The sequence below is a fragment of the Prionailurus viverrinus genome, chromosome D2, assembly GCF_022837055.1.
Source record: "Prionailurus viverrinus isolate Anna chromosome D2, UM_Priviv_1.0, whole genome shotgun sequence".
Taxonomy (NCBI): domain Eukaryota; kingdom Metazoa; phylum Chordata; class Mammalia; order Carnivora; family Felidae; genus Prionailurus; species Prionailurus viverrinus.
In genome coordinates this window covers 73,956,953-74,097,826 of record NC_062571.1, presented here as the reverse complement: position 1 = coordinate 74,097,826, position 140,874 = coordinate 73,956,953, and the positions used below count along the sequence as shown (strand labels likewise).

The 140,874-nt window shown below is 51.2% G+C and overlaps 2 protein-coding genes and 1 long non-coding RNA gene across 8 annotated transcripts; 2 read left to right on the top strand and 1 right to left on the bottom strand.

Annotated features, from left to right (window-relative positions):
• Window positions 1–51,904: 51,904 nt before the first annotated feature.
• Window positions 51,905–121,116, top strand: HSPA12A (heat shock protein family A (Hsp70) member 12A). 2 transcript variants are annotated; one of them, XM_047825200.1, is made up of 12 exons: window positions 51,905–52,056; window positions 85,306–85,391; window positions 86,900–87,027; window positions 90,664–90,850; window positions 93,186–93,290; window positions 98,440–98,556; window positions 106,875–107,046; window positions 110,939–111,025; window positions 111,569–111,673; window positions 112,677–112,935; window positions 115,748–115,851; window positions 116,985–121,116. In XM_047825200.1, the coding sequence occupies exons 1-12, from the start codon at window positions 52,014–52,016 to the stop codon at window positions 117,620–117,622; spliced, it is 2,031 nt and encodes a 676-aa protein (XP_047681156.1). In that variant the 5' UTR covers window positions 51,905–52,013; the 3' UTR covers window positions 117,623–121,116. The 2 variants fall into 2 exon arrangements, with proteins under 2 accessions (XP_047681156.1, XP_047681157.1); XM_047825201.1 differs by lacking the exon at window positions 110,939–111,025.
• LOC125147864 (uncharacterized) lies at window positions 119,441–122,363 on the bottom strand. Its single transcript, XR_007145330.1, has 3 exons — window positions 122,177–122,363; window positions 121,682–121,810; window positions 119,441–119,528 (listed from the first exon to the last, which is right to left on the bottom strand). It is a non-coding gene; the product is annotated as an uncharacterized LOC125147864 (long non-coding RNA).
• Window positions 122,364–122,444: 81 nt separating this feature from the next.
• On the top strand, window positions 122,445–129,529 carry CD2H10orf82 (chromosome D2 C10orf82 homolog). 5 transcript variants are annotated; one of them, XM_047825571.1, is made up of 6 exons: window positions 122,445–122,517; window positions 123,861–123,929; window positions 126,593–126,811; window positions 128,252–128,438; window positions 128,944–129,044; window positions 129,166–129,529. In XM_047825571.1, the coding sequence occupies exons 2-6, from the start codon at window positions 123,872–123,874 to the stop codon at window positions 129,309–129,311; spliced, it is 711 nt and encodes a 236-aa protein (XP_047681527.1). In that variant the 5' UTR covers window positions 122,445–122,517; window positions 123,861–123,871; the 3' UTR covers window positions 129,312–129,529. The 5 variants fall into 5 exon arrangements, with proteins under 5 accessions (XP_047681527.1, XP_047681523.1, XP_047681524.1 ...); XM_047825567.1 differs by having other exon boundaries at window positions 126,593–126,913; XM_047825568.1 differs by lacking the exon at window positions 122,445–122,517 and adding an exon at window positions 122,524–122,679 and having other exon boundaries at window positions 126,593–126,913.
• The last annotated feature ends 11,345 nt before the right edge of the window (window positions 129,530–140,874 follow it).

Sequence of the window (140,874 nt, the reverse complement as noted above, 5' to 3'; positions counted from 1 at the left end):
GGTTAACGGAGAGACACAGGGGGTTAGTGGCTAGTGGCCGTGCGGGTGGCCACCAGACTCAGTGTGCCTGGGACCTCCCTTGTTTTAAAATGGAAAGTCTGGAGTCCTGGGAACCCCCTCGGTCCCCGGAAAACTGGGGCAATTGATCACACCGGTGGCCATGTGATCTTAGCTGAACCTTCCAGGGCATTGCAGTCGCTTCCTGCCTCTTTCCTGGCCTGCCTGCCCCAGCCCTCCACCCTGCAGAGGAACGGCCCGCTCACATCATTTCCCCACCGAGAGCCCACGAAGATCCACCACGAGGGTGTGCGAGCCAGACTCTCCAGCCTGGCTCGCAAGGCTGTGCGTGATCCGGACCCTACCTCCGCCGTCCCTTCTTCCAGGAGCATTGAAACTACTCCGATCTGTGCCCTCTGCTGGGCGTGCCCTTGGATCAGCACTCTTGGCTAAAGCCAGCTGTCCCCTCTGGGCCTCTGGGAAGTGTCCCCCAGCATCCAGTCCCTAGAGGGAGCCGATGCATTTTTGCTGCATTGCGTGGTGCGGTGTATGGATTCCTATGACGCGTGCGCTTCCACAAAACACAAGTGATTCGCGATCCTGTGGAGCCCAAGCCTCTGACTCCTGGCCCGTGGATCCTTCTACCACCCTGCCCAGACTGTAAGCTCCCAGGGGTCAAGGCCTGTGTGACCCACAGCCTACGGGCCCAAACGAAGAAGCAGCCCTCAGCGAGGTGCTGTCAGCCCTGTGCACCAACCAAGAAGTAGAACGGATTTACACAGACATGTCCCATGTGAGTTTATTAGCGTCTTGAAAGCTGTTGTTCAAATGACAAGGAATAAATACCTACCTAGTCGCCGAGCTCTGGGCTCCAAAGAGAAAGCTGGAGCTCCCCCTGGTGGCCGCAGAAAGTTAGCGCTGCCAGCCTGCTCCTGCGTGTGGGAAATGAGGGACCCGCGCCACCCTGGTGGATTTCATTCCTGTGGGGTTTCCCCCCAGGACTTCAAGACTAGGCCCCAAGGAGCAAGAACAACCAGGGAAAATAAAATCATTGCAGTGGAGAATCCAAGCCCCCAAGTAGCTCTGCTACATCTTTGTCTTTGAAGAGGGAGGGAAATGATACAGTTAGAATTTGAAAATGACCAAGTCGAAGTTTTCCTGGTGTAAAAAGCCTTCAAAGCGATCTATCACTCCTGTCAAATCATACAAGCCAGTTACCCTCAGCTCGGGGACTGTGCTCTCTACGCCGACCAGAGAGTTGGCTGGGCAGAGACTGTCCCCTGGAGGAGATGCCTCAAGACTGTGTGGCTCGCCCCCAGAACTCTGTCCTGTGTCTCCACTAGGATGCTGCAAGGCCACAGCTGGAGGCTTCTCTCTCTGTGTTAAAAGCCCTCACCCTTTTATTTTTATTAGGTTTACTTATTTATTTTGAGAGAGAGAGAGAGAGAGAGAACAAGTGGACGAAGAACAGAGAAAAGGGAGAGAGAGAGAATCCCAAGCAGGCTTCATGCTGTTAGCACAGAGCCAATGTGGGGCTCGAACTCATGAAGCCTGAGATCATGACCTGAACCGAAATCAGGAGCCGGATAGTTAACCAACTAAGCCACTCAGGTGCTCTGGGCCTTCACCCTTTCAAACAAAGCTTTTGTGGAAGGGGTAATAGTCTAAGTCCCATCAACCCTGTGCTGGTCTCTGTGGTATGAATGTCATCACTTGGGGCTGACTTGGTTGTGATGGGGATGGTGATGAAGGAACAGGCCCAAATCCTGGGGCAGGACCGGCGTGGGGCCCAGGGGCCCAGAGCAGCAAGCCCTATAGGGGAGAAGGGGGACAGAAGGAGGGCAGAGAGCACTGCAAAGACCAGCCTTCTCTACCTGTACTGTTGTCCTGCAAGCTTTGTCATTGGTCTAAAGTTTATTTTTGGAGTCTTAAGTTGGCTTACTGTTTCTCAAGTTTTAATCACTCGAGTAATAATAATAGGTATTATCGTGGTAACTACCATTTACTGCGTTCTTATTAAATACCAAGGACTGTTCGGATGCTTTGCAGGTGTTATCTTAATTTATGAAGTATGATTTTGTATTGTGTGTAATTTATTTAATCCTCATTACGCTGCTATAATGCAGGAACTATTATTCCCATCTTAATTTTTTTTTCAACGTTTATTTATTTTTGGGACAGAGAGAGAGACAGAGCACGAACGGGGGAGGGGCAGAGAGAGAGGGAGACACAGAATCGGAAACAGGCTCCAGGCTCCGAGCCATCAGCCCAGAGCCTGACGCGGGGCTCGAACTCACGGACCGCGAGATCGTGACCTGGCTGAAGTCGGACGCTTAACTGACTGTGCCACCCAGGTGCCCCTATTATTCCCATCCTAGAAATGAGATTTTTTTTTTTTTGCCAAATAAGACTGTGTTATGATTGTAAAAATGTTTTCCTTTGAATTTCATCCTCTTACTAAATAAGTCCATTTTTAAAGAAACCTGATTTTCCTACTATAAATGGAAAACTACATTACCTGTCTTAAGTAGGAGCAAGCTATTTTTAAAATCTATTGAAATAACTATTTGCCCAGGTGTCACCCAAAATCATCTTCTGTACCACCAGCAGACAGTCAGGCGTGTCTGGGGAAATACTACCTTAGAAGTAGAAGGGACCCCTCCAGCAAGGGGAATGGAAGGGAGCCCTCCAGGGTGGAAGAAAGTCACTTTGCATGTTTGGATTTGAGAGTGAACTGTGCTCCGTAGGGACTTGCTTTAAGAATGTTTGGATTTAATTGCTTTTCTTTACCCAGCTTCTAAGATGGATGCTTAGCTCATTAATCTTCAGCCTTTCTTCTTTTTTATTTAAAAGAAGAATATAAACAATTAAGGCTATAAACTTCTCTGTACTGTGCCAGCTGTATCCCATGCGTTTTGGTTAGAGTATTTTCTTTATTGTTCACTTCTAACTATTTTCTTAATTATGATTATCATTTCTTTTTTGACCAAAGGGTTATTTAAAGCAGGAAAGACCTTGGGTCTTTGGGTCATTCCAAACATGTGGATTTCAAAAATAATTATCTTCTTACTATTGATTTCCAGTTTACAAATTACGATCAAAGAGCAGGACTTGTATGTTTTCAGTCCTTTGACATTCATTAGGACACGTTTTATGGTCCAATATATAGTCAAATAGTTGGATTAAAAAATATTATCTGAAAATCTTTATCTTTTACCAGGAGCATTTGGTCCTTTTACATTTATTGTAATCATTGACAAATTAGGATTAGTGCCTATCATCTCATCTCATGCTTTCTATTTTTTCCCTTTCATTTTCTTGCTGCCTTTTGTCTTTTTTTTTTTTAAGAGAGAGTGACAGAGAGAGAGAGAGAGCATGCACATGCATGTGTGCATAGAGGCACAGGAAAAGGGAGAGAGAATCTTAAACAAGCTCCATGCCCAGCACAGAGCCCGATGAGGGGCTTGATCCCATGATCCTGGAATCCTGACCTGAGCTGAATTCAAGAGTCAGACACTCAATCAGCCCATACACCCCTCTTGCTGCCTCTTGAATTTTTTTTTTTCTTACTGCATCTTTACCTTCTATTAGTCTGGGACTCACATACTTTGTTTCCATCAGTTTAGTGGTTACTTTAGAAATTACAATATGCCCACTCAATTTTATCAGAATCTAAAAGATAATGAATACCTCTACCTTTCCTCCACATAACATAGGGGTCTCAGAACACTTTAATTTTATTCTCCCTTTCCTGGTTTGCATGCTATTCCTGTGATGTCTTTTAGTTTTATTTGTTTTTAAGTGCACAAGACATTATCATTGTTGGTTTTTTTTAAGTTTATTTTATTTGTTGAGAGAGAGAGAGAGAGAGAGAGAGTCCCAAGCAGGCTCTATGCTGTCAGCATAGAACCTGATGGGGGGCCCAATCCCAAGAACTGTGAGATCATGACCCTAGCCGAAATCAAGAGTCAGACAAAGCCAACAATGCCCCAACCATTGTTGTTTTATACAGGCAATGTATAATTTATACAGGCAATTTAATTTCTGTGCATTTCATTCCTCCTTACATCTTAGATCTTCAAACTGGAATCACTTTCCTACTGTCTGAGATTCATCCGGTAGAGTTCCCTTTACTGAGTTTTGCTGGTGGCAAATTCTAGTTTTTTTTTTTTTAATATTGTTTTAATGTTTATTTTTGAGAGAGAGAGGGACAGAATGTGAGTGGGGGAGGGGCAGAGAGCAAGAGAGACACAGAATCTGAAGCAGGCTCTGGGCTGTGAGCTGTCAGCACAGAGCCTGACATGGGGCTCGAACTCACTTAACCGTGAAATCATGACCTGAGCCAAAGTCGGATGCTTAACCAACTGAGCCACCCAGGCACCCTTCTAGGTTTTTTTTGTTGGTTTGAAAATGTCTATATTTCACCTTGCTCTTGAAATATATTGTCAGTGGGCACAGAATTCTAGGTAGACAGTTATTTTTCTCTTAGCACATTGAAGGTACCATTCCATTTTTTAGGTTTATTTATTTATTGTGTGTGCGAGAGAGAGAAAGCAAGTGAGTGTGAGTGGGGGAGGGAGAGAGTATCCCGAGCAGGCTCCATGCTCAGTGCGGAGTCCAATGCGGGGCTCAATCTCAGGACCCTAGGGTCATGACCTGGGCCAAAATTTAAGCATCCGTCGCTCACCCGACTGAGCACCCCAGTGCCCGTGTTTTCAGTCCATTCTTCCAGCTCCCATTCTTGCTATTATGTTGGGGCACCTGAGTGGCTCAGCCGGTTGAGCGTCGGACTTCGGCTCAGGTCATGATCTCGCGGTCTGTGAGTTCGAGCCCCGCGGTGGGCTCTGTGCTGATGGCTCAGAGCCTGGAGCTTGCTTCTGATTCTGTGTCTCCCTCTCTCTCTGCCCCTCCCCTGCTCATGCTCTGTCTCTCTCTGCCTCGAAAATAAAATAAACATTAAAAAAAAAGAGTCCATTGTCAGTCTATTGTATTGAAAGCCTCCTCTTCTTTCTGACTGCATTTAAAAATCTTCCCTTTGTCTTTGGCACACAGCAATTTTACCATGATGTGTCAAGGCACGTATTTCTTTTCACTTTTCTTGCTTTGGGTTTTTTGGGCTTTTCGAATCCAGGGGCTTGTAGCTTTCATCAGTTCTGGAAGGTTCTCAGCCCTTGTCTCTTCTTATATTGCCTTTCTTTTCCTTATAGAGCTTCTCACTCTATGCTCTCGGTCTCTTAACTTCCTTTCATATTTCCCAGTTGTTGTCCCTCAAAGGATAATTTTCTAGGACCTGTATTCTGGATGGATAGCTTTTTCTGATCTAATTACTGATTCTCTTATCCGGGAGGTATCAGCTTTAATTATGAAAATTTTCTGTTCTAGAAATTCTCTTTGGTTCTTTTTCAAATATATATATATACACATATATATGTGTATATATATATATATGTATGTGTATATATATACGTATATATACATATATATATACACATATATATACACATATACGTATATATACATATATATATATACGTATATATATATATAATTGTTTGTTTCTTTCACAGATTCCCAAGCTTGTCTTTTAGTAAACCTAATTGGTTTATAGTCTATGACTGTTAATTCCAGAATATGAGGGACCACTCCTCCGCTCATTTGATCAGAAGCATCTTTACCCTATAGAGGAAGATTGAACAGGCATCTACATCACATGCCTCATCACGCTGATCTCCTTCTGGGAACAACCCTGAAAACGGTGTCATTACCTAGGGCAGACTTTCGGCCATTGGGCAAGTCCAAGTTAGGGCTGGGATTCTGGCTTGTTTTGTATCTTGTATCTGCCCTATTCTCCCCCATGTCTTTCTGACATGGAGAGAGGAGGGGCGTGGTTTTAGTCCCAAGTAGAGAGTCCAAGGGAGAGAGGTGCTCTGAAGATTTTCCAGGTACCCAGGAGCCTCTGGAGATAGGACAGTGAGGAGAGTAGTGGCTTCAAACAATCCATGTGACAGAAGAAAAAACATCCCCGTGGGCTTTTCATGCCGAGTAGTTGCGGACCTGGGTTGGGTTGCTCCGTTCATTTGCTTAGATGACTGAGGTCCGTGGATGTACATGGCTTCACATCACGCATGTAAAATTCATCAGCCTGGTACCCGAGACATAAAAATGTTCAACAAGCGATCACAGCCCTCATGATTATTGTGGTTGCCATTATCATTACGTTCCCAGGAAATACTGGTCTGTTGAGTCAACACGTCCAATGTCACCAAGTCGTGGGTCTTTTCAAAAGGACCGGGTCACCTGAGCAGGCGGAACTTGCATTTTCTGCCCAAGTAGTAAGCTTAGAGCGGTGCCTGGGATGTGGGAGATGTGGAGGGACGCCGGGGTAGGAGTGGAGCCTGTTTGCCGAGAAGGGAGATGGGCGGGCAGGGGAGAGGGGAGGTGCACGCCCAGGGAAGGGAAGGTGAGCCAAGGGAATGTCCGTGGGGGTGGAGGCGGGTAGGAGGAGGGTGGTGAATAGGAGGTGCCAACATTTTCTCCACGATTTTGTTACATCTTGGGGAAAACGGGGGCTGAGGAGGGCCCTATGATGACAGCCTGAATTGGGTAAAATTTAAGGATAGGGAATTACTAATTAGTAATAAGGTGGAATACTTAAGTGTATGAAATGAATAATATGTAGCTAAAAAATAATGATACAGCATTAGGCATTTGAGACATGTGGACGCCAAGCAATTAACCTCTATTCTTCCCCTGAATCGCGGTTGTGCTAATTGGCTCCTTTCCTCTGACGGGGCGATATTAACCTTTCTATTTTTCTCTAAAGGAGCAGGTACGTGGGGTAGATGTGCTGCTCCGGTTTGGAGGAGAGGTATTTTTTCCCTGAATAATAACCCGTTTGCAATTTTTCTCCCAAATTGTTGCGTTACAAAGGTTCTGTCAGGTTTTCCTGATAAGGCTCCCCAGAGATGGAAAAGGTGGTTTGAACACATATCCGTGTGTTACCAGCTTCTTGCTCAAGCAACACGACCTTTTGGAAGACTGCACACGTGAAGCCCTGTCCTGGGTGCTGGGGACACAGCACAAGCTAGACAGCCTCCTATGCTCATGGAGCTCGTGACTCAGTGAGGGAGGAACCCCAAAGGCAAATGACCACGTGGAAGTCTGATACAGTCTTGGAGCTAGGAAGTAAAAGAAAATTGGCAAAAGAGAATGTCAGGAAGGGAGGAAGTGCCTTTTAAGGCAGGGTGGTTGGGAGGGCTTCTCTGAGGAGGCAGTATTTGAGCTGAGACAGGATGGAAGGGAGGTAAAGAGGCTTGTAGCTATTTGGAGGAGCAGTATTCTAGGCAGAGGTAATAGCAAGTGCAAAGGCCCTGGGGCTGGCATGTACTTAGAGTGTGAGAACCAGCAAGCTGGCCAATGTGGCCTGGGCAGAGTGAGAACAGGGAGAGGAGGAAGACATTAGGTTGGAAAGCTCATGAGGGCCACATTATGCAGGGCCTCGAGGGCCATGGTAAGGACCTTGTGTTGATTTCCAGAGTCCTGTGAAGCCACTGGCAGGGTGTGAGCAGAGTCTGAGGAGAAAGGCTCACCTGGCTGCTGTGGGGAGAAGAGGCTGAGAGGAACAAGGGCCACAGGCATGGAGGTGTAGTGACAAACGGAATCAAGATGGACACGTGGGCATAAAAGATCCGGTGACCCTGACCCATAGTCTGGTGAAATAGAGCCTCCCAAGATACAAAGCATGGACAGAGACCATGCCCTGCCCACCTAGAAACAAATATTAGGCATTTGAAAAACCCAGTCGGGTGGAGAGCAGTCACACCAAATTCACTCTGTGATGTGTTAATAGTCAATATCATGGATAGCACACATTTAAAAAGGGACCAGGCAATTCCACACCCAGGACTTTACCCAGAGAGACAAATGCACAGTAGCACAGTACATAATTCATGTGCAAGGTGCTTCCTCGTAGAAAAACTGTGGCCAACCCTAACGTTCATCAGTAGAGGACTATTTAAGCTGTGGTACATTCAGGCTTTCAAATAGTATCTTCAAGCTGATAGTTTTTGTTTTAGTTTTTGTTTTAGTTTTTTTGTTTTACAAATCATACCCTACAGAAGAGAAAAAATGAAAGGTAAAATCTCATTCATCTTTTGCTTTCCCAGTCATATTTCCCAAGAGGGTTTGTTGAGTATCCTTCAAGGAACACTTTCTTCCGGGTGCCTGGGTGGCTCAGTCGGTTAAGCGTCTGACTTCAACTCAGGTCATGATCTTGCACTCCGTGAGTTCGAGCCCCACATCGGGCTCCGTGCTGACAGCTCAGAGCCTGGAGCCTGCATCAGATTCCGTGTCTCCCTCTCTCTCTCTCTGGCCCTCCCCCGCTCAGGCTCTGTCTATCTGTCTCTTGAAAATAAATAAACATTAACAAAATTAAAAAAAAAGAAACATTTCCTCAGATACAGGCATATCCATTTATATTCTTTACATACATAAATGTGTAAAGATTCTTTTTAGGTAAAAATAGGACAGTTCGATAAACATTATTTTGCAATGTGATTTCATCTCGCTCTATGATATATCTTTGACATTTAGCCACATCAGTACAGTAGATTAATAGCTGCCTAGTGTCGATATACCAAACTTGACTTAGTCAGTCTGCTATTAATGGATATTTTCTTACATATATGACACATTTGTGTTACTCGAGGGTATATTTTCACAAGTATGCTTTTTACAATTTAAAACATTAAGAATGAGGACGTGGCATATATTTCTTGTGCAGATACCCACAATGTATTGTGCAGAGAAAAACAGGCTGCAAAATAGTACGCGTTGCATGGTCCTATTGATGTAAATTTGTGTATATCTCTGTGTGTATATATTTATAGAATCTGGAGGGATGCTTGCTAAAATGCTAATAGGAGTTATTGATCACAGCCCAGTGATTGTAGGTGTTTTTTCTCTTTAGTGCTTTTCATGCTTATTGTTATTATTTAGAATTGGAATATGGATTTTGGGGGGAAAGCAAGCTACTTTATATTTGGAGAAAAATTCATCGGGAGCTTAAAATACTTGCGTTTGGATCTGTACTTTTCTTATTGGGTTCACTCGAGAGTTAAACTGTCCCTTTTTTCCTTCTCCAGTTGCCAACACCCAAGCAGCGCGAATTGTGGACCTGAGCGCAGTTCACGGGCCGCACCACAAGAGGGCAGTGTTTGCAGGACATTTTGCGCCTGGCCGCCTCCCGCGGCTCGCCAGGGACTAGAATTTTGCAGGATGTCCTCTCTGCGCGGCCCGAGCAGAGCCGAGATGCATGTCCTGTGGCTTCCAGTTTGAGCCGTGACACATGTTCTTCCGTCAACGGGGGTGCGTGCGTGCGGGTGGCACTAGGGAGGCATCTGTCTGCGGCCCCGCCCTCTCCAAGCCGCCCCCACAGCCTTCCTACCGGACCTGCCCTCGGGTCGGGTCACGGAACCCACCCACCCAGTCTGGGCCCAGCCGGCTTCTGCCCCCGGGGCTGACCTGAGCCAGAGGGAACGGGATATCCCCGCACCCCCCTCAACAGCCGCCCCCTGCGATGCTGATTTGGAGCTCCGGCAGCGCCCCACCCGCCCAGCCCCATTCTGACCGGGTCCCTTGGGTCTTAATTCCCCATACGAGGTAGCTGCCTGGTCTTCTCTTCCCTCCTCCTCTCTTTCACCTTCTTAAAAAAAAAAATTTTTTTTTTTTTGAAAAAGCAATGCATATTCATGACAAAAATTCAAATAACCCAAAAGGAGGCGCTGATGAAAAGCAGGTCTCCCCTCCCTTCCCAGCTTCCCAGTTTTCTCCCCTCAGGCCATAAAGGCTAAGAGGTTTTAGCCACAGCCTCTTCCCAGAGGTTCCGGGTGCCCATGCAGATACAGATGAGCAAGCAGGTGTTCAAAACCACCTTGGCTCCTGGTTCGCTTTTACTAGGCACGGGGAACCCTTCCGCGTCGGTTCAGGAGCAGCTGCCCTGGTACTTTCTTCACTGGCTTCGGAGCATTCTATTGCGTGGATGCACCATGCTTGCTTTAACCATCCCTCCTGGGGGACGCGTGGGCCCTTTCCAGTCTCTTGCTCTCGGAGCGGAGGGCAGGGACTATGTCGCAGGCCCGGCTTTAAGCACAGGTGTAAAATCCACGTGCACTGACTTCTCAGAAGTGGAGTGGCCGGGCGGAGGGTGCAGATGGGCTGAGCTTTCATAGTTGTTGCCGTATCGCCCTTCAAAGACGTTTTGAACCCCTCTACGTGGATCTAATCCCAGCGTGAGTGCCCTTTGTCAGTTACTGGTACTGGTTACTGGTTCTCAGTCTTGACCGAGGTCAGAATTACCTGGGGAAGCTTTCTAAAAATGCCGGTTCCTAGGCCGTATCCCATATCCCAGCCTGATTAAATCAGAATGTGACAGTTTTGTGTGTGTGTGTGTGTGTGTGTGTGTGTGCGCGTGCGTGTGTGTGTGTGTGTGTGTTGGGGGCTGCTGGTTAAGGGGAAGGGGACTGGCGTTGGCACTTAAAACATTTCCCCCCCAAGATTCTACTGGGCAGGCAGGGGTGAAAGACGCTATGATACATGGAAAACACCTCGTGGATTTAAGCGTATATTCCTTTAATTATGAAAGGAAGATGAACATTTTTCTTTGAGAACAGTGATTTAGACTTTTCTTGAATCGCAGAGCCTTTGGAGGTTCCGAACAAAATCAATGGATCTTCTAGCCAGAAAAAAAAAGTGCATGCGTGTTGGTCTCAATTTAAGTGATCCTAGACCCTTTGGAGCTCCTCCTCAGGCCTCCTGGGACCCTGAGCCTCAGGTTAAGGACAGGCCCAGAAAATTGTTCCTCCCAGACTCTTTCACTGCGCTCCAGGCCTGTGTGCTCTCCCTGAAGCCCCACCCGAACCTATCCCCTGTGCCCCTCCTGCTGAGATCTGCCAGGAGCCTCTGCTCCAAAACCGTGTCTGTGTACCCGCAAAATAGCCCAGGTCCTCCTGGTGGGGCTTCCCTGATGCCCACCTCTGAGAGGAGCTGCAGGGAGCTCACAGAGACCCACAGCATGAGGTGCCTGTGCTCAGAGAGCTCACAGTTGGCAGAGGATTCTGCTGTGTGGCAGGGGCTGTGGGGATGGGGCCGACGTGGTGCTGTGGAGCACAGTCGACTCAGGTGGGAGCACAGACTGAGGAGAAGGGTGGCCGGGGCCTCCCTGGGGGCAGGTCCTGGGCCGGAGCTGGCAGGAACAGGATGGGAAGGTGCCACGGGTGTGAGGGAGCTCGTCACCTGCCGGGAAGCTAAGCGCCAGGAAGGTGTGGACACACAGGGAGTTGCCAGTTGTTTGGGGGTGGGATGTAGGGGAGAAGCGAGTCAGGGGAGATAGGAAAGGGCGCGTGGCAGGGCAGACGGATTTCAGGGCAGGGATGTGCCGTTACCCATTCGCTCTGTGGGAGTCCAGGTGGGCGGATGGCAAGGAAAGGGCTGATTCTGGGGTGTTAGGGCAGCAGGGCTCAGCAGGGGAGTGTGTGGGGGGGTGGGTCACAGGTACCTGGCTTAGGCTGGAGGGTGGTGAGGACCACGGCCAGGGAGGGACGACAGTGCTCAGTGGGCAGGTGTGTGTGTGTGCGCGCAGGGGCGAGGAGAGGGCGGGAGAGCAGGACGTGGGTGGACAGCAGAGCGCCATGCATCCCCAGGCTGGGGGGTGAGCAGTGTTGGGGGTGGGCACCTGCTGACAGGTGCACTGAGGGGCAGTCTTGGAGAGAGGCGCTGGGAGGCGGGCAGCGCTCAGGGGGAGGGGCAGTAGTCCTGGAGCAGAGGGCAGAGTGAGGCAGGGCCACTTCTTTGGCCACCAGGACTGCCCCAGTTCCCACAACTGCTCCGTGTGCCCGTGCCCGCCTCGTCTGCAGGCAGGTCTGGGCCGGGGCCGCCCTGGTTCCTCCCACGCAGGACACCCTGACAAGGCGTCAGTCACTGCCCTTGTTCCGGGAGTCATCCACACGCCTTCCCCAGGATTTGAACATTGCATTGGTCAGGGGGGGAAGGAGTCGGCTAGCTCACCCAGGGAAATCCAGCCCCAGAGCCAGCTCAGAGACCACACCGTGAGGGTTTTCAGTTCAGTTCCTCTGGAACTCTTCTAGTCACCAGTGCTCCTGAGTATGAGTTACAGAAAGTCATCCCCAGTCCACACAAGCAAAGGAGGCCTTGTACTTAGGGCCCAGGGGCTCCATGACGCCCACAGGGTCACTGAAGCAGAGCCCAGGGCCGGCAGGACTAGGGGCTCCTGGGGCTCCCCTCTCTGGCCTCCCCTCACCCTTTGCAGGCTTGTGCTCAGCATCTTGGGGCCCTACTGACTGGCCCACGTTAGTGTGATGGCTTTGGTCCCACCCAGAGACAGTCTACCTGTATTGATGTCTGCTTATCTCATCTCAACTCAGAGATCTCTGGGAAGGAGCTCCTGGGCCCAGCTGCGTCAGGGACTCACTCCTCAGCCAATCAGCTGGGACATTAGGCACCAGACCTCACTTTCAGGACACGGTAACGCCCAGGGCAACTATGCTGGGCAGACAGTCCCCCAGGTGTCAAACCTGACTTCCCAAACATAACCGTTAGATGTTCATTCATTCACTCACTCACTCATTCATCTTACGAACCTTTCTTGAGCAGCTGCAGAGTCTAGGCCCCTCTCTAAGTTCTGTGCGCACGGAAGTGAACAACACAGACAAAGTTATTGCTGCAATGAAGCCCATACTCTAGTAGAAAGAAGAAGGCCATAAATCAACAACTCAACGAGAAAGATATCAGGGTATGATGTTCTGCAGAACAGGGACGTTGGGCGATGTACCATAGAAACCGGAGACTCTCCACTGCCTCTGGATGACAAGGGATCAACCGGGTAAAGACCCAGTGACAAGCACCAGAGGCAATGGGAACAGGGGACAGGGACCTGAATGAGTCTGGGGAAAAGTCAGGAGTGTTTAAATTTTTTTTTTTCAACGTTTATTTATTTTTGGGACAGAGAGAGACAGAGCATGAACGGGGGAGGGGCAGAGAGAGAGGGAGACACAGAATCCGAAACAGGCTCCAGGCTCCGAGCCATCAGCCCAGAGCCCGACGCGGGGCTCGGACTCACGGACCGCGAGATCGTGACCTGGCTGAAGTCAGACGCTTAACCGACTGCGCCACCCAGGCACCCCAAAAGTCAGGAGTGTTTAAGACCAGCAGGAAGGTCGCTGGGGACCTGGTGTGGAGCCACTGGAAGGTGATGTCCTTTCAACCAAAGTTTTTGAATATAGAATGCGTACAAGTGTTACAAAACTTAAAACACATAAAAGGGTAGACACTGAAGGCACTGAGTCCTACCCCTTGCACTGCTAAGGGCAGCCCCTATTAGCTACCCTAATAAGCGCTCCCAACTCTCAGTGACGTGGCATTCGACAGGCTTTCCTCATGACGTAGCCAGGGGCTCCCCGGCTGGCACCCTGCCTCCCCAGGGCCCCATTCTCAGCAGTGATCAGAGATCCGTGTCCTTTCACTATATGGCTCCACCATTCCCAGAGGGCATTTCCAGCCTTATGGGAGGGCTGGGAACAGCGGGGCCTGGCTTAACGGAGACGGGCATCACTCGTAGTCCCGTGGCTCCCGAGTTACCCCAAGGGAAGCTGGGAAGTGGGCCTTCCCTGTGGGCCCGGGGAGAGGAAATGGATTGGTGAGCGCATGGCCAGTCTCCGCCCCATTCAGCCACCTGGTTCCCCAAGAGGCCACCACTGTAGCCAAGCCTTTCTGTGTCCTCCCAGGGAGATCTTGTGGACACATGAGCGAAGACACATCTACATGTACTGTCACTTTCAAGCCCACAAATGCTGGTGTGCCAAGCACATCGCACCTTGCTTTATTTTCACTTGAGGTTATATTGTGGACGCTGGAGGTTTCAATCTGGGGGACGATGTGCTCCAGTTTCTATTGCACGAAGTGCACCCTGGCCGGTGGGAGAACACGGATTGGGGAGGGGGGGGTGGGAGCTGGAGGCTGGTCGGGCGGCTGTCCCAGGAGGCACGGCTGACTGTGCAACATCACTGAGGCCCACGGTGCTTCTGGTGCAGGCCTCAGGGACACTACCCCTTCCTGCCACCGTGCAGCCACCAGCCTGAACGCTACATGATTTTGTCCCTTGTTTGTTTGTTTAACAGTTGATGGGATGTGTGTGAGCCTTACTGGAATATGTTGTCTTGCTTGTTTCTTCTTGGCTTGATTTTGCTTTCCTGTAGTTTGTTCCTTTGCGTTGCTATGTGATCTTCCATTGGGTGACTACACCACAGTTCATTTATCATCGTCCAGGGAAAGGGCATCTTGGTTTTCTTTCTGAATTTGAGCTGTCATGAACAGTGCTGCTATCAACCATCCCGTATCTCCAGCTTTTTAGAGACCGCTGGCTCCAAGGTGGTTGAACCAGTTACTACCCTCTTTGCGAGTCGTGCACGAAGGCGCCTAGCGCTCACCATTATCTTCACCAACCCTTGGGATCGTCACATTTCTAAATTGTTTGCCAATCGGCAGTTATATCTTTTCATGGCCTCAGCGTGCCTTTTCCTGGTCCCAGCACAGAGCCCGAGCATCTCTATAAACGCCTGTTTGCCCTTTGTGTGGCCTCCTCTGTGAAGTGCCTGGTCACTGTTTTTCTCCATTAAAAAGAAAATGTTTATTTATTTTTGAGAGAGAGAGAGATGGAGGGCAAGCAGGGGAGGAGCAGAGAGAGAGAGAGAGAGAGAGGAAAACAGAATCCCAAGCAGGCTCCACGCTGCCAGCGCAGAGCCCCATGTGGGGGTCGAACTCACAAATTGTGAGATCATGACCTGAGCTGAAACCAAGAGCTGGAAGCAGAACCCACTGAGCTGCCCAGGTGCCCCTCTACTTTTTTTGTTTTTAATAAACTGTCTCTTTAAAATCGATATGTGGGCATTTTTTTCATCGTGGATACCAGTCCTTTGCCAGTTACAGATGTAATGATCATCATCTCCTGATCTGAGGCTTTCCTTTTTCCAATTTGTGATGTGTCTTTTGATGACTGCTATGTTCTGATTTTAACATAGTAGGGTATTAACACTCTTTTACGCTTTGCACGTTTTGAGTCTTGTTTTAAGAAATCCTTCCTGTATTGAGTTGGATTTGATGACTGGCCTCAAGGACCCCAGGTCCACAGGCAGGCGCAGCTCAGGTGGCCAAGGGGCTCCTGGAGAGGCAGAGCCCGGTGCAGCCCCTGGGGCCCCCGGGGCTGGCTGACAGCTGAGAGGTTGATTTAGAACGAGGCCGTGAAACAGAAAGATGGGAGGGAGGCTGAGTGCTTTGAATGTGATCCTTTTAGTACCAATTAAGCAATCACCACAGTGGGCAGAGGAAGGGACTTTCTGGGAGCAGGGCCCGGGAAAGCCTGTCTGCCTGGCCTCACCTTGGCCTCACAGTCCCCTGGTTCCTGCTGCCACCTCCGTCCGTCTTTCTGGAGACAGGTCACAGCGACGAGCACCTTCTCGCCGGGAAGGAGAACATCCGGGCACGTGCGCGTCAAATCGCTCAGGGCTGACTTGGCGGCGTTTACGATAATAATAATCGACGGGGCCACCGCGGCACGGATTGGGTGGCGAGAGAGTGAGCCACAGGGTGGCCCAGAGCAGGAGTTCTTAATGGGGCTCGGAGTCACGGGGTCAGAAAAAATTCATGGCCCTTATTTTCGCTGCCTCTAGATGAAATTTAGCATTTCCTCCATCGTGAATGTAGGCCGCGCCCCTGACGGTGAAGCTGTGGCTTGTAGACACCCCAGAAGAGTCTTACATTACCTCCCTTTTCTGGAGATATCTTGAAATCTCTCCTTCAAGATCACAGGTGTTGTCAGCTTCTACTAGGTCATTATACTGAACGCGCTCAAAGAAAGCACGTATATCAGTATCTCACGTTTTTTAGAATCTTTTGGGTCAGGTTGAGTGCCTGGCTTCGGCTCGGGTCAGGATCTCACGATTTGTGAGTTTGGGCCCCGCGTCGGGGCTCTCTGCGCTCGGCCTGTCAGCGCAAAGCCCGCTTCTGATCCTGCGTCCCCGTCTCTCTGCCCCTCCCCCGCTTGCGCTCTTCCCCCAAATCGAGAAATATTAAATAAAAAAAGTATTTTGATCATTATGTCGGTAAATAACGAGGTTCCTTTGTAACCCGGCGTGATCGGTTTCCTGAGTTTAAAAACACGATTCTGAGGAGGGATCCGTAGGTCTCCCCAGGTGACCAAAGGGTCCCTGAGACGCGGGAGGTTGAGAATGGGACCCTGGAGTGAGGACCCTTCTTCCCAGGGGAAGCCGCTAGGCCTTGTGTTCTCAGTCAGGCGCAGTGAGCGGAGGCTGGAGGAGGTGGAGGAGGTGGAGGAGGTGATGGTGCTTTGCAGGTGGGCCCCCAAGGCCTGTTCTTCTCAGCTGCCCGTACTGGGCAGGCCCTGGGCAGATACCCGGGTCCCTACCCTTTGTGTGAGATTGAGCTGGCGCTGACGCGGCTTGTGCCGGTCACCGGCCTTCTCCCATGAACACGTGCCTCCTCTCAGTAACTCGAAGCTCCTCCAGGGCCGGCTGGCACTGTCCACGTCCTCTGGCCGTTGCAGCCACCTAAGTGGGTTGCGTGCGGATGGGGGAGGGGAGCTGTGAGAACACAAGGCTCGAAGCCCTTGTGCATCCGTCCCCGGCCCCCTCTCTCCTTGCTGTCTCTTCACGCACACACCACCCTGCTCGCCATCCACATCGGGCTCTGTGCCCTTCCCCACACGTACCCTGCACTGTCCAGCTTCCGGAACGTGGCTTGCACTCCTAGTTGCCCACGTGTCCATCAGGATAGATTAAGTAAAGCTTGGGGAGCAGACATGTCTCCGGTTCCATTGTGGGCTAGATGCGACTCTGCTCCAGATTGTCCTTGGAGACAGAGGCTGACAGAGCAGCTGCCACCTAGAACCTTCCCGGTCTCCTGGCAAGGCAGGCAAGAACATGGCATCTTGGCACCGGGTGTCACTTCCCCCTCACAGCTCATCGGGCAGACGGTCACATGCCCACAGCTGAGTTCAGTGTCTGAGGGAGGGGGCCATGGCCCTGAGGCCACCCACCCCCCATCCCTTCCATGTCAGGGATGTTCTGTTCCTCTCTCTTAATGGGGCTTTTCTTGCCTGGGCTCCTCTGAGGGAGTTGGTCTCTCCCGCTTTCATGTTCTTTTTTAAAAGTTAAAAAAGTTGTTTTAAGTTTATTTATTATTTAGTTTTGAGAAAGAGAGAGAGCGCGCACACAAGCGAGGGAAGGGGCAGAGAGAGAGACGGAGAGAGAGAATCCTCAGCAGGCTCCGTGCTGTCAGCGCAGAGCCCAATGCCGGGCTTGAACTCACGAACCAAGAGATCATGACCTGAGCTGAAATCAAGAGTCAGATGCTTACCTGACTGAGCCACCCAGGCGCCCCTCATATTCTTGTTTGTCTTGGGCACCCAGACGTGCTTCCGATCTAAGCTGTGCTGGACCTTGGCGCTGGGAGATCACTACTGCCGCTGTGCGTAAACTCCCCAGACATTCATCCACGACTTGGGGATTTGCCACGTTGCAAAGAGAAGCCACAGTTGCTCCAGGCCTTGGGATGGCTTTGAAACCGTGTGCCAGGAGTGATGGTTATCCGCTTGAGAATTTTAAGAAGGATATTTTGTTGCTTGTCTTGTAAGGAGCAAACTGACCTATGTTAGCATTCAGCGACTTTGTGACCGGAGGGCAGAGGGACACTTCCACCCTGGAGGGATGAAGCCAGGCTTGGGTTACAGGGATGATGGGCCAGACAGGAGGATCTCTTGTCCCTGGGTCGACAGGACAACCAAAGGCTTCAGTCAGAGGGCAGCTCCTTTTGACTGGTCTCTCAAGGGCTTCGGGTCTCCTCGGAAGAATTCTCCGCACGGTCTAAGCTCTGCTGTTAGGGCGCCACCTTGAGGTTTCACTGTGACTAGTCGATGCCCAGTTGCCCTTTTGGGAATTAAGTGCATTGCACAAGATTAGGGGGTTTATGGGAGGAAAAAAAAAATCCCAACAGTGAATCAGCAAACTCAGGTGCATATTTAAAGGCTATCTTGTTTGGAAGCGTCAGGTAACCATCTCCTGTCGAGTGCTGAAGCATGTCCTTCCCCTTTCCAACCTGTGGCCCATCGGGACACGCCCGGGGGATACGGTAGAGCCGGCCGGTGGCAGATCCCGAGAGCTGAACGTTAAATTTTCAGGAATTTTGTGAGTCAGTTGTCAGACACAGGCATTGTTGAAAATTAAGATAGAATATAACAGTAGAATAAATTATATGAAAGCTAAAAGTAGTGATAAAAACCGTCCTTTCTGATCATTTTACTGTGATCACCGTGCTGGAGGTTATTTACGTTTACTGTATCTATACAGTGGAAATGGGACACAACAGTGAACATCTCTTCCCCACTCCCCATTGGGTGACATCACGCGGGTAGGGCTAAAAATCAGCCACGTGGGCGTGTTTACACCGCGGGAATCTTCACGTGTTGTTAAACACGTGCCAGCACGCTTCTGAGCGTGCATCCTCCCGCTGCCAGTACAACGGGTGTGAGGGTGGAGGCATTCGAGGGGGAAGGGAGAAGCAGGAAGGTGCAGGTGGCCGCACTGTGTCTCTGTCCACCTGAGGGGTCCCCACTCATGTCCTCGAAATGGAGGGGTTGGAAAAGAAAGACAAGAATTATTCTAAAACCCACGGTTTTAAATTATTGCCTTTATTACTCTCGGGTCACTTACCAGGATGGCAGACCATCCCTGAGCTGCCCGTGGAACATTCCGGGGCAGAGACCGCATGCAGGCCCAGTTATGGGGAGAGCGGAGAGCGCCCGTTGCCACACAGCAAATGTTTAACCCGCACGTGGTGATGAAGCAGACGTCCAGGGAGTGCGTCCGGGAGACTGGCTGGCGCCTGCTACCACTTGGGTGTCAGAGTATAGTTCACAGGGACGCACGCAGCCACGGTCCCCCCGGAGGCTTTCTGGACTCCTGTTTACCCTTTGCATTGTCTCTTTGGTGCTTCGGGAGTAAATCAAATTAAAAGCAAACTTGAACTGAGTCCAAGTTGTCCATATCTCCCATTTTTGAACCCGGTCCAGGTACCTATTGCAGTCATTAGGCAATTTGTATGAGACACTGCGGACTCCCATTTGTCCTGCTTACATCACGCTTTAAAGGTCTCTGTTAAAAAAAAAAAAAATATATATATATATATATATATAATGTTTATAATTCTAACTAATAAGATTACATTAAGTTCCGTGTTGTACCAGTTTGTAGTTTTAAGCATCCTATGGAAATAACAGTCTAAAAAAAGTAAAACTGATGTATTTTTAATTGCCTTTAAACCCCGATGCTTGGTGGCATCCATTGATCAATGGCTTTAAGTGCTTCAGAGAACGGATGCATTTCTGCTAGAATAATAAATTCATTGCTCAGCTATGACAGTCGAAGTTGAGTTTTTATTTTGTGTTGCCTCCTTGGCAAAACGGTGGTCTTGAAAGCCGGGCTTTGTTAAAAGATAAAAAGGTTCTCTAAATTCCAAAGCTTCGCTCTGAGTAGGAAACGTCAGTGCCACCGGCTTTGATCACAGAGCTTTGCTATAAGCCTAAGTGGAAAGAATTTAGCATGCATGGAAGCGAAGCTGCCTGCAGCCGGGAAGGCGGGGGTGGGGCGGGAAGCACTCCGCCCTGCCTGGGACAGATTTGAAGGTGACCAGATGGCAGCACGAGGATGCGGCCAAGAGCTGGGAAAGCTGCCAGGGGAGCCCAGACGCTGGGGAGAGGGGTGGGGCCCCCCGGGGAGGGAGGAGTCCCAGTAGATGAGCCTGAGGTGGTGCTCCCAGGTGTGGACGTGCGCCCTACAGAAGCCGCAGGGGTTCATGGTGTCTCCTGAGGGGCACAGAGTTGCTGACAGATGACGGGTGGAGGGGGGCGACGGGCAAAGACTGCGGGGTGAAATGGACCGTGGACGGGCACCTGGGCCCCCGGAGCAAAGGCCTGGCTTAGCCACAGAGGGTGCAGGGGAGCATGCCAAGGCCAGATGGGACAGTCAGTTCAGCAAAGCAGAGGTGAGTGGGATGGAACACTTAGGTGGAGGCCAGAGAGGGACCCAAGGACAGCAGGTGCCCCTGAAGCCCTTCCCCCCACCACCCCAGGGCCACGTTCCTTTCTTTATGGCATCAGCTGCCCCAGTCCAGTCCCGGGTGGAGTCAGCTCACAAGAGGCCATGTCGCAGCGCCTGGCTTTGTTCTGGGCCTGGTGAAGGCCCCACGGTACAGGGTATAGCTGCACGCCCAGGAGCCCTCACAGACTAGGGGAGGGCTCAGCCACTGTGAGGAGCTAATGCCACGTGATACCACAGACAGAGAGGACACGGGCTGCAGGGTCGGGCCAGGCCGTTCTGTCACTGAATCTTGAAATCTCCCCATTACTTCGGATCCCTGGTGTCTCCAAGTGCACCAGCTTCTGGGCTTAGCTGTTCCCTTCGCGTGCAAATTAAATGGCTGAGCACTGGCTCAGGCCCCGAGGGATGGCAGGGCTCACCCCAGAGGCCCTGAGGATCCTGGGAACGATGGTGGTGGCAGGGAAGAGACATCCTTCTGTCACCTCACATCAGGCACTCTGAAAGTGTGTCACCAGGCCATTGGGAGGGGCATGCTTGTCCTGAAGGTCTGGGGAAGGGATGGGCTAATACAGAACAGGCAGGAAACAACTTCATAGCCAATATTAGATTTCCCATTTCTGGAAGATACATTGGCTGATTCCAGCCGTAAAGACTCCCTCTCAGAGTCAGACAAGGAGGAGTTCAACTCCCAGATGCCCTGCCCTTGCTGGTTTTGTGCCCCTGTGTGACTTGCGCACATCACCTCCCTTCCTGAACTCAGTCACTCATCTGTAGAATGGGGTTTGAGGATTATGGAGAAACTGTGGGAAGGACTCACACACTCACGGTCATGATTGCACTACAGACGGGAATAATTGCTGTTATAGTCTTCTGGCTCAGCCCCCTGGGGTGTCCTGTGCCAGGCTCTCTAGAGGACACTATTGGAGTCAGGCCACAAGATGGGAAGGAGGGAGCAGAGAATGCTGGGTACCCCCAAACAGTGGGGTGCTTGGGAGGTTGTGTCGAGTGGAGGACCCTAGAGGCGTCAGTGCTAGGAAGCTGGCTGAGGTGCTGTGGTGACCTGGTACACTGACAGAAGGAGGTGGGAATGACAGGGCAGCAGTGGGACCTGCACCTTGGGCACCCCAACACAAAGCTCCAGCTCAGGCTTAAGCAGGAGGTAGGGGAAGTGGGGCCCGCAGGGGCGCGGAGGCCGGGTTGTTCAAGGCCCGAACGGCCTGCAGGATGGAATCAGCCCAGCGGCCACATGGATGAGACTGGAGACCTGGTAGATGGCGGACCCCAGGTTATCTGGTGGCATGGGCTGAGGGCACACAGAAGACCTCTTCTCCATGTCTGCTCTCCTGCTAAGAAGTATAGCTGGGCCACAAGCTCCTGCTTCAAAGGCAAATCCTGGCAGGGCCATGTCTTTGGAGAGACTGAAGACCGTTAGTGTTTCTGTCTCCCAGGAATTCAGACTGTGGCAAGAACCCCTTAAAGCACAATTGCTGAGCCTCACCCAGGGTTTCTGGTTCAGTAGCTCTGTGGTGGGGCCTGAAAATTTGCATTTCTAGTAAGTTCCCAAGTGGTGTTTATGCTGCTGGTCCAGGGATCACATTTTGAGAGACACTGACCTAGGTCTTGGGCCAGTATCCCCTGGGATCCTCATAGCATGCTCTGTGGTGAATATTACCCCCCTCGGCACATAGCTAATGATGCTCAAGTTCAGAGAGGGTAAGTGATGTCATTCAGTGGGAGAGGCACAATTTGCATAAGGTCTGCGAGCACCTAGTGCTCTGCTCCTTCACCATGATAATGACCATCACCACCATCATCACCATCATCACCACCATCATTGTCACCATCATCACCATCATCATCACCACCATCACCATCATCACCATCACCATCATCACCATCACCATCATCATCACCACCATCATCATCATCACCATCATCATCACCACCATCATCATTATCATCACCATCATCACCATCATCACTATCATCATCACCACCATCATCACCATCATCACCACCATCACCATCATCACCATCATCATCGTCACCATCATCACCATCATCGTCACCACCATCATCATTATCATCACCATCATCACCATCATCACCATCACCATCATCACCATCATCACCATCATCACCATCACCATCATCAGCATCATCATCATCGCACATACTTTGAACTCTCCAAGTGGCCTGTGTTGCAGCTTTGCCCTTGTCCAGGGCCTGGGGCCAGCTGGAGCTTAATTATTAGCCCAGCAGAATCCCTTCCTGGAGCCAGTCAGTGAAAGACTTTCTCAGACTGCAATTGGCAATGGTCAGCTGGGACACCCCCTGAGGCTGTCTCAGGTCGGCCAGGGTGTAAGACGGTGGGGAAGCAATTGGTTGGTTTGTTTACTTGTTTATTACAAGGAGGGGCAGGGAGGTCACAGGTGAAGGCGAGGTCAAGAGGTGATGGAGGAAAGCGAATCAGCATCCTGCCTGTGCTGCCCTTTGCTCTCTCTCGAGACCCGGTGGGATCAGGAAAAGGATCCCTCGCTCACCGGGCTGGCTCTGACCATGGTGCCATGCTTGGGCTCCTGTGTGCTGCCTGTCTGCTGGGCTGGTGCTGCCTGGCCGTCCCAACCAGGGCTGAGGATTCTGGGAGGTCAAACACTGCTCCCTGGTTGTGTGCGGGGCGTGCTTTTGTAGCGCGGGGGGAGCTGCCACCTGAATGACCTCAGTCAGGGGCCTCACGAGGGGAGCTATGGGAACGTCTTGGGTCCGGGCGGGCCTGCTGTTGCCTTGCTGGGGCCTCTGGCTGCTCAAGGAGGAAAAAGAGCCGAAGGAGGCAGGGCACAGCGGGGACTGGCTCATCGCTCATGGAGTTGATGGAAGCTTCTGGGGCTGCAAGTGTTTGTGGGCTTTGGCCCACCCATTCTCCTAATCCATCCGGGGGTCCCGACAGCCTCTGGCCCCCTCTCAGTCAGCCCGGGCTGCTGAAACAAAGATACCAGAGCCTGGGGCTTAAGCAACAGACATCTTTTTTCACTATTCTGGAGGCTGGAAGTCCAAGATCAGGTCGCCAGCATAGTTGGGTTCCGGTGAGAAGCCCTACTGGCTTGCAGAGGGCCACCTTATTGGGAGGCCACGGGGGGACAGGGGGCAGGGAGAGGAAGCAAACTCTCTCCTGTCTCTGTGCGAGGGCCCTGATCCCACAGGAGGGCTCGACCCTCATGATCTGCTGCTTCCCAAAGGCCCCACCTGCTGACACCATCCTAGCGGGGATTAAGGCTTCGAGGTGGACTGTGGGGAGACACAAGCATTCAGTCCACAGCAGGCCCATTTCTGCCCTCCTGCCTTCTAGCCTCCACGTAACTTCTCGGTGTCTCGGTTCCCACATCTGCCAAAGAGCAGAAACAAACGTCCCCTGAGCGGGCCTGCATGTAATCGAAGCACCGGGTCTGGGCCTAACAAGTGGTCTGTCCTCTATAATTGCTGGTCTGCAGACTCCACCAGCAGAGCTGGACCTGTGGGCCCCGTGGTCCCATCACTTGGCCCCTGGGGAAAGTGGGGGTAGACTTCTGAGGGCTTCTTATCCGGCCACCGCTTTAACGTCGGGGCCTGGGACTGTCCCGGACCCTCCCCTCTCCTGCTGTATACTAGCTTCAGGATGGGCTCGGCCACCCACTGACTCCACAGAGCCCCCTCCCCTCCCCTCATGCGGATAGTCCCCAGAGACACTTGTCTGGACACCTCCACTTGGACATCTCGGAGACAGCCTGACCCAGCTTGTCCCAGGTGGAGCCACCATCGTCCTCACTGCCCCCCCTGTTCCATCCTGGAACTACCCTCTCCCACATTATCCATCACCAAGTTCGTGGAGTGTCGCTAACCTGGCAAATGTGGAGGATGGGAGATATGGGGGATGGTGAGGTGTGGCTGTGTCTGGGAGGGCGCTGCCCCGGGAGCAGGTGTCCGGACTAGAGTTGGTGTCAGTGCGGCTCCAGGGGACAATCGCCCCCTCCAGACCTCCCACCTCAGCTTTGGTCCCCAAGCCTCCTCAGGGGCCACATCCCTTCACCATTGTCCCCTCCCAGAGGCAGCCCTCCCGACCAGTGACCTGGACCCCTTGTGGCAAGTTCCCTTGACCTGGAGAGAAACCTCCAACAACTGCAGAGAGAAACTGCCAGCCTGCCTCTCCTGCGCATTCCTGTTTCCCTGCAAAACACGCAGGCAGCCCGGAGTTCCCCACGATGGGATTTTGCAATTACCCTCTCATCCCTTTGGATTTATTCATCCCGGAAACATCCTCCCGAGGCCCCTCTGTTCAGGCCCAGGAAGTGAGTCAGACCTGGGCTCTGCCCTGAGCTCTTGCACAGCTTAAAGCCCTTTTTTTTTTTCCCTCTCAGTTCCCATTTCAGCTCCTGGAGGACGCTTGCTCCCACCAGGCTTGGCATTGACGTCACTGGGGGGCTCACCCCTACGTTTCCGTTTTGGCCTGTGTCCCAAGGGGCTTTCAGGGCTTTCGTCCTCCCTTCCACGCTGCCTGGCCTCCCTCCCGCCAATGGGAGCTGAGAGGGAGCTGTGGGGGGAACTTTCTGGTTTTATTCTCTCTATGAATGTGATTCTGCTGAGAGTCTGTCTGTGGGGCAGCCAGGTGCTCTGTGGGGGCAAAATCAGTGGCCATAAACTGTAGAAATGGGACGTGTTAGGGACAACCTGGACACCCTCTGTCTGCACCTACATACACACAGTGGGTGCTTCTTCTGCCGGGAGCTGCACGCCCATCGCCGTGCTGCACCCCCTGTGTTTGCAAATCGAGGCCCCTTGAACACCCTTGAGAAGCCCCGAGCCTGCTCTCCGCTGCCCTTGTCCCAGCACACAGAGTCCATGGCAAAGAGAGGTAGCTCTCCCCTTTAAAAATAAAAATCTCCCCCCAGAGAGGTTTGTGAGCAACCTGAAGACATCCTTAGAGAAGGCTTTTAAGTGGTTGAGGCTCTTATGTTTTAGGCAAATTCAGAGAAGTTTGGTGCCCTGAGAAGTGCTCCTAGCTCTTGAGAACAGAGGGCTGTTAAGAATGGGGGCGTCTAGGGAGCAGGGAGGAGGAGAGAGCAGAGAGATCCTGGTGGCAATCAGTCAGCCAGGGGGGCGTTTAGGAAAACGGGACCCTCCGATATTTTAGCCATGACTCCAGGGGTGGGCTATGTTGGGGTCTGGTGTCTCTATCTGACACCTGCTTTCTCAAAGGTGGCTTCAGTCACCCTCTCAGCCTCCCCCCTGCGCGCCCCCCCCCCCCCCCCCCCGGTCCCCCACACATGTGCCTCGTGGCTTTGAGCCATCACACTTTGGGCCATTCTTTACAAATTTGCAGACCTAAGGAAGGCACCCGATTGGTCCAGCCAAGCGCTGTCCCCGTGGGACCTGGCTGTTATAGACACACGAGGGTGCCATCAGGACAGGGAGCTCCCTATGGTCGCACCTTCTGCCTCTGGTGACAATTCTGCAGAGAGCCTCTCATCTGTGGACTTGCTTTGAGATTCTCCAGGAGGGCTCCCAGGGGTCCGCATAAGTCAAGCTCTTGATAGTTATGGGGGAGTCAGGAGTCTTTGCTCTGTTTTTGTTTTTGTTTTTTTTTTTTTTTTTGGCAGCTGTGTGACCACGACATCACCAACCTCTCTGGGACTTGTCTCCTCCCCAAATTGACTCACACCACACCTTGTTTCTCGGGCTCTTTTGAGGATAGACTGAGATACAGTATATTGGGTGCCTGGCAGAGGTCACACTTAGTAAAGCAGTGGCCCCTCTCTGCTTGTTTGCCTCTCTCTGAATGCACCCGGAGGGAGGCTGGAGCTCTACACTTCTCTGGGGCAGGGGACTGGCCTGAATGACCTCAGGGGTGTGCGGCCACTGGCCTCTGTAGCTTTCTCCGGGACCGAGGTGCTGCCAGGAGGGTTCTTGAGATAGAATAAGTTAAAAAAATTTTTTTTAATGTTTATTTATTTTTGAGGCAGAGAGAGACAGAGCATGAGTGGGGGAGGGGCAGAGAGAGAGGGAGGCAGAGAATCCAAAGCAGGCTCCAGGCTCTGAGCTGTCAGCACAGAGCCTGATGTGGGGCTTGAACTCACGAACTGCAAGATCATGACCTGAGTCGAATTCAGATGCTCAACCGAATGAGCCACCCAGGTGCCCCTAGGTAGAATGAATTCTGAGCACAGGAGCACTTGTTAGGATGTCTTCCCCTAGACATCATGTTCCTTAAAAAAAAAAAGAAAAAAAAATTAACATTTACTAAGAAAACCAAAGCTTTGTTTTTTTTTTAATGTATATTTATTTTTGAAAGAGAGAGACAGAGAGAATGCAAGCAAGGGAGGGGCAGAGAGAGAGGAAGAAACAGAATCTGAAGAAGGATCCAGGCCCTGAGCTGTCAGCACAGAGCCTGACGTGGGGCTCGAACCCATGAACTTAAGATCATGACCTGAGCCAAAGTCGGACGCTTAACTGAGCCACCCAGAAGCCCCGTAAACCAAACCTGTGAAGGGTTAATGCTCTTCTGAGGTATCTTGTGCATTTTTCTCCCTGTTGTCTCTGGAGCTTCGTGTACCTCCAGGAAAGTTGGTAACAGAATCTGATTTATTGACCTCGATTGCCTAAACCTAATTAGCATGTTTCAAAGCCATGAAGAGCTTCTCAGTCCTGGACTTCAATGCAGGGACTGATCGTGCAGCCACCCTGAGCCCAGCACATTGGGATGGAAGATCTTACTGACAGCAACATTCCGGGTAAAAGTGACAGCCAGGGAGACAGGGATCCCAAGAGCCTGTGGCTGGTGCTTTGGCCTCCCCAGGCCCCACCCTGGGTGATGAGGACCCTTCATGCCAGGGCCCAGCTCCCGCCGTGGGAGACCACAAGGGTCTATGTTGGAGCCCCTACTGGCCCCCCTTGTTAGCTGGGTGATTCGACTGTCTCTAATGCTCCTCCTTTCTGATAGCACCATAGCAGGGAGGGAAGAAAAGACTTGCCTTAAGAAGTGACCACTGAAGTCACACCTTAGGCTTCTGTGATTTTGAAGAGGAGACCTTTAAGGCCCAGCAGGAGCGTTGGTGGCTGGGCTGGGGAGCTTCCAAGGATAGCAATGTTGGATGTCTGGTTTATATGTCTCGATGTGCCGTGCTGGATGTTACCGCCTCATTGTCCCAAATCTGTCCTGAAAATCTTCCCCAACAGCAGGGACATTTGGGGTGGATCGAAGAACAAGCTTGCCAGGAATATGGAGCTATGCTAGGGTCAAAGTCGAGGTGAACTTAGCACACGATACTGAGTGCGGCCTGGGCAGAGGTGAGAGATAATTAACGTAACATAAAATTCACCAATGTGAAATGTACAATTCAGTGGGGTTTTAGTATATTCACTACGTTGTGCGACCATCACACTAAGTCCATCGCCCCGCAGAGAAACCTGTGCCAATCAGTAGTCACTCTTATCCCCTCCCCCAGCCCTGGCAACCTCGAATCTGCCTCCGGTCTCTGTGCATTCACCTACTCTGGACATTTCATACAAATGGAACCGTATGGTATTGCCCTTTGGCGTCTGGCTTATTTCACTTAGCAAAATGTTTTCAAGGTTCATCCATGTTGTGGCAGGTGCCAGAATTCCTTCCTTTTTATTGCTGAATTATTTTCCATTGTATGGATAAACTATATCTTTTTTTAATGTTTTATTTATTTTTGAGAGACAGAGAGAGACAGACGTGAGCAGGGAGGGGAGGGGGGTGCAGAGAGAGACAGGAGCAGAATCTGAAGGAGGCTCCAGGCTCTGAGCTGTCAGCATACAGCCTGATTTGGGGCTCGAACTCACAAATCATGAGATTATGACCTGAGCTGAAGTCGGAGACTTAACCGACTGAGTGAAAAACTCTGAGTAACCGACTGAGTTAAAAAAACTGTTTCCATGTGCTACTTTTGTAGCCCTGCATGTGAGATACTGGGGGTGCAAGAGATTAGAAGAGGTACAGTCACTCCCTATTGAATGCAGGTGCGGTTAGGAAATAGCCAAGAGAGGCTGCACAGGGCAGGAGATGGGGAGCCGTGGGGAAGAGCCCAAGAGGGACAAGGGCTCCTTCGTTACCAGACTTGAGCCTGAGGCTCAGATAGAGCTCTAGGGGATGAAGGGTGCAGGGAAGGGGGGGGCAGCACCTGCTCCCATCTGCTCTGCCTTGGGGGCCCGCCGTCATTCTGCAATCACTGATGGGAGAGGACAAATGGGGGTAGAGGCCAGAGTCTGGACCACGGGAGAGGAGCCAATGTGTCTGCCTTCTCCCATGCAGCCCCTTCCAGACTGTGTGACCTGCTCAGTGCCAGGCCCCTGTGCCCTGCTGGTCTCTCTGCTGCCTCCTTCCAGGGCCTGTGTCTCCGGGGCCACTTTTGCCTCCAGGCTGATCAGGAGAGAAGGAAACAGTAAAGAGCGGGCAGATCGGGACCTGCTAGACCAGGGCTGGAGCCTTAGCCCTTCTGTCCTCACTCTAGCCCACCTCAGGGGCACAAGTTGGGTGCAGACCTCAGCAGGTACCCCCTTTAGCCTCCAGCCTGCAGCTCCCCACTCCCCACTGGGACGGGGTTGGCTGAAGGCCAGGTGGAACTTTCTGGGGATAACTGGTGGTTGCAAACCCAGTATTTCCCCCGGGGGCCCACATGTGCCAATGTTAGCTTTTTCTTAAGTCTCTGGCATATTCTTTAAAGGAAGTCTCTCAACAAAATTGTTAGTTTATTCAATTATAAGGATGGAGGAGGTGAGAGATAATTGGAACCACAGATTCATGAATGGCTTCCCTTGCTCCTAGCACGAGTTATTTTGAAGAGAAACATGATTAAAACAAGGGAATTCCCCTGAGCCAGGCCAGGCTGATTGAATCATGGGGAGGAAATTACAATCTGGGTTAATTTGTTATGCCATTTTTAGGCATTTAAGATCACTGGGGGGGGGGGACTTTGTACTTCCTTGTGAATGCATCTGAGAGAGAGGACCAGACAGTCATGGTGAGGGGCCCTGGGGGTGAGGGCATCCTTGTCTGAAGGGCTGTTCAGGCACAAAGTACATTTCTCACAGGCTATCAGATGCTGCAGCCTGGCAGAGGTGTCTGGTGGAGCTTTCTGGAAGGGAGTGATGTCTGCCTGGGAGCTCATTCTGACTCCTCTCCAGGCCAGCAACCCCTTTGCTCCCAGGTGAGCAACCAACCATCCTGGCTTGCCTGAGAGAGGAGGAGTTCCCGGGGTGCAAGACTTTCAGATTTTAAACCAGGATGGTCCCCGGCAAACTGGGAGCCCAGCTTCCTTTGAGTGGGGAATGGTACTTAGAAACCAAGATCTGGGCTCTAGGTGGCTCATTGCTGCTGGAGTGCCATTGCTCCTAAGTCTTCTCTGTAAAAGAAACCAGGAAGTATATATTATTTAAAACCATAAGCACACACTGATATATCTAACTTAAACCCAGTAACCTAGGTTTTTCTTCACTTTCCTCCCATTCTATGGTTGTATCTTCCTCTCCACAGCAAAACCCTGGTCTGCAACATCAGACATTTGTTCATTTGTTCTATCCTTTAATACACAAAACACACAGCTTCAGAATTATGCTGCCAATACCACTGCCAGCAACAACCCTACTAAATTAAGTTCAAGATGTCTTTGCAGTTCCTTTTACCAACACAAAGTGTCATATTAAAGATACATGGTCATAATACTCTCCCTAACATTACTTGAATTAAAGATTTTCTCTGTGAAGTTACATCGTGCCTACCACTCATATAATGCAGAGTAAGGCTGATGTGCTTCTCTTATGTCAAGTTTAGGGTTTGCTTTTAGAAAACCCTGCCGACTTAGGGCACGTGAGTGGCTCAGGCGGTTGAGCACCCAGCTTTGGCTCAGGTCACGATCTCACAGTTTGTGTTTGAGCCCTGCATCAGGCTCGCTGCTGTCGGTGCAGAGCCCGCTTCGGATCTTCTGTCTCCCTCTCTCACTCTGCACCCCACCCCCCACTCATACTCTCTTTCTCAAAAATGAGTAAATATTAAAAAAAAATCTTTTGGACTTAATTTTATTTTTGGATATACGAAACCCTCCAAACAAACTGAAACTATGTACAAAAGTAAGTTCATAGATGTCTCACTGCTGTCGCATCCCCTTCCCCATGCCTACCCATTTTTTTTTATGCCTGCCCATTTTTATTAGCTTATAGTTTTATTGCTCCTGTGTTTCTTCTTGTAAAATATAAAACAAAAAAAAATATTTCCCCTTACACAAAATGTAGAATACATTTCATGGTCTTTTATATTTTGCTTGTTTTACTTAGTAATATGTATCCTGGAAGGTATTCCCTGTTAACTCATAGAGAGTTTCTTCATTCATTTCTATGACTCCATAGGATTTCCTTGAGTAGATGTACTGTAGTTTATACCCAACTAGTTTATGAATGACCATTCGTGTCGTTTCCAATATTTTGCAGTCACAAATAATCCCAGCTTTTGCATTGTTGTTTTTTCACATTTGTAGATAGATTCTTAGGTACAAAATTGTTGGGTCAAATTGTAAAGCCATGTATGGTTATGACTGCCACAGGGTAGTACCAGTGGATGGACTTTTCCCAAAGTGGGTTATAAAGGAGTTCATCTCTTTTTTGGCAGCCATAACACAGGACCTCTGGTCGGTCCTGTGAGACTCAGTCCTGGCACTGGGCAAATCCAAACATTAATTCACTCATATCCTCCATCACAGATTTCCTTGTGCAAACAGCCCACTGGACGATACGGGGAAGAAGAGAGGCTATACTGCTGGGCCCCTCCCATAACTCAATGGTCCTTTCAGACTCTTCCGCAGTCCTGTGAGCTTCTAGATCTTACCCACGCCTTTTCTTTGTCCACAAAAGCCTGCTGTTCCCCCAGTTTCTAGCCAATGGCTTTCATAATTCATGACTATTTTGGACAAAAATAAAGCTTCAGTCTATGCCATCTTTAAATATGACTTTCTTGGGAAACCTCAGATGATCTTTTTCAATTGAATTGAATGTCTTAACCCAGAGAAACTCCCAGTCTGGAGCGCACTTTGTACATGAGGGAAAGAAAAATGACCCCTTTGTATCTGCCTGGAGATGGTCCCAAATTGGAACTGGGGCCAGTTGTATTTTTGCCCAAACCAAAGCCTCAAATAGAGGGTCTCCTGGCCCCACCCAGCTGGGGCCAGTTTCACCCAGATTCTAGGAAGCTGGGGTGGCCTGAGCATGGAGAGACTGGTCCATATGCCACGATATGGACGGACGTAATCTATGCATAGAAAAGAGGTCCGCAGGGGCGCCTGGGTGGCGCAGTCGGTTAAGCGTCCGACTTCAGCCAGGTCACGATCTCGCGGTCCGTGAGTTCGAGCCCCGCGTCGGGCTCTGGGCTGATGGCTCGGAGCCTGGAGCCTGTTTCCGATTCTATGTCTCCCTCTCTCTCTGCCCCTCCCCCTTTCATGCTCTGTCTCTCTCTGTCCCAAAAAATAAATAAACGTTGAAAAAAAATTTTTTTTTTTTTTTTTTTTAACGTTTATTTATTTTTGGGACAGAGAGAGACAGAGCACGAACGGGGGAGGGGCAGAGAGAGAGGGAGACACAGAATTGGAAACAGGCTCCAGGCTCTGAGGCATCAGCCCAGAGCCCGACGCGGGGCTCGAACTCACGGACCGCGAGATCGTGACCTGGCTGAAGTCGGACGCTTAACCGACTGCGCCACCCAGGCGCCCCGAAAAAAATTTTTTTTTAAAAAAAGAAAAGAGGTCCGCAGAGACTGCTGTCAGAAAGGCCACAGCGGTTATCTCTGGGCAGTGTATTCTCCCCGTATTCATATTCTCCTGTATGTTTATTTTATTTTGTTGTTGCTGTTTGAAAACAATCCTATTTCATGGGTGTCATTTGAAAAATTTTAATTTTAATGTATTCGCTAAAAGGTCACTGACTCCCCCTGGCCCACACGTGCCATGAGAGAGGAAACACAGCTTCATTCAAAAGCAGCAAGTTTCCACCATGCGTAAGTTCCAGTTGAATTACCAAGTTGGTAACGCCACGCCCTCTCAACAGCAGGATGTGTTTTTCTGTCCCTTGTCATCTCTGTCACCATGAGCAACAAACCTTCTTTGTGCATCTACCCTGTGCCTGGAGCTGCTCTAGGGCTGGCGGTGACGTAATGCTGTCCCCGACGTGCTGGCATTTGGGTATCAGGAGCAGGTGAACATAATCGCTGCTGAGTGTAGAGAGAGAAACGTCCTAGAGAGTGAAGGGCTAGCTTTGTGCAAGATGGCGGCAAGGTGAACGATTCCCAGGGAAGAGGAGGGCGGTCCAGCTGAGTGTGAGAGAAGAAAAGTGGAAAAGAGGGCCATGGTGGGTTTCCCAAGTGGTGTGAAAATGTGGGGCTGTGAGATGCTGAGGCTGCCGGGCAGGAGGGTCGGGCATTAGGCCAGACCCTGATCCTGAGCGTCTTTACGACTTCAGCCTATAAGGGATGAGGAGGAAGTCAAGGTTGGAAGATTTCAGATGGGAGCGAGCCGTGATCTGCATTTTGGAAAAAAGCATTTTGGCAGTTTTGTCAAAACTGGATTGGGTGTGGGTGGTTGGGACTAGAGGCAAGGAGACCAAGTGACAGAGTAACCTAGTGAGAGCTGGCCAGGGGCCCATCTGAGGTGGTGCTGAGGGGCCGAGGAGGAGTGACTGTGGCCGTCTGTGGGTTCTAGTGACCGCCAGGGTGGGCGAATGAAGCAGGGGTAAGCCAAGTGCTTTTTGCTGCACCACGCGGTCTATGAGGGCGAGGCCCATGTGTGTTCAGAGCCTAGCACAGCCTGGCACGTACGAGGAGCTCAGTGAATATTTGTACCCACCATGTACCATGAGAAACCGGGCTGCCGGAGCGGTCAGAGGAACATCACTGCAACATCCCCAAATCACTGAAAGCGACTTTCAATTCTCCTGCTGTCTCCTAGAAAAATGCAAAGGGGGGACATTCATGACATCCAGCAGAACTTTAAAAAAATCCTTTTTTTCTTGTCATCGCCTGCCTCCCCACACGCTCGTTTTCTCATATTCATGGCGGCCGCCTCCAACAGCGCTCCTCTCTTTCCAGACGCGCAAACGTTCTTCTTTGCATCTGTTCTTTTTTTTTTTTTTTTCCCTTCCATCTGCACCTTTGAGATCAAAGCTGCCTTTTTGTTCTTCTCTTCTTCTTCTTCTTTAAACTCTGGTGAGAATTCTAATTCTCTTTCCGTGTACATCCGCTAGCCTCTGGCTTCTCCAGTTGAGCGTGTGCTCATATGTTTTATCCTTTCTCTCCATTAATATCGTAGAAACCCAAGCACCAACGATACACAGAGAAGCATCCTTTTAGAAGCGGGGAGAAGGGGAGACCGCACACTCGTATACTTTCCCGATCTATTTTTTCAAGTTGTTACTTAAAACAAGCAAATGGTTTTGGCAGATATTGGAAATATTGATTCCTTGCATTTGGTAGCATTAAACAGAATAGAAAGTATTTTTACGGATATTATTTTACGCTATCATCCCAAAGCTCTTATGTGATGCTATTTATATCTTCATTTCACAGATGAGAAAAATGAGGTGTAGAGAGGTCATGTGATTTAAAATTTGGCAATTAATTAAGCAAATCGATGGTGACTTGGGGCATATGATTGGGACTTCTGACCGCAGTATTTCTTGAGTTGGATGGGCACATTCATGTGTGGGTTGTGTATTTTTGTGTTGTTGTTGTTCTGTTTTTCTGTTTTTGTTTCTGTTTTGCCAATTCTTGCTAGGATCAAAGAGCTATCAGGGTCTGACTGATCAGAGATGTTGGGTGACTTTCACAAGATCACACAGCTGGTTGGAGGGGAGGATTGCTTAGATTCTCAGATTCTAATCCAGATTCTCCAAATTTCAGGTTCTGAATTTCACGCTGCAACTGTCCTAGGCTGCTGCCAGCCCAGGAGAGTGGACCCTGGAGCTTTTAGAACCCTTGAGTCTTAGGGGCTGGTTAGAATTCTTTGGCTGCAAGCAACAGAGATGGGTCTGGCTATTCAAGTTTTATTCAAAAAAATGTAATAGAAAGACACAGGGCAACTCATAGAATCAAAGGAGCTGATCAACCAGGCCTTGGAAAGGATAGGATCTTGGACTGAGGGTCTCAGAGGGAGGTAATTCCTTGGAACAAAATTAGGTGCTGCCACAGCAGAAAGGGAACGTATCCTGTGCAGGCACAAATCACCAGTGTCTACCTCGGGAAACGTCTACCACTTTGCAAATGAATCTTGGGTGCTGTTAAAGCCACTGCTGTGGACTCAACATCTATTTCCGCCTTATTTCTTTTGAAAAGAGCCCCGATTTTGCTCATACTCATGGAAGGAGACTCTGTCTCCAGCTCAGGAGTCAACCCAGCTCCATTGAAGCCAGGGGAGAGAATCCTATTGTCCTTGCCCATGATTGGTTCAGACTTCCGAGTGGTCATGCGGTCCGGTTCTGTCCAGTGAGAAGTGACCGGAGAGGCTGGATGGGGAAGAAGAAAGACCCACAGGAAGACATACGATCTTTTCCCTCTGGATACGCAGCGGCTAAATAGGACACAAGGAACTGCAGCGGCCATCTTGCTCCTGTCCCCTACGGTCAAGCCGCAGCATAGTTGGGCCAGACCAGAGAGATGGGGATGGTGCCACCTTCAAATTGCTTGTTACCGAGTCAAGATTTTTATCGTTTGCAGGCAGAGGTGTCCTAATACAGAAACTCTCTTGGATAGAAGGACAGATTTATTACCCGTTACTCCAGAGGTTAGTACTAAGACCAAAAGGTGATATAATGGGGAAAACATTTCAACCAGGAGAGGAAGGGCTTGCTGACATCAGTCCGAGATAGGGGGTGTGGTAGCTTCAGGTACTGAGTTCCCATCAGGGGAGGCATTCAAACAAGATGTCTGTCTGGGGTGCAGCAGAAGGGTTTTCTGCACAGAGCAATGAGATCACCTCTAAAGTTCCTCTGACCTTAAACTCCCAGGATTCTGTGCTCAGGAACAAGGACCTAGAATCAACCTGGACCTCCCTTCTAAAGCATTCCATGGGGTCAGACTTTTCTATTTTCTATTCATCTGAGTCCATTGTCTTAATTTTTTTCTTTAGATTCAGTTTTTCTGATACTTTGAAAAACCTGAGCGAGCTTGATGTGTTGCTATCCTTAGAATCTTTGAAAAAATTGTATAAATATATTCTTTCTCTCTCTCTCTAACACACACACACACACACACAATCACATGTGCACACATGTACACACAAACACAGTTACACACAAACACCCAAATTATCCACAGGCAATAATTCTAACCAGAAAACAGAAACCCCTTCCCCTAGCCCCTGACCATATTCCAGTAACCCCTGACTTCTCTGTGTCATGAGCTGTCTAGTAAGATGAGCCGTGAACTTGAAGTAAGAAGATGTGGGTTTGATTTCCAGCCAGGCCGCCTCCTGGCTGGGTGGTCCCGGGCAGGTCACCTGCTCTCTTTCGACCTAAGAAGTCATTCAGCAAAGTAGCTATCCCGGGGCTGGCACATATGTGGATCTCAGCAACTGAAGTCATGAGGCATCGCCTCAAGGAGGCCTGGATGTGTTCAGAGAAGGGGTCCAAGTGTGGGGTGAGGGTGGGCAGAGTTAGCAACATTCGCAGAAGATGGGACACGGATGCTGATTTGAAGGGTGACCCAGAGGTTTCCAAGGAGACCAAAGTCTACAAATCAAGGAGACCAAAGTCTACAAATCAAGGAGACCAAAGTCTACAAATCCAAGGAGACCAAAGTCTACAAAGTCCCCCTTTCTTTTTTTTAATATATATATATATATATATATATATGTCTTTAAGTTTATTTATTTTGAGAGAGAGAGAGAAAGAGAGAATGGAGGAGGAGCAGAGAGAGAGAGGGAGAGAGAAAATCCCAAACAGGTTTTGTGCTATCAACACAGAGCCCAGGGTGGGGCTCAAACTCACAAACTGTCAAATCATGACCTGAGCAGAGATCAAAAGTCAAGTGCTTAACCAGCTGAGCCACCCAGGCACTCCTCAAGGTACCCCCATTTTTTTCAAAACAAAATTTAATGTTTGTTTATTTTTGAGAGAGAGAGAGAGCAAGTTGGGGAAGGGCAGAGAGAGAGAGAGAGAGGAAGACACAGAATCAGAAGCAGGCTCCAGGCTCTGAGCTGTCAGCACAGAGCCCAACGCGGGGCCTTAACCCACAAACCACGAGATCATGACCTGAGCCAGAGTCAGAGGCTTAACTGATTGAGTTTTGCAGGTGCCCCAAAGCACCCCCTTTGTTGAATGGTGCCAGGCACCTGACATTAAGACAGACCTTTCCGACCCGTCCCCTCTCTTTAAACCACTTCTCCCACCCACTTCTGTTGATTCAGTGTTAAAGATTCACATATTGACTTTCTTCTGATTATAAAAGAAAAACATGTTACCTGTTGAAAATGTGGGGAGTAACATATAAAAAATAAAGATCACTCATACTCTTGTTATACAGAGATTACCACGATTACTGTGTTAACGTCTTTCCTTCTAGTCTTTTAAATGCACGTATACCTACTCTAGAGAAATAGAGAAGTGGGTTGATGTGATGTACTTACCTAGATATGTGGCTCTGAGTCTATAATCAATAGTGCCTGACATTTACTGGCACTTACTATGCGCCAGCCACTTGTTCTACGCACAAGTATCAACTCATTTAGCTAGAAAGTAGCTACTGTTATTATCCCCAGTTTACCGATGAGTGCACCGAGGCAACCAGAAGTGCCCACTGTCACACAGTAAGAAATTGAACCCAGGCCTGTGCTTTAAACTGTGATCTCTAGATACTGCCTTTTTTTGTTCCTGGCTTCAGCCTAAAAGACATCCTACGTGTGGAGGGCTTGGCGAGCTTCTCTCTGAGAGCCTTCCTGTTACCCTTGGCTGTTTAAGGGAAGGGGTGTTTATTTATTTTTTAAAATGTATGTGTATATGTATGTATTTAGAGAGTGTGTGTTGGGGGGGGGGAGAGAAAGAGAGAGAGAGAGAGAGAGAGAGAGAATCCCAAACAGGCTCTGTGATGTCAGCCCAGAGCCCGACACAGGGCTTGAACACACGAACCGTGAGATAGTGACCTGAGCAGAAACCAGGAGTTGGACACTTAACCAACGGAACCACCCAGGTGCCCCAGGGGGAGGATGTTTAGAGAGAGGTCAGGTGACCCGGGGAGAGCAGCCTGGTTGTCCACGCAGGTGCACTCAGCAGGCCCTAAGTGAGCATTTCTGCGTCAGGGGCCCTATCCTCCACCCTGTCACTCAGAACCGGAAGCGACAGCCACACGAGGTCTGCTTTTTCCAGGGAGACCCCTGCAGTTATCCTGGCTCAGGGAAGGCAGGCATATCAGCACACCACACTGCCAAGTTCACATGGAGAGCCTGAGTTGGGTGGGCCTCCCTCCCCTTTGCTGTTAAGCCCCTCTGTCCCAGGGTAAGCAAGCCACACCTTGACAGAGGCTGCTTGGTTACCAGCCTGACTCTGGTGGGGGTCACAGGTCTCAGATTGCTTTGCTGACCAGCCTTGAAAAAGTGATTGAAATTTTCCCGTGCCTCGGTTTCCTCATCTGTAAGCAGGATAATGCTAACACCTTCTTCTAGGGTTGTTAGGAGAGTAAGGGAAAAGAACATAACCCACAATAATCCATAATGAACTGTGTGCTCTTTGGAGAGGGCCCGGAGCTCTCTCTCTCCCAGGGTAGGAACCAGGTTTTCCCATCCTTCTGTTTACCAGCTGGGCCTGGTACATAATAGACCCTTAATACCTGCTTGTTTTAGTATGCAAATAAGTAAGTGAATGAATGGATTCCCACCCTGTAGATCTGTGAACCCCTGAAAGTGGTGTGCACAGTATCAGATTCCCAAAGAGGCATGTGACCCGGGAGGTGTCGAAGGGTGGCCACAGGCCTTGGGACAGGGTAGGGTAAGCCCCACCCTGGTCTGGCAGGAGCCCAGGGGGCGCCTGGGTGCCCTGGCAAATAAGCTTGGGGAAGGGCAGACATTCTGAGCTCATTCGTGGGACCTGAGAAGGACTTTTGTGGGATCTGACATTTCGTGTCCAAATGTGAAATTCCTTGGCCCCCGCACAGAGTTGAATGTGTTGGCTGCAGCCAATTTGCCTTCTGATCTCACACGCACACCCCTGGTTTGTTTTGAGAGCTGCAGTTTGGAGAAACGGCAACACAATTTAGAAACCAAATCGCATGGCCAGAGTGAGGGTAGTGGTCGAGGCAGGATCCAGCTCCCCGCCCTTCCTGGGAAGTGAGGGACAGTCTCCTGGCAGAGTTTAGAGAAAGAGGAAGATAGAAAAATATGACAAATCATTAAAGGGGATCTGGAAAGGACCAGGGGCCCCCTCATTATCCCTCTGCCTTAGCACAACGGTTTGATTTTTCTGCATGCCAGTTATCTATCACATGCGGGCATGATTTTAGTGGTTATAATCAGTATACAGACTTTTTCTGCTTTTTTTTTTAACTTAATATGATATTATGACATTTTCCCATGTTGCTACACCACCTTCCTATTTATATTTGTGATTCTAGTCAGTTGTACTCTTTGCACGAAATAACACTGAAAAATACATGCCTAAATATAGTTGCTTTCTTTTGACATAGAATAGATTTCTAAGAGAAGGAATAATTGATCAAAGTGTTTTTAATGTCACAGATGCTTTTCCAAAGTGTGAAACTTAGTTTGTATCAGCGTTATCTATATATGCGTGAAAGGATAGTTTTAACACAATCTCATCATCATTAGATATTATTGGTTCATTGTTTTATAACTTACCCAATGTTTTGTAAGCGTTTAATTGTAGACACACACATATAAATCACTGCTAAGAATGATAATTTTTCATGTGCTTGTTTAACATTTTCCTTCATAGGTATATTTCTTTGTGATTTTTTTAAAAAAAATTTTTAACATTGATTTATTTTTGAGAGACAGGGAGAGAGACAGAGCATGAGTGGGGGGTGGGGAACAGAGAGAGAGGGGGACACAGAATCTGGAGCAGGCTCCAGGCTCTGAGCCATCAGCACAGAGCCCGACGCAGGGCTCAAACCCATGAACCGTGAGATCATGACCTGAGCTGAAGTTGGATGCTTAACGGACTGAGCCACCCAGACGCCCCATTTCTTGGTGACTTTTGTGTTTAGCTCTGTACTTTGAGAAACACACATGTGCACACATGCACACCTGTTAGATCACATGTGATGCAACCTACCACCTCATGTATTTTTCTTTTTATCCTCAATTTGCTTTGTTTCTGAAACAACAGAAACGTAACTTTTTTAAGTTCAATATTTTGATTTAAAAACAATTTTTTTTAATGTTTATTTATTTATTTTTTTTAAACTTTTTTTTTTTTTTAATTTTTTTTCAACATTTATTTATTTTTGGGACAGAGAGAGACAGAGCATGAACGGGGGAGGGGCAGAGAGAGAGGGAGACACAGAATTGGAAACAGGCTCCAGGCTCCGAGCCATCAGCCCAGAGCCCGACGCGGGGCTCGAACTCAGGGACCGCGAGATCGTGACCTGGCTGAAGTCGGACGCTTAACCGACTGCGCCACCCAGGCGCCCCTAATGTTTATTTATTTTTGAGAGACAGAGACAGAGCATGAGCGGGAGAGGGGCAGAGAGAGAAGGAGACACAGAATCCGAAGCAGGCTCCAGTCTCTGAGCTGTCAGCACAGAGCCCGACGTGGGGCTTGAACTCATGAACTGTGAGATCATGACCTGAGCCGAAGTCGGACGCTCAACCGACTGAGCCAGCCAGGTGCCCCAATATTTTGATTTCTTAAAAAAATTTCTCCTCTTGCTCCAACCTTAGAACTTTATCAGGACACCAGGGAAAAAAAGCAGGGGGTGGGGCGGGGAGGAAATCAAGACGATGACAACCAGGGCACCTGGGTGGCTCAGTTGGTTGGGTGTCTGACTTCGGCTCAGGTCATGATCTCACGGCTGGTGGGTTCGAGCCCTGTGTCGGGCTCTGTGCTGCAGCTTGCAGCCTGGGGCCTGCTCCGGATTCTGTCTCCCTCTCTCTCTGCCCCTCCCCCAGTCAAGCTCTGTCTCTCAAAAATGAATGAATGTTAAAAAAATTTTAAAAAAGACAATGGCAATGTTTGGGGGCGGGGGTAAAGTAAATAACACGCTCCTACCTTTACCCCGACCATCCTCCGTCCTCAGGGTGAACCAGAGGTCGTAGGACAATGCGTTTTCTTCCCGTTTGACCAGTGAAAACTGTCCAGGTATGGGCCTGTTTGGAGAGGAACTGTCTTCCTTCTCTCCCCTCCTGCCTCCCTGCGAGCCAGGGAAGGCCTTTGCTGGGGCATCTGGGGACGTTATGTGTAGTGCCGGGGACTGCACTGCACAGAGCAGACCCCTGGGGCAGGGGGAGGCTGGCTTGTGGACCCACCGTGGTGCCCGAGAACCCTGCCCCTGGCCTGTGCGCCGGGCCTGCTCTCTGGGCAAGGTGAAATGTTGTTCCGCAGTTGAGTGCTTGGCTTACTGTCTGGTACCAGATAAGCAAACACAGATGGGAGCTGTTGCTGCTGGTGACTAAGGTCGTTGTCACAGTCCTTCTTTCCCGGGCGGGGGCGGGGTGGGGGGAGCACCCATCCCCGGTCACTGAGCATTTTTGTCTTCACAGCAGCCCCGAGAGGAGGGTACAATGATTAGTCCCATTTGGCAGATGAGAAAAACCTGGCTTCGAGTGATTAACACCGAAAACCCAGACGTGGCAAAGCTGGCATTCTGCTCCGGGTGGGTGACAGGCAGGGTGAGGCAGGGGGACTAGGTGTGACCTTTATCTGCACTGTGGGAGACTGGGCATCAGATAGGCTTGGCGATCTGCCTGAGGCCACACAGCAAACGCACGGCAGAGCCTGGTCTCGGAGACACGGGTCTTGAGACCGGGTCTGGTGCCTGTCCCACTACGGACATGGTGATGACTGCTGTCAGCCAAGTGCACACCATGCGCCAGGTGTGCTGGGGCCTTCTTGGTTCTTATCAGCCTAGGAGGAGGGCCCGGGGAGAGGCTGGATGAGACCCAGGATCACCCGCGCCTGAAGCTTGTGTTTTAGCCACCCCGGCCCTGCCGCACGCGGGTTTGCCCTGCAGGACCGTGGGATGTGAGCCTGTGTGCCAGCGCGGGGCTGGGGGACAACAGGGCGCCTTTGTCCCTGCTCCCCTGACCACCAGATTGTCCTCCTGACACGTGGCCCTCATCCCTCGTCTGGCTGAAAAGAGAAGGCTGATCAGTTTTACCTTTAATCTGTCTACTTTCCAAATTTACAGAGTTTCTGGGGACAGGCTGGTTAATAAAAATAGTCTCCCGGGAAATTTGTCCACTTTTCCACACAGCTTCTTCCTCGCTCAGGCAGGCTGGGACTCATTACTGAGCACTGGTTACGAGGAATCACCGTGCGTAATGACCAACGTTGACGGCAAGCTTCCTTTGTTGAAGAAACTGGGTTAAGCATTATCTAATGTAACGCTCCAGTGGCTCCAGTAGATAGGATTTTATCAACCCTCTTTTACAAGTGAATCCGAGAAGGTAGGTAACCTACCCAAGACTATGGAGCTTGGAAAGGGTGGAGCTTGGATTCAAACCCAAGTATAACCCAACTCCCAAACTCCTACCCCTTAACTCTTCCGCTCCCTGCCCCCTGCCTTCCAGTGGAGGAGATTGAGGGTAGGTGAAGCCCGGAGCATTTTCCTTATACATTTTGCATGCCTGGGTGTTGGTCAAGGTCTCCCTTGAATTTTGGTGACACCTGTCTGCTTCTCTCCTTTCCACTGGAGTTGGGAGCGCCTGAAGGCTGGGTCCATGTCTGGCTAGACTGTGTCCCAGCACAGCAGCACAGTGAGGCGCTTGTATGTGTCTGTTGCAACAGGAGAGTGAATGACAAGGCACGATGGGGCGGACAGGTGGGTGACCAGCTGTCTTGGCTGATTTGCAGTGGGGTGTTTTTGGAAATGGTGTGATTTTAGGGCAAACTTTTGTTGTAGAAGAGAGAGGGAGTAGACCCGTTTCCTTGACTTCTTTTAGGACAGGACTTTACCTCCAGATGGTGAAGCTGGCCAGCTCTGGGGGGCTCCTGACTCTTCTTCTAGCTCCAAGTCTTCCGGCAAGTGACTTGACCTTACTGCGCTCAATGTCCACCTCTGAAATGGAGGCCAATATTGGTTTGTGCCTCAGAGGGAAGGCTGTGAAAACTAAATGGGCATGTCTGGAAAGGACTGCTGCTGTGATAACTTCCTGGGAGAGTCCATGTCCTGTGAAAAGTTGGATTTTAAACATTCAGTGATTTGGATGTTGGGTACCTGGGGTTTCATGATATCATTCTTTCTACTTCTATGGATGCTTGAAACTCACCACAATAAGCTGTTTTGAACACAAGCAATAGATGTCTGTTAGTTTTGCTTAGAAAACAAACACAAATAGGGAGATGGGGAGTGGGCAAAGTGGGTGAAGGTGGGGGAGGTCCAGGCTTCAGCTTATGGAACGAAGGAGGTACGGCATAGGGAATATAGTAAAAAAATACAAAACCGAAATACAATCGTAGATGTATCGTGGGATAGAATGCAGAATGTACATGCAAATTTTAAATTAAGCGGTAGATTCTAAAGAAATGAATGGCTTAAAGCAGCTGCTTAGGATTACGACCTCAGGCCGAGGCTGCTTATGATCTCACCGGGCCTTCAATGTTCTCACCTTTAAAAATGTCAGGAATAATGACGCTTCCCTCCAAGTACTTTACGAGTCAAGCGAGAGAAGAGATGTGAGGGTGCTTTGGAAACTGTAATTCTGCCTTCCAGTTCGATGATTTGTTCATCCTTTTAATACGTTTCTTGAGGCCCTGCTACGTGCTACTTGCTGGGGCACAGTCCTGCACAGCTCTCCATGGCATGCAGGGTAGACTGGGGGCATTCTCCTGAGATCACGCTGCCCAGGTGCAAATTCTGACCCTGCCACTTACTCCTCGGGGAATCGTGGTGGGCCTCAGTTTCCTTGTCTGCAAAATGGGGGTAGTGATCCTTCCTCTGCATTGCTGTGAAGATCAAAAAGGACAGTAGAAGTAAAGTGCCTAGAGCAATGCCTAGCACACAGCAAGTACTTAGTATATGTTCGTTATTACTACCTCCCACAGGGAGGCTACAGCCTAGTTGTAAAGGCTCAGAATAAACAGATAAGCAAAATGGCTTTAAAGAAGAACTGGGGTGGCATGACCTAACAGGAAACAACACGTGGGCCCCTCCAGGGCCCTTCCAGGGCACTGACCTTTAAGGTAAATCAATTGGATGATATTAAGCAGGGGCAGAGGTGAGGGCAGAGGGCAGCAGAAGGTGAGGCAGGAAGAACTGCTCTTGACAGAGTAGCGTCGAGTTACTGGGTATAGTTGGTCAGGTTGTGAACTGTTCAACCCTTAGACATTGTGGACCTGCATATTTTTTTTTTTTTACATCAATTGTCTGGAAGATAAAATGAGTGTGTTATTTTGATCAGGATATTACGCTGGTTTTCCAGCAGTTGGAAGTTAAGTGTCTTGGGAAGGGACTCCTTGTTCTAATGGTAGTGATTGTGAATGTGTTATATGGGTTAGTGGAGGCTCAGGAGTGGGGGATAAGACAGGGGTGTGACTGGAATGAAGCTAGCGGGGTGGATGGGGCCACATCCTGCAGGGCCTCGTAAGCCTGGGAAACAAGTTTGGGTTGATCCTAATTCCAGTGGGAAATTTGGGGGAGGGTTATGAACAGAGGACAAGTGGATCTCCACCCACTGCCCCGCCATCCATCAGGCTGACCTGAAGGGGGCGCAAAGAGTAGCAGCTGGAGGCCCCGGGAAGGCTGATGAGAGGTGAAGGGGATGGTCTGTTGTTGCCCTGATGGTGGTGGCCCTGGAAAGTAGTGGTGTTCGTTGCCCATTTGTTAATGAGGAAAAGGCCAATGCAAAGTAAAAGCCAGAGGGAGGTGGGGAGAAGACAGGATTCTGAAGATCTTTTATAGCCACAGATTAGTTCTTTTTCCTGAATCTCAAAGTCCTTGAAGACCTCCCACTTCTCCATCTTCTCACTTTGGCCGAGATGCCTGTGTTTTGTTCCCACATGGCCTGGAGCAATGTCCAGATTGGAAATCCATTGCAAGCAAATGGATCTGGGACTTCATGGTAAAGGGGGTGAGGATAGGCGGACCCCTGAGGCTGGAACTAGGGGGAGGGGCAGGTGGGCCTGCCAGGGGCAGGTGCAGTGGCTCGGCTGGTGTCAGCCCCAGATGCCATCTGGGTAGCTCTGGCTCTGAGCGGGACTGTCTGAGCACTCTGTGGCACCGCCTCCATTGATGGTACCAGGAGGGCGACACCCCTGTCCCCTTCACTGGGGGAGGCAGGGGTTCGGAGGAGGTTGGTTAACGTGCCCAGGGCACCCTGCCTGATGCCGGGGCCCTCCCTTGCCCTGCCATTCACAGCTGCTTCCTGACATGGCCTGGTCTCCTCTGCCCAGTCTGCCCATAGGAAAGCCACCATTTTGTTCAGTTGCTAACTAATGGAGACTTTTGAGTTTGATTCTTAGTCTGGGGTCTAAGGGGCCTCAGCTGGGCTTCAGGGAGCCGAGAGCCTGGAAGTGTATGGTGGGGGGCAGCCTTTTCCCAGAATAAGGGCAGAGTCTTGTTGGCCAAGAGTATAAATTTTGGCTGTTTTGCTTCCTTGAAGCTTGGGATGGTAACTGGCACATAGTAAAACCTCAATAAGTGTCTGTGGAAGGAGGGAAGGATTTTCTCAGGATTAAGGTCCTTATCCAATGGTTCTTCCTCAGCCCATGGCTTCCAGAACTGAAGGACATCTTTTCGTGGGCTATCAGCGAAGACTTAATGGTCCCTCTCTGCTTTATGGGTGAGGCCCAGAGACAAGCTCTCATAAGGCTGAGCTCAGGAACCTGCTGACCTCAAGACAGATCTCCCCTCCTCAACCCAGTGCCGCCTTCCTCTCTTCTCCAGGCAAAGACTGTGACCATGGACCTGCCACCACAAAGAAGACGCACAATAGTGCAAACAGCACGGGCAGAGAAGCCCGCCTCCATGAGGGATGTGCAAATGTTCCTGTGATGGGGCAGAACCATCCAGAAGGGCAGCTCTAGGATGGTGGGAGAGCAAGTAGCACCAGCCTAGGGGAGAGTTGATTTTTCAAGGACTTTTCCTGGCATTTGAGGCTGCAGGTGGCTGAATCTGCCCAGGCTTATCCTTGCACGGTGCAGAATGCTCTCTTTCTTTGCCGGGCATAGAATTCTAGAAAGCTGGAGAGAAGGGATTCTGGAGGTCAGCATCATGAGGCGGATGCCTCAGTTCACACTCTCTGCAGGGGCCAGATATTGCTAATCATCACCGCATTCCCTCCCACTGAGCTAGAAAGGGCCTTAGTGCCTCCTCTGGTGTCCCTGCCAGGCATTAGCAATCAATTGCAGTTAGCTTCCTGCTGGGCCTTTTGGAGGGGGGCCACTGAGGGCCCAAGAAGCTGGGAAGCAGGGCGCTGTCTCTATCTGTAGGACTTTGAAGGAGAGATTTAGCTTCTCTGAGCCCCGGTTTCCACCCCACTATTTATTTACTTGACCACTCATTCATTGCTTCCACAAACATATATTGAGCACCTACTGTAAGCCAGGCATCGGGCTACCAGCTGAAGAAGGTGCAGGAAGTAATTTTTCCCTGTAACACAAACCCTTTTGGCTCTAATAGTCTACAGTTTGTTGCAGCCTTTGTGAGAGCTTTCCTGGCCACGGGATCATTCCGGTTTTCCTTCTCTGAGCCTTGTCTCACTTTGCCCTGTCCTCCTTCGTATGTGGCTTCCAGAATGTTCCATCTTACTATGAACCGGTAGCTTGCAGAGCCAGGGTTTGGGCCTTCCTGAGAATACTGCTAAGAGAGTGGCCGCAGATGTTTGCTCTGCTGTCTGAAATACTTACAAACAATATTTGGATGACCCTTCATTACCTGAGTAGGCATTTCTCAGGTTTACACTGCAGGCCTGAGTGACTGTGATATTCTGAGAAATAATTTCCTCTGGCCCTTGAAGGTTGCTCCTGGAAGAATCACGTGGCAACCCATGTTGTATATGTGAAATGTGTTTTGGAATGTGAATGGAGAAGCTGATTCACACCAGATGGGGTAGAAATCCAAGGGAAAAGGATGTATAAACTGGACACTGTGATTTTAAGAGGTACTAAAGGTCAGAGGTCAAGGAGAACTTGACCTATTGCCCGGGCTATCCCTTAAGATTTTCTGTGGCCTTAGCTCATCTGAATCTCGGCCCTGTTACAAAGGAGTCACTTCTATGATATTCAGTGTACAGACCAAATTCTGGTGGCATCTCACAAAGTCCAAAGCAGCTTTTACTGGAAGCTTCCTACATAAAAGCTCAGATTTGGATTAGTCTCAGTGTTTCTCAAAATCAAAAGAAAAAAAAAATTCTGGATAAACATTTTAAAAAAGAGCTACTCACCCCCATATCTTCTGTGTGTCTTTCACCAGCCAAAACTTTTTTTTGCCTAGATCCATTCTGTAATTTATAAGACACAAGGGAGAGGCATTTTTGTGGTCCAAATTTGCCGATTAAATAATAAGTCCTATTTACTGTAGCACATGTAGCCTGGCCCTGTGCTGAGTGTTTTACATATATTATCTCCCATAATTACCCTGCCTGTGATTATGAACCCCTTTCACTGATGAAGAAACAGACCCAGAGAGGTGTGTCCTCGGGTCACTTGATGGGGACAGGGAATGACTCAGCCCAGATTTGAACCTCGGGTCTGGCTGACTCTACGTGGCCCCACATTCTTCTCCACTCTGCTTTCTCGTGTTGTACTTGCCCTGTCCCTGTCTCACTGCACCCTCTGGATTCGCACCTTCAGTGGTATATCCACGAGGAAGGCAGGAGGGTGTGTCTGTCTGGGGGCTGAAGAGCGAGGAGGGAGGCTGTTGCAGGGTGGTGTCTGTGGGCTGGGGGGTGGGGGGTGAAGAGAATCTCAGAGAAGATGAGTAATTGAGGGCCTGAGGCCGAGGCACTGTTTTCCTTTTTACTATTTAACTGTCTGTTCCAGGCGCTATGCAAAGTCTAGGGGCGACAGTGGTGGACATAGCCGACCTTGGGAAGCTTGCAGCCGGAGGGGGAGATGGGCCACATGACATCGGAAAGACCTGAGTTCTAGTCTCAGCCCTGTGGCTTCTCAGCTGCAGCTTTCTGGGCCTCGATTTTGCCGTCTATACAATGGGTTGATAGTAATAGTGACCCCAGAGTTGTGATAAGTGCAATGATAGGAGTGCTTGGGGAGTCAGGCACAGAGGGGAGAGTGGGGGCCTCGTGCTGTCTTGGAGGGCCAGGTGGTTTCCTGGAGGAAGTGACATCTAAGTGACCTGGAGAATGAGAGAGGTTTACGGCAAAAGGAGTGGAGAATGGGCTCCCAGGGCAGGTGTTCGTTCTTTGGGGACCTGAGGACAGGCCCACGTGGCTGAAGTGACCGGCACGAGGGGGCGGTGGTGACGTGGCTCTGGGCTGGGCCTCTTTTTGGGACTCTAGTGGCCAACTGCAATCTATAATTGATATAAGCAGAGGTGGGGACGTTCTCATTGCCCACCACCACAGACCACAGCCTGGGGCCCTATGGCCCAGAAGGTGGAGAAGAGATCATCTGGGGGGTGCTGAAGGGAGCCCACAGGGAGCACTGTGAGGGGGAGTTTGGAGGGGAGGCGGAGGGGATTTGCTGCAGAGTGACCCCACAAGTGTGGATGTGGTCCGAAATGGCTGCAAGAGCCCCCGGGAGTCGATGGGATGTCCCTGTGGCGGGCTTGGTCCCCCCGCTGGGTGAAGCCTGTTGTGCTTCTGTTTCAGTGAGGGAGTCAGTCCATCCACCATCAAGCATTTACTGAGTGCCTGCCCCATACCAGGTACTAGGTTCTGGACCTGGGGATACGGAGGTGAGCAGCACAGCCCGTGATCCTACTCTCACGGAGCTCACTTCGGGTGGGGAGGAGAGTCTCGGTTAGAGCCGTCTGGGAGGGTGGCATTTCCCGGAGTGGGTGAGGGAGCAAGCCGCGTGCTTGTCTTGGGGACTGTGTCCCAGGCAGCACCACTACCTAGAGCGGGGGACCAGATTTGGCGTGTGTGTGTGATTTGGCGTGAGGGGTGGGAGCGTGGAAGGAGATGAGGTCGGGACGCATCAGGAGGCCGATTCATGTAGGACCTGGTAGCGGAGGGGTGAAGAGACCTCCCTCTGCCCTGTTGGTGAGGGGACTACGGGCATCAAGGGAGGAGGGCGGGAGCCCTTCCCTCTGTCGGTGACAGGAGACAGGCCCTGCCTGCACGGGCGCCTTCTGTCTGCTCTGAGAGGGCAGCGCCCCCCCAAGCACTAGGTGAGGCGGTGCATGTGGATGGCCACCTGGGCACCCGGCAGGCCCAGCGTGTGCTCGCCAGGGCGACTCCTAATGAGTGTGGTGATTATTAAAGCCCTGAGGGCAACCCCTAGGCCGACTGTGCCCTGCCTTTCATATTCCCTGAAAATCAAAACCGTCTTCCGCTCTCTGCCCAGCACGTCATTCCCCATCGTCCTCATGAGCCCTCCTGTCACTGTGGGTCGGTGTCGGCAGAGAGGGCAGATGGCCCTCAGGCCTTTCCGCCATAGGTGGCAGGAGGGCGGGGACTACGGGGTTCCCGCTGGTTCTGACAGCCTGCCAAGGCCAAGGTCTGGATGCCAGGGGTCAGGAGCCTGATGGAAAGAGACAGGTGCCATAAGGACACTGAGGAGGAGCACCCAGGCCAGGATGGGGGTGCAGGGAAGGCTTCCTGGGGTCGGGAGGTCCGTGCTGAGCTCTCCAGGCAGCCGGTGGTGGCGGGGTGAGGGGTGAAGTGTTCCAAACACCAAACGCATTTTGAGGCGTCTGAAATTCCAGCATCTCCGAGAGGCAGGGGTGGGTGTGGGGGATTGAAAGAAGTCATGAGGGATGGGGTGGGTGGGGGAGAAGGAGCCGAGAGGTGGGTGGGCAGGGCAGACCAGATTCCCAGAACGATGGACTGAGGCTTAAGACAGGAACCGGAGACCCGTGTGGTGGCCCTGCAGACATGTAGGTGGTGAGAGATGATGGGTTGGTGGCAGTGAAGGTGGAGAGGAAATGCCTAAGGTCCCCTGGGTAGCACTTGACCTGGAGATGGGCCGAACTCGGACAGACACAGAGACACGAATGAGAGCTGATGCCCAGGCGTGGGGCTTGGCGGCTTGTGGGTGATGCTGCCTTTACGGAGACCCTGCGGGCCAGGAGGGGGGTAGCGGAGGATGAGCTGGGCTTTGGTAGAATGGAAAGGGCCCGGGAGGTGCCCTGGGGAGACTCTCAGGAGGTCTGGAGCCCTGGTGGGAGGTCAAGTCCTGGGTGTGGAGGTGGGCCTCCCTGCGGATAGACAGAGGAGGCTTGTGAGTGCAGAGCTGCCTGAGCAGCGGCATAGAAGGAGGAGAGAAATAAAGCGAGATGTGTGAGTATATAGCTTACGGTAGGAGCCTGGGGACTGGGGTGGCATCCATCCTGGGTTTCCCTGGGCTGGCGGCCTTGGACTGGGGTTCTGAAGGATGCCCGGATGTGGGCAGTTAGGGGAGGGAAGGGAAGGGGGCGTCAAACATGGAGACAAATGTAGACTGTAACCATGTCTGAGGAAGTCAGCTGGAAGGGCTGAAGCAGAGTTGACCTTGTCACCTGCACAACTGCCTTAACCCTTTCTCCGGCCTGCATTCGGGTGCCACATGCTCTTGGCCTGCAGGGCCATGTCTTGGATCTGCCTCTGAGATGCTGGGGTATTGTCTCAGCAGGCCAGTAGTCTTAGTAGGGAGAGGGCACTCTGTAGGAAAACAGTATTCTCCACTCTGCGAGTGTCCCCAGCCATGTGCCCCCGCCCCCCACCGCCCACTACCCTGCACAAGTGGCCATTGTAAAAAGCTGCCTGTGACTTCGGAATATCTAATACTTTTTGGACTGCTTACCATGTGTCAGACCCCAAGCAAGGCATGTTCATGCATCAGCTCATCTAGTCCTCTTCATTCTCACAAAGGGGGTTCTCTTGTACCCATTTCACAGATGAGGATATTGAGGCTCAAAGAGGTTTAAATAACCAGCTCATGGTCTCATACACAGCCGGAGACTTCACACTCGGGATTTTTAATGCAGGCAGGGGGCAAGTTCATCCTTCTTCTTCTACTTCTTTTTAAATGTTCATTTATATTTTTGAGAGAGAGCACACGCGAGCGGGGGACGCGCAGAGAGAGAGGGGGGGACAGAGGATCCAAGCGGGCTCTGACAGCCGAGAGCCCAATGTGGGGCTTAAACTCTCCAGCCGTGAAATCAACCTGAGCCAAAGTTGGATGCTCAACTGACTGAGCCACCCAGGCACCCCCCAAGTTCATCCTTTCAACTCATCACCCTAACATCACTTTCTGAGCAGAGGGTGGACTCTGGGCTCCGGTGGCAGCACCCCGCCTACCCCCTCCTCCATAACTTGGCTGCAGGATGACACCTCCCTTAGGTGCCCTTGAGAGAGATGGCCCATCTCAGGGCATGACGGATTGCTGATCGTTATCCCCGTTTGGTCACTCACTTGTGTGTGTTCTAGGGATCCCTTAAACCTCAGTTTCCTTCCCTGCGAAATGGGGACCAATAGTTCCCACCTCTTAGAGTTATGCAGGGAAGATGAGATGAGGCTCTGAAGCACTTAGCATAGGCCAGGCATAAGGGAGAGGCCAAGTAACGGTGGTCAGTAGAGTCTTATCACAACCCTCGTTGCCTTCTCGCACAGAGGACCCAGCAGCCACTTGGCCAGTCGCGAACAGGTGCCCGGGCGCGTGTGTGGGGCGGAGCCTGAGTACAGGGAGGATGCATCATTGACCGCCGAAGCTCTGCATTATTAATGCCGTTATTCTCAGACTTTTAACGAGGGCCGGGTTGGAAGCCCTTATATGGAAGGCGCGACGCAGCCACCGAGGCTAGCGCCTCCCGGGGTCCCGAGTTGCCATGGAGTCCAGCGGGCGACCTGGAGGAGGATGCCCGCGGCAGTGCGCAGAAGGAGGCCCCCAGCGCAGGTCCTCGGTCTGCGGCCTGAGTCCTGGCTGCGCCGGCTTCCTCCTTTGCAAGGGCGCTTGCCCGCTCCCCTGGGACCCTGGGGGGTGGGGGAGAGAGATAAATTGGTGGAAGCTGGAGCCGGCTTCCTCGGGAGAGTGGGGTTTCTGTGCGGTGCCTGCTGCAGGGCTTGAGCCCCCTGCCATTCCAGAGAGAGGACGCGCAGCCGGGCGGAGGGGACCTGAAATCCAGTCCCCGCCGCTCGCCGAGCTGTGCGCCTGCCGTGCGCGCCGGCGTTCGGCCGCCGGACGAGCCGCCCAGCCCCTGCCGCGCCACCTCCTAGGCGGCGGCCGACTCGGGGGGCGAGTCCCGGAGAGGAGGGGCCGGGCCTGGAGCGACGGGTCCCGGGGGCGGGCAGACGCCGAGCCGGGCCCCGCGCCTGCTTTCGCCGGCCTTCCCCAGCCTGCCGGGCTCGGCGGGGCGGGGCGCGGGGCGGGCCCGGGAGGAGCGCGGGGAGGAGTCCGGGCTGCGGCGGCGGCCGCGTCACAGCAGTGCTCCCGCTGCCCCGCGGCTCAGACCCGGCCCGAGTGCCGCCGAGGACGCGGACCGGGACCCGCACGGAAACAGGGGCTGCGCCGGAGGTTCCTCTCGCGGGCCGGGGCTGCGCGACCATGGCGGACAAGGAGGCCGGCGGCGGCGACTCGGGGCCCCGAGGTGAGCGCAGGGCGCGGGTCCTGCGGCTGCGGCGGGGCGGGCCGGGCGGGCCGGGCGGGGGAGGGATGAGGCGCGCTCGGCCCGGGGCCCCGAAGCTCCCTCTCGGGCCGCGGGAAAGTGGGCGCGCACCCCGCAACATCTTGCCCCAGCGGGGAGGGCCGGGGTCAGCGCCGCGGCGGGGCAGGGGGTCCTGGGGGCCGCCTCCGGCCCGCCGGTCACGTGCTGCGCTCCCGGCCGGGGTGCGGACACTGCGGCGGGGACCGCAGCCCCCGCCCGGGCTCTCTGACCATCCCCGTCGTGGCGGGCGGGGGTGGGGGGCGCCTCCTGCGGGGCTCTTTGCGAGTCCGGGTGAGAACCTCCCCACCATGTCCATCCCTTGCGCGCTGTGCGGGGACGCCCGCGCTTGCGGAGTAAAGGGCCGGCCGCCGGGTGGCCCCGAATCCCCAGCGGCTCATTTCCGTGACTCAGCGAGGCGGGGGTGGGAGCCTGGGGCAAATCGAGGATTTGGAGCTGTCCCCTCGCCCCTCGGAGGTCGGATTTAACAAGCCCGGAGTGGGGGCTGCAGCTCCAGGCTGAACTGCAGCGCACAGCCCGCCCCGCCCATCCCCAGGGATTCTGCGGGCTGTGGAGGGGCGAAGCGGCGGGGGCTCGTCCCCTGGTTGCCCGGGCCGGGGGGAGGAAGGTGGCGCCCAGCGCCGAGGACGAACGCCCGCATTTTGCAAATGTGCCGTGGCTGCTTTCTTTGGGGAGCGAGGTTAGGGCTCACATGGGGCGGGGGTGCTGGGCAAGGAGCGAGAGAGGACCGGGGAACGGAGGGAAGATAGAGGAACAGCTTTTGGAGCCCAGGGCTGTAAATCATGGTTTCGCCAGCCGAGGGGACGGCCTGGCCAGGATCGTGGGTCCCAAGTGGGGAAAGTTGGGCGCACGGAGACGCCGCGCGTCCCTGACCGGAGGGGCTTTAGCAGTAGCAGCCGCTGGAGGGGAGCTGCAGGGTAAACCGCCTGGCGAGGATGAAATTAAAATGTCTCGGAAGTAAGGGAAATTCATCCAGGAAAGGCTCTGCGGGGACCTCAAAGCTGGGGAAACTGAGTCAGGTGGCGGCGCAGACACCATGGGCGGGGTGCTGGCGGTCTTACTGTCTGTGGCCTCGGCCCCCGCCCTTTGCTGCGCTCCGAGCGGCACCTGCCCCCTCCCCAGCCCATTGTTCCTGCAGATCTGGGAGGTGCCTCCCTACACGGCACTGCAGTAGTGGGGGAGTGCGGGGGGAGGGGGACATCCTGACAGGGCTCACTCTGGGGAGCAGCCTGGGAGCGCCCAGGCGGGGCCCAAACACACATCCAAATCTCCCCCGCCCCTGCTCTTCCCCAGCTGGCAAATGCGGTTGATGGGCTGGTGGCTTTGTCTGGATATCACTCAGCAACTGGACTGATTTATCCCCCCCCCCCTTTTCCTTTAAATTGGAAAAAAAAAAAATAGGATGATAGGGAGGGACATCGGAATTGCCAAGAATTGCTAAAGCTTAAGTTAGTGAACCAGTTTCTTGCCTCTCGTGCTGCGATAAATAGTGAATGGCTGTATCAAATGCAAGGTTGGCCGTAGGGTGTGTGAAATCAGAAAGAGTGAGCAGGGACTTGCTCCCCCCGGCCCCCTCCCGCATCATTTTGTCTTGTAAAATCGAATTCAGCACCCCTCCCCTACACGCACGCACACACAGGCACTGTGTGGTTGTCTCAGGCTGGGAGAGCTCCCCATCCAGGACGGGGAAACACATGCTGGGTGTCCCGGGCCACCTGGCACCGTTCGCCCGTGTCTATTCTGGAGTGTTTCTTCACTTCCAGTGATCTGCAGTTCAAGGCAGCCAGTGAGAACATCCGACACATGGACTTGGGACACAGAGCAGGCTGTCCCTGGCAACTTGCTGCTTCTCTCTTGGTTCTCATCCCTTCATCTCTAAAATGGGAGATATTAATAGTATCTCATAGGAGCAGAGCTCACCCACCAGCTAACACATCTATTTCTAAGGTTTCCTCACTGAGTATTCTGTGCTGGGCAAAGAGCATACCTTATTTTGTTTGTTCAAGCCTCATCAGATCTGTTACCAGCATTCCCCTTTCCGCCAGGCAGGAAATCTAAACATAGGTTGAGCGACCTATCCAAGGTCGCATATCTAGGAAGTATTGATTTGGACTCAGGCCATCTGATAATAGGGCTCTCGCCCTTCACTGCCATCCTGTGTAAGCCCTGTGGGTGTGGCCAGTGATTACTACTCTGTTAGGGACAGAAAAATGGTGTTCTTCAGGGGATCATTTCGAGGATGCTTTTGGTGCAAAAGGATAAGTATCAGAGCGATCAGACCGTGTTGGCTCTTGGGAGCAGTGGGAGCCCTGGGCGGTATGGCCAGAAAGGCTGGCCATAACATTTTTCCCAACAAAGCAAGTGGGGGTGGGGTGTGGGCGGAGTTGCCTGCGAAACAAGAATGTTGGTAGTTGTGGAAGCTGGGTCATGGGTACGTGGTGGTTCATTACTATGCCCTTTGTATATGTGCGCAGATTTCCTTAATAGAACATTTAAATTAATTTACAAAACCAGAAGGGCCACCCCTTTATCTTTAGACCTTCAATCCTGCCCCCACCAAGACCTAGGTTGGTGGACCCAGGGAGCCCTAGAAGGATGAGATGAACGGGAGGGGAGGGGGTGTGGGGTGGTTCAGGCTGAGCTAGCTCCTGTGGTGACCCAGGCAGGGATAGGCGTGGGCAGTGGACACCTCGTCATATGCTCCAGGGTGGGGATGGGGTTAGGCAGAGGAACAGAAGGCAGGGGGGTTGCCTGTGTCCCGGGGGGGTCCCTCTGGAGGCATTGCGTTGGACTTCGGAGATGGGATTCTAATGCCCTAGCAGTAAAGCATCATAAAAATAAACATTTTAAACACTGACATTTATCGAGGACTTCGTTTATGCTGCAATCTGAAAACACCAAATGATTTCATGTGGCCCTGGCCAAATCACCTTTGTTATTGAATGGCTGGCTAGGAGAGAGTCCCCGTTACCCCCATTTCACTTCTGGAGAGAGCTGCCAGGCCAGCCTGGCACAGCTGGGAATGGGTTTGAGTGAAGGTTAGGAAGTGACCAAGCTGTCCAGCCTCTCTTAGCACATGCCTGGCCCGTCATAGGCCCTTAGGGAATCCTACTGAGTGTCCGAATGAATGAGCACACCACCAGTAGAGTGTGACTGCCCCACTTTCCCGTGGCCGCCAAACTACAGACGGAAGTGGAAGGGCACTGGTCGTGGCTCTCGAGGAGCTAAGGAAAGAGTTGAAATGGTGCTCTGGGTTTCACTGGCGAGGACTCTGACCATGGATCCACTTCTGTGTCTGTCCTTGCATTTGAAGCTCTGTCCACTGCCACTGTGGTCCCTCTGTACTCCCTGTGCACGCTTCCCGCACCGTGTCCTGTGTGTCTCAGAGCCCGGGATCTCCTTTAGCCCTCAGGCAGTTCCCCCCGCCAGGCACATCCTCTCTTTCCCTAGAAAACTCCTACTTATCCTTCAAAACCCAGCTCAGGTATCACTTCTCGGGAAGCCTTCCTAGGCTTATCCATCTTGGTGAGATCTCGGCTATGTGGTTCCAAAGTCTTCGGTACTGGCTGTTGATAATCTCAGCGAGTGTAGATGGGGTGCTCAAGACGTTCCAATTCTGTGTATCCCGTTGACTCTTCCAACAACCCTATGAGGTTGTGTTATTATGACCCCGTTTTGCCGATGAGGCGGTTGAGGCTTTTGAGAAATATGGTAATTTTCCCAGTCGAGGAATCAAATCACCCAGCCAATGAATGCTCGAGATGGGATATGAATCAGTCACAGACCCTAAAAGCGTGTGCTTAATGCCTTTTCTCCCAGCAAGGGGGGAGAGGGATTATGTCTTTCATTTCCGCAATCTTAGTAAGGGCACATAGTAGGTACTCAAAAAATATCCTACTGTGTGTCGAATGGATATCAGCCAGTAATCCCTAAGGGAACACAGCGGTGGGGAATGGCATCTGCATCCTGCCCACTCCTTGGCGAAATGGTGCTTCTAGAAACTTGGAGGCGCAGGAGTGGGTGGAAGCTAAAGAGGAGTAGGCAGGGCTCAGTCAATCCTGAAAGAGATGAGACTTTGATTCCAACAAGGGTTTGAGTGACGAGTCAATACCGTGGGGGCGAAATGCTCTCTCATCACATAAATAGGCCTCTGGTAGGGGAGGAAGCTTCTTTATTATTGCTGTGCATAATTAGAATGGCAGGGAGGAACCAGGGGCTTTAATGAATGAGCAGCATTCGGCAGGGAGGGAGCGCCTTCCACCTACAGGCGTGTCTGGGCATGCAGAGCAGGGAGAGCCAAGGAGGGGACCAAGACGTGCGGGCACTGCCCAGAACCGACACTGGCCCCACCACAGTGGACTCTGCAAATCCTTGCTGCCTTCCTTTTATTGGAAATGACTCCCGATCCATGGCTCCAAGACGGACAGTGACAGGTGCACAGGAGTAAGGGAGCAAAGTGGCTTTGGGGCCCAAAGTGCATGTCAACTCCAGCTAAGCGTTCCTTTCCTGGTCTGTGTAAGGAGCACGTGACGCCTGCCTCGGTCTGTTGTGGAGCTAGTGCAGGTATCAGAGGGGCAGGGATTTACCAAGTTTTTTGCCCCGTAAGAGGAAGGGAGAGACGGCTTTGTTGCCTCTGTCTCCCAGATGTCCACGGGGATTGCATTGCCTTGTGTGGTGTGGCACGGGGTCCAGCCGCTCTGCTTTCTTTAGAGGCTAGGGAAGGTGGGCAGATTCCGCTTCAGTTTTTCTGATGTGAGGGTGCGTGGAGAACATGTTCAGGTTCCCGATGCCTTCGGACCTTCAGTGCTCCACTCTGATGCGACGAACACCTCTTTGCCGGCAAACACAACGCCTTGAACGCCTTTCCCCCATCTCTGCAGATTCCACTGGTGGGAAGCAAGAATGAAGGCAGCTGAAGGCTGATTCCGGAGCATGTAGTATTAGAGGCTACCCTCTTTGGCTCCTGGACATGCCCTGGGGTTAGTTCTCGATCCCAGCTGCCTGTTAGAATCACCTGGGGGAGCTTTGTAAAAGCCTTGATGTCTGGGTCTCCTCCCGGAACTGTTGTATCAGGACTTCTTTGAGTGGACAGCCGAGTTTGAGTTCCCACATATCTGGATTTCAGACTTGGGACCTCAGCATGAAGGCGGTAGAGGGCAGGACCATCCGACACCGTTCACTCCCCGTCTGTGTCTGCAGGGTTTGTAAGCACCAGCTCTGTGTTAAATGCTTCACTTGTGTTGTCTCATTTAATCTTCATGAACACTCCATGAGGTGGGAGGTTTTACACAAGGGGAAACTGAGGCTCAGAGGAATTGGGTACATTCCCCAGGGTGAGAGAGCTGGGGGCAGGAAGGGGTGATGTTAGAACAGAGCTCAGGACCGTCAGCAAAACCTCCATGGGCACAGCGTATCCTTAGGGAACTTTTTCTCAATCTTCAGCCATTTGAGATTCACTTTCCTGATTCCACTGTATGTTCTGGCCACCTAAACTGTGATTTATTGATTACTTTAAAAATTCACCTGCTGTTTTTTAACAGGATTTAAGAGTCTTATTTATGTAAATTCCATAAGTGGGACACCTGTGTCACTTGCCACAAACAGAAGGTAACCGTGGCGAAAATGTATGGAAACCCAAACACGGGCAGAACCCTTTAGCCACATGTGTTTTTCTTTGGAAAGCTTTGTGCTGAGGCTGCACTCTGGGTAAGAGGGAGACCAGAGAGTTTTACAGGAGGTCAAGTTTTACAGGAGGTCAAGAGTTTTACAGGAGCACCAGAGTGAGACATTCTGTTTTCTGGAAATCAGTCTCCAGAGGGACTTGAATGGGAAGAGAAGTGTTTTAGGAATCACCTGGGAGGGAGGTCCTTATGATTTTCAGTCCCCGACCTTCTGGAATTAGACTTTCCAGGGAAAGGGGCCCTGGGAATGGATTTGCAAAGCCTGCCAATAAGACTTATAATCAGGGCGGGGGTGGGGGTGGGGGGACTAGGGACTAAGGCACTCCCTCAGGGACTCTGAACTAGAATGTGCTGCTTTACATTGTCCGAGTCCGGGAGAGAGAATGATTCGGTGTGATTTTACAGGAACAGTCGGCTTGGATTCCAATTCTGACTTTACCACTTAGCAGCCTTGGGATTCTGGGTAAGTGACTTAGCCCCTCTCCCACCCCACCTCAGTTTCTTCATCTGTAAAGTGGGAATAATCAATAGCACCCATTTCAGAGAGGATTTTATTCCCACAACCTCTGCTAAGTTTGTGGCTCATTTGCTGTTGTCTGTTATTATGTAGTATTATGAATCCTGTAGACACAGGTAGGGCATTATCAGTGGCTGCATTTTCTCCAGAAGGCCCAGAGGGGAAAAGGGCTGGCCTGAGATCCCACAGCTAGGAAGGGGCAGAGCCCAGCTGGAGCCTCAGGCCACATGGCTTCTTGTCCGGCAGGCCTAGAACTTTGGAGATGAGCTGGGTGTCTCAGGCTGTGGGCCACATTTAATGACCATGGGGTCCCTTGCCATGGCTCTGAGCTCCCTGCTGGGCTTCTTGTTTGGGGCAGTAGTGGGGTTCAGTAGTCTTTTTGTATCCTTGGACTCTACCCAGGGCTGCCGACCTCTGCCCTCAGGTGGACTCCCAGTCTGCCGTTGGACGGGCTCTGTCTGTGTGCTGAGACTCCAGGCAGAGACCGTTCTGAGCTCCGCCGGGACCACCCCTCCTCTTCCAGCCTTGACCATGACCTGGCAGCTAGGGATGTCAGGTGGGGCAGCATATGGGCCTGGGTTTTGTCTTCAGGGTGGCCCTGTGTCCTGGTGGGTACCTCTTGGGCAGTTATGAGAAGTGAAATTCTTAATAGTGACTCCTTTCACTTTCTGAGTCTCCCAGTTTGGAAGATAAATTATGTGGTCGTGCTACTGAGCTCTGTCCTTTCCCCAGCCACGTGGGCCTCAAGTGGGACGGGAGAGGCAGGAGGATGTGTGGCCAAACCGGGTCCAGCCGTGTTTAACTCCTGGGTGTGATGCGGCTGCACCTCCGTTTCTCCTTCTGTGAACAAGGGTGGCTTGGGAGCCTGCTCTGAGCTCCAGTGGGTGCTGTGAGAATCGAATGAGAGAAGATCAAGTTAAGGCTAAGCACGTGCCTGGTGCACGGCAGGTGCTCCCTACGCTGTCGTTGATTGTTGCCAATGACGGTTTGCTTTGGGAGTTGCCGGGGTGAGACGTGGGATCTGGAGCCAGACTGCCTGGGTGCCACCCTGGGCCGTGTCATTTACCTGCTCCATGGCCCTGGTAAGTTACTAAACCTCTGGAAGGCTCAGTTTTTCATCTGTAAGATATGGGTTGTAATCGTCTTCTTTGTGTGCTTTTGGTGAGGGTTAAATGAGTTTGTGTCAGACGAGCACTTAGAACAAGGCCCGTCATAAAGTAGACACTAAATTAATCTTAACTGCTATTATTAGCTGTTATTGTTATTATGAATAGTCCAAAGTTACATTCTTGTAGGCAGGAGGAATTATCCACTGTTTTAGTTTCCTATTGCTATTGTGAAAATTAGTGGCATAAATTTACTATCTTCTAGTCTAGAGGGTGGCAGTGAGTCCAAAGTGGGTCTAACTGAGCTAGAGTCAAGGTGTTGGCAGAGGTGTGTTCCTTCTGGAGGCTCTGGGTGAGACTCCACTTCCTGGTCTTTTCCGGCTTCTAGAGGGCACCTGCATCCCTTGGCTCCTGGCCCCTTTTGCCACCAAAAACATCACTCCAACCTCTGCCTCCATTGTCACATCTGCTGTCTGCCTCTGCCCCTCCTGCCTCCCTCTCATAAGAACTCTGGTGTGAAGGCCTCTTTTGCGGCCCACCTGAGTAACCAGAACTGTCTCCCCATCTCGAGAGCCTCAGTGTAATCACATCTGCAAAATCCCTTTTGTCATGTAAGGTAACACATTCATAGGTTCTGAGGATTAGGATACCGATGTATTTGGTGGAGTGCTATTTATTATTCCGTCTACGACATCCAGAAAGATTGGGGTCTTGCCTAGATTTAGGAATATTAGTTAGAGAGCCTCCAGTCTCCCTCAGGGATGGTCTAAAGGTTAGGAACTGCCCTTTCTTGGTGTTTTATATCGGTTGGGTTCCTCTTGCCTCCTGTGTGATAACTTTCTGGAGTTTGGGTTGTTGGTTAGCCCTTGGCTTTTATTTGAAAGAATTTTTTTTGAACGTCTTTATTTTTGAGAGAGAGAGAGAGACAGACAGAGTGCAAGTGGGGGAGGGACAGCGAGAGAGGGAGACACAGAATCTGAAGCAGACTCCAGGCTCCGAGCTGTCAACAGAGAGCCAGACATGGGGCTTGAACTCATGAAGGTGAGATCATGACCTGAGCTGAAGTCAGACACTTAATCGACTGAGCCACCCAGACACCTCCCCTCCCTTGGCTTTTAATCAATCCTGGTAGGGTCCTTGGGCACACTGCCACTTTGGGGATTGGTTTAGCCCCTTCTCAGGGGCCTGTGAAATCACTGAGACCTCAGTAAAAAGATTTACTGGTTCCCCAGTGGGAAAATGATTAAAATATTAAAGAATAAGTGAAACGTCTACAGAGCGTCACATTGCATTTGTGTTTGCTGCGTAACAAAGCACCCCAGAATTTAGTGGGTCAAAACGGTAGCCGTTTTATTTGCTCATGGTTCTGTGCTATATGCTCCTTTTGCTGGTCTTGCCTGGGGTCACTCGTGACTGCAGCCATCTGCCGCCTCCACTGGGCTGCGGGGTCCGAGAGGGTCTCGCTCATGAGCATAGGGGTTGGTGCTGGCTGTCGGCTGGACTTCTTCCCGCACTTGGTCTTTTATTCTCAAGGAGCTGGCTTGGGCTTCGTTACACGGTGGTCTCAGGACAACAAGAGGATGAAGAACGGGAGGTTGCAAGGAAGGCCTCTTGAGAAGTTGTGTGCTGACTCCTTCCAGTGGTCAAAGCAGGTCTCGAGGCCCACCAGATACAAGGGGTGGAGAACGAGGTCCACCCCTTTGTGGGACGGGCTGCCAAGAATTGGTGGCTACTTTGCCTCCGAGTCAGTTTGAGTAAAATGACAAAAGTACACACTGTAAAGAATGGCATTATGTGTGAAAGCGGCTCGCAGGCTGGATTCGCTCACTTGTTACAACTTTCTGTGAATGTGTAGCGTCCAGAAGTCCGCCCGTTGTAAATCAGATGTGACTCACGGTCGAATTATCTGGAAAGCAACTCCTGGTTATCTTACACTTGCAATTACTTGGTTGTTGGTCTATACAGCTCGTGTCTCCATGATTGATGAACGGGGAAGGGATGTTGTGCGGGGAAGTTGTGTTGGCTCACTGGCAGTTTTTCCCAGCGTGTTTGTGTTTCGATAGATGGGGATGGGCTTTCTCGTGAAGGAAGAGAAATAGGACAGGAATTTAAAAAAAATGCTAGAAGTCTACAGGTGCACCTTCCTTTAGTGCAAGTTGTGGCTGTTTTAGTATCTTTCGGCCCCCACCCCCCTCAGGCTGAAGGGAGAAGCTGAGAGGGCCAGGGAAGCGACTGGAAGGCCTTGCGTTGTGAGAACACAGTGTATACAGGTGACACCCTGGGTAGGGTTTTTGATTGCGGTGAGAATGGTCTCTGTAGGAAGTGAGTGACCCTGGGCCACCTGGGTGGCTCAGTCGGTTAAGCACCTGACTCTGACTCAGTCATGATCTCGCGGTTGGTGGGTTCGAGCCCCGCGGCAGGCTCTGTGCTGACAGCTCGCAGCCTGGGGCCTGCTTTGGATTCTGTGTCTCCCTCTCTCTCTGCCCCTCGCCTGCTCACGCTTCGTCTCTCTCTGTCTCTCAAAAAATAAATGTTAAAAAAAATTAAAAAGAAAAAGAAAAAAAAGAAGTGAGTGACCCTGAGGCCCATCATCTCAAAGGAGAAGCACCAGTCAACGACTGACCCACTGGGGCTTTGGGTCCAGGGGCTGGTGCGGCTTACTCTGCTAGGGTATTGCTAGAGCCATGACTATTTTGGGAAAGCCTCAAGTGACAAGGTCCTGTAAGTCTTGAGCGACCTGCACCACCCCGTCTTTCCCATGAATCCTATTATTTTTAGCGTGCGATTTTGCAGAAGGTGAAGATTTCCGGGAAAACACGCCACATTGTGGCAGAAACGCTTGTATGTCTGTTTGCTGCAGGATGAGTGCCCGCTTAAAATTATCTGCCCCAGGGGCTCCTGGGTGGCTCAGTCAGTTAAGCATCTGGCTCGTGATTTCAGCTCAGGCCACTATCTCCTTGTGGGATCGAGCCCCGTGTTGGGCTCTGCGCAGAAATCACGGGGCCTACTTGGGATTCTTTCTCTTTTTTTTCCTCTCTGCCCCTCCTCCACTCACGCTTTCTTTCTCCTAAAATAAATAAATAAACGTAAAAATATATATATTTGCTCTGTTACAGAGCGGGGCCTCAAATGGTTCGGCCCACTGGAAGAGGTCCCTCTCGTGTCTGCACCTCGTTTTGGAGTATACTAGCTGGACTTTTGTGGCTGTTTTGCTTCTCAGATGTTTGGTATGTCTTTCGAGCAGTTTTGCTTACTGTGTTCCATTTTTGCCGTCAGGACCCAGAGGCTCTGGGAAAGTAGTGAGTTCTGTCGGGTGGAACCACTGAGCACCCTGACATCTCAGCGGGAAGTGGGTTTTGCCTGTGTCAGTTGCTCCCCATAAACTGGCACTAAAGGGATCCTCCTTGGTGCCTTCTGTGTTTCGTAAATAAGACCCCGTGGGGGCGCCTGGGGGGCTCAGTCGGTTGAGTGGCCGACTTCGGCGCAGGTCATGATTTCACGGTTCACGGGTTTGAGCCCCGCGTCGGGCTCTGTGCCGTCAGGGCAGAGCCTGCTTTGGATCCCCTCCCTCCCACTCTCTCTGCACCTCTCCCGCTCATGCTCCCTTTGTCTGTCAAAAGTAAACAAACATAAAAACAAAAGGCCCTGCGGTCTTGTGGGTTTCCCTGTGACCGGGCACAGATTCCCGGTTCCGGCGTGGGACACGGATGATGTGGGTGTTAGTGCGCGGGTCTGCGGCCTCGGAGGCCACAGGCCGGCCTCTTTGTTTGTCCCCAGGTTTCCATGGGCTAAAGGCTAAATTCCTCTGGTCACTTCCTTCCCTTATTTTCCTTTTCTCCTTGTCCCTGAGGGGCCATCTCTGCCGGTTGGGATAAGAAACTGTTTACAGCACAAACGTCAGAAGTCCTGTTCCCAAAGCGGAGATGGAAGTTGTTGAGGAAACAGAGCCCGTAGGTGGCATTGGCAGCCAAGTGGGAGCTGGTTGGCCACATGTCGGGGCTGGGCCTGCCCTCTCGCTTTACAGATGGGGAAACTGAGGTCAGGGAGGGCTGAGGAGACTGCTCCCAGATACTGGGCAAGGCCAGCGTAAGAATCCAGGTCGGCTGGCTCCCTCTGCACACTTCCCAACCGAATCCAGGGTGGTCTCAGAATCCTTCTTAACCCGTCAGTCCAGCCAGCCCCTCCCAATCAGAGACAGCACGGGGTCTACACCTCTTTGCCATCCATAACTTAAAGGCTTGTCCCTCCCTGCAGGAGTTACATTTCAGTGTTTGAAGGGGTAACGTTTAAGGTAGAGGACTAAAGTGTGCCGTCAGAGTGCCCTGAGTGAGAGTCCTGAACGGTAGGTCGAGCCCCAGGCGCCGCCTTCTCTGTTCGCTTGCATAGTTCCTCCACCGACACTGGTGGTTGCCTATTTTTTGTGCCAGTGTTAAGTAGGGCTCTTAGTTTCAGGTAACTGCACGTCTTCTCGTTAGAGGAAGCCAAAAGGAGATTTTGTACAGGATCCCAGGATGGCTCCTGGAACTCCCTCCGTGCCGGCTCTAGGAGGGAAAGCACCGGGAGCTTGGGGTTCTCCCCCCTCCCCACCCCGGTCTCTTCTGCTTTACTCTGCTTGTGGCCTGTCCCTCCCTCCCTGCAGGCCCAGTTTATGGGTGCCCCAGTCTTTCTCGCGCCAGTCCAGACTCCCAGGGGAGGCCCCTAGGTCCAGGCATGATTATGACCTGTCCCTGGAACTGTTACCCCGGGCCAGGGGCTGGGGTCACTTGCTGGGAGAGGGGAGGAGCTGGGGGGAGCACTGTCCTGTGGTCAGGGAGTAATTTCCTCTTACAGACAGTTATGGTGCTAGTAACCGAGTAAGTCATCCACAGTAGGTGGTTCCTAGGTGAGGGCTGTGCATGCAGAGAGTAGATGAATGGCCTATGGGAAACTTTCTCATTCTTAACAGCAACAGATAACCGATGAAGTCCTATTTTCCTTTCTTTTATGACTCAAATATAATAGCAGATAATAGGTTTAATAAAAAGCATTTCAGGGGCGCACGGGTGGCTCAGGTAGTTACACGTCTGACCTTGGCTCAGGTCATGATCTTGTGGGTTTGTGGTTCATGGGGCTTGTGGGTTTGAGCCCCGCATTGGGCTCTGCACTGACCGTGTGGAGCCTGCCTGGGATTCTCTCTTTCCCTGTCTCTCTGCCCCTGTCCACTTGCTCGCTCTCTCTCTCTCAAAATAACTAAATAACTTAAAAAATACTTAAAAAAAGTTTCGTGTCTGTCCTTGGCAAAATAACTTCATAATGCTATGTTAGGCAATTTGGGAGGGAGGTTTACTGGTTGGTAAGTTGAAGCACCGTGGAACAAGGGATTGGTAGAGATGTGAGGGGGTGCTCTGTACCTTTGGGTCTTTATCAGGTATCACTGTGGCCTTGTGATCAGAGACAGAAATGGGTGCCAGTAGAGGCTTTCAGCATTCTGTGAGCCAGCCTCCTAGAAAGTGGCAGTGACCTCAATAGCACACAGTGGCCTAGTGGCAGAATAGGGTCATGCTGTCCCTTAGAGCAAACTAAAACTCTGCTTGTCTGGGCTGGGATACTGGGGACGGGGGAGGCTGAGGATACGGCTACTGGGGTGGCAGTACCTAGCTTGTGCGTGACGGTGGCAGGGGTACCCGGGGAAGGGTTTGGGAAGCAGGGGGTGGTCTGACCTAGGGCACCAGGCTTCTAGGGGCCAGTCATAAGGAAGACAGCGATCAGAGGTGCTGTAGACCCAGTGGAGACCTGATACTGCTAGAGCCTTGCCGGGTCCTGTTAGATTCATCTCGGGAGAGGCTGCTGTGTGTGTGTGTGTGTGTGTGTGTGTGTGTGTGTGTGTGTGTGTACGTACATATGCATGTATAAGTATTCATGTATGTGTATGCATGGGGAGAGAGGGAGTAACAGAGGTGGAGAGGAAGGGAGACAGAGACAGGGGAAGATAAAGACTAAGAGATGTTAGAAGCTTCTGGTAGGTCTTCTCTTGTGGTTCATATGGTTCATTCAGACATGAACCCACAAGAATCTGGCTGGTGAGAGACACTGATTCTGCCCTAATGCTGTACTCCTTGGGTCTTCCTGAACGTTTGCTTGTGAAATTCCAAAGCACCACATGCTGGGGGACGGAGCCTGGGCTACTTTGGAAGGAAGAGAAGCCAGCAGGATGGGATTTATCGCGGAGCAGTAGGAATGCACTGTGGCCCACTTGTTATTTGTATCTATACCTCGTGCATTGAATGCATATTCATATGGCAACACAGACTTCCTCACCGAGTTATGTAACGGACATGTCTTCCTGTAGAGTAAGGCCTCGTGAGAATACAGACGCGCTGAAGAATGCAGCTGGGGTCCGGTTAAAATTGCTCCTCGAAAATCTTACTGTGGGGGTTGGGGGGCAGGGACAGTTTCTAGTGAAAAATAGCAATGAGATTGCAATAAACTCCAAAGCAAACACAGAAGCCCGAAATACGATGACGGCGGCAGAGGGATGGCCCCCCGCTCATCCTGTGCCTCATTGAGGAGCAGTCTGGGATTTCCGTCCCCAGACCTTCACCTCCTTCTGCCCGAAGAGCTCCTCCCTCACGCTGCTCCCCAGCCCCAGCTTACAACCGGTTTCCCTCTCAGAATTTGCAAATTGGTTTCCATCTGTGACTGTGCTTAGAACTCAAGGTGACCCTCCCTGCCCGCTTCCCCCAAAGCCTCAGGGCTCAGAACCCACAGGGGGGGCGTGTGGTCATCTCCTGGACACTGCCAGCTCCAGGCTTGTGCTCAGATTTGGCAACTGAACACCGGGACTCTGACCAGATGTAAATGATTAAAGCCTCGGGCCGTGCTGGTTGGAAAGGTCGGAGCCCAGCGGTAGAGCCAGGTCATCAGAGCCCAGGGTGAGGCCTGGGAGCCAAACAGAGACCCCTCCCCCCCTTCCCCCCCCCCCCCCCCCCCCGACCCTGCAGGATTCCTGCCTCAGCACCAGGATGGCCCACTTCAGGCAGGGGACATTTGGGGACATTGGGCAGTGTTGAGTATTGAAGCCAGAGGTGACTCCCATTAAGTGTAGCTCCACTCCCAGGCCTGGAGGAGGCCAAGGCCAAGGCAGTTCAAGACCCCCATTCCAGGCCAGGTCCCTGCGCTTCCGTCTGGGGGTCCGTGTAGAACTGCAGGGTGAGTTTAGGTCCGGGTTCCAGTCTCAGCTCTGCGGAGGCCTTGGGCAGCCTTGGAAATGTCCCTGAGCTTCTGTTTCCAACTCTCTGGGATGGAGCTGAGAAATAAAGCCTACCCCATGGGGCTGCTGGAGAGATTTGCCAGGGGGAGAGCTGGCCCCCCCACCGGAGGTGGGAGCCCGGTGATCACGGGGAGCTGGTAGAGGTTGGGGTTCTGGTGTAGGAAAGAGAGGAGCAGGCAGGGGCACCCCGGGGCGGGGGTGCAAGAAGTGATGCCTGCAAGCCAGCCCCACACTCTGCTCACCCCACCCCGCCCAACCCTCTCCTCTGTCCCCAGCTGCTGTCCTGGGCAGGTACTGAGTGAGCGAAAGGTAACTTTGTTTCTCGTGACAAGATCATCACGATGTCCATCAAGGAAAATGTAATCTAAGGGGGCGCCTGGGTGGCTCAGTGGGTTAAGCGTCCGACTTCGGCTCGGGTCATGATCTCACGGTCTGTGAGTTCGAGCCCCACGTCGGGCTCTGTGCTGACAGCTCAGAGCCTGGAGCCTGCTTCTGATTCTGTGTCTCCCTCTCTCTCTGCCCCTCCCTGTTCATGCTCTGTCTCTCTCTGTCTCAAAAATAAATAAACGTTAAAAAAAAGAAAGAAAGAAAAAAAGGAAAATGTAATCCAAGGGAAGAAAAGAGGAAACCACGTCCAGAGTCAGCCCCATTAACCCCCTTGGTGCTCAGACTTCCAGAACTGCCAGGCATAGCAAGACAAAGCTGGTCGATGGGCCTTCATGGAACCTAGTACTGTGAGGCAGTGGGTAGTGTCCTCCCTTTATGAACAAGGACACAGAGTCTCCAAAGTTTATGGTCCTTGGTTAAGGAGCGGGAGGGAGAGAGTGGTGGGCCTGCTGGTTTCTGAGCCCAAAGTGTGGGTTCTTCAAAAATGTTTGTTCTGGATTGTTTCTGTCATGCTTCCTCACATCCCTCGCCCCCACCCCCAAGATGCTTTGCTTCCTCGTGCAGCAAACACCTGGCAGCAGGATGGGCCGGGCAGCCCCCCGTGTGGGCTCCGTGCAGGCATGGCGAGGTGCTGGACGGTAACCCTCACTCTCTCCTCCTAGAGTCTTGACTCGCTTGGCCGAGGCGCTCTTAGCCGCGACTGGCTCCACATAGCTAGACTAGATTCTGGATAAAGGTGACCCGGGACCCAGATATTGGTGTGGGGTCAGGGGCCCCCAGGTGGACATAGGCCTGGCCCCTTCTCCTTTGCAGGTGCCTGGGCGGGGGGCAGGGGAAGAGGCTCACTGGGGGGCAGGGCCCCTGTCCCATCTGGAAGCCACTCTGGTGTCAGGAACCCTCATTACAGCTGCCTCTGTGGTCTTCCCCAGGGGCCCACGGGTCCCTTCTCCCAGGAGCCCCTTGGCTTCCTTCCAGAAGGTTCAGCACAAGTGCCACAGGCCCTGCAGGGGTGAGGCTGCTGCTTGCTGGCGGCCTGGAGGAGCAGGGGAGGGGCGGTCTGGGCTGTGCCAGTGGCAGGCTGGGGGCCTGTGGACAAACATTTGCTCATCCATTTCAATGCCTGGCCTATGATTGAAAGGAATGAGAGGTTCCACATAAAAGTCCGGTCTTTGACCCTCTGGATGGGGGATTCCCAGTTTGTAGCGTCTATCGCTCCACGACTCTGCTTTGACTTTTCTTTTCTCATCCCCCCTGGTCCCAGAGCAGAGTTAGGGGAAATTCTTGTACCCACATCGCAGTAAAAGCGGGCCTGGAAGGAAACCCTTTCTCCTTTGGGCCGCCTTCCTGACCCCCCATAGCAGGGGTCTTTGGTGACCTCAAGGAGCAGGGCTTGGGAGTCCTCAGACTCGGGTTCCAATTAGCTTTGTCTCCTGCCAGCTGCAAGAGAGGTTTGCTCTCAGCCACGCCTCAGTTCCTGTAAAGCCGGGCACCGGTGCAGGGTGGTGTGGGATTAAGGGAAGGGGTACCTGCAAAGTCGTTCTTGGGACAGGACACCCGGAGCCGTCCTTGTTTGCTCCTTAGTGTTGTGATTGGTGGTGTCATCGGCAATACCATGAAGCTTTGGACTGCTAAGGGCACAGCTTTACGTGCACGTGCAGCATGTGTGTGGAGGCTGAAGGGCGCCCTCCAGGGATGTGCGTGTCCCGCTTTCCTGCAACACTCACCGCATGTTACCTTGCGGGGCAGGTGTGATTCAATCCAGGGTCCCGAGGAGAGGAGGTTACCCTGGATTATCTGGGTGGGCCCAGTGTAATCCCAAGGGTCCTTAAAAGTGAAAGAGGGAGGCTGGAGGGTCAGAGACAGAGATCGGAAGATGCTTTGCTCCGGGCTTTGAAGACGGAGGAAGGGGACACAAGCCAAGGAATGCAGATGTCCTCGAGAGGCTGGCAAAGGCAAGGAGATGGCTTTTTTTCTGGAGCCTCCAGGACCTTGATTTTCGCCCAGTGAGACCCGTTTCAGACTTGAGACCTCCAGAACTCTCTGGTTTTCGGTCACAAGGTTAATAAAGGTGTATTACAGCAGCCATAGAAAACACACACCCAACAATAAACCCAACAATGTGAATGAACCATAGAAAATGAACCATTCACAATGTGAATAAACCATAGAAAACTCTCTGCTTTTCGGTCACTAGGTTAATAAAGATTTATCACAGCAGCCATAGGAAGGTGAGACACTGTGTAACCACCCCACTGGGCAGGATACAGGATATTTTCATCCCTCTAGAACATTCCTTTGTGCCTTGTCTCAGGCAGTCTCTACCCACCCGGTGAGGAACCATTGTTCTGACATCTTTCACTTTAGGTGTACTTAAAAAACTTTTTTTTAAATGTTTATTTATTTTGGAGAGAGAGACAGAGCATGAGGGGGGAAGGGTAGAGAGAGGGAGAGAGGGAGAGAGAGAGAGGGAGATACAGAATCCGAAGCAGCCTCCAGGCTCTGAGCTGTCAGCATAGAGCCCGATGCGGGCTTGAACCCATCAACTGTGAGATCATGACCCGAGCCGAAGTCAGACGCTCAACTGACTGAGCCACCCAGGCGCCCCTCACTTTAGATGTATTTGTTCTTGAACTTCATGTGAATAGAATCCTCCTTCATGTACAGGGTTTTTATCCAAAATCGTGCTTTTGAGGTTCATTCACATTGTTGGGTGTATTGATACTTTGTTCCCTTTTTATTGCTGAGTACTCTCTTTGTATGGCTGCACCACACTTGGTCCACCCATCCTCCCGTTGATGGATGTTTGCATTGTTTCCAGTTTTTGAAGATTATGGAAAATAAAACTGCTGTGAACATTCTGGAACAGATCTTTTTGTGGGCACATATCCTCACTCACTTCTCGTGAGTAGAATCCTCGTCACGGATTTGCTGGGTCCCAGGGCAGGGATGCGTTCAGCTTGGGTGGAAATTCTGGGGCTGGACACACAGCGTGAGTTAGCCTGGCCAGCCTCGGGGAGGAGAGGCTGACGGTCACCCTGCTGGCCCGCAGTGATTTCTGGGGTGCATATGTGATGCTGTGGACCTTCTCTGGTCCAGGGAAGGGGCTTAGTGGCCCTCAGGTAGAGATTCAGGTGGAAAACCTCAGCCAGCACATGTGTGTTCTGGGTCTTGAGACAACAGGCAAGCCTGTGCTTCTTGAGCACCTGCTCTGTCTCCAGCTCAGTGATGGAACTTTTTTCTAGGTCTTCCCTTGTAGTCTTCACACAGCCCTATGAGGGGGGAATAGTCATTACCCACTTTGCAGCCATGGGAACTGAGGCCCCGGACAGCTGTGTCTGTGGCAGAGCTGGCGAAGGTGGAACCAGGTGTGTTCCCAGGCCCGGCCAACGTCAGGTGTTGGATCCCATCCCCAACCCCAGAAGAGTAGCCCAGGGCCGTGCCTGGTTGGAGAGCAGCCACGAGAGTCAGCTCTTCCCGTGGCAAGGACAGCAGGGGCAGAGTGGGGCGAGGGCAGCAGGGCCTTTTCTCCCTGCAGACGGGTGCGTGAGCCAGGCCTGCAGGATGGCAGATGGCTTCCCAGATGTCCAACAACAGTCCAGCTGGTGCAGGGGGTTATGGGGACAGTAATGATTGTGTAGCAGTGGGGAGGGGCTGATGGAGGCATCTGATGGGCTAACAAGCTAGATCTGTTATGTAGGGCGATAGAGAGCCACAGTCGGTGCTTGAGGCTTGGAGTAAACCTGATGAAATTGATGGATAGACTTGATCTAGGGGAACAGCCTGGAGGCAGAGGGCAGGGCCCTCTGGGAAGCCCTCCACACCTCTCTGCCTTTGCTCACGCTGTTCCCTTTGCCTGGTAGTCTCTCCCTATCTTGTGCACTCAGCAAACTTGACCTTGAAGATGCCAGTCAAGCATCACCACCCTGGGGCTGCCTCGCCTACCCCAATCCCCGTGTGGCACTTTACCACGGTGTCTAATAAAGAGTGAAAAATGGAATTTTACAGTTTTATTAATTACAATTTTTAAATTGAAATCATTCACCCTGTTTTGGCCTGATAACTTGTAGTTGGAGTCTCCTGAATTAAATACCCGTATGATGGATGTCCCCTAGACAAGATCAACGGCAGCCCGATGGGGATGGGGCAGAGGACGGCATGGGCACACACACACAGGCCTTGAGGGGGGAAGGGGACTGTTTCACGTGGGCCCTAGTTGATGAACTTCCCAGGTAATGCTGAAGTGATTGCGCTGTGGAGTAGTTTCATTGTACGTCTGTCCCACACTTGGTTCAGCCATCTCCTACTGATGGACGTCTGGATTGTTTCCAGTTTTGGGCGATGATGAAAAATGCTACTGTGAACATTCTGGAACAGATCTTGTCGTGGGCTCGTATGTGCACTCACTTCTGGGTCCCAGGACAGGGATGTGTTCAGCTTGGGTAGAAATTCCCCACTGCGTATTTAGCTTCTGGAAGTCTTCTTGTTTGCTAACCCAGAATGCCCTCAGAGTTGGGTCCACATCATCAAGACCTTCTGGACTACGTCTGTGGAGAGAGAGAGGCAGGGAGATGAGGGCGAGGAGAGCAGACCTGTGCCGGTGTCCCTCTCACCGGCTCCCACTTTTCCCAGTTTGAGGCATTCCTGTGGGCTCCTCCTGGAGGTCACCCCCCAGAGGGCAGGTGACTGCCCTGCTCTCAGACATTCCCGGCTCAGTGGGGGTGTGCCTGTGGGGAGTCAGGCTGGTCACTCTGTGTCTGGAGCATTCTGCTCTGCAGAGGAGAAGGCTGTTGATTAATTGAGTTCCAGAAGGAGCTGTTAAAGATAACAATGCAGTCAGAGAGACTGCCCATGCACAGGGTTGGGCTTAATGAAGCAGGCAGGCCCGCATCCTGGGAGGCACAGGCCTGTGGGACAACAGTAATAAAAAGCCACAGACAGACCACCTGGGCTTATGGATGCCCTGGAAGTCCTTCCTAAGCCCCAGCTTGGGCAGTTGGTCATCTGTGGTTGGTGGTGTGTGTGTGTGTGTGTGTGTGTGTGTATGTGAGAACGCGTGCAAAGTCCCATTCCCATTCCCTGGACCTTGGTTCTTGCCTCCCAGGCACTGCAGCGGCTAGACCAGGGGTCCTGGAGGCCGAGTGCCCTCAAGCCCACTTGTGCTCATACAACATGCACGCCCCAGGGTGTGTGGGCAGCTAGGACCATCTGTGTGGCCTCACTGTGGCCCCTAAACACAGAACGTGCATTGTTTCCTGGGGATTCATGTCGTATGTTCACGTATTCTATAAAGTACTTTATGTAGTATATTAAGGCTCCGCCCAGCTCATCAAAGCTGCTTGGTGTTAGGTGGGCCGTGAGACGCTTTGGGAGACACCTTGGGTCCTGTGGCTTGGGGCTTCCCCCCTGCTCTGTGGAGTAGCCTGAGGAAGTAAACCTCATTCCCTGGAAAGTACCTTTACGTGGCCTCTCTATTCCTTGGGAAAAGATTTTGAGCACATCTGGTCCTTGGGGAATTATTCATTGGTTTTCTTTCTTTGTTTTTTTCCTGCCTTTACCACCCTGGAAGTAGGTACTCTATTTTAAATCCTTGCACGAGTAATTTCTGTTGAAATTTTGCCATGCATGCTTAGCTTTGCAAAGTCTCAAGTTAATCGATATCTCAACCCAGTTCACTAATTCTTTCTTTGTAAGAATGTCAATCCGTCATTGAAGGTTTTGTATGAAAAAAAAAAAAGTAAGAATGAGGGATTTGAAACTTAAAAAGTCTTTAAAAGTCTCTGAAAATCTGAAATCTTTAAAAGTTTCAGAAAATCTGAAAGGATTTTCTCTCCTGCCTGCTAACATGGCAGTGTTTGTCCACCGTGTGAGGAATGTTCTGTGTCCAGATGCCAGGGCCACCCGTGCTGAGAGGGTATTTGGTTCCTGAGGGTGTCCAGCATCCAGGGATGCTCCCTCCCATGTGTCACCCCCTTGGAAGCCCCCGTCCAGGCCGCAGTGGATGGTCCATACTTGGCCTCCCCAGGTGCTCTTTGGAGCCCCTTGTGGCATTTGCCTTCTCTTTTTCTTTATCTTCTGGAAGCAGCCAGTTCTCAGGCAGGCTCCTGAACACCTGCCTGCCCCAGGACCCTGGCTCAGTGGCAGTGGTACATACAAGTCATTACACAGAAGAATGTTCTAATGCTGATGCAGCTTGCCCTCCCGACAAGATGGGGCAGTGACTCCTTAGAGGGCTGGTTACGGCTGCAGAGTATTGGGCGTCTTCTGGCATTTATTCCAGAATGCCTGGAAACTGCCTGTCTGTGGGGGGAAGCACTGCCAGGTCCTGTGTCTGCAGCCCTCCGTCAGGAAGGAGCTTGGCCTTCAGCTCTGGCCAGCCGGCAGCTACAGAGCATCTAGGGGAAAAGTGAAAATACAGCTGGTGACTGGGGTACCGTCCCTGCTCTGTGCCTCTGTTCACATGTTGCCAGAGCTCAGGGTGCCTGGGGACAGGCCAGAGCCAGCTGTTGGCCCCGGCCTGCTCGGAGAGTCCGAGACTGGCAGCCAGCTTTGCCACTCGACAAGTGCCGAGAGAATTTCTGGAAACTGCCAGGCAGAGAGGTTGGCGGCTGCCCAGGGTCGGAGGGAGGGCGGGAGGGAGCGGCGGCCAAGGTGGGTGGGAGTGACTGATGTCTGCTTCCAGGGAGGAAGGCTGCGCTCCTGAGTACAGGCGGGACAGGGGACAATTTTCCTTACAGAGTGCTTTCCACCAGCTCTCTGATTTTTTTTTGAGATCCACATCATACAAAAATGAACCTGTCATAAAGTTCACCATTTTAAAGTGTACAGTTCAGTGGCTGTTAGCATATCCCCACGGTTGTGCAACTGTCGCCTCTGTCAAATCCCAGAGTGTTTTCATTGCCCTGAAAAGAAACTCATGCCCATTTGCAGTCCCCCCTCATTTCTACTCCCTCCACGGCTCTCAGTGTTCGCGGTGCCGTGCCCCTAGCTGCCCAGGGCACAGACTCTGGCCAATCACAGAGCCCTGGAACCTCATCGAGGCTGGAATGTCATGGAGGGAAGGATCTCGGGCATTGGAGACAGGCACTTACTGCTGTGTGCTTTCAGGAAGATGCTTAACCTCTCTGTGCCATGGTTTCCTCGGCCGTTAAATGGGGCTAACAACAACCTGTTTTCTACCTCACTGGGTTGTTTGTGGTGATAAAATGAGACACTGTATAAATAATAATAGTTACATTTGTTAAAACCTTTGCCTGCATTATTCCCATTTAATCCTCATTAATCCTGAGAGGTTAGGGTTATTATTATCCTATTTAATACAGAGGGAAAACCAAGCCACGGAGGAGGTTAGTAACTTGTTTCAGGTTGCACAGCTGTGCATCGGTTTTTAGCTGCAAGGCATGAAAGACCTGCCTTTATCTTGTCTCCAGAAAAAAGGAAATTAATTATGACTCAGAATGGAAAGTCCGGAAGTCCAGCAAGCTCCAAGGCAGGCTGATTTGGCAGCTCATGGACCCCCTCAAGAACGGATGGGGGTTATTTTGGTGGTGGTGGCAAGACAGTACCCACAGGTGTCGGTTTTTTGTTTCTACATGCCCATGACTCTTCTCCTGGGCACTGTCTTTAGAGTAAGAATTTTTTTTTTCCCAGAGGCCCCCCCAGCTGACTTTCCTTCGTGCTCCATGAGCCAAAACTATGGGTCACAAACCCATTTCCACTTCTGTCATTGGCAAGGGGAAGAGATTTGCCGTGATTGATTTAGATTACTCAGGATCGACCCTGGGGCTGGGGAAAGGTCCCCCTTCCTCCACCCCCTGGCTAGTCATGTAGAATTGGGGGTTAGTTAAGAAGAGAGAAATGGATTTTGGGTGCACACAGCTGGATCTTACCAAGACCAGTAAGTAATGGAGCTGGGATTTAGACCAGTCCCCATCCTGTACTTAACCACACTGCAACACAGCTTCTTAGCTCCTGATGGATAGTGAGGGCATGCGTGAATCTACACAGTCTATTCCTATGCGCTCCCAGTTTTTTGACCCTTTGTTATTCTTCTGCTAGTAAGTGGTTCTTGACCTTAGCTTGAACCCCTCTCGTGATGGGGAGCTCAGTACCTTATGAGGTATTTCCTTTCTTGTTTGACTATTAAGTACTTTTGTAGTACTTTGAGATGAATTAGTAAAAGATCTGCTCTGGGTGTGACAATTGGAAAAAGCCCTTCATTTCATGGCTTGGGATGGCACCTTTGTGGTAAGAACATGGCACCTCTACCTACGGATGGGTGCAGCCCTGCTTGGGAGACATCCCTCCCCCAAGGCAGGTGCATTTGTGCAGCGTGCAAACTGTCTCTTCTATTAAGGCGCTCTTCAGAGGGGTCTGTAATGTATGAGCATAAGCCTCAGCTCTCAGGGCACTGGCAGAGCATGGGAAGTTTGTGCTCAGGTTCCCCAGCTGGGGGCGCACATGCGTTAAGGGCAGCCCTTCCTGCCTGAAGATGGACAAAGGTTCAGTTGAAGGGGTGGGGGGAGAGCCAGCTGTCTGTCTCCCCCCACCCTCACCTCCCAGTCTCCCCTCTCCCTTCCCCCTCCCCAGGCACAGATGGTGAATGCTTAGGAGGGGAGATATTCCACTCGGTGTGAGACCAACGGGCCAGAACGGCACTGCCTCTGTCTTTCCCTTTGGTACAGTCGGCACCCCTGTGCTGTGGCCTCTGCAGACTGAGCTGTCCCAAGGCTGTTCATGATAGAACTTGGGGAAGTCTAATCCGGGGTCTTCCGGGGGCCCAGGCATGCGGAATCTTTTCCTTGGGGTGGGAGAGCTTCTTCATTTACCTGTTCAGTTTTGAAATGTGCTTCATCGTAGAGAACAGGAAAACTCGCATTGAATTCCCTGATGGGAGTGGGGCATGTGGCTTCCCAGATTCTCCCCCATCCTTCTGAAAGTGCCCTTGGGGGGAGCAGATGGGCTGAGCAATGAAGCCGGGGCCACACATTCTCTCACCCGTGGCAGCACCAGCACTGTTTCCCATCACTAAGAGGTTTCCTGAAGCTTCCATGTGCCGAGCGTCTGTCCGGTGGGTCTTTTTATCCTTGATTAACAAGCCTGGAGAGACACCACTGGAAGCAAAAGTGTTCGCTGACTTTGTGCGTGGCGTATGTGGGCGCTCGCCTGTCCCCTGGTGGAGGCACATGGCCCGTTACTCAACAGCAACTGGACCTATTTGATGATGATGATGATGATGGTAGTGATAATAAATAACATCTATAATTTATTGAATGCTTGCCATGCACCGGGGCTTATGGGGATTATTTCATTTCGTCCTTGTAGCGACCCTATAAAATATATCGCCATCATTATGAACCCCCCACCCCCCAGTTTCCAGGAGAGAAAACTGAGGCTCTTGAGAAATTAAGTAGCTCACCCAACATCATGCATTTGGGAGTGGCCATACTAGGATTTGAACTCAAGCTTTCCTGACCCTGAGCTTGTACGTTTAACTTCCGCATTGTCAGCAGCCCCTCCCACGCCGTGATCTTTGGATTGGAAGAATAACAGCTTTCAAAAATGGAGAGCACTGTCGGGCCTCAGAGCCCAGGGAAGCATGAGCCCCACAGTCTTCTGAGCCTGGAGGCAGAGCTCGCCAGCTAGGGCTCGGAAGTGCCCTGTGATCGTGACCTCCTGACCTCCCCCTCACTGCTCACCGGTGAAATGGGGATTTATGTTAACATCTCCCTTGTAGCTTCACCTGTCGTGAGCAGTGACACCTGTCGGAGACCTGACATCGGGCGTAGTGCAGGCAGGCAGGGTAAGAGCTGGAGAGCTCTGTCGAGCTGCGTGGCATCCTGACGGTGTGGGCTCCTTAGCATTCTGGGCCTTACTTTTCTCATCCACGGAATGGGAATAATGACAGTGCCTCACAGCCCCCACTTGCACAGCAGGGTTTCATGAGCTACACCTATAAAGCTCTTAACTTGGCACGAAATTCACATCCCGTGAGTAACGTGATGGCTTTCCTGATAGGTTTCTGGGTCTGTTCATTTCTAATAATTTCCAATGAATAATGTGAGTTTGAACAAACTCATACAAGAGCCTAGAGTCAAAACTGTACGTGCACGTATGACCCCATTAAGGAATTCAGCAGATGGCAAGTGGGGGCTGTTATTTCAGAGGGTTTCTCCTGAATTATGTCCTTTGTTTATCGAAACGTAGTGATAGAGGCCCTGAGGAGCCCCACTTCATGGAGGGAGAAGGTGTGTCCAGAGGGAGGTGAGCCAACGTGTCTCTACATTCTCCAGCCGCCCGCTTACGCATATTCTGTATCGCCCTCGGGAGTCGTTCGTGTCCCTTACAAATGCTCTCCTGTGAACAACAGAGCCAACTCTGGCTTTGCTGTTCCTGTTCCTAAGCTGTCTTGGTTCTGAGGAGACATGCCCCTTGGCCCCGCAGCCCGAGCTGGTGATGTGTCTGTTCCCTCTACTTGCTCTTTTTTGTTGTTGTTCGTTTGAATCATGATCCAGTAAAGGTTCACGCATTGCAGTGTCTGGAGTTACTATGTCTCTTAAGCATCTTTTAAGCTATGGGAGTCAGTCTCTGGGGCTGATCAGGTTGATGTGAAACTCATTAGAAATGCAAGTTCTCAGCTGTCCCAGACCTGTCAGAGTGGAAACTTTGGGGCGGGGGTCGGGCCAGCCATCTGTTTGGCAAGCATGCTTGGTGATTCTGATGCACGAGTCTGAGATTCTCTGATCTATAGGTTTCCCCTCTTTTCCTGTATGTTTTCCTTGTAATTCGCTTCTTGGAGAAGCCTGACACTTGTCCCGTAGCAGTCCGGGTTTTGTCAGTTGGTCCCCAGGTTCCGATGAACAAGTTCCTTTCTCCTCCTGGCTGAGAACGCTAGGAAGACTCTCCTCCCTCAAACAGAGGGGGCTGACTTTTGGAAGATACTGCAGAAGTAGGGTGTCCTCTGGGCACAGTATGGAGGCAGGACCAAGCACAGATAATCCAGGCTCTGTGACAAGGTTTGATATGGCTGGGAAGGGGGTGGGGGGATGGAAGGAGGAGAGGCCACAGAGGGAGGTGGGGTAGACTTCCAAGGGCCCGGTGCCGGCAGTGTGCTAGACTTCCATCTTGTGGAGTCTGGGAATCGAAGAACCTGACAGTGGTGGAGTTCTATGGGCAGACCTCAGTTTGACCGGATGGCTCTGCCTGTAGGGGAGCATGACTTTGAAGGGGCTGACCTGGAGCAGGGAGTCTGAGAGATGCTGGGCGGGAGCCCTGGTGAGTGTCAGCAGGATCTGGACCAAGGTTGTGGTTGCAGAGGAGGAAGGGAATGTGAAAGATGCTAAGAATCTCTCACAGGAATGACTCAGCTTGGGAATGCAGTAAGACAGGAGGCAGGAGTCTAGGAAACCTATCTGGAAACTATGGTGGTTCCAATGACCAAAGGGAACATCTGAGGAGAGAGGCAGGTCCGGGTGCTTTGAGAGCTGATTCCACATTGTTGGAAGTAACTCAACACATGTATTATTAATATTATGACTTGGGGAGGGGGGGGTCAATGCCTCAGTTGGAAAAGACCTCTGTATCCCTCCAAATCTGTGGATAGTAACTGAGTCCACTTATGGGCATACATATAAACATCCATCCACGGGTATAAACATACCCTTCCATCCACCCATCCATCTATCCATCTAACTACCCATCCTTTTATACCTCCATATATCCATCCATCCACCCAACTGTTCATCTATCTAGCCATCCACCCACCCATTTCTCCATCCATCCATCCATCCATACATCCATCCATCCATACATCCATCCATTCCCCTACCTATGTATCCACCCATCTATCCATCCATCCATCCATCCATCCATCCATCCATCCACCCACCCACCCATCTACCCATCCATCTATCCACCTACTCAACATATTGAGTGCCTGTGACATGTAAAGAACTGCAGAATCAGAGATGAATTGAAACATGGCCCTGCTCAGATGAGCCCAAGGTCTGTGGAACTGAAGCCAGGTGAGCAGAAATATCTTAATACCATGTAGGGGGTGATCTGATGGAGCCCCTCCAAATGTCAGGTTCCAGGGGTCAGGGCTGTGAGGTTGCTGGATATAATTCATGAAAGTTAATAGGAAGACCTGTTGGTCTAGGAACCATTTCCTCACCTCCCCCGGTGGTGACCTAGATGCATATGTGCATGTGAACCATCCTGCTCATGGTCTGGGGTAGCAGGGACTTGGGGGGCTCACTGCCTCTGGGGAAATCAGTTCCTCCAGTTCTCTCTCATTGGGGCACCTCATCTCCTAAACCATCCCAAGGGGTAGAGAGTTGGAGGATGTGCCCAGTGTCAGGATGGGCCTGGTGTAGCCTGCTTCTCTCGGCTGTGCCCGGTGTTGTGGTTTCTGCCACTGTAAATACTCATTTCCATAATTATTATTTAGTGTTTGGAGAGCAGCTGTTTTACACTCAGTGTTCTTTGTAGCCAGGAGGGTCTCCCAGTTCATGCCAATAAAATTTCCATTTACTCTGGACATCAACCATGGTGATTAAAAAAGAAACCCCATAAATTATTTACTGAAATGGAAGTTCAGCTTACAGTAATAATGCATTAGTTCAGCTAGCCATGGAGCCTGTTATAGGGTAATAAATTTTTTTTTATTTTCCTTCTTAAAAGATTTTTTCCCGTCACCTACCCATGACCTTGAGCTGATCAATTTTCAAAGATGACAGTGCAGGGAAGGCATATAAGGAGAGAGAGAAAGGGAGAGCTTTTTACAAATAGCCTGGTTTTAGGCAATTGTCAGCAAATACCTGTTATCTCACAGCTAGGAGGGGAAAGAAATGAAAATATTTATTGCATTTTGTAAATTTTAAGGACTAGACCTTAAAAATCCTCTTGAAACTGACATTCATTTGATAGATATATGAATCTGAAAACTAGAAAGAAGGTCTTTGTGGAGAAGCTGGGGAGTCACCATTGTTGAGACCACCTGTCATTTCACATATGAGCCTACAGCCTTATAGAATAAAGTCAGCCCTAGGGTTCTGTCTTTTTTTTTTTTTAATGTTGTATTTATGGAGCAGCATTGATTTTATGTATCTCAGAAAGTCTACAATTCTGCTCACGGCCATTTGCTGACTAATGTCTCCAGCAGGGAAAAACGACAAGCAAGTTCATGAATTATGGCTGGCTTTGACATTTTCTTATCCAGACTGTTTTTTATTTTAAGAACATCTGCTTTGATTAAAGCCATTAGAGCCAGGAGCAAATAAAAATGTGTCTGAATTTTACATGTCTGGCATTTTATAGGAAGAACCCCGATTAATCTGTGACTTAATTCTCACACCCTTAAGGCAAGTGATTCGTATTAACCTAGTAAATTCGATTAGTTTCTCTTCCACTGTCTGGTTTGGGGTTCTAGGAAAATCCTGTGGGAGGAGACTTGTGGGTTGAGCCATACTTTTACTTATTTATAGCCTTTACTTTGCGGCAAAGATATTTTCATTTCTTTATCTATACCTCTTTGCCGTAAACATTATCTTAAAAGTGACTTGGTTGAAGAATGTGTTGGGAGATGAGTCCCAGGTTGAGTGAACCTAGAAACACCCTTATCAACTTATTTTTGTATTCACACAAACTAAAAAAAAAAAAAATCGCATAGCAAATACACAAGACAGAAGTGACATTAAATTGTTTGAAACTAATAGCAAAGGAAACCCGGCAATTTCTCTTGCTCTGCTGGAAAGCTTCAGGGTCTCTTCGCCCTCAGCTTACCATAGGTCTGTGGCTGATTGCCTGCATTCTTGCAGTATTCAGTGTTTCGCTGATTCTGTGATGTGAAGTCATCAACTCCCTCTGTGTTACCGCATTTCAGGGTGACTTAGTGCTTGGAGTGGAAGATACTGCGAGTGTCTATTTAATGTAGCTGCAACGGTGGAGTGTGTCTTTAATGTCTCAGGTCCCTCAGCTCTGCCCTTGATGACACTTCCTGGTGGAGTATTCTTCTTTAATCTCTGGTTTGCCAGTTTCTTCTCCCTGCCTCCACAGATGGGTGTCAATTCTGTTTCCATCAGCTTCCTTTCTGTCCCCCAAGGCTGCACTCTGAAAATCTCCATTTAGCTCTGCCTTGCTTTTCTGTTCCCAATGGGCTCAAGGCCTTCTGTGTGTACCGTGCTGGACTATTATGTAGGTGGGCATATTCACGGAGCAGGTGTTATTGTTGTGGCTTCATGGAGAAGCACAAACAGGTCCATAATTGTGATGGTTGGCGTTTCCTGCTGTGGATTATGGCCTATGTATAAGCAGTAGCCAGGACGCTCAGCAGGTGCCTTGTGCATATAGATATTCCATATATCAACTTTTATCTCAGATCTGTCACATACCCATAGATCAATAATATTCCATTGGGGCACCTGGGTGGCTCAGTCGGTTGTGCATCCGACTTCGGCTCAGGTCACGATCTCATGGCTTGCGAGTTCAAGCCCCACGTCGGGCTCTGTCCTGACAGCTCGGAGCCTGGAGCCTGCTTCAGATTCTGTGTCCCCCCCTCTCTCTTCCCCTCCCCCACTCATGCTCTGTCTTTCTCTGCCTCTCAAAGATCAAGAAATGTAATAAAAAAATTAAAAAAAATAAGTAATATTCCATTGACCCCATTCTGTTTATTCCTAATTACTTACCCATTGAACAAGAGCTTTCCAGCTTGGTTAAGATCATTAACACGCTGGAAATTCCCCATACCCCTCAGGACCTGCAGTAGGCTTTTCCATATTCTTTTCCCCACGAATTTTTGAGCACCACTTGGACATCCTAAAAAATAAGACAGTAATGTCACTGCAGGCTTTGCGTACTCCTGTGCTGGATTGGTACACCTTAACTGGTGAATAATCTTTGGTTTGGGTTGTGCAAAGCTATAGATGTGGGCGTGCATGATATGGATGCATCTATAAAAATGTTACTTCTCTATGCCTTCTATGCAAATCAGTTTTACATCATCACATGGTACAGCTGCGATTTCATTTCTGATGGAGAAAGTCCATGAAATTCAATTGCCCTGAGGCCCGGCTGAGTAACCTGCAAGGAATTGGGTGGGGGAGGGACAGGGAGAACCAAAAAAATCCTTGTGTCTTGTCCTCATGTATCCTGGAGTCCTCTGGGGGCCCAAGGCATGTGTTCAACGTGTGGCCCAACACATGCTCTTTTGCAAGTCAGTGGGACATGCGCTGGGAAGAGCTGAGTGATGGGATAATTAGAACCAAGCAGACAGCGGGGTGGATGGTTTGTCTGTAGATAATAGCTTGTTTGCTAATTGCCAACACCAGATTTACTGGGCAATTAGACATTTGGTATCTTCTAAGACCTTCTGTGCAAATGTGGACACATGGCCGCGGGCTTTGCAGGTAGCAGGTGGAGAGAAGGTGGCTCCCAGTGCTGGATGGCATCTCTGTAGGCTGCCCAAGGGGCCATGGGCAGGGCAGACTTCTCGCCGACAGGCGGGAAGGCCCATCTGGCTGGGCTCCCTGGCGCAGAGGCAGGATTCCCCCCTGTTTTATGGAAGGGGGTGCCCTTGGCCGGGAGATTAGCAAAGCAGGTGGACTTTTGCAGGCTGGGCCAGGAGCCTGGCTTATGTCTCCCTTCTCTTTTCAAGAGCACCAACCCATGGGTGCTAACAGGAATCAGAAATTGCTTTCTAAGATGAGCAAGTTGTGTTTTTTTTTTTTTAATGAGAACATGTTTATTGTGATAAAGTATCTAGAACATAAAATTTGCCATTTTAACATTTCTTAAGCGTACCCATCAAGGGGATTAATTGCATCCACAGTGTTGTGCAACCACCATCGCCACTATTTTCAAACCTTGCTCATCACTCAAAATGGAAACTCTGCACTCCCCATTCCTTCCTCCCCCCCCCCCCACCGCCAACCCCTGGTAACTTCCGATCTACTGTTTGTCTCTATGAACTTGCCTGCTCTAGATATTTCATGCAAGTAGAATTACACAATATTTGTCCTCTTGCGTCCAGCGTATTTTACTCGGCGCAGTGTTTTCTTGGTCCTCCATGTTACAACGTGTACAAGAAATTCCATTCCTTTTTACAGCCGCATAATATTTCATGGCATGGCCATGTCACATTTTGTTGACTCATCTGTTCACGGGTACTTGGCTTGTTTCCACTTTCTGGCGATTGTGAGTAACTTCACAGTGAACATGCACATACCAGCTTGAACCCCTGTTTTCAGATCTTTGGGGGTAGGCACCCAGGAGTAGGATTGCTGTGTCATACGGTAATTCCTATATTTGACTTTCTGAGGATCCGCTATGCTGTTTTCCGGAGCAGCTGTACCATTTTGCACTCCCAGGTAGCTACAAGGGCCCCAGTTTCTTGCCAACATTTGTTATTCCTTTCTTTTTTTTCTTTTTTTTATCGCAGCCATCTTGGTGGGTGTGAAGCAGTTAGCGCATGGTGGTTTGGATTCACGTGTCTCCACGAACCGGTGATGCGAAGCATCTTTTCACGCGCTTCTTGACCATTTGTCTTCTTTGGAGAAATGGCTGGTGAAGCCCTTTCGCCCACCAGCTCTTTCGGCCTCTGCCCTTACTGGCTTCTGCACATGTCTCCCAGGGGTTGGAATTGGAGGCTCCTCAGGAGGAGGGGGACCGTATGCCTGCAGCGAGCGGAGGTGGCTGTGCAGATCTGAAGCCTCACATTCACTCTTGCATGATTCGTTTCGTTCCCTCAGCCCTTTTGGCACCTGCTGTAGTGATGCTATTTGAGCTCTCACCAAGCAGGAAAAAACCCAAAAATCAGTGAGTGTGTGGGATTAACCCAAGTGACTTGGCAGCAGAAGCAGATGGAACCACGCCTGTCCTCCCGTAGAAGCATCTAGGCTCTGTCAGACACCTCACACCCTCTGGGTTTCCTTGACCACAAGTATTGTTTTAGCCAAGTACCCATTTTTTTTTTCCTGCCGGGTATCAGGCTGTGTGCTGCTAGATGGGAAGTATTCGCAGAGCACCCCAGATAACACCGGGTATTGGAAGGCGCTCAGGGTCGGCCGTTGTCACCAGGGTGGGAGCCTACCGTCCCTGCTCCGCTGCTGGCCCTGTGGGTCCTCGGTGGCGGGCAGGGAGAGCAGTGTGGGGCTTCCAGCGGGGACAGTGTGACTTCTCCCTGGGTGCTCATTCCCGGGGGAGAGCCACTGGGCTCTCGCAAGGTGTCAGGACAAACGTCAGCACCGGAATAATTGCGAGAGGAGCAGGGCAATCAACAAAATGACGTTCGTCTGCTTTGCTCTGGGCTCTTCTCTGGTTTGACCTTATGGGGCCCCACCCACGTGCAGGGTCTAGGTATGCTGATCCACCTGTCATTCTGCTGTGGTTTTTCTTTTTTCTTTTTTAATTTGTTAATGTTTATTCATTTTTGAGAGACAGAGAGGGACAGAGCGTGAGCAGGCGAGGGGCAGAGAGAGAGGGAGACACAGAAGCTGAAACAGGCTCCAGGCTCCGAGCTGTCAGCACAGAGCCCCACGCGGGGCTCAAACTCATGGACCGCGAGATCATGACCTGAGCCGAAGTCGGCTGCTTAACCGACTGAGCCACCCGGGCGCCCCTGTGGTTTTTCGTATTGAATGTCAAAGACCTTCAGTATCGCCCGAAGAGAAATGAGTTCCCCATGTTGTGGTGCGGCCTCATGCTGGAGGGAGGGAGGAGGGGACGTGTCCACCAAGCAAGGAAGTTCCTTCCGGAAGCTGCAGTCCTGTCCTATGTTCCTATAAGGGGGCTTGTTGGTCTGTGGGGTTGGGTAGGGAACCTGAGGGTTGTGGATACTCTTTCAAAAAACATGGCACACAGAAGTTTGCACAGATGGCTGCAGGTTTGGCTTGTCATGGTGCCTGGTTTAAGAACCAGCTCTTCAGAGGGCGCAAACCTGGAGCTGAGGCCACGTGGGGACTGGGCAGCATCTCTGCTAAGTGGGGGTTGGGGGCGGCACGCAGCGAGAGGCCTGGTGGCCACTGGGAGAAGAGGAACGTTTCATCTGGCCAAGTTTTAAATACCACATACGAGGGGGTGCCAGAACAGACACTCTGCGTTCATGGCCGGGTTCAGCCTGGCCTACGACGTTAGCTGGCTTTCTGGGGGGCAGTAGCATCTGTAGCAGCAAAGCCAGGCAGCTCGCTTCTGCCCCCTGGGTCAGCCCGTGCCACTTCTAAGCACATTTGTCTTTCCTTTCAGAAACAGCCCCCACGTCTGCATATTCATCTCCGGCCCGGAGTCTGGGGGACACGGGAATAACGCCATTGTCCCCTTCCCATATTGTGGTAAGAAATGCGTATGTATGTGTGGGGATATGTGCTGATCATCTTTGGTTTCTGGATGTGCCTTCACGAGACAGGCTGCTGGGCAGCCCCTCACATTCATGGGTGTAGATTACATTGTCCTGGTACCAGCCTCGGGAGCCCACCCAGCCCCTTCCCCACCCTGGGCCTGGAAAGGCTTTCTATAGTGTGACTGGTGCTTCTGGAGCTCTTGGCCTGGGTGGGTACCAGGCAGGGCGGGAGCAACCCTTTAAAGATCGAGGGCCCAGAGGTGGTGAGGCGTCCTTCTGGAAGGGAGCAGCCGCATCTGGCCGGTGCTCCAGTGAAATGCAGTTGCTACAGTTCACTGCCGTGTCCACACGAGTGTGGCTGGGCTTGCTTCTCGCACAGCCGGCCCCAGAGAGAAGACCTGAACAGCGAGGGGGCTGGAGACTGGGCATTTGCTCCCACCTGACCCCTCACTGAAAAGATGGATATTGTGAGGCAGCTCTTCAAGGGGCCCACACGTAGCCGACCAGAGAAAAGTAACCAGGGGAGGGGTAGCTTCCTGGGTACCAGCCTGTCCTGGTTTTCCTGGAACAATCTGCGTTTTACCTTATTCAGCATCCTGGAACTCCCTCGGTCCTGGGGGACCCGGGAAGCTGGCCACCTATGGCTGGGCCCTCGTATGGCAGGTTTGCAAACTCTGCACCCTGAGGGCGCCTATAAGAGCTCAGGGTCACCTTGGGGTGTGTGGGGATGGGGGTCAGTGGGGAGAGGCCAGAGGGGCAGAGGGGTGGGGAATCTCACCCCCTGCTCTAAACAATACACTTCAAACCCCAAATGTATTGGTTTCTAATGTGGAGCTCTGTGGACATATAAAAAAGTCTACATGCTCAAAAAAAAAAAAATGGTTTGGAAAGCTGGAGTGGCCTGACCCGCTTGCTTAATGTTGAGGAACGTCTCTGGTCCCCGAGGGGACAGGCCTTGCCAGGATCACATGGCGAGGGGCCCTGGCATGCAAAATTTATTCCCACTCACAACACACCTGAGCAGATGGAGTGCTCGCCTGGGTGTGCCCAGGCCACAGCTGGCAGAGAATATTCTGGGCAGGCAGCGTCTGGAGTTCTGCACAGGAACTCGGGGAGGGCAGTGAGGGGAAGATTGTGTCAGTCAAGGAACCCCTGGGCTTCCGGACTGGATGGCGAAACTTCCATAATTTGTCATGGTCATAAGCAGTCGATAAAGGGGGTGGGGGCAAGCTCTAGGCGAGTGACTTCACCCTGTCAGCTTGGCCCTCCACTCAGGGACAGCTCCATTCCTCCCTGAACTACCCGGGTGGGGGGCTGAGGCTGGCCTGCCTTCTCCATAGGGCTCACCGTGCGGCACACTTGAGCCAGAATTCTGTCTGTAGTGGGAGGCACAACTGGGCACAACCCCCCCCCGGGGCACAACCCCGGCGCATCCTCCTGAAAGCCAGGCTGGGCCACCGCTACTCCCCACCCCCACACCTTAACTTGGTGTATCTGCAGAATGACGCTGACCCGAATGTCTCGGAGCAGCAGACATTTCTCGTGGTGGTGGCCGTTGACTTTGGAACCACGTCCAGTGGCTATGCCTACAGCTTCACCAAGGAGCCAGAATGTATCCACGTGATGAGGTGAGTGCTGTGGTATGGGTGGGGAGGGCCAAGTGCAGGCACCGGTCAGTGCACCTGTGGACGCTTGGGGGCGGGCCTGGGGGAGGGGAAGGGAGTTAGTTTAAGGAGCAGGTGAGTGGCACTTAGGAGGCGGGTCCTGGATTGTGGCCCAGCTCAGCCCAAAACCCCTGTGCCCCTTTGGGTAAACCACTCTTATCTCTGGGCTCCAGGTTCCTGGTCTGTAAAAGCGTTGACTTAATTCTGACTCAGTTGGTCTGAGGAAGGGCCTGGACAGCGCGTTTGAAATCTGGCCCAGGTTATTCCAGCATGCAGCTCGGGCAAGAGGTGCTGGCTCAGGGTATCTGTGATGGAGGAGGTCCAGGCATCAGCTCGGCCACATACTGTGTGAGCTTACACAAGCGCTGGGCCTTCTAACCCTCAATTTCCTCATCTGTGAAATGGGGATACTGACTGTCTGCCTCACCGAGTGTGCACAAATGAAATAAGATTTCCCGTCAAGGGCTTAGCACGGACTGAAATGTAAGGAGGCAAGGTGCTATTTCTTACATGACGGTGACCAGAAGCAGAAAGCACCATGCCTAAGAAAAAACAGAGGGGTGGATTTCAGCCACGTGAACCTGAAGGGTGACCCTGAAGTTGCCCAGGGTCTCTTGGGACACACTCTGTGCTCAGGACGCCCCTCCCTCCACCCCCACCCCACCAGGCACACAGCAGCATGGCACGCCCTCTCATCCACCCCATCCGCACGCGTGACCAATTGTCTGCGAGGATTCTGGTCGATCCCGGCATCCACACCGGCTCCTCCGGTCTGGCACATGGCCCTCCTGCAGAGTCTGTGGCCCCTCAAAGCTTTGGGAGCCAGGAGTCGATCACTCCGATTTTCCAAACCCAAGGATGGCTCTCAAGATGCATTGTGATTGGCTTTGCAACAACTCCTTTAGCTGGTAATTGTGGAATTTCGGTATCGCTCCTGGAGTAAGAGCTTATGCGTTTTTATAGCGTGCTGCTTAAAACATAAGTCATGAAGCAAAAGTGACCCCGCCCCAATCTTGGTTTAGATATCCTAAGAGGCTGCAGAGACCCGGGGGTGTCCTGTCATCAGGAAATAATGAAAAGCCGGTTCTAGTAGAGAAGCCTGATGACAGCATAGCCCTCTGTGTCCAGTCATCAGCAGGATTCTGCCTCTGGTTAGCCAGACACCTGCCGTGGGGTCTGCTCTGTCATCCCCAGAGAGGGAAACCCCGAAGAGACAAGAGCATGCTAGGAAAAGCTAGAACCAGTGTTTATTAGCTTCTACATAGTTGTTTTAAGAAATGTTGTTTCAAAGGGATAGCCTTATAATGAAAATTGGAAAGAAAAAAAAAAAACCAAGAGCAGAAAACACATTGCAATTGCTTGGGAGGAATTCTCACCCAGTAGCTGCAGCGTTCAGGTTCTCTAGAGACATTATCTCAGTTCTTGTAGAGAAGATTTTGGAGAGAGGTTCTACCTGAATTTTACTTCAATCAGAACAGGTTAACATAACCATGATACAGACTGACAAAATTATGACTGAGAAAGCTTAATTTTGTGCATGTTAATAGGAAGGGAGGAACAAAAATTGGAAGGGGAAAAACTCAGGAAGTTCCTTGCCTACTGAAAATGGCAGTGTTGATGGTAACAGGAAGTCCATTCGTTGAAACGTTGGAATGTCACCCTGGCTCAGGTGCCCAGTGTCCGCCTGGGTGATGATCATCCCTGTGTCTCAGTGGGGTCACCACGGGGATGTCTCCCTGGGTAGAAGCCTGCATCTTGATGGAGCTTGACTGGGGCACTTGCCAGGGACGGTTCCAGGCCCATCTGCATGGCAAATCTAGGTCGACTCTCCACCTGGACTGTGATGGTGCCACCAAAGCTTCACGGTGCCGTGTCAGGAGCAGGTGTGAGCTCAGCCAGGTGCTCTGCCACCTTCCTGGCAGGCGGGGGGGGGGGGGGGGGAGGGGGGAGGGGCGTGCTTCCCCTCCTATTCTGTGTCACCACCAGATGCTCCTCGCAGTGGTCATGTGGCTAGTGGCAGGATGGGAGCCAGCTGCAGAGCCGGGACCTGGTCCAGAAGAGAGCCTCCTGGCCACCGTGGCAGCCGTGGCTTCTCTGCCGTGGCCCCAGAGCAGGAGGGAGAAGCTTCGAGTCACCTGCTTTCTCTACTCTTCTTCGTATTCTCCTTCTTTCTATCTGAGGGAAGGAAGGAAGCTTCTCTGGGGCTCCACTGACCCCCTTCCCCACTCCCTTACCCTCCCATCAGTTCCAGGATGTAATCCCACAGCCTCTGCCTGTCTGTCTGTCCTCACCTCTCGCCTCTTCTGGGACCTCTTCAGCACACAGACTTGCGGGACATAGTTCCTTCCCACCTCACTGCCCCCATCAGGGCTCTCCTGCCACCTTGTCACGGTGGCTGTCACCCTGGTATGGAGGCACCCAAGTCTGTTTCCTCCTGGGTCTCTCCTGTGAATGCCAGGCTTACATCTTCAACCCTGTCCTGGGAGTTCAACGCCAGCGGGCTCACCTGGAGTTTCCCACTTTCCTTGGTCAGGGCTCCCAGTTTCTGTGAAGGGCGCTTTCTCCTCTAGGCTCTGAAGTTGGAACATCTGGGAGGTGAGCGCCTGCTCACCTCCGTTGCCATTTAGCCGGGCTCTCACTTGGGATGGCCCCTCCTCCTCCACCGCTTTCCTCTACTCTGGTTGGAGCCCCATTGTCTCTGCTCCCAGAACAGGCCTGAGCCTCCTCAGCCTCCTGGCTTCCTGTCTGGTTCAGTTTGCTCTGTTCAGTCCCAACTCGGATTCTGCCATACCCCTGCCCTAAAACCTTTAGTGGCTCCCTGTTACTCACTGGTTAAGTCTCTCTCTCCCCAGGGGTCTCTTCCACCTGCTTCCAAACACCTTCCCAATCTCGTTTCTCACACTTCCCATTTACATACTCCTTCTCTACCCCACACGGTCGCTTGCATCCCAGTAAATGTCCTGTGTTCACCCACCTCTGAGCAGCCTGCAGTGCCCTTCCATCCTTCAAGATCTAGCTCTCTGTCAGTCCTTTGAGTCTGTCCTGAGCCCTGCATTCTTCCCCTGCCCCACCACCTGGCACCTCTGCCTTCTCTGACCCCCAGGGCATTTCCCTGGGCCCCTTGTTTCCATGCGATAAGCCTGGTATTTATGGATTTGTTTATACCCTACCTTGTTTTAGAGAGGACACAAACCAGCTATACATTTGCTCGGGGTGCTTGCAAATTAAAAAACACAGACCCCTTATCTCCCCCCAAAAGACATAACCTACTAGGTTGTGAGTTGTTGGAAGGCAGAGAGATGTTTCGTCTCCTTGTCACTGGCACCTGCACAGAGTAGATCCTCAGTAAACACTGAGTGGAAGGTCAAAGCAGACCTTATTATTCAGCAAGAACCTGGTGGTTGCCCCTTTCGTATTGGTTTCTAAGCAAAGTCGGATCAGTGATCACTGACCAACCAGCTGAACCAGAGAGCATCTGTAGCAGCTATTATGAGCACCCACATCTATAAGAATCATGCACGTGTAGGTGCTCGAATCACTGCTGTCCGAACGGGGCTTATGAAAGAAGGTCCCATAACCTCTGCCTTTCCTTGGTGTCAGGCGATGGGAAGGAGGCGACCCTGGGGTGTCCAACCAGAAGACCCCGACCACCATCTTGTTGACTCCCGAGAGGAAATTCCACAGCTTTGGATATGCCGCCAGGGACTTTTACCATGACCTGGATCCCAACGAGGCCAAGCAGTGGCTGTACCTGGAGAAGTTCAAGATGAAGTTGCATACCACTGGGGTGAGCTATACTCTCCCTGGCTCCGGGTCCTCCGCATTGGAGAGACAGGGTTCCTCCAGCCTGGGTGGGGGAGGTCTTTCCAACTCAGGAAACCCTTAGGTTTCTCCCAAGCAGAAATTAACATCCATTTACCTTGATCTTAGAGATGACCTGGCACACTCAACACTTTTGTGGAGTAGACAGCACTTCCTTTTATACACGTGGGCAGAGAGATATTCAGAATATTTAACAACTTGTTTGCATTGGAAACTGACCAGAGTGGACGCTGGCTGGAGGCATAGGGGTGGGGGACATGCCACGCCAGGAGATCCCCCTTCGGTTGCTGGGTTGTTGGGAGATCGGGAATTCTGAAGGAGGGACTTGGGGGCTCGGGGCATTTGGGGGACCTAGGACAGTAGCTATTAACTAACTAGTTTAGAAGTAACAACTGGCAGGGCACCTGGGTGGCTCAGTCAGTTAAACGTCTGACTCTTGATTTTGGCTCAGGTCATGATCTCACGGTTTGTGAGATCAGGCCCCACGTCGGGCTCTGTGCTGAGTGTGGTACCTGCCTGGGATAGTCTCCCTCTCAATCTCTCTCTCTCTCTCAATCAATCAATTAAAAAAAAATGTAACAACTGGCCCATTCCTCTCTGTGTGGGGAAGCAGGCAGCTCAGGAAATCAAGTGCCCGATTGTTAGAGGCTCAACTCCCAAAGCAGTTCTGTTCCCAGTGTGCCAGTTCTAGAAGCTGTCTCCATCAGTTAGGCCCGTCTCCCAAGCTTCATGGAGACATTTGGGCCACAGGATAGGTTCTCCTCAGCTTGAGCACTTTACCCCATAAATTTTCCTTAATTCTTGGTACTTAGAGATTCAGGATGGCAATGGTGTTTAAGACCCCGGGACCAGACGGCCTCGATTTAAATCCTGCCTCTGCCACCTTCAAGATACTTAATCCAAGTTACTTAACCTCTCTGCGCCTCCTGTAAAATAGAGACACTGACAGTGCCTTCTTCATGGGGATGTTGTAAGGATTAACGGAATCAAAATACGCAAAGCTCTTAGAGCCAGCCTGGTACTTAGTAAGTTCTAGTTAATTGCTAGCTCCCATTATTGCTTTCCTTGTGGGCTCTTAAGTGCTTGCAGATGACAAGACAAATGTTAATGGAAACCCAGCTGCCAGCACCCGGTCTCCAAGGCTGCGTGCTGCTTGGTGTGGTTCTATCTCTGTGAAGCAGACAGACTTCTGCTAGAAATACATCCTTCCCGGTTCACCTGATGGGATTCAGTGCTGAACAGCAATCTTGTGCAGGTGGAAAGCACAGGAATTTTTTCAGTTTTGAATGTTTTCAGTTCTGAGCCTATGGCTTCCAGGTGCTCGGCCACCTTTCTGAGCCTGGGAGTCGCCTCCCCAAATCCGGAGCGTCTCTGCTGAGCACCAGGGGTGGGAGGTGGCTGGTAGGGAGGAGTGAGTTTGCATCCATGGCTCAGGACAGCAGACAGGCTCCACGAGGCCGGTTTAGTAGCCTCGTGCCCCTTCATGCTCTAAAGGCAAAGCCATGTTATCCAGCCGGGATTGATCCGGAGGCCCCACTGATTTTTTGCCCCGGCAGTAATGAGCCGGTTGGTTTCGGGCTGACTTGGGAGCGTCCTCCTGGATGTTCGCTCCCGTTCTCTGCCCATCTCCACCCTGTGAGCACTTTTCCTGTCATTCTTTTTTATGACCCCAGTCCAGCCAGCGTCTCCCAGAGCATCCTCTACCCAAGGACCGGACTGCTTTAGCTTCTGGCAGAGGAAGGGAGGCAGTGATGCTGTGCTCCCAAGAGGATTAAGCACAAGCCTTAAAATAGGAGCTCTTCTATTTTGGAGACTTGGTTGGCAGCCTATTGGGAAACGAAAGCTTCATGTCTGTTTAAGCCTCGTGCACGTCAGCGAGTTGGTGTGATTATTTAGGCCTCCGCCAGGGGGGCTCCTGAGGGTGACCATGTGTGTCCAAGTGTGGAAATGGTATGTAAATGGCATCAGCAGTGGTGCCTGATGACTTTTCCCCCTTCCTGGGCTCTGTCACTGTGCCGAGACCTCTGCTCTGTGAGGATCCAGGAGAGAGAGAACAAGAGGGAGGGAGGAAAATAGGGAGAAGTGGAGGGAGGGGCTGAAGGGGACAGCAAGGGCCCCCGACAGAGTAAGGGGACAATGCTGCCAGTCTCATTTTGGGGGACACACTATCCTGGTCTCCCAAATATCAAGAAACAGAAATATGGCTCACCGGGCTCCCCAGATCCCCAGGTAGCAGTTCCCGAAGCTACAAGGTGTGTTTCTCCTCCCTGGCCTTACTATTCCTTCCTCTCCCCCACCAGGACCTCACCATGGATACAGACTTAACGGCAGCAAACGGCAAGAAAGTCAAAGCCCTTGAAATCTTCGCTTACGCCCTGCAGTACTTCAAGGAGCAGGCGCTGAAGGTAGGGCACGTGCCAGCGCCCTGTGGCGGGGGAGGTGCACCTGCCAGCCGGGGGGGGGGGGGGGGCGGGGGGTAACGCCCTGAGGGAGGACAGGTAGGACGGGCATTCAGAAAGCAGGATGCACCCTCGTGCACTGCTGGCGGGAATGGAAAATGGCACAGCTGCCGTGGAAAAGTCTGGCAGATTCTCAAGGTTGAACACAGAGCTACCCCATGACCCAGCGATTCTACTCCTCAGACACCTAAGAAAAATGAAAACATGTATTCACACAAAAACTCGCATGTGAGTGTTTATAGCGGCGCTCTCTGTAATAACAGAAAAGCAAAACAGCGCGAACGTCCGTCAGCGAGCAGGTTACGAAGTGGGGTCTGTCCCTACAATGGGATATTATTCAGCCATAAAAAGGAATAGAGCACTGATGCCCGGGACAACATGGGTGAACCCTGAACACGTTCTGCTAAGGAGGAGAAGCCAGACGATACTGGAGGATTCCATTTGTATGCAATGGCCAGAGGAGGCAAGTCCACAGAGACAGGAAGCAGATTCGAGGTTGCCAGGGGCTGGGGGAGGAGGGAGGGGGGAGGAGTGACAGCTAATAGGAACGGGGTTTCTCTGCGGGGGAATGGACTCAGATAGTGTGATGGTTGCACAACCTTGTGAATCTGCTACAACCCACTGAACTGTACAGTCTAAGAAGGAGAATTTTAGGGAGCACCTGGGTGGCTCGGTTGGTTAAGCGTCCAACTCTTGATTTTGGCTCAGATCATGACCTCACGGTTCATGAGTTCTAGTTGTGCATCAGGCTCCGTACTGATAGCACCGAGCCTGCTTGGGATTCTGTCTCTCCCTCTGTCTCTGCCCCTCCCACTCCCCCCCTTAACATAAATAAACTTTTTTTTATAAAGGAGAATTTTATGGTATGTGAATTATATCTCCATAAACAAACAAACAAACAAACAAACAAAAAACAGAAAGACGGGCAGAAGACACACGTAGCAGCTGTGTGATCTCGGGCAAGGCGCTTAATTTCTCCAACACCCACCTCCCTAACCTGAAGAGTGGGGCAGGTTGTGTACCTCGTGGGTTGATGTTAAACCTTCCTCCGGGCTGCGCACAGTAAACTACTGGCAAATGGTTGCTGCTGTCCCTCCCAGACCCCACGGAAGCTGCTGGTATATGAGTGAACCCCTGGGATGACTGTTGCAAAGGTTTGTGCAGTGATGGTCCTGGATGTGGGAGAATGGCTAATTTCTAAGTGGAATACAGCTGTCCACTCAGTGTCCTCCCATGGGCATGGTGATGAGTGGGTGTAAATCAGATGTGTGTACTGAGCTTTATCCACAAAGAATTGGGAACTTTAGAAGCATTTGGTATTATGTGACCACTAGTAGAAATTTAGTGAATTCTGGAAATAGAGTTCTAGAAATAGGGCTCAAGGGAAACAAAGATGTGAGAACGTGATACTGCTTTCATTCATTCGAGTACCTTCTTCATTTTTCTTTCTTCCTTTCTTTCCTTCTCTTTCTCTCTCCCTCCCTTCCTCCCTCCCTCCCTTCCTCCCTCCCTTCCTTCCTCCCTCCCTCCCTCCCTCCCTCCCTTCCTTCCTCCCTTCCTTCCTTCCTGCCTCCCTTCCTCCCTCCCTCCCTTCCTCCCTTCCTCCCTCCCTCCCTCCCTCCCTTCCTCCCTCCCTCCCTCCCTCCCTTCCTTCCTCCCTCCCTCCCTCCCTTCCTCCCTTCCTCCCTCCCTCCCTTCCTCCCTCCCTTCCTTCCTCCCTCCCTTCCTTCCTGCCTCCCTTCCTCCCTCCCTCCCTCCCTCCCTTCCTTCCTCCCTCCCTCCCTCCCTTCCTTCCTCCCTCCCTCCCTCCCTCCCTTCCTTCCTCCCTCCCTCCCTCCCTTCCTCCCTTCCTCCCTCCCTTCCTTCCTTCCTTCCTTCCTGTGTGCCAGATCCGAAGGAGTGTCAAAATAAACACAGTGCCAAGGAGCATGTAGTCAATGGGTCAGTGTTGTGAGGGGGTAACTAACTGGGTGTTTGGTGAAGGCAGAGATTCTGCCCAAAGTGCAGCATCAGGAAAGACTCCCTGGACGAGGGGCACTGGGGGCCTCTCACTGGCAGCAGCTGGAAGGGTGGGTGTTTCAAGAACAGCACAGGGGAAGGAGAACACAGCCAACAGCTGTGGAAAGCAAGCAGTTTTGAGTGGGAGAAGGGCACAGCTGTAGAATAGAATGGGAACAGTGAGCTCGGGTCGAGGCTGTGCAGAGCCTCGAATGCCAAGCTAAGGAACTTCTTGGGTAATGGAGAGCCATCAGAGGATTTCTAATAGGGGAATGTCATGGCCACAGACATAGCATTAGAAGGAGGGAGACCACCGCATCCCAGGGCCTGCAGGGCGGAGGAAAGCCATGTGGAGGCAGCTGACTCCGATCCTAAAGCAGGTGTGTCTGAAGGCTCTGAGACTCTGAGACAGAGTGGCAGGTCATTTAGGGAGCGTGAAGACCAAGAAGAAAGACGGGGGGCGGCGAGGGAAGAAGTGGATCCTGGGAAATAATTCTTCCACCAGAAGGGGAGAGGGGAGAGGACAGAAGAAGGAGTAAGAGGGAGGAGGTAGTAAGGGGAGAGCGCCATCATTCCTGGGGACAGCCAAGCAGACCAGGAGGGCCCAGAGAGGTGGACCTGTGTCAGCCTGAACAGCCGAGATCGCAGGGGGATGGGCGCAGCGCCTGGGAGCCCAGACAGCCAAGTGAAGGACTGTCTGCCTGTAGCGGATGTGGACACCCCGAGAAAGTGAGGGAGCAGAGGGAGGCCGAGTGCTCCGGGGGCCCTTGGGTTCCAAGGAGGAGCCAGGGGACTCGGGGAAAATTTAGGACTTGAGAACGTCCTTGACATTGAATTGTGTTTCAAGTCGGTTAAAGGGAAAAGGGTGAACAGCCCGTCTCAGAAGGGGAGGGAAGAGGTGGAGGGGGCAGAGATCAAGCAGGGGTGCAGGAGGGGGTGTGTGGTTTCGAATATGTCAGCTCAGCTGGAACCTGCTAGCACCTTCTCCCAGCGGGGCACATGCTGTCAAGAAATTCCATGAAGAACAGCTTTTTGAGGAGATTTATAAGGACCGGGCCCTTCACGAGAGGGCTGGCTGGTATTTAAAGGACAGATGGAGTCAGAGGAGGGGTTGTTGCTTGCTGGCCCAGGATAAGCACAGGAGAATATCTACTAAAGCAGCATATCTGAGGAATCACGTGCATGAAGCAGGCTCATCTTTCATGGAGGACAGCAAGTGAAAGTCCTGACATAATGAAGAGTTTAATTAACGGCAGGGCCCTTTCGCTTCCAAGCTGTACTCCGTCCACTGGTGAACAAACAGCTTGCCTAAACAACCTTCCCTCCGGCCAGGAAAGCCCATCATTCATGTTTTGAGCCTTTTCCTGTTTGAAGAGTTTAAAATAGGGGCGCCTGGGTGACTCAGTCGGTTAAGCGTCTGACTCTTGCTCGGCTCAGGTCCTGATCTCAGGGTCATGAGTTCAAGCCCCACACCGGGCTTCGCGGATCGGACTCTTTCCCGGGCCTGAAGCCTTAAAACAAACAAACAAAAAAACCTAGAAAAGTCTAAAACAGACTGGATGGTGATCGGCAGCATACTTAGAACCCTTCCTAACCCGTCATCACTCACGTGCCTCGGGCTTTAGAGTGTCAGACCTGCAAGGAAATAAAACACAATGAAACAAACAAACAACCCTGCTGTTTCACACGAGCGTAATGCAGAGATGTTTCTAAAAACATGTTTTAAGAAAGAGTTTACTAAACCTACTTAACACTGCTGACCTGTATGCTTACAAAAGGCTCACAGGGTAGATTTTATATTATGTGTTCTTGTCACAATTAAAAATGAAAACACTTTTTTAAAAGGAAAAAAAAAAAGGAACTGGCCATCCAACAGGAAGTTAGTTCGGTGAGAGGGTGGGTCGGTCCCCAGATAACTACTGAAACAGTAGAGGAAATGAGACGCCCATCAGAAAAAACAAATGGCCAGCCTGTTACTCTTCTGAAACACGTCCCCAGCACCGACTCTGATGTAGGAGGGCAGTAGTGTGTGTTTAGGTTTGATTTCAGATTTGTCTGGTGACTGTGGCAACAGGAGCCAAGGGATAGGAAGGAACTAGCTTTATCAGAGGTTTTCTCCGGGCGAGATGTTCCTCGTGTGTTCTCACTTGTTCTTGCCAGAAACACTGTATGTTAGTTTTATTGTCTCCATTTTACAGATGAGAATACCGAGTCTGAGAAGTATTCTAGAGACGTATTTTGTCTGCAGGGACTTGGTGCAAACCTCTGATGCTTCTGCCCATCCCATTTATCCACGTGGTTTCTGCTGGTGTGGTTTAACCTTGACCAGAAGTTAAGGGCAGCCTGGTTCTTGCTTAGGTCATGTTCATATCCTTCCTGTCCTGCAAGGAGAACTCCCCTGATGTGCTGGCCTTGTGATAAGGTAGAGGACAGTGACCACTCCTTCGACAACTGGGCCAGCCCCTGTTCTAGACGCGAGACTACATGTAACAATTTAGTTAAGATCTTGGCCTTTAAGAGTCAGGATATACCTGGGTCTGGGTCCAGATTTTGGTTCTGCCATTTCCTAGCTGTGTGGTCATCAAAAGGTTCTGAACATCTCTAAGCCTAAGGTTCCCATCTGTAGAAAAGGCACAGTTATAATCCCTTCCTAATGGGATTCTTGGATTAATGGAGATGAGTTATGCAAAGTGCTTAACAAGGTTGCCACAGAGTAAGTTCCCAGGAAATGGAGCTCTCAGAAAACTATCACCCCTTCCAACACTAGTATTAGCTAGGGATTATTATTCCCATTGTGCAGAAAAAGAAACTGAGGCCTGGGAGGCTGTCACTTTCCCTGTCACATGATTCAGAAGTGGCCAAAGGCTTCTGATCTCCCCACCTCCTGCCTGCAGTCACGTTCAGTGAGTGAAAGGAGCTGAGCTCCCTGCTTGTGGAATATTCAGGAAACAGACCCTTGCGTCCTGACACTGGAAAGTTCAGGAGGTAGCCCAATAGTTACCCCAAGAGTTCATGGCCAGGAAGCTTGGAATTCTCGGTGAAGCTGTAGGAGGACCAGCTGTGTCCACTTGACCTGCTGCATTTCCCTTGGTTTTAGGAGCTGAGTGACCAAGCGGGATCGGAGTTTGAGAATTCTGACGTCAGATGGGTCATCACAGTGCCAGCCATTTGGAAACAGCCCGCCAAGCAGTTCATGAGACAAGCTGCCTATCAGGTGAGTGTGGGAGTGGGGCCGGTGGGGGCCCAGGATGCCCGCAGTGGTGACTGTCACCCCACTCAGGTGTCCCCAGCACTCATAGGCCTCCCTGGGAGGTAGTGAGGGGTCTCCCACTGGCGAGGGGACATAGCGCCTTTCTCCTGGGGTTGGGCTGGGCTCGGTTTTCTTTCTCGTTTTATACCTTCTGTACTGCAGACTCCCCAGGGCTAGGATTTCAAAGTGGGGTGCTGAGACATTTCTCTGTGGGTGAATGGAAGTGAGAACCTCAAGGAAGAGGCTTGGGCAGCAAGAATGTTTGAAGAAGAAAAGAATAAAGACAAGGCCAATGGCCATGAACCAGGCACATCAGGGCTGCTGTGGAGGTTGAAAGCTGCACGTCCGTGGCTGGGAAATAAGGGAAACACGATTGTGTTCTGCACGTTTCACCTTGGGAGCAACACAGGAGCGCACACAGGGGGCCAGGGGTGGTGAGGTCACCACACCTGCGTGGTGGCAGGCACGTGGATGAGGGAGCGGCACGGCTGAGCACGGTGCCAGTCAGCACCACGGCGCCGTGGACAGAGCATTCCAGTGTCAGTGGCCAGCCTGTCCCTCCTGGGCGCTGGGGCATCACTGGTGCCGTGGACCTGTTTGCAGGCAACCTGTGCCATGACGGGGCTGCCACCAGGGTCTGACTTCATGCCAGGAGCGGCTGGCCGTGCTGACCCGCTGTGCTGACCCACGGGTCAGAGCTGGCTCCGGCTGTACTTAATCCCCTGGGTTAATGCAAGCCCACCCTGGGGCCTGGGCCCACTCTGTGCAGTGAGAGTCCATTTCAGAACCTTCAATTGGAGCTGGGCTGGGGAAAATCACGAAGGGAATAGATGCCCCTTCCCCGGCCCGGCCAATACCTCCCAGGGGTCAGCCACCTTCCCCAGGGGATAGATCTCTGATGTTGAGTTTGTGGCCATAAGTAGGAACCTTTCCTTCCAAGTAACCCACTGGATCAACCTTGAGCACCGAATGTAGCAGAATGGTCGTGGGTACCATGACACCTTCATTGGGGCCATAGGTTGTACTCAACACTTGGAGCTTTACTCCAGGTGCCGGACAGAGATCAAGGGAGAGCAATGTCCCCATTCCTCAGTCTCCCCACTTCTGTTTCCTCCCTCCTCGCTGTAGGCTCTCCCCTCTGCCCTCCCCTTCAGCGTGAGAATCTGGCCCAGCCTATGTATCTTCCAAAAATAGATTTGTTTTTATAGGGATGAAGGAAGCGGGTGGAAGTGGCAGACAGAGGCAACTTCTTTAAAAAGGAAGAAACCAAATGCGGTTTAGCTGTCCACAGAAACCCTGGGCACCCTGGAGCTTTTCCACGGTGTCAGCCGTCAGGCCGTGTCCGGAGACAGGACGCGGGGACACAGCTGTCGCACAAAGGCACAGCCCTATGTTCTCAGTTTTCACAGGGAGGGCACTCAGGATTCGTGACTTTGACTCTCGTTTTCCCACAGGAAAACTTCAACAACAAACATGTGACCCGGAAAAGGGTCAGTTCTTATTTTTAGCCTGAAAAAGAAAGAGGTACAAGGATTGCAGACTTCTCAGGGCTGTTGGAGCCTTGGGCTGCCTCCTGCCTCTCTGGGCAGTGAGGCCCGGCGGGGAAGCCCCTTGCATGCCCCGCGGGAAGGAAACCAGGCACTTGGGGGTGCGGTGCCCTCCAGGGTTTGGCAGAATCAAAATGGCACCTCAGAGGGTAGATGATAGATCAGCAGCTCCTCAGAGGGGTGAATGTGACCGGGTTTATGGACGTGGGGCATCTTCTTTCTGAAGCCCAGAGACCCACTGTAGACAGGCCTATCCTTTGGATGCTGGCTAACTTCTGTCTGGTGCAGCATGTGTGCAGCTTAATCTTTGGCTCTGTGTAATTCTGATTAAAGAATGACAGTTTAGGGGCGCCTGGGTGGCTCAGTCGGTTAAGCGTCCGACTTTGGCTCAGGTCACGATCTCATGGTTCGTGGGTTCGAGCCCCGCGTTGGGCTCTGTGCTGACAGCTCGGAGCCTGGAGCCTGCTTCGGATTCTGTGTCTCCCTCTCTCTCTGCCCCTTCCCTGCCCGTGCTCTGTCTCTCTTTCTCTCTCTCTCTCTGTCTCTTAAAAAATAAACATTAAAAGAAAAATTTAAAGAATTACAGTTTAAAGTCACTGAATGGATTTCAAGATGGCAGGGGCCATTCAATCATTCTTTGTTAACTCATTCATTTATTCATTAAATCCATACTGGAGAACTTCTGTGTGATGGGATGTGGTCGACACTGGAGTCATATCCTGTATGACCAGGATAAAGGCCGCGGTCTCAAGTGGCTCACAGCTGAGTGGGTCAGTGAAGCCTTTTGTACTTTGGGAAGCGGGGCGGAGGGTGTTAAAGGGGCACAACTGCTTTGCCAACTAGTCTATGGTGTCTTTAGCCTGTCTTCTAGAAGAGTCCCCGTGACAAAATGGAAATGAAGTGTGCCCAAAATTGGCATCTCTCCAGTTCTCTCTTCTTATCCTCCATTAATTTTACAGAACAAGAAAAATGTGTACCTATGATAGTTAATTTTATGTGTAAACTTGACCAGATATGTAAACTGCCACGTTTGGTCAGACATCATTCTGACTGTTGTTGCGAGGGTATTTTTGAATGAGATTAACATTTAAATTGACTGACTAAATAAAGTAGATTGCCCTTTGTAGGATGGGTGGGCCTCATCCAATCAGTTGAAGACCTGACTAAAACAAAAACTCCCTAGAATAAGAAGGAAACCCTCCTGCCTGCCTGCCTGCCTGCCTTCAGATTGGAACACTGTTTTTTTGTTTTTTGTTTTTTGCTTTTTTTCCCCCCGCCTTTGGACTCAAACTGAAACATCAGCTCTTCCTGGGTCTTCAGCCTCCTGGCAAGGGAACTATATCATCAGCTCCCATGGTTCTCCAGCTTGCTGACTGTAGACCTTGGGGCTTGTCAGTCTCCATAATTGTGTGAGCCAATTCTTTATGAAAAATCTCTTTCTATGCTTACAAAGATCCTACTGGTTCCGTTTCTCTGGAGAACGCTAATACAGAACATGAGCAAACACCACAGTTCTTGGCCACCCAGCTTCTGAGATCTGAGAATTCCCACCCAACCTTTCAGCCAAAGTGCTGCCCACCAGCCTGGCTGCAGGTGGAGGGCTGGAGGGATGAGGCAGAATGGTACTCCGTCAGGGCAGCTGGACAACTGGTCACATCTACCCTGCTTGCATGCAGGAATCAGAGTCCCTCCTTCATGCTGAGCCCAAGTTCATGGCACAGTCCCGTGGGGGCTGTGCTTCACCCCTCCACTGGCCTGGGCGGAGGGGTAAGAGGCCCGGATGCAGAGCAGGTGATGAGGCTCTGCGCAGCATCGTGGATGGACGGTTCTGGGGCCTCCGCTCAGAAGTCTGTGATTCAGTGCTGGGGTTGGTGGGGGACCGCAGAGCACTCTATGGATACTGTTTTATCTGTGAAACGCCCAAAACTCCTCTTGTGTCAAATGCTTGTCGAAAAAGTGGGTTAAATCTCTATCTTTTATAATTCGCAGCCTCAGGACACCTTTAGACTCTCTAAGAGCATTCTGTGAACAGATGATAACAGGAGGAACAGCTGATTCCTCTGCTGAGGCCTTCGGAAAAGACCTAGAATAGGAGACAGTTCACTGAGTCTTGAGGGATAGTCATCACACATAGGAAATAGTCCAGCTGATTTCTAGAGGCATTTTGCCTGAAAAATGCATGACGCTAGTGGGTTCCGGCAGCCTGTCAAATAAAAGGCGGTCCCTTACGTACGATGAGCTCATCTAACACGGAGTTACAGCTTGTGCTGGCTTCCTTTCCTTGAATAAACTGCAGTGAAAAATAATCACATCGGGGAAAAAAACCAACAGCGACAGCCCATGACACCCGGAAGGGGTGCGGCTGGAGCCCGTGCAGCTTGACGTGAGCCCAGCAGGGCACCCGCCTGGTCTGGCCATCCTCCACGGCCGTGCACATGGTCAGTCCCTGGCGGGTTGTCCTGGCTCACGGCGGGGCTGAAGGGAAGAGCAGTCAGTGCAAACACCCATGTCCTGGGCCCCCTCGTGCATGGTTTTTTCACACACCTGTTCCTCCCAGGAAGGGCTCATGACCAGGAAGCAGTGCTCTAAGAACGACTACAGCAGCGGTCCTGCCGCCCCAGATTCGTGCGGGAGTCAAATGGGAGGGTGCACGCTTGGCTCAGACACTTTGTTTCTAGAATCCCGGGTCACATCGGCAGAAGGCTCCCATTCACTTCTCTGGAGACAAGGGCCAGGAAATCACAGAATGAAGCCTGGCTGGCGGGACAGACATTCATTCATTTAGCAGCAACTACCCCCTGAGCGCCTACTGTGTGCAGTGGGGCAAGAAGGCCTTGCTGCTGCCCTTAGAAAACGTAGCATCTTGCAGGAGAGGCTGGCTATCTCTGCATGATCTGCAGTTGGAGATCATGAATATGCTAGACAGAATATGCTAGATGCTAGGCCAGCCGGGGCCCAGTGGAGAGAGAGTTCTGCTGGAACAGCAGCTGCAAGGGACCAGCTCCAGAGGCAGAAGTAGCAAAGGCAGCGAGCGTCTCCCCTGCTCTGGTTGACCCGGGCCTGAGCCCAGGACTCCTGACAGGTGCCAGGTTGAGGGCTGCTGCTGAGAATGACTGCAGGGGTTTCTATAAACCCCAGAAACTGAAGCCCACCCTCCAGGCATCCTGCCGGGAGATAAAGACATCCAGGTTTTTCAGAATCTGGAAGATCCTTTTGTATCTCTTCTTTTTCTTGGAGTCCACAGGCCGCTCGGGGACCCCTCCTGGGGAGATGGCATCTGGCAGAGCCAGCCGCCTCCTGTTGCCTCAACCCTGCAGCTCGCCACTGTGGCCCCCGTGGGGGTTGCTGGTGGGGACACGGCCTCTCACTCTCTCTGGGGAGCAGGATGGGCACTGAGCTTGAGCACAGGAGTGTGGTTACTTGTCCTGGGCCTCTTGCCAATATTACCTTTTCCTCTCGCTCTGCTTTGGGGTCCTCTGCACTTCTGCTTCCCACCTCTCCTGGGTGCCGTGGGGAACCTTCTGTGGAAATGGGTCAAAGCTTTTGCTGTAGAGCCAAGGCCAGCCCAGCTGGGGAGGGACAGATGAAAGGCCTCCCCTGAGGGGTGCAGCTATGCTGTTCTGGGAAGTGTGGGGCAGTCTGTGTGTCTTCCGTGTGTTCAGGATGTGGGAGCATCATCCCAGGGGGAACCTGGATTGTGTAAGTCACACACTGGCTACACTCGGGCACCTCAAGTTGTATGACTAGACTCCAGGTGCTTTGTTCCCTGGATGACCTTTTTTTTTTTTTTTTTCCTTCAACGTTTACTTATATTTGAAAGAGAGAGAGAGGGAGACACAGAATCCGAAGCAAGCTCCAGGCTCCGAGCTGTTAGCACAGAGCCCGATGCGGGGCTCGACCCACGGACCACGAGATCATGACCCGAGCCGAAGTCGGATGCTTAACCAACTGAGACACCCAGGCACCCCTCCCCTCCTGGACTTTTTGATTCGGTTTTCTGTATGGATACTTCACTGTAAATCACAGGGGCCGCTCACAGTTTCAAGGAAGGTGTGGAATGAAGGCATCTCGTTTTTCTTATTTTCCCCACTTGTCCCCCCACTGCCCAAGCGCAGGCTCCCATAGCTCTTCTTGGCCCCATGGAGACCGCCTGGCGGCTTGACATCCCAGTGGGACACATGGCCCTAGCGAGACTTTCCTCCTTGCTGCCACCCTTGGGCAGGGCGCTGGTGCTCCCCTCCCCCCACCCCTTCTTCCAGGCTGTTTTCCCTTCTGAACTTTGAAAGAGTGCCTTAAACATTTAGGCCTAGTTGTTTCTTTGTAGTTAGTTTTCCCTTCTTCACCCTGTTTTGTGGAGGCTGGACCTGTCCGCTTCTGTTCTAGGAGGCCCTTGACTTTACAAACCCAGCCAGGTGGTGAAGTCAGTCTTCGAGAGCGGTCCTTTAGAAGGGGGCTCCTCTTGGTTTTATTTTGGATTTCTTCTGGGACCCTGGAGATTGAGGTGCGGAGGTTGCAACTTTCCTGGTGACACGTAGGTGTGTAGCCCTTGTCCTCTGTCACTGGGCACTGCAGCCTTCAGCTGTCTTGGTGTTAAGGGTGCCTAATGTGACCCTGAGGGAAAGTGAGGCTGGGGGGTGGGACTTCTAGTCCCTTGAGTGGGGAGCAGTGGGAAACCTTGTGATGCACCCAGGTCAGTGGCCTGTTGACTGATGGGCACACTGGGCTTCTTCAACCCAAGGGACCAAACTGATGGGCGCAGATGCCCCCAGAGTGGTTGGCCACAGCCGAGGGCACAGGGCAGTAAGGAGGCAGTTTTTCTGTGGATGGTGTAGGTTTTGTAGAGTCGGTCTGCCAGAAGGGGTTCTACCACTCGTGAGGCATTTGCTATCGGGAGGGGGGAGATTTAAGTCACCTGCCTGCCAATGGTGTCTCATTAGGACACAATTAATTGGTTCATTTGGGGTATGGTTATTATGGAGAATCGACTGCACGTGAGTAGAGGTAACATGCCACGTAGTGCTGTTCCGGAGTAAATGGGTCAAGAGATTGTGCCTTTAAACCAGTTGAAGGAGGAGCAGTAGAGACACCTGGGAAGTTTTGTTCAAGGCCAAGGGCCTGCGTCCCACACCAGTACCTGGAGTTACCGAGAGCAGGAGAGCCAAGAACCAATTAAAGGAGCCGGTCTGCAAGGCCCAAGAGTGGGCCTAGGCCTGCTCGGCCACATTTGAGCCTAAGACCGCCTGGCAGGTTTCATGTCCCGGGAAACCCAGGACAGTCGATCATTCCACTTCTCTGAGCCTTGGTTTCTTTCTGCATAAAGTGAAGACGTTAGGGGCGCCTGGGTGGCTCAGTTGGTTAAGCCTCCGACTTCAGCTCAGGTCATGATTTCATGTGTGGTTCGTGAGTTTGAGCCTCGTGTAGGGCTCTGTGCTGACAGCTCGGAGCCTGGAGCCTGCTTCGGATTCTGTGTCTCCCTCTCTCTCTGCCCCTCCCCTGCTCATGCTGTTTCTCCTTCTCTCTACCCAAAATAAATAAATGTTAAAAAAAATAAAGTGAAGACATTGGACAAAAGGCCAAGACGGCCCTTTTAGCATTTCTGATATTCTAACCTGAGCCCGCCCTCTCGTCTCCTTGCACAATAATTGAACCTCCTAAGCCCCTTCCCTCTGTGAGTCTAGGCCGGCTCCTCCTGGTGAGAGGTCACTATGCATGTGTGGCATTAGACCTTCCATCCCTGATCTACAGGTTGAGTCACTAAACCTTATGGTCTGGTGTAGACCTGGGGTCTTCTCCAAAGTGGCTAGGGCACAAGGGCAGCATCCCGAGGTTCCCTAGGAAACGGCAACACAGAGAGCAAACAGTGGTAACGGCCGTAGAGCGCTTCTCTGGTCCGTCTTGCTGGTAACCAGGACCCCTTGGGCCTGAACAGCTCCAACAAGCAGGTGAGGCCTCTCGCTCCAGTTCAAGGCCACAGGAGGTGGGCAGGAACGTGTCACAGGCCACGCCAGGCTCATTTCTCTGAGTGGCCTCAGAAGAGTGCTCCTGGAGCCTCCTGGCTGGCTCTTGTAAGGGTCTGTGACTGGAACAAGCCAGATGTCACAGAGCAAAAGCATTTCAGCTATTAAAGGGGTAAAGGCTTTGAGTAAAATAACGGCCAGCTGCCTTTTGACCCATATTCTAGAAAACGTGAGACTACGTGGGATTTCAGGAGGGCTTTCTCCCAGAGCCCTGGAGTCCTGGCGTGCTGAAGTCATGTCTGATTCCCATACAGCCAAATCAAACGCGTGCATGGCTGAGGCCCAACCGTGGTCCATTGTTTCCTAGGCCACCAAATATCGGGGTTTGCTCTTAGACCGCCTGGCCCATTGTACCCAGAAGCAGACTACCTGCCTTCCATCTTCTGGTGGTTTACAGAGCTTTGGGGCCTTCCCCCCTTCATGCATCTCAGTTCTGGGCCAAGCAAGTCCCAAATGTAAGAGGCCCCATGACCCGGAGGGCCCTGCCTTTCCCAGAAGCACTCATACGTTTTCTTCGTCCACTCCGCAGTGTTTGGGTGCCTGGCTTGGGGCCCAGCACCCAGTCACCCCTGATCGATAGCGCTGCAGAGACCTATGGAGGGAATTAAGCAAACAGAGCATGGCTGTCCCTTCCTTGGGGGTGTAGGTGCAGGGTGAGTGTCCTCAGAGCGGTACTGCCTGGGGAGCCTGGGTCCCAGCCTCTGCCTCTGTCTTCCAGGCAGGCCTGGCCTCCCCGGACAACTCGGAGCAGCTCATCATTGCCCTGGAGCCCGAGGCGGCCTCCATCTACTGCCGGAAGCTGCGGCTGCACCAGATGATCGAGCTGAGCAGCAAGGCCGCGGTCAACGGGTACAGCTCCAGTGACACAGTGGGAGCTGGGTTTGCACAGGGTACCTCCTGCTCTCTCTCTCCCCTCCCCGCTCTCTCCCATCCCAACCCTGCATGTTTTGGGCCCTGATTATTTAAGGCCTTTCGCGCGGTAACGAAGAACCGAGATGTTCCCAGAGGGGTCGGCTGTGAGCACGTCTGTTCTCGGCGCCCCCTCCGGGACCCCTCCAGAGCCCCTTGTAAACTCCGCAGTGGTCACCCGGGTTCATCACCTCCCACACGTGTGCCTCAGGCGTGGGAAGGGTGCTTCTCTCCAGGAACCGGAGAGATGGCCCCAGAGCAGCTCCTGGTTTATACATTTTACTAGGCTTTTCATTTTTCTTGTTTATTAACCGATTCTTAATCTAATCCCACTTGGCCTGTTATTAATTCCCCCATTAAGGCTGTTGATTTATTGCTGACTCACTCCCTGGGGCCGCTTCGTGTGTGATGAGCTCATTATGTGTCTTAACCGTGAACCTGGCGAGAGTTTAAAATACGGATGGAAGGGGCGGAGGCTTCCTGACCCCACTGGTGCTCACGTAGCTGTGAGAAGGAGTACGGCCTAGGGAGACCCAGGATGGGTATTAAGGAACTTTTTCTCTTTACTAGTTACTTGTGTGCCAGTTGGTCACATTCTTGGTCCTAAGAACCGTCTTCCCTGGCATCCAGGGCTCTTGAGTCTGTCCAGGGCCACAGAGTTTTCAGACATCCTAGGTCAGGGTCAGAGCCACCCACGTGAGCGAGTTTAGGCACTAATCAGAGCGCTGTGAGTGCCGTTTCCAGGTCGGGGCCTCGAGGGCAGAAACCCACCCATCACCCATGCCCACCCCATCCTGGAAGGCCCTGGAAGGGAGGAGGAGAGGGAGAACGTTAGCTAGAACTGCGGCCCATTGTCCCCCTACAGCCTGGTTCCAAGTGTTCCTTGCTCCCCACACCCAAAGCCTGTCTCTGTACTGCCCAAGGCACTGGGGCCCTGGCTCAGCCTTTGCAGGTGTGCATTCCTGCCCAGGCCCTGGGTCCTCTCCTCCAGAACTCTCCTCTTCCTCTTCATGGGGGCCACTCTGCCCCAGAGGCCACCACTCTGCATTTTCAACCCAAGATGGAGGAGTCTGTGAACCTCAGCCACGAGACAATGGCCAGGCATTCCCTTGGTCCCCAGGCTGCTGTCTCAGGCTGCCGGGGCTAAGTGCTAACACCTCAGACCTGATTCGCCTGGAACAGAAGCAAGCAGGCTCTCCTTTGACTCCGAGGGCTCGATTTGCTTTTTCTGGGCAATGCTCAGCCTCCACCGAGGCATGCCGCGGCTGGCCTTACTGCTAACTAAGTCAAATGTGTTAACATGTTACATACTCAGCACAGCCTATTTAATTAAATTTTCGTCTTCATCATTGTAATTGGAAAAGAGACGCATGACTGACTGGGCTTCATATCTTACATGCTACTTCCTGCCGGTTCATAAACAAAAATTCATGTCAGAATTAGCTAATTGTAGTGCGGCTCCTAATGCTTCTGAAGTGTAACATTCGCATGGAAGGGGAAACTGGTTTTGAATGCTTGCCTTCCCCGAGGGCTCAGGTTTTGGTTCCCTCTCCTTTAACATGGCCTGTCCACCCCACACTGTGTCTGTGTCCTGTGCCTTGTGGGATTTGCTCTTGTCTTGTGCTCAGAGGGTCTTTTTGGTTTTTGAAATCCTCAAATTGTTGGCCACCACCCCTCAGAGGGGCAGTGACACAGGGGTTCTGTCTCAGCCTTGCTTTACAGTTGGTCTGTCTCCCAGAAGGAAGGGGTGCTGCCTGGGGAGGCCTGGCAGAGCACTTAATCAGGAGTACCCGGGATGGCATTAAGGCCCTGAGCCCTCCTGGGCTGTTCTCTGCCCTCTGATGCTCCTTCGTGATGGGCGCCCCGTGGACACTACTGACGGGAATGGGAATGCCACTGTGCCCCCAGCACCGCAGGGTTGCTGTTAGCATTTTTTTTTTTTTTGCGCCAAAAGGGTTTCATGAGATCAGTAAAGGATACATTTTTTTTAAAGTTGGGCTTAATTTGCCCCAAAGTGTGATAATTTTTTTGGGAGCTCAGAATATGTTTTATTAGTCTTGCTTGGTCTTTTTTTTTTTTTTTTTTTTTTTTACTGTTTATTTTTGAGAGAGAGAGAGAGAGAAACAGAATGTGAGCAGGGGAGGGGCAGAGAGAGAGGGAGGCACAGAATCTGAAACAGGCTCCATCCAGGCTCTGAGCTGTCAGCACAGAGCGTGACGCAGGGCTTGAACTCACAAACCGTGAGATCATGACCTGAGCCGAAATCGGACGCTTAACCGACTGAGACACCCAGGTGCCCCTTGCTTGGTCATTTTTTAGGACTGCCATTTCTTAGCTGTCTAGATTGTTTTAGCAAACCAAATGCCCCCACCAAGGTCCGCGATAGAAGTTCATGGGGAGCCAGTGCTGGGAACAGGAGTTTGGGGATCCCTCCCAGGTCTGCAGGGACTCTTTGATCCGAGGGCCTCACCACTGTACTCCAAGGCCCAAGGAATTCAGAGCTGACAGGCACTTGCCATTCTAATCCCCAGGGAAGACATTGTTTTGCAAACACAGTGCTCCTTGCTAGAAGAGGCTAGAGGGTCAAGGGTCCTTAATTGGATAACTAACAACAGACGGATTTATAAGGCACTTCCAAGTCAGCCGCACCAGTTTAGGGACGGGAAAAATTGGTGGGGGGCGAGGTTGTGGGATGGGGCAGCAGAGCAGTGGACAGAGACTCTATCTGTGAAGTTGGGGGTTGCTCTAAGTTGTTCACTGTAGTGGCCATTTCGTGGGTAGCAGGTCTCATACTTGGTGCTTTGCCTTCCTTACCACCTACTGTGTGCTGGGTGTCACACTGGGTGCTGAGGAAAAATCAGAGAACCAGTCCCTGCTCTGCTGGTGAGGAACTGAGGCCAAGTGTTATTATCCCCATTTTATGGATGGGGAAGGTGAGGCCCAGAGGGGTTAAATGATTTGCCCCACTTCCCACCTCGGCTGTGCCCTGCTGGTTCCCAGCTACCCTCTCGCGGCACCTTTCCCATCTCCTAACATTCGTATTCTGCTTTTTCAGATTTCAGTGTAAATCGTTAAATCTCAAAGGCATGAGGGTCCATGGCCCAAGGGTTGATTTTGAGCTGCAAGACAGAGTCGTGGGAACTGCAAGTCCCTTAACCTTGTCTGACCTGGTTTCCTCCTCTGAACAGAAGGATGATGATTTGTGCCTTGTCTGCCTCACAGAGCTATCGGGGGGCCTGTGAGGGATGCAGTGACCCCACCCAAGGCGTCACAGCCCCTCAGCGCCCCCGGGGCCACAGCCATGTTGTTCCCCAGTGTTAGGAAAAAGGTGGCCAGGGCTTTGCTAGGTTTGGATGGGCCACCTGTGGCTGAAGCGCCACCTGGTGGCGGAAGAGCACATTGGCTTCACCCAGGTCGGGGAAATGGCTTCCATGCAGTTTATCCAGCATCCAGATTAGGAAAACATACCCGACATTCCTTGCAGCAGACAGAGTTCCTTGAGGTGAAATTATTTAACCAAGTGCACTGCAAGCTTCTTGGCAGACAAGTCCCTCCCTGGGACAGCAAAGCCAGGAATTCGGTTGATTTATTAACCCTTTACCCCAAAAAGCGTCACTGGGGGGTGGGGGAAGGGCTTCTCCAGGGTGAGCCTTCCAGCAGGGTACAGGCCCAGCTGCCATGCAGTGAATAGACAGGCGCTGGTGAAAATGGTCTGGCTCTGAGGTTCCCAGTGTTGTGTTTATGTAATCATTTTGGTCAAGTATCGCTACACGTTCCCTCCCTAAACCTCACGCTGTTGCCTCCGCTGACTGCAGACGACTGCCAGCCTTTTCATGCTTTCTCACCCGTCCTTTTCTTTCTGTCGGCCACTAGCTAAGGAGCACATACGGCGTAACCGGCAGAGTCGGACCTTTTTGGTGGAGAATGTCATAGGAGAGATCTGGTCCGAGCTGGAGGAAGGTAGCGTCCTTGAACGTCCTTTGCCCCTTGCTGGATGCGTTTTGTGCTGCTGGCAAAAATGCATTCCGGTTTGCTCCTTTTGCATTTCTGGAAAATGTTCAAAATCGGTTGGTTTTAAAGACCACTGCGCCAAGGAGAACTTTTTGGGGCCTATAAGTTTGCATGTTACAAAACCATACAGACTCTTCTGAAGAAAAGCAGGAACTGGAGCTCCCCAGTTCCAGGGTAAGTCTTGGGTTAAACAGCAGGTCATGCGATGGCAGGACATTGTCCACTCGTGCCTGCCAGGTCTGCAGCAGCTTTAAAGATTCGCTCGTCTGGGTTCTTTATCGCCATGCTCACCGGCGATGAGCACTCCTGGGCAGACACTACCCCGGTCTCTTCCGTCGGGAATAACTTGCCGAGCGGCTAATCAGCGACACCGCTGTATTAATGCGAAGTGTTGCCGGGAGTTTAGCTGGGTGTACCGAGTCATCACCCCCCAGCTTGTTTCAGGATGGGGCCGACCAGCGGCCGATGTAAAGGGTGGATGTTTTTAACCAGGTGACAAGTACGTGGTTGTGGACAGTGGGGGTGGCACCGTCGACCTGACTGTCCATCAGATACGGCTACCGGAGGGACACCTTAAAGAACTGTATAAAGCAACAGGTGAGCCCCGGCATGACCGATTTTCTCCTTCCTGAGCTGTTTCTCTCCTGTCCGATTTCTCTTGCTATTTCATTCTCTCACTGCTGTCTGCACGTGGGATTCTAGGCCCCAAGGGGTACGATACCCAGATGCCCGTGTGGGGCCGGAGAGCAAGATGCAGTTAAATGCTCTTCAAAACACAAACCACTGTAGGGGCGCCTGGGGGGCTCAGTCGGTTGAGCATCCGACTTCGGCTCAGGTCATGATCTCACAGTCCGTGGGTTCGAGCCCCGCGTCAGGCTCTGTGCTGACCGCTCAGAGCCTGGAGCCTGCTTCCGATTCTGTGTCTCCCTCTCTCTCTGCCTGTCCCCCACTCATGCTCTGTCTCTCTCTGTCTCAAAAGTAAATAAACATTAAAAAAAAAAAAAGTTTTAAAACACAAACCACCGTAACTTGGGTTTTGGCCTACAATGAGCCTGTTTTAGATCCTGGCCAAGGGAGTTTCTTGCTGGAAGTTCTGGAAGGATATGATTGTCATCTGATTTGTCACCTGTGTTCTAGTGCCACGGTTAAGCTTTCTAGGGAGGTCTCGGGACACCCGGTCTTGGATCAAAGTTGCCAAAGCAAGCAACAGGCTCTCTCCCTTGGTGGGGGTGGGATGATGAATAAGTAATAGATCACAGGGTCTCCTCAGTGGGCCTGCTGATTTTCCAGACCCTGTCCCTGGATTTCTGGGGTAGGAATACCACGATGCTCCTAGTTACTTATGTGTATCAATTTTATTTAAAATATAATTGATTTTAACAAGCTTGTTGATGAGTGATTCTGTAGGGGAAAGTCTCTCCACCTGGAATGAGAACTGGAGGGTTTTCAAGCTTAAGTAAAAACCGTAGCTGCTGTCTGTTTGCTCACTGGGCCCAAGTTCGTGTGACTTTGTGTTTCAGAGAAGAACGCAGGGTAGGATGTCTCTCGGAGTCTGAATTTTGTTTTCACACGGTGGGCTCTCGTTTTGTGCTTGACTCAGGTGGACCCTACGGATCCTTAGGAGTAGATTATGAATTTGAAAAACTTCTGTGTAAAATATTTGGAGAGGATTTTATCGAACAATTCAAAATCAAGCGTCCCGCGGCCTGGGTTGACTTAATGATTGCATTTGAGTCTCGTAAGAGGGCGGCTGCCCCAGACCGAACTAACCCACTGAACATCACCCTGCCCTTCTCCTTCATCGACTACTACAAGAAGTTCCGTGGCCACAGCGTGGAGCACGCCTTGAGGAAGAGCAAGTGAGTGGGATTCACCTTTGGCTTAGGCCATTCTAGGGGGTGGATCCTACCGAGGGGAGGGAGGAAGGGGGTGTGGATTCTGAGTTCCAATACTACATACAAGCCGTGTGCCCTTGGCCAAGTGACTCACCTTCTCTGTTCCTCAGTTTCTCGTCTGGAAAATGGAAGCGATCATTCCACTTACCTCAAAGGGTTGTTGTGAGGATAAAGTGAGTTCAAAAGTTAGACACTTAGCCCAATGCCTGGGACCTGAAAACTCCTGTTTCTGTGTTAGCTTTTATTATGTGCCAATAACCATAAGCTTTGTGAAAGCAGGGAATTTTGTGTTTTTGGCCTCTGCTGTATCCCCAGCATCACAACAGAACCTGGTACAACGTAGAGGTGCTCAGTAAATAGCTGTTGAGCAAAATCCCATGGGGCTCGGAGTCTCTTGGCTACAGGCAAGTGTACGTAGCTCAGCTTGTTGCAAAATGGACATTTGGAAGCTGTGTGAAAGCTGAATGACAAAATTGATAGACAAAAATCACAGGCTTCTAAAAATCTTTTCATAGCAGAAGATTTCAAACATTCACTGTGCAAAATGAACCTCATGACACAACTTCAACAGCTGTCACCTCCTGGCCAGTCTAAATCCTCGTGCACGCTCTCCCAAGTATTTTAAAGCAAATCTGATCATCATCTCATCCATAAATATGTCAGTAGGTATCGCTAAGATAAATTTAAAATCATTACCATAATGCTGTTATCACGATCACGCTTGACACGAGTTCTTCAATATCCTCAAATTCCCAGCTAACATTACAATTTTTCCAACTGCCTTATATATGTTTTTCAGTTTGCACTGATATCCAAAAGATGGCTCTCCATAGCGGTTATCTGATAGGCCCCCAAGTCCCGCTTACTATATGGGTCCCCTCTCCTGCGTTTTCTTTACGGTTTATTATTAGATGACAAAGCTGATCGGCCCATAGAGTTTCCCGCAGTCCGGGTTTTTTGTTTATCGTACGCTCACGTAACGTGTTTGGTCCCCTGGTATTTCTGACAAATTGGCAGACGGAGCTAGAGTTCTGGTCAGGTTCAAGTTTGAGTTTTTGGCAAACCTGCCTCATGGGTGGTAGTGTGTCCTCCTCTCACATCAAGTCAGGGAACACATGCTATTTGCTTGTTGCTTCTTTTGTGATGTCAGCAGCCACGGAGGGGAGTTGCCTAGGTCCGTTATGTTAAGGGATAGCCCCTTAGTCTCTCACTCTGTCTTCATTTGTCAGCTAGCCTATTTCTGGAGAGAGAAACTCTTCTCAATGGTTTGATTGCACTGAAATACATTTCACATAGGAAAGACAGGACAAAGTTTTGGTTCTTTCTTTTCGTTTATGAATTTTTTGTTAAATATTGTTGATTTCCTAGCATTCTCCTAAGTGACAAATGCATTTTTTTCTTTTGTGGGGCAGAAGGGGATATTATTAAGGCCTCGTGGATTTAGGCATGTTTGACGTATTTTAAACCATGGCAGTTATATCCTTAGTGATGGTCAAAATGTCCCATCTTGGCCAGTAGGAGCCTCTTTAAGTTGGCTCCTGAGTCCCGTTGATGTGACATTTTGCTCTGACTTCTGGCTCATCTTGTATATTCCCCATCCCAGACCTGCAATTGGCCATTTCTCTAAGAAGCCCAGGTTCCATTTAGTGGGAAATGAAGTGGATAGGAGTGTAGGTCTTCTTGACCTTGGAGCAGGTCCCGAGCCAGACTCTGACTAGGCTCATGTTCTCTCTGTCCACTGGCCCCCTCCCCACAGGCACCTGTTCCGAGTCTAACCCCAAGTCCTTCTCCACAGTTCTGCGGCCTGTCAGCTCTCCTGGGGAGACTGGCCACAGCCAGCCACGGAGTCATTCCATGCCACACCACATTGTCCTGTGGCCGAGGCCACAGAAAGATGCCTGGTCAGGGAGACCTGGCAGCACCTAGAATGTGAGGCTAGGAAGCGGCTGGTGTGTGCTTCGCTTCAGGGACAGAGATGCCATTTGCTTGGCTTCTTTGAACTTGAGGATGGGTGGGGCACGTGCAGTCCCTGGCATTCCTTTAGTGCCAGAAAATTTCCAAAGTGTTTTCACAGATGTGGTATTGAACTTGATCTTGACAACCGCTGTGAGAAAGGTAAGACGAGTTGTGTTATCCTTGATTTCCAGACACGAGACTGGGGCTCAGACAAAATGCAGGCCAGCTTGCCCCAAAGTCCCGCAGCCTCTGAGTGGTGGAGGCCGCCCCGGAGCCCAGCAGTCCTGGCTCCTTGTCTGGTGTTCTTTCTGCTCTGGACGTGCTGCACCTTTGACAGAGAAAGGGGCATCCTGGTAGGATGGGGCTTCTCACTGTCAGGGCACAGGTGCCTGCAGGGCTCAAGGAAATGCACTTGAGCACACAGGTCTGTAGCCAGATGCAGCAGCACCGTGGACACATCATATGAGCCTTCAATGGACTTGAATCCGACTATCTCTTGACTATAAAATGTGGTCATTCAAACGAGACAGACCCCTTCACTTCTTTCCCTGTCTTTTGCACTAGATTTCGGCTTCCACTATCCCAAGGGAAGGCTGGCCACAACACAAAGCAAAGAGAAAATCAAGAGGCTATGTCTTAGCTTTTGAGCATCTAAGGGTCTGGGTTGTGGCAGTCGAAGGTATTTCCAAGGGCTTTCAAACCCTTTGGTTCCCTAAATGTGACAGCTGTTCTGTTCTGTCAGGGGCCATCTCTGCGCATAGTAGCCTGCGTCTCCTCTGTACTCTCACTTCTCATTTCTCTCTGTGCCACACCCCCACAGCGTGGATTTTGTGAAGTGGTCCTCGCAGGGGATGCTGAGGATGAGTCCGGATGCCATGAATGCCCTTTTCAAGCCAACCATTGACAGCATCATTGAGCATCTCCGTAAGTATGAGCCAGGGCTCGGCCACTCAGTGGGGGCAGAGCTGAATGGGGACTGACTTTTCTGGCATGACCAACTAGAGCATGTGAAGTCAGACTGGCAGGGGGTGTGGGGCTGGGAGCCACAGGCCGGGGCCTGGGCATGTATGCGGGAGTTCGCTGGGCATAGGCTCTCCAGATCCCTCCCCTCAGGTACCGCACAGCAGCCCAGAGCCTGTCTTCACCTGGGCCTTGAGTTTGGCTTCGAAAGTCAGGGAGCCGGGAACTCTGCAGCAGTTTTATCCTGGAGTGACAGGGCCTAGGGAATGCATAGTCTTTGCTTTATCAGGATGCATGGGGAACCAAAATCTTTGCTGGGGAGGGGGCACACTTACGTGGACCAAAGAAGGGTCTCCTGGGAGGGAGCAAACAGAATCTAGCTCTCAGGGGCCCTCCCTCAGGGACACACAGTAGACTCCCTGGGGACCTTTTTCAGTATCCAGGCTCCCCATTCACTTCCCACCCCACACCGACTCAATCAGAACCTCTTTGAAAACCAAAGAATACTTTTTATAACAGCCTGCCTTGACTTAGATAGCAGGACCACAGGTTTGGAGAATGTCAGGAGTATTTATTTATGCCTAACAAATTATTCCTTGAAATGATCACCACCTAGCTGTTAAAATGTTTCCACTTAGCAATAGCTTTGGTTTTTATCCCTGAGCATATAGGTGTGCAAATCCCCCTTCTGAAGACCATCTCTACAGGGACACCTGGGTGGCCCAGTTGGTTAAACATCCAACTTTGGCTCGGGTCATGATCTCACGTTTCGTGGGTTCGAGCCCCGTGTTGGGCTCTCTGCTATCAGCTCAGAGCCTGCCTCAGATCCTCTGTCCCCTCTCTGCCCCGCCCCCACTCACGCTCTCTCTCTCTCTCTCAAAAATAAACATTAAAAAATTCTTAAAATAAAATTTAAAAAATAATAAAAAAATAAAATAAAGGCCAGCTCAAGAAAAATTCTGTCCAGCCAGCTCAGACCTGTCTGTCCCCCAGTGGGGCCACACAGTTTGGTCTATTTGCCGCATTCTTAGGCCACCAGTCCCCCTCAGCAGCTGGCTTTTGGTGATAGAGTGCTGTCCCTTCCTCTTTGCTTTCAGGGGACCTGTTTCAGAAGCCCGAAGTGTCCACGGTCAAGTTCCTCTTCCTGGTGGGAGGCTTTGCGGAGGCGCCCCTGCTGCAGCAGGCGGTGCAGGCTGCCTTCGGGGACAAGTGTCGCATCATCATCCCCCAGGACGTAGGCCTCACCATCCTCAAGGGCGCCGTCCTCTTCGGCCTGGACCCCGCCGTCATCAAGGTGCGCCGGTCGCCCCTCACCTACGGGGTGGGCGTGCTGAACCGCTACGTGGAAGGCAAGCACCCCCCCGAGAAGCTGCTGGTGAAGGACGGCACTCGCTGGTGCACCGATGTCTTCGACAAGTTCATCTCGGCCGACCAGTCGGTGGCCCTGGGGGAGCTCGTCAAGCGTAGCTACACCCCGGCCAAGCCTTCCCAGCTGGTCATCGTCATCAACATCTATAGCTCCGAGCACGACGACGTGAGCTTCATCACCGACCCGGGGGTAAAGAAGTGCGGTACCCTCCGCCTGGATCTCACAGGGACCAGCGGCACAGCCGTGCCCCCCCGGAGGGAGATCCAGACCCTCATGCAGTTCGGGGACACAGAGATCAAGGCCACAGCCATCGATATAGCCACCTCGAAGAGTGTCAAGGTTGGGATTGACTTCTTAAATTACTAACGGGCCCTCCCGCCGCCTGCCCCGCCCTTGGACCCGGCTCACCTGCATCTGCTGACCTCAACCCTGACTGTTCTTTCCCTGTCCTTGACCCTCAGCATCGCCCACCTGGATTTCAGCAGGGAAGATGGGAACCACCAGGGCTGGAAATAATCAGGGGTTTTTGAGGGCACACTGGAGTCAGAACAACTGTCGGAAATCGAGACTGAGGTTTGGGAATAAGAAATCCGAGGATCCTGGGAGAGCAGCTCGTTTTTATAGGTACAAAGTGGTGAAACCCGCACCCGCCAAGGGAATCGGTCCACTTCTGCAGCTGCGACTCAGCTTGCTTTGAACGCATCTCCGGTAAGCAGGACTCAGGATGCCTTGTCGCTGTCTTTCTAGGTTGGACGTGAGATCTCTGCGTCAGGAGGAGATTCTTCATCTATTTGAGACTTTTCTTTGTACGTTTCTTGGGGGATGGCAGTCGATATAAAATGCCACCCATCTGCAGTTAATTTCTTGTCATCACCATGTGATTGAATGTGGTGATTCAGCAGGAGCTTGGAGCATTTTTAGCTGGTAGGAGAAGACTGCCCACGCGGGGCACTATTTTAGGTTCTCGTAATTTGAATTCTGAATAGGTTCAGTGAGGAGTAACGATAGCCAGCTAATCGGCTAGGATTTGAGTGAGTGGGAGGACAGACACCTTAACTTTTCAGCAGGTGAAGACTTGCTTTAAGGGAAATGGACATTAAGGCACTGCTGACTTCTCCTGAGTCATATGCTGCGACATCGTTCCCCGGATGCCAGATCCTGACTCCTGGGTTCATAAGTGATTCGAGTTAACCTTAGTAGCCTTCAGGTGTCAGGAAAGGAGCCTGCAGTCTGCGTTGTTCACATCAGCAAGCCCAGGATCTGGAACGGCTCCACACCTCGACAAGCGTACATGTTTTAAACTAACTCCCTCCTCACCGTCATCTCCCAGAGCATTTCAGCCACGTAGTCCCACATTTCAGGAGGAATACACTCGTGATACATGGGTAGAGAATCTGCATTATGAAACGTTTCCCTGGAATCTTCAGGTTTTTTTTAAGTGTATCTACAAGGAATTCCTAGATCTGTCCTTGATGAATTCAGTCAGGTCTTTTTCAAAGCAGATTGACCTGTGGATCGCCCTCGTGCCTGGCCGCTTCTTAAAAGTGGGTTCCTGGAGCCTGTTCCTTTTACAAATGGAAGCTGGGTCTTGAGGAGGGGGACCAGCGCCTGCGTTTTCAGTGGATGCCACGGGGACTGTGGTTTCAGGGGAGTCCGGGAACTCCTGACTTCAGGTTTTGTTGCAAGCTGAAATCCTGACCACCAGCACCTGCAGTCTTCCAGTCTGGGGCTCCCTGACGGACAGACAAGTGAAGAATTGGGGTCTCACACTTTGCCCTTTGTGAGCGAGGCGGGGGCTCCACCTGGCTTGGGGGTGGCGCTCTTGGTGCTCACAAGAAGGGCCTGCAAGGGAAGAAGGTTGGAAGGAAGGCACCCTGCGAATGGCCCGAGGGACCCACTGGCTTGTCTGCTGGGACCCATTCTGATCTTAAATCACCGGAGGCATGCATAACGAATGAACGGAAGATGAGCTAAGGAACTAACTTTGAATGCAAGCTGGATTCACCCACCCATTCCGTCGCCAATATGCAGATTTGACGCCGCTTTTCCAATGTCATTTGAACACGTCTTCTTGTTCACGTGGCCTGCTGCAGAATTCCCTGCTCGAATGTGAAACTCGAACAAAGCACCGAACTGGAGAACGCTGGTCACATAACTTAGCAGCGGGATCTCGTGTCCAGGCATCAAGGTGTGTTTGCTAGGCTTCTCTTCTGCCTGCTTTGCTTCAAAAGCTAAATGTTCTGGGTCTTTCTTTGGTGTTGCCAGCCATACTCTACAAATAAGACTTTTTGATTTAGTTATAAGTAATATAATTTTATGTACATACAATATTAGAATATTGTACAGAATCTTTATTTCTACAATGTGCTTTTCTTGTCAAAAAAAAAAAAAGAAAGGAAAATGCTCTTTGAATTTTATTGATGACATTGCTGCCTTTTCATTTCCATGGCTTTATTTTTTAATTGCGCTTACTTATCGATCTGTACCGATGCTAAGCTATGGACCGTGTATGCAAGGCCAAGCAACAGTCAGAGGTGCCAAGGGTCAGAATACTCTGGAAAAAGGGACAACGGCTGGATCAACAGCTTCGTCAGACCTTGCCTCACTTACATCCTTCCCAAAGGCTCACAGTTTATGTTTAAAGGAGCATAATAATGTATCGATGCTCCTGTCCGGTCTTTGAGAGCTGGACATTCTGGTTCTATAAGCAACAGGACTGTGCAGAAAAACCAACGAAACCTCTTTGCATCCCCGCAGGGCTTATCAGCTTCTCGTGGGGCAGGGCGGTCACTCTGAGGGCAAAGTGGGGTCCGTGTGCAGCACCGTCAGGATGACAGGGTTACACGCAAGGAATCGAGTGGTGCACAAATCCAGCCTTTCTGCTGGATTAAATGTGACAGTAATTTAGTCGAGTCTTCCTTTTTGGCCACGGTAAGGCCTTCCCACCTTTGCATCAGGCATGTCTCCTTGTCTATGATTTCTCTTTAGCGAGTTGGTTGAAATTTGCACTCTTGGCAAATAGGTGATGGAGAGGGGGGTGATAACTTTACTGGACTTTCTTCTGGCCCCAGCAGTCGACCCGATTAAAGGGAATCCCCAAATCCATCCCCCCTCTCCCTCCCGCCCGTGGAATGACATATTCTAGAATAAGAACACTGGATGAATATGCTTGGACACGTTTTCTAATCTCAAGAGAGTTTCTAAAAGGCCTGTTGTCATGACCGTCACTCAGATGTCCCTGTCCCTGGTATCTGATCATGTTTTGGAAGCAAAACTGTCAGAGATTTCCTTTATAACTGCCATTTCTGTACACAGCAGGCATTAATAAATGCTGAATGACAGACCAGTGACAGACACAGAAGATAGGCAAGACAGGAGACATACAGGCACTTTTGCAGAGTGATGACTGAGACTGAGTCCAGATTACAGAGCCTGCCCTACCCCTAGGATGTTATTTAGATCAAGTTTAGCTTCTAGAGTCTAGGTCTGGTTAATTGCCAGGGTGGCAAAGAATCGCATGCCTCAATATAAACGGGAGTCAAAATGCATAATTAGTTGAAGATCGAATTTCACAGTTGTAGAGATGACGTCGCTGTGGTCAAGCTGCATATTTATGCTGGGAAATGACTTAAGTGGATGACTAGTATAAACGTCGTTGTCCGTTAGGTCACATCTCTCATCTGCTTGGACTATGGAATTTCATTCTAAAATATCAGCCACCGGGGTCTCATTCATTCACTACAGGATAAATTCACACTCCACAGAACCTTGCAGCTGTTCAAACTTGACGAGATTGTACTTGCAAACTCTGTCTTCACGGATGTCTAATAAAGCCAAACTCTGGATCTCGTGTGGCCCAAGTTGGTTTTTTTTTTTCCACTATGAATTTGTAAATGGAAGTATAGATGCATCATCGCTGACTTCCCCCTCCACCCCATCTTCAGTGGAGACTGGTTTTCAGATCTTGTCCTCAATGCTGCAAGCTTTTTAGCTTTTTTTGAATTAACTTTCATTCCAACTAGACTGGCTCCATCCATGTTCGTGGGCCCCTAGAGAAAGTGGTCTAGCCAGACAGAAGGCAGATGAGCCGGGGGGGGGGGGGGGCCTCTGACATCTCCACCACACCCAAATGAAGGGTGTTGAAAAAGAAGCAGAAATGTCTAGAACTGGTGCCTTGCCCTCTGCTATCCTAGCAGGCATGCCAAGCTGGCTGCTGTGTCTAGAGCCTTGAGTTTATTCCAGGCTCTATGTCTGGGTCGCCCTCTAGAGTTGGCTCTGGAAGCTTCTGGAGAGTCTGCGGTGGACTCCTAGGATGCTGAGGGAGGTCTACATGGATTCTTCTTAAGTGGTACCTCATCTAAAGTTCACCTCCCAGGAAGCAGAGGCAGGGAAGGCTGGGGGACGCTGTACAACAAACCAACTTACCGGAAAGTGGTGTTTTCGGTGGCCACGTTTCGGTTTTCTCAGGCAGTCTGTAAAGGTCCTCATTCCCTCTGTGTGGGTCACACAGTGGGCATCTTGGTTTCCATCCAATGAGATGAAGGCTCAGGTCCCCTTTAGTTCCCATAAAATAAGGACGATTAGAAAGGAGTGTGGCCCCCACTTCCCTGTCACCACTCCCCCTTCATTTTGGTGCATTGCCCCTTTCTGCAGCCCAACCTGTCCCAGGGGGGCAAGGGTGTCAAGGGAAATCTCCAGCCACGTAGGCTTCTCCTCCCCTCCCGGGCTGCTTCCCGTCCCCCCGCCAGTCCCTCACACAGCCCTGACTCCTGGAGGAAGTCCCCATTGAGACCACCCGGCCCCAACCCAGACGGTGCCACTGTCTACAGCAGTAAAGGCAGCTTTGACCTAGGTCCCCACACGTAGCGCTCTCCCCAGTTACAAAGCCCAGAGGGGCTCAGCTGGGGGGAGATCACGTACCGAGAATGAGAAAGGAGAACAGCTTCCGAGACGAAATATTTACCGCGCCAAGCCCTGGATTTCAGGCCGGGGGCCGACGCTGAGCCTGGAGCAGGGGAGGCATCCCCCGCATCCGCTCGTGTTCATCCGCGCCCCCTGGCCTGTGGGCCCCAGGTGAGGTCGTGGGCAGGAGGGTTGAGCAAGGGGGAGGGGCATCCAGGAGTCCGGCCCCTCCTCCCCCACCTTCGGGGGCGGGGGGGGGGGGCGGGGGGGGGGGCGGGGAGGGGGTGAGCGCACAAAGGCCAGAGGGAAGGCGAAGGCCAGGAGGGCTGTTGGCCGGTGGGCGATCCAGGCCCGCCCAGGTGAGGACGTGGAGTGGGCCGGAAAGAGGAAGTGGGGGGCTGTGACCTCGCTTTCCGACCCCTTCCCGGGCCCCCACCCCCAGCACACCTCCTCCCCACGCTCCTCCTCTCAGATTTCACCGCTCAGAGGAAGCCGCCCAGGCCACCACCCACCTGCGCCAGGTGCGGCCCACAGGCCAGGGCCACGCTTTGGGGTAACAGTTATGCTATAGAGGCCCTCAGGGTTTAGATGTCCCTCCTCGGGCGGGACAACCCTCAGGCAAGTTACTTGGCTTCTCTGCGCCTTATTTTTCTCATCTGTAAATGGGGCACTCCCATGGGAACTCACCCTTAGGGCAGCTGTGAGGATTTGGCAAGAATACCGTCCCGGGTGCGCTGTGTCACAGCCAGTGTTCTGCAAATGTCCGAGTGTGTTCGAAATTCCCATCACTGCTGACTAAACCCTGACTGTGGCCCTCCCCCCGAGACCACGTGTCCTGGCGGTGAAGGCCTCACTTTTGAGAAGTGACCTGCTTGGCATTGTAGCACTGGGCAACATCAACGGATGCCCAGATGCAGGAGCTGTCCCTTTTGAGGGGACCCAGGCCATCCTGGAAGAGGGCGGGGGTCTGGCTGGGGGGGGAAGCATCCCATCAACATGTTGCGGTGCCCCCCGCCCTACCTCTGCTCACCCATTCTTGGACTCTGTGCCCATCTTTGGGGACGTCTGAGCCCTTCCAGCCAGACCTTATTCGAATTCTTCATTGTTTAGCAGCATCCTTGGCCTCTAACTCACTAGATACCAGTAGCACCGACCGCATACCCCAGTTGTGACAACCAAAAATGTCTCCAGACACTGCCAGGTGTCCTGAGGTGGCATTGGGGGACAGCCGAAGTCACCACTGCAACCTTTTCCACCTGGAACCACAAAGGCCCTGGGGCTGGGGGTGCTTCTTCTCTTCCCTTTTCTGAGGTTCCGGAGTTTCACGTGGGGGCTTCTGGGTCCTGCTCATCTTTGTATTTCTAACCTCGTGACAGTTGTTGGCCACAGTGAGCGTACAGTTCATGATTGCTGGATGGATGGATGGATGGATGGATGAATGGATAGGAGGTTGGGTGGATGGAGGAGGTCCCAGGAGGGGAGACACTGGGGGAGCCACTGGGGGACATGTAAAAGGTGAACGCCCCTTGGCAGTAGGCCACTGGTTTTATCTGCTGGTTCTGTGTTAAGATGGTGGTGCTGCCTCCCTTTCCCAACCCCCCAGCGGGGTCATTCTCCTCCCAAGGACTCTAGCACACGTGTGAGTTCTTGTGGCAGGAACATTCGATTAGATCATTTCATTCCCTCTTCCCTTCGTTAACAGAGAGTGAAATCATGGAGTCTTCCTCCAAGACCTTCATGAGACACCTGCCAGTCACACCAGGCTACAGTGGTAAGTGGTGACGTGCCCTGCCGATGTGCCCGGCAGAACCGTGGTCCTGCTCACTGTCCCTGCCTTGGTCCGCTATCCGCGTCTTTCTGGCCAGTTGGGCCAGTACAGACACGTTGGCTTCTTTAGGACCCTTGCGGAAAGCACTCCTTTGCCCAAGATGGCTGATAACGGGGTTCTGATGAATGGAGAGATACAACGTAGGCCAGATCTCCCAGCACATGGCCTCGTACGCGGGAAGCACCGAATGTCCCTTGAGTTTATTTGGACCAGGATAGACACACTGCTAAGGGGACAGACACAATGAATAAGCTGAGGCCCTGTCCTTTTTCCCAAGTCGAGCTTTCTCAAGTGTTGCACGAGGGTTGTTCTTATGGGCCCATCCCTTCCTGTGTCCCCCACAGGGAGAGTGGTCAAGTGCCCCGGTTTGTCTGGAATGGCCCTGGTTTCAGCACTGAAAGTCCTGTGTCCCAGGAAACCCCTAAGTCTTTGTCAAACAGGGATAATTGGTCATTCTACCCAATAGTGCTTCTCCTCAGGCTTCTGGGCTACGGGGGACTTACTAAGTCATATCCCTGTGACAGATGCAGTGGTCCTCATGGGCACTCCGCTCTCACAGATAGGTGTTCTTAGGAGAGGAGATGCACGGGGAATATTCCAAGGTGCCCAGCCTCACCCCTTATCCCACTGGCTGGTTAAGGGAACAGGCTTTGAGTTCTAACAAACTGAAGTTTCAGTCCCTGCGTGGCCACCGTGTGTGTGATTGTAAGAGTACTTTCTGTGGTAAGTATTAAGTGTCTATTAAATGGGTGTATTCGTTTCTTAGGGCTCTGTTTATATTTTTTTAATTTTTAAAAAATACCTTATTTATTTTTGAGAGTGACAGAGTATGAGTGGGGGAGGGGCAGAGAGAGAGAGAGACACAGAATCTGAGGCAAGCTCCAGGCTCTGAGCTGTCAGCACAGAGCCCGACGTGGGGCTTGAACTTGTGGACCACGAGATCATGACCCAAACCAAAGTCGGATACTTAACCGACTGAGCCACCCAGGAGCCCCTCTTAGGGCTGTGTGTGAAACAACAGATATGCTCTCACAGCTCTGGAGGCTAGCAGTCTGAAATCCAGGTTAGGTTGGATCATGTTTTCTCCGAAGGCTCTAGAGGAGGGCCCTTCTTTGCTTCCAGTTTCTGGTGGCCCCCGCTGTTCCTTGGCTTGTAGCATCACAGCTCCAATCTCGACCCCCATCTTCACGCTGCCCTGCATCTCGGAGTCTCTTTCTCAACCCCCTCTCCCTTCTCTTATAATGGAGTGCTTTCGACAAGTATCCTAAGAAGCTAAAGTGTCTGTCCTGGCGAGTCAGTTGGCCAGACATAGACAGTGGACGAAGGCAGAGACAGATGAATTTAGGGCGCATCCTCAGCCAAGGATAATCTCATTTCCCAGTCTTTCATTACGACTACAAAGACCTGTCAGGTAAGGTCCCATTCGCAGGTCCCAGGGGTTAGGACTTGGGCACAGCTATTTGGGAGACACAAGTCAAACCTCTACACAGGATAATGATAGATTTCTCATCAGATTGTTGTGAGGTTGGAAGGAGCCAGCGCACAGGCTATTTAAGACGTCCCGGCCCTTAGTAAGACTCGGCGAGCGTAGCTTGTGGTCCCCCGTGTGTGTGCACATATACAAGTACATAAAATCTCTGCAGAGCAGGGGAAGCCCTGGTGGCAGGGCCCCTTGGTTTCTATGGTCTCTCCCCCACCACACTGGGGTATCTTTTGACTGCCCCAGGGTTGGGGACACTGGCTGGTGGGTGGAGAACTTCAAGATCAGTTTAGAAATTAGATTCTTCCAGAAGCAGCTTCTCGCAGGGCGTAGGAGGCAGGGTTTCTGCTTTTAACTCTGTGGTCAGGTTTTCTTTAGGGACAAAGGCAAAATGTCTGGGCCCCGGGAATGAGTGAGGGGTATTTATGTATTTATCTATCTAGCCATTTAAAACCAAATTCTTAACCAGTTTTCCCTCATCCGTTCTTTAAAAAAAAAAAACAAAAAAAGAGTTTTATTGTGACAATATTATAGTCCCTAGGATTCAGCATCTAGTTTAAATAAACACTTGTGTTTTACCCATACTAATAGTAATGATTACATGTTATTTTGTGGGAAATGGCAAAAAATTGTTCCAGGGGGTGGGCCTCACAGATAATGAATTTACCTTTTTGTGTAATAGGTCTCGGCTTTTAATAAGCCCGCAATTTCCCTCGACAGTCCGACAAAAAAGATCCCAAATTGCATTTGGGACGTGTCAAGGAAAATAAGCTTTCTCTCTAAAAAGATGAAATAATTTCAATTACTCCTCAGACTATCATTTTGGCCCATTAAATGCTTTCCCCATTTGCTGTTCAGACTGACATCAGGGGCTTTGCTATCAAAGAATATGACTGTCATCGTCTTTGTCGAAACGGGCCGTCCCTCCCCAGCTCCGAGGTCATTTTTTTTTGTGGCCTGGGCAGGGCCCGGCGCAGCGCAAACAGCCCCGCTTGTGTTAATGGCCTTCGGGAAAACGCAGTGTCGTTGGCCCAGGAAGAAATGCCAAGTGGCGGGCTGGGGTTCCGGGGAGTTTCTGCAGGTTCTAATTGCCTCGCTGAATGCCCTGATGCATCGGCTCTTGCAGGCTTCGTGCCCTACCTTAGCTGCCAAGAATCCACCAGCAAGGACAACATGTCCCACTGCCTGAAAACCTTCCAGGAAAGCACACGGCGATATAAACACCAGCTGGAGGAGTTTCGCTGCTCAGTGGCCACTGCCCGGAAGCTGAAGCCCGTTTGCTCGGAGGAGACGGTCCTGCGGGAGCTGCATCAGTATTATCGGCAGTATCACCCCCTGAGTTTGGGTACCGGCTCCCGGAGACCTGCCCCCTTCCCCCCTGGGCACAAGTGCAGGGCCCGGCAGGCCCCAGGGGACACAGAATCCAGCACCCGTGCCAAATCCCCAGGTGGTGGTGTGGGATGGAAAGGCTTGGTCTCATAAGATGAGAAAGAAACGTTTCTTGGGGGGGGGGGGGCGGCAGAGGGACACGGTCCTGGTCGGGCAAGAGGGTGCTGGGAACTGAGACCCCGGGCAAGTCACCAGGAGTGTTGGGACCTCACCTGCCCTCTCAGTACGTACGTACACGTGTTAGCTGCTTTGTGCTGGACACCGTTGTTTCATGAACCGCGACGTCAGTGCTGTGACGGCCAGACTATGATTCCCACTTTAGAGACGGGGAAAGTGAGTCTGCAGAGGTGGTGGTGACCCTTGTCTGAGGTCAGACCTGGGCTCGAACCCGGCTCTTCCAGGTGCTAGCTGGGTGGGAAGGGGTTGGGCCTGAACAACAACCGCAAAAGCAATGACAGAAACAACTGACGACGTGATTACGTGTAATGCTAATCACAGCCATGATTTGCCATTAGACCATTTTTAAGGTCTAAAGGCCTATAGGAAAAGTAACGAACTCCAGAACTGCCTTTATTATTATTACTGTAATTGCTTGGGGTAGCAGGCTCACATGCGTGTTGTGCTTTAAAGTTTTCCAAGCCGTAACATCTGCCTTCAGAGTTTAGGATTTAGCCCAGTTCTGTGACTGTCTGCTGAGTGACGTAGGGCACATTGCTTCCCCTCTCTGGACTACAGCTCCTTCATCCAGTGCGGGGAAGGATGGACTAGAGGCTCCCTACGGTGCGCTCCCGCTCTGAGGTTCTGGGACTCGGTGGCCTAATTCTATTCTGACAGCAGCTAGAAGAGGCAGGCGGGCAGTTACCTTTCATCTCACAGATGTGAAGTCGCTCGGGGTCAGCGCCAGAGTCACTCGTGACCTGAAGGCAGTTTCCTGGTGCTCAGCCTGATATGCTTCCTTCTGACTTGGTTGCTTCTCCTGATTCCTTTATGTGCACGGTCAGAGTGCAACGTGGGAAGCTTCTTGATTAATCTGAGAGAGGAGCAGGATCCGTTGAAGGGGGAGAACTAGAGAGACAGACGCAGGCTTGAAGCCTGGCCCTACCACTCCCTTGCCGCGTGACCTTGGCCAAGACGCTCTTAACTGCTTTAAGGTCTCGGTTCTTCCTCTGTAAGGTGTAGGTAATTACGGTGTCAAGTTCTTACAGTTCGTGAGAGAATGAAATGGGAGGGAATTTGCAAAGCCCCTACCAAGGTGCCTGCTACTCGGTGTCGACCAACCCACGATAGCTGCCCTTAGCACGTCTGGGGGCCTCTCGGGGTCCGCCAGCGGAGCTGTTGGGGTGCCAGCTCACTGTGTGGCTTCTCAAAGCCCTCAGAAAGCACGGTGTCTTTACAGAATGCAAACACATAAAGAAACCTCTCCAGGAGCCTCCAATCCCCGGCTGGGCTGGCTACCTCCCGAGAGCCAGGGTCACGGAATTAGGCTGTGCCACGAGGTACACTGTGATGGCCAGAAACTGCTACAGAGACTTCCTGGACCTCGTGGAGCAGGCCAGGAAGGCACCCCTGAAGCCATATGAGGAGTAAGTCTGGCTTGGGGCGTGGCTGCGGGTGACAGGAACCAGGGCGAGAGCAGTTGTCGGGCTGGGGCGTTCCTGGATGCCCCATCCCAGCTCTAGGGGGCCTTTGATTTGTTTTACAGAAGGGGCCTCGTTTGTAACGGGGGCCTTCAAGGTGGGCCGCTCCCCTCCACTCCCCACCCCACCCGCCATTTTCCAGAAGCCCTGCTTGCGGTCCTGGCTGCTTTGCAGGGCAGAGGCTGGGAGGAAAAACCAACAGGGCCACGTGTCCTGGCAGCAACCTACGGCCCAAGGGCACCGGGGGAGGGACATGGTGTGGCACCACATAGGGCAGCTCTTTGGCCTCAGTTTTCCCTTCTGCAAAATGGAGATACGATAATCCTTTCATTTTAGGATAAATCGTAAGGACTAGAAAGAAACACGCTGTGCTCACGCAGGACGTGCAGAGATGGTATTTTTTCTATTCTTAAAAAAAAAACCGAGTAAGTCTGTGACTTCTGTTCTTCAGAATATATGGAGTCGGGTCCACACAGCCTCCTTCCGCTCCTTCTCCAAAGGTTTTGCAGCACCAAGGGCTACTGCCAAAATATCCGGAGTTTTCTATCCCAGGTAAGGGGGGGAGCCCTTCTTACCTTCCTACTCCTTTTAAAAGGGGGATGAAATGTTTGCGGAGCCTCCCTGCTTAGCTGGGCCATCTGCCTGCACCTGGTGGGGACGGTTTCTCTTCCAGGTGGTAGCTGTCCTGCCCACGGAAGACCCCTGACAGAGGACCCCAGGCCTCCAGTGACGTGTGGCTGTGCCCAGAGATCAACTATGTCCCGCAACGGGAAGATTTATCTAGAGCCTCTGTCCTCAGCAAAGTATGCAGAAGGCTGATGCAGACAGCCCCTCAAGGAGAGGTGAACTTCAAGGGGGACTCAAAAGCTCACCATTCTTACATGAGAACCAGGCCCTGACCCACACCCAACAGGCACTACGGAACTTTCAAAACCTAAGAATCCTTTCGACTGCCACCTGCATCCTGTTTGGCAATAGCATCTCATTAATGATAAAGGCCTTTTATTGTGTGGGAATAAAGAGGATGCTTCTCAGCATGCTGAAGGTTTCTATGGCGAGGGGGGGTTGCAGGTTACGTTGACGTTCAGACGAGCTAGGGAGAGGCCCATCTCATCCTTACCTTGAGGTGACCGTGTGCACCTGGATCAGACTCTTCCTGAAGCCCTAGCTCAGCCTCTCACCATCAGTCCCCGTCAGCCATCTTGGGTCCTGACATGGCAGTTCCCACCAGTGGCACAGATGCCATGCCCAGCCAACCCTGCTGTCTCAGAATCCCAGTCCCCAGGCGACCCGGTGGCAGGCACGAGGTGTATTCATTTCATCGGGCTTCTGTGACACTGCCTCAGAGAGGCACCAAAAGATGACGGAAGTTTATTGCCTCGCAGTTCTGGAAGCTAGAAATCCAAGTTCAAGGAGTGAATAAGACCACACTTCCTCTGCAACCTTAAGGGCAAACCCTTCCTTGCCTCTTTCCAGCTCCTGGTGGTGGTTTGCTGGCAATCTTTGGGCTTCCTTGGTACGTAACTATAATGTCTGTCTTTATCGTCCCGCAGCATCCCTCTGTGTGTCTCTGTCTTCGCGTGGCAGTCTTCTTGAAGGACACCTACAAAGAGCCTATTTCCAAATAAGTCATAGTCTTGCGTGCTGGGGGTTAGGACCTCGATATATCGTTTTGCGGGGACACAGTTCAACCCACAGCACGGGCTTGCCTCCTTCTGCCACTAACAGGCACTCTCTCTGACCTCGCTCGGCATCCGCTGGCACTCGGAAGGCCTCAAATGCAGCTCCTGGTGCAGTGAGACCACTGCAGGCATCAAAAGGCTCAGAAATGGGCAGAGCCAAAGGACACAGTACTGTACCGTTGGGGGTTTTGCCCAGGGTGGGAATTTTCACCAGGGTTCCCTGGGCAGAAATCAGGTGTCAGATCTTTACCTCTGATGAGTCGAAAGAGCTTTGATGAGAAGAAAGTTACCTATTTGTTTTTATGAACCTCCTAGTGGGACTCAGTATTCCCTTCTCTTATGCAACAAACCCTAATAGCCGTACCTATCACCGTCACCTTGTCCTAATGGAAACCACAGATCTGTTCCTATCATCTGACGTTTGTTGCAAACAGCTTAAAATAATGTCAGTGCGGATCACCACTTTATGTAGTTGTTCAAGCTACTTTATCTACCCTCTAGTATATTGTTATTCAATCTATATATGAAGAAACACATGGCGAGCTCACAAATTTGTCCTATTTAATATTTTGACCATATTTCACATAATCTCACGTATTTGACTTTCTGCATCTAAAAGCGTTGTGAGAAGACGCTCACAGCTTTCACCAGACAGCCAGAGGGGCCCTGGCACCGAAATGTTTCCTTGTCCAGGGAAACAACCGAGGATGTGCGTACAGGGTGATTGTCATACAAAACAAAACAACAGCCCAAACCCCGTAAGACTTGGGATTACAATATATCCCTTTGTTAAAAAATAATGTGATAGAGGAGTACTGCTATGGACAAATATTTATAATACAGGACATGAAAGACAGGACATAAAATGTGTAATAATAGCGAGCCCACACGCACACGCACACACACACACACACACACACACACACACACTATGATCTTGTTTTTTATTTTAAAAACAGTTGTGGGAGGGGAGAGAATGCTAACCCATGGTGCTACCAAATGGTTATTTGAATGATGATATATCACTATTTTTATTGTCTTGTGTGCGTGCTTTCCAATTTTTCACAGCCAACAGGTATTGTTTTCATAATCAGGAAAAAAATGTTATTTTTAAAGATCTCGGCTGTTTTCATCTTCTTGAGATCGTATGTTTAGAGGCAAAAAGCCATATCTCAGTAGAAGGTAGCTGGCATCTTGTTCAAAGGGCTGGAAGAGACTATAGATAAGATTTTTTCCAACTTTCTTAAAACCCTGGGACCCCACTATCCAGAAAGGAAAGCAGGAGATAGATCTGTCACCTACCTGGGGCAGGTGGTCCAGCCTGCCATGCCTCTGCGGCACTCAGAAGAGAGCGACGCCAAAGAGGTGTCTCTCTGGTCACCTCTTCCAAACCCACAGAATTTGCAGATGATTGCTCTGGACTCAAAGTTATTTAGCTCTTTGCCCTTGAAATTAAGGGGTGCCAGGATTGAAATGATTCCTTGCAAGGAGCCCTAATCTTGATCTTATCTGCGATATCATATAGCACATCAGTATTTAAGTCACTGACTAATCCATTTGGTACCACCTTTAAAAATTGGCTTCAAGTGTGAAACAAAAGCAAGAAACAACAACCCAGTGACAGAGGTAACGGAATCGAATAAAGGCAATCAAGAATTGTTTCATAGTATCTAATTCTTCTCCAACTTCGTGATTCAGATCACCAAGTTCAATGTGCAAATCTGTAACTCCTTTTGTAGAAGCAGTTCCACACTGCGATTCTTTTCCTTAATCTTTGTCCTTGCTGTGTCTCTCTAGCCTATAATTTCTGGAGCGTCATCTGTCGGGGGAGGTAGGGAGGTGATTTTACCGCGCTGCAAATTATCATTATTAGCACAAGCTGCATCCGTAATGAGCTCATTCTTGCCACTAAAAACAATTCCATTACCTGATAAGACAAATTTCCGTGGGTCTGGAGACACTGAAGAAACTGAGGGTGAGGGTTTGCCTGCTTGCTTTTAACAACGGGTGGGCCTTTTGTGGGATAGTTTGACTTCTCTAGCATTAAAGTGCTCCTTTGTGGTCACTTCTTTATCTTCCTGTGTGAGAACCCCCGCAGAGGCCAGACACCGGGAGGAGATGGCCAGGTTTCTTGACCTCCCTCCCCCATTCCACAGAGTAGTGACAGGCTGGCCCCAAACAGGATCTCGGTCACAGCTTTAACTTTGCTCCAGCCCAGGCACGAGGCCTGTGGCCAGGAGGCAGATCTCAAGTCTGTGTTTTTTGCCTGGCTGTGTGACTCTGAACACTTTCCTTAACCTCTCTGAGCCTCAAATTCCTACTGTGTAAAATGAAGAGAACAAAAGAGGCCAGTCGGTAGCGCGATTGGTTATGAAGTTGAAGAGATTAGGCAGGTACATCTGGTCCACACATGCTCAGTAAATAGTGTTATTGTCAATTGCCATTAAGGTAAAGGGGCCTGGGAACATTGCGGACATAGGTTGGGGATGGGGGTGTTCTGTCTTTGAGCCCACCCAGAGAATTATTAACAGAAAACGGTTCAGAACCTGGGCTCCTGGCCACTAATAAAATGCTCTCTTCCCTGCTGTACATTTCTTCCAGGGACTCCACCCCAGGAGGGAGGCAGGACACGCATGATTGGCCAATAATAAAAACAGAAGCGGCTGCTAATGTCCTTACCTATGTCAGGCTCTGGCCTAAGTCATTTGCCGGGAATAGCTTATTTAAGGAATATTACTATAACCCTTTTGCTCTTGGAGATGAATAAACCGAGGCAATTTGCTCAGAAGCACACAGACAGTAAACGGCAGAGCCAGAACTTGAACCCAGGCCGTCTGAGGCCAGAGTCTGCCCACCTAACCTTCATGTCACATTGGCATGTCCTCCGTGGCCACTGTCACAGTAACTTGAACCACTGCTAAATGAGCCGCGGTTTCAACATCGAATCGATCCAGAAAGAAATGAGAGGATAAACGAGAAACGCGGAAGTTTAAGAATGTGATAGAGTCAGTATAACGGGGCTCAGGATGTTGAGAGCCGGGCTCTGGGCGGGGGTTGGGGGGGGGGGTTGGGGGACTTCACGCGGGTTTGTGCCATGTGACTACTGGGTGATCTGGAGGGAGAAACTCGACCACTCCCAGCCTCAGTGTTCTGTTATAAAGTGATGCTTCCTTCTTCATGAGGTTGAGAGGATGAAATGGAATCAGGCACACAAAGGGCATGGCAGGGCGTTTTGCAGGCACAAGACTCACGGGCTAACCTTGACCAAGCTGGAGGCTCTAGAAAAGAAAAGCGACAAATCAGGGCCCCTGGGTGGCTCAGTCCATTAAGCGCCTGACAATTTCAGCGCAGGTCCTCATCTCACGGTTCGTGAGATCGGGCCCCGCCTCAGGCTCTGAGCTGACAGTGCAGAGCCTGCTTGGGATTCTCTCTGTCTCTCACACCCTCTCTCACTCTCTCTGCCCCTCCCCCACTCCTTCTCTCTCTCAAAATAAATAAATAAACTTTCCAAAAAAAAAAAAATAGGAAAAACAAAAAGGCATAAGTTAAAAGGTTTATTTAAGGCCAGAGACTGGAGGCCCTGATCTCCCTGCCCTGCTCCTGGGCCTTGCTCATCAGCCCCTCTCCCACCCCAAGAGTTTCAAGAGCCGGGGTCTTGGCTCATTTCCCAAAAGGCCCCTGAGTTCCTCAAGCTTATTACCCCCCACCCCACCACCCCCTGGCCTCTTCCCCAACAAATCCCCTGAAGTTTCCCCTGGTGCTCAGCCCAGAACCAGTGCTCCACAAGCGTGAGCCATCATCAGGCGAGACGACCCAGCAGGGAGAGTCCCCAACTGCCCCCTCCTTGAAAGCCTCTGTTTTTCAGCTGAGGGGGAGGACTTGGTGGGGAGAGTGGGGTCTACCAGCCTCCATCAGTCTTCCAAAAGTAGGCCCCACAGAGGAGGCTAATGTGTCCCCAACAACAATCCGCATTCATATTTGGATTCAAACCAGATTTGTTTGGATTCTCCAAAGGCTGAGGGGGAACATGTACCCCTACCTTTCCCGACCAGCCTGGGGTGCTATCAGGAAGGGCCACCAGGCATTCCATGGCCCGAAGGAGCTGAACAGCCAGCCTCAAGGTCCTTTAGGCCTCATTTCTGGTATGTGTTCTCCCGAAGGTCACGCCAAGGGCAGCTGTGGCCAGGCCTCTCCATCAGGCTGCTGAGGCACCCCCCACCCCCCCGCCTCCCACAGTCCCAGACCCCCGCTTCAGGGTTTGGGGGCCGGCAGCTGCTAACAGACCTTCGGCTCAATGCCATTTTACCTAAAGCCGCTTCCGTTGGCTTAAGCTCAACACAATTTTGGCGATCGCTTATTTTTCAACCCATTTGTCTAAATGGCATTTTTGACTCATTTTATAATTGGCATACACATTAATCACATGTGCAGCTTTGTGAAAGTTGCGGTTTTATTTCCCTTAGTCGCCTTTTCCCCTCATTTTTTCTACTTATGAACACTTTGAGGACCTTTTAGCCAATGTGTCTATAAAGCTTTCTGTGAAACTTATCGTCACGAACGTGGCATTTTATTTGAGTGCTACCTCAGCTCCCTGCCCTGAAGGTGCCAATCCTTTTAATAAGACATAAATCACTGACGCCTTTCCTTCTAAAGCAAGGTTTGAAAACTTTCTCTCTAAAGGCCAGATAGTCTTTTTTTTTTTTTTTTTTAATGCTTCATGGGCCATCTGGTCCCTGTTGCAAATACTCAATTCTGCAGTTTTAGCAGGAAAGCAGCTTTAGATAATATGTAAATGAACAAGTGTGGCTGTGTTCCCATAAAACTTTATTTATAGACACTGAAATTTTAATTTCGTATCATTTTCATGTATCACGAAATAGTATTCTTCTTTTGAGTTTTGTGAAAAATTATTTAAAAACGTGAAAACTATTCTTAGCTGGAGGGCCATTCATACACAGGCGGCCCGCGGGCCCTCGTTTGCCGACCCCTGCCCTCAGCAACACTTTAACCCAAGGGTGTGATGCTATGATGCTAGCCAGGATCTAATCATAAGTGATGCGTTTTGTAAGTAATTTGGGTCATGCAGGTGCCCTCTTTTATTTATTTATTTTTTTTGAGTGCACGCGCGCGCGAGAGAGAGCAAGGGAAGGGCAGAGAGAATCCTAAGCAGGCTCCAGGCTCAGCGAGGGGTTTGATCTCACAACCTTGAGATCATGACCTGAGCCGAAATCAACGGTCGGATGCTTACCTGACTGAGCCACCCAGGCACTGAAGCAGGTGCCCTCTTAAGAGAGACCCCTTTGGGAAACAGAAGCTCCATGGATCCAGAACACGGAACATAGTCCAAACCCACCTCCAAAAGGGAGCAGGACAGGGTGATGTGGAGCTCAGATCAGCTGGAAGAAAGCCTGCGACTGGCCGAAAGATAGAGACAAAGGCCTGCCCGAGGCTTTTCATACCCTGCATTACAGTTAAAATCTAATTTAGATGAAAATAGATGCACAGAAATTAAATGTGCGTGTGAGGTTTTCGTCGCTAACCTGCGTGCCCTGTAATGATAGCTTCACCAAATTTACTCCTGTGGCTGGAAAATAAAGATGTCTTTTGAAATTTGATTTTGTGGTTTCGCAAATTGTTTTAGCTCTGTAAATAGTTCAGACCCCATTTCTGATCTGCCTGAAACAAAAATAGAACCTTAAAGCGTTTAAGATTCAATCAAAGGCTTGCTGTGAGCGGCGCAATATTAAAATAACAGAAAAATCAATTTTTATTTTGAACATGATTTGTCACAAATGGCGTCCTAATAGATAAGGCTGATTATATGGTAGCGAATGTAATTTATATATACCGGGCTCGATGCTTTTGTCAGAGTCATCATTAAGAAATTTGACACATAAGCCAAAGAACAATAAATGTCAGCTGAAATATATACCAGTTGGATATAAATGGGATGCTGAAATGCATGATGCTGGCACCTGCTGTACTCATAAGTAATAATATGCAGTCTAAAGCAGCTTGCGTTTTCAAACAAGAACTCTTTTTATGTTGTCATTTAAAATATCTCGTATTTCTGAAGGTCAGGAATAAATGGCACTATTAGCATTAAAAGCTAGTAAAAGAAAAAGTAATTTGTTGTTCATTTAACATAACATTTTACGAAACAGCTTTGTAAAGTGCTCATTTTTTCCCTATGGAAGCTGAGGAGACAAGATGAAGACACCTGGTTCTTAACGGAAGGCTTTGTATCACACCTCGGTTACCATTTTTTTTTGTGTGTTTATTTATTTTTGAGAGAGAGAGAGACAGAGTGAGAGTGGGGGAGTGGCAGAGAGAGAGAGAGGGAGACGCAGAATCTGAAGCAGCTCCAGGCTCCGAGCTGTCAGCACAGAGCCCGACGCGGGGCTCGAACTCATGAACCGCGAGATCATGACGTGAGCTGAAGTCGGACGCTTAACCGACTAACAGCCCAGGTGCCCCTCTGTTACCATTAAATCCTGATTCAGTGAGATCTTTGCAGGAATTACGTGGTTTGTGCCTGGGCAGGTAAATGCTAAGAAATAAAGCTGTCTTTACAACCGTGGTCTGCTGGCTCTGTCTGCCCAGGTCCTGGGTTTTGTCCTCATCTGTAGTGCTATGTGGCGTAAGCATGACAGCATGGCACTGGGGACAAGTGGCAAGACTGACAGAGCCTGAAGATGGAGGGTTTTGATGTGACAGGTGCAGGCTCCCAACATAAAGAGGAGGGAGCCTCTTGTTGCATGTCTTGGGGATAGTGACAGATGAACCAGGATCTGAACACAAATACAGACGAGGGACTGGGGTCACAGAAACTACTCAGTCACCATTCACCAGCAGCCCCTCCTACCAGCCACATGTTCTGAACTCCAAAATATTGTAAACCTCCGATTTTGTATTTTTTTCTTTTAAAATTGGATCCAAAATGAAAACTACAAAAAAAAAAAAAAAAAAGCACGGACAAACACACCACTATAACCACCATGTAGAATTAGCAAAGATGAACTTTTTGTCATGTTCGCTTGATGTCCTATTGTAGCGAAAGATAAATGACATTACTGATAAGGAAGGATTCTAATTTGTTCACGTTTTGATATTTTGTACCACATGTACAGTGGGTCGCAGTGTTTTGTGAATAAAAATGTACATAAGGGATGCCTGGGTGGCTCAGTCGGTTAAGCTCAGGTCTGACTTAGGCTCAGGTCGTGATCTCACGGTTTGTGGGTTCGAGCCCCATGTCAGGCTGTGTGCTGACAGCTCAGATCCTGGAGCCTCCTTCAGATTCTGTGTCTCTCTCTGTCTGCCCCTCCCCCGATGGTGCTCTGTTTCTCCCTCTCTCAAAAATAAATTTAAAAAATTTAAATGAAAAAAAATGTATGTAAATGGTAATTTCTGTATCTAAATGGTATCTTACTAACCCTTGTTTTTGTCCTCAAGAGGACATTTGGGGGGATCTATCCATGTGGACATATATGGACCCTTCATTACTTTTTGTTGCTAACGTTGTATTTTGGACATTCTGATGGTTGTAAATGTCATGTTGTTAATTTCATTTATATTCCACTCCTTTCCGGCGAAGGTAACTCTCAAACATTTATTATTCAGACCCCTCTTTGTGCATTGTCTGCTCACGTCCCTTTGTCCACTTTTCTATCGGACTGTGCTTTCCATTATGTATGCTGGATACTAATTCCCTGTTGTGTCCACTTCAAATACTTTCCCTGAGGCTACACTTGTCTTTAATCTTGGTCATGGTGTCTCTGTGACTCTTAAAGAATAACTCGGGCCTGCCTGCTTTTCCTGCTTCATTTATTGGCTGTTTATCATGTGTCAGGTACTGCACGAAGTCCTTTGCATCTTTTATCTTTTTTTTTAACATTTTAAAAAATTATTCATTTGAGGGAGACAAAGAGAATGCGAGCAGGGGAGGGGCAGAGAGAGAGAGTGAGAGAGAGAGAGAGAGAAAGAGAAAGAAAGAGAGTCCTAAGCAGCTCCCCATGGTGAGTGCACAGAACCCAACACGGGGATCTCATAAAACTGTGAGATCATGACCTGAGCCGAGGTTGGACACTTAACTGTCTGAGTCACCTAGGTGCCCTGCATGTTTTTTTCTTGTCAGAGCCACCCTGTGCGGGAGGATTGTCATTCCCGGGAAGGCGTTGAGGTTGGAGATGTGACGTAACCAGCCCAGGTAGTTCAGGCAGAAAGGATGCTGAGATTCAAAGCCAGCTCCGCCCTCCTGGAGAACCAAATCTCACAGGGTGAGAAGAGGTAAAAGATTAGCAAATGTCCTAACAAACTCTTAGAAGGAAACATACGTAGTTCTCAACCCTGGCAGGGAACTTTAACAACACTGGTGCTGGTCTCCAACCCAGAAATTCTGACTGGGCCAGGGTGTGGTTGGGACATGGAATTTTCTTTTAAAGCTACCCAATTTAGAGGCACCTGAGTGGCTCAGTCGGTTGGACGTCAGGCTCTTGATTTCAGCTCAGGTCATGCATGGTTCATGGGATGGAGACCCCCACGTCGGGCTTGTGCTGACAGAACGGAGCCTGCCTGAGATTCTCTCTCCTTCCCTCTTTGCCTCTCCCCCGCGTATGCACATGTTCTCTCTCTCTCTCTCTCTCTCTCCCTCAAAATAAATTAACTTAAAAAAATAAATAAAGCTACCCAGTTGATTCTGATGTGTGGCCAGGGCTGAGAACCTCTGTTCTATCATTTGTAGCTTTACTGAGATCTGAGGAGTCTCGTAGGTCTCAGATATGGACCGATTTCACTGCACCAGGCCCAGATTTTAAATGCTCTATTGGGTTTCAAGAAAATAATATAGAAAATACAAAGAGAACAAGGCTAATAAAAGAAAAACCCCAGGGTGTTGAGCTCAAGCACTTCTGCTCTGCTACAAATCCCAGGCATCCCCGTGAAGGGGCGCGGGAGCTCCTAGGCTCTTGTTCTCGGAATCTCGGGATGAATCACCTGAAATGCTCTGTCACGATGCCCTTCCCAGAATTGCTAAATGAAGCTGTTTCTGGATTCTAAGAATTGAACAGGAAATACCCCAACTCTGGCCCAGCTGGTGCACCCCATACCACCGCATCCTATGCCTCAAAAGTAACATCCACTATGTGTCACCGGCCTTCCACTCACCGGGGTTCCAGGAACAAGTGGGCAGGCTGGCCGGGGGGTGTGGGAGGCCGTGTGTGGGCAGAAGGCCAGGCTGGAAGGGCCGCAGTCCACAAAGGCCCCCACTGCTGTGCCTGGGGTGGCATTGAGTCCCCCAAGATCTAGGCACAGGCTCTGCCTGCTCAATGGGCAGCCCCTTGGATTACGGCACCTGCAGAACCTTCCGTGTAGGAGCTGCGTCCCGGCTGGCTGGGTGCCAGCCTTGTGAGGAGACGCCCAGGCCCTTCAACTGACTTACCCTTTCCTCCCAGGGAGAAGGATAACTTGGGGGAAATATTTGCATTTCACAGAATATTCCAATTTTCTTCATTTTAAAGTGCTCTTTAAAGTAAAAATGATCTGGGGTCGCCTGGGTGGCTCAGTCAGTTAAGCGTCTGCCTTCGGCTCAGGTCAAGATCTTGTGGTCCATGAGTTCAAGCCCCACATCAGGCTCTGTCTGGGCTGACAGCTCAGAGCCTGGAGCCTGCTTCAGATTCTGTGTCTTCCTCTCTCTGCCCCTCCCCAACTTGCACGCACGCTCTCTCTCTCTTTCTCTCTCAAAAATAAACAAACATTAAAAACATTAAAAGTAAAAATTATATGAAGAAGATGCCTAGAATTGGCAAACACCTTGGACAGTTTACAGAGAAAGAAACGCAAAGGGCCATTCAACAGGAACAAGATGTTCACCCTGGGTCATAATAAAACAAACACCAATTGCAATTTAAGGAAAAGCACTTCAACCTACCGAATTCAGAAAAGGTTGGACGATTCACCATGTTGGTAAGGGTGCGAAGCGCCCTCCCGTTAGAAGGAACCGAATGAAATGACCAATATTTGACCTTCTTGGCCCAGAAGGGTGGCAATTTCATGTGGCTCAGCCGACTGCGGTGTTGACCGGACTGTGAGCTGGTACATTTGCTAACATTGGGCAATTTGGCAATCCTGACCAAAAGAAATCCATCCTAAATATTTGCTGGACAGATTTTTGTAATGTAAAGCAACCACAGAGGATAGTGATTGCATGAATATCCATCCTGGGAAATTTTTGGAAAACACTCCTACGTCCATTAGCAGAGACAATCACACCACATGCACCCCTCAGTGGAATCTAGGAAGCTGTAAGAATGAAGAGGTTCTTTCTGCATCATTGGAGAATAATATCTAATTTATTGATAATGCAAAAAGCCAAGTTAGAATGGTGTCTGTTGTATCCAACCAGTTGTTTGAAACACAAAGGGTGGGGGTGGGGCTGGGGCTGCCTGTGTGAGGGGAGGCACACGTGGGTACATGTAGAATATTTCTGGAAAAAGACTGTGCTTGTCTCTGGGAAGGGGAACCAGAGACTTGGCGGGTGAGGGTGGACAGAGACATAGCTTGTGTAAGGATACTCTTCTAGATCTTTTGCATTTTGTACCATGTGCACGTATTAATTTATTTTAAGCCCCTTTCCCACCAGGCTTTAATCTAGATAATAATTGCCCTGAGTTACTCCTGCTATTGGCCGCCCCTGCCTGGGGTCT

What these genes read in the sequence shown, in the direction of transcription:
- HSPA12A (XM_047825200.1), top strand. Translation starts at nt 52,014, where the DNA reads ATGGCGGACAAGGAGGCCGGCGGCGGCGACTCGGGGCCCCGAG. An exon ending in CGGCGACTCGGGGCCCCGAG is followed by an intron (nt 52,057 to 85,305) that starts GTGAGCGCAGGG and finishes CTTTCCTTTCAG; the next exon opens with AAACAGCCCCCACGTCTGCA. An exon ending in AGAACTGTATAAAGCAACAG is followed by an intron (nt 111,674 to 112,676) that starts GTGAGCCCCGGC and finishes TGCTTGACTCAG; the next exon opens with GTGGACCCTACGGATCCTTA.
- CD2H10orf82 (XM_047825567.1), top strand. Translation starts at nt 123,872, where the DNA reads ATGGAGTCTTCCTCCAAGACCTTCATGAGACACCTGCCAGTCACACCA. An exon ending in CACCCGTGCCAAATCCCCAG is followed by an intron (nt 126,914 to 128,251) that starts GTGGTGGTGTGG and finishes GTGTCTTTACAG; the next exon opens with AATGCAAACACATAAAGAAA. An exon ending in CCCCTGAAGCCATATGAGGA is followed by an intron (nt 128,439 to 128,943) that starts GTAAGTCTGGCT and finishes TCTGTTCTTCAG; the next exon opens with AATATATGGAGTCGGGTCCA.